The 106,775-nt window shown below is 40.7% G+C and overlaps 2 protein-coding genes and 1 long non-coding RNA gene across 4 annotated transcripts; 2 read left to right on the top strand and 1 right to left on the bottom strand.

Annotated features, from left to right (window-relative positions):
- The first annotated feature begins 1,958 nt into the window (after positions 1 to 1,958).
- dync1i2a (dynein, cytoplasmic 1, intermediate chain 2a) lies at positions 1,959 to 65,514 on the top strand. Of its 2 annotated transcripts, none has more exons than XM_060930006.1 (16): positions 1,959 to 2,044; positions 3,824 to 3,935; positions 19,575 to 19,689; positions 27,658 to 27,748; positions 29,599 to 29,714; positions 42,768 to 42,854; positions 44,583 to 44,745; positions 44,897 to 44,996; positions 48,199 to 48,324; positions 53,438 to 53,584; positions 54,567 to 54,680; positions 55,153 to 55,286; positions 56,916 to 57,060; positions 57,856 to 57,996; positions 58,094 to 58,219; positions 64,329 to 65,514. In XM_060930006.1, the coding sequence occupies exons 2-16, from the start codon at positions 3,828 to 3,830 to the stop codon at positions 64,440 to 64,442; spliced, it is 1,827 nt and encodes a 608-aa protein (XP_060785989.1). In that variant the 5' UTR covers positions 1,959 to 2,044; positions 3,824 to 3,827; the 3' UTR covers positions 64,443 to 65,514. The 2 variants fall into 2 exon arrangements, with proteins under 2 accessions (XP_060785989.1, XP_060785988.1); XM_060930005.1 differs by having other exon boundaries at positions 19,572 to 19,689.
- A 148-nt stretch (positions 65,515 to 65,662) lies between these two features.
- LOC132891892 (electrogenic aspartate/glutamate antiporter SLC25A12, mitochondrial-like) lies at positions 65,663 to 103,824 on the bottom strand. The gene is made up of 18 exons (XM_060930004.1): positions 103,725 to 103,824; positions 103,116 to 103,169; positions 97,748 to 97,893; positions 95,271 to 95,386; positions 94,867 to 95,006; positions 93,623 to 93,769; positions 93,108 to 93,246; positions 91,532 to 91,625; positions 90,502 to 90,586; positions 89,121 to 89,199; positions 84,875 to 85,033; positions 80,846 to 80,898; positions 80,546 to 80,626; positions 77,507 to 77,647; positions 66,995 to 67,133; positions 66,589 to 66,747; positions 66,355 to 66,445; positions 65,663 to 66,282 (listed from the first exon to the last, which is right to left on the bottom strand). The coding sequence occupies exons 1-18, from the start codon at positions 103,734 to 103,736 to the stop codon at positions 66,075 to 66,077; spliced, it is 2,043 nt and encodes a 680-aa protein (XP_060785987.1). The 5' UTR covers positions 103,737 to 103,824; the 3' UTR covers positions 65,663 to 66,074.
- On the top strand, positions 89,703 to 92,130 carry LOC132891895 (uncharacterized). The gene is made up of 2 exons (XR_009655380.1): positions 89,703 to 89,933; positions 90,065 to 92,130. It is a non-coding gene; the product is annotated as an uncharacterized LOC132891895 (long non-coding RNA).
- Positions 103,825 to 106,775: the final 2,951 nt, after the last annotated feature.

Here is a 106,775-nt window from a genome sequence, read left to right as displayed (position 1 = left end):
ACTGTAATTATAATTGTGTGCAAGAAGAAGAAGAAACCTTTATTCATCACATTCACACTTCAAGCACAGTGAAATTCATCCTCTGCATTTAACCCATCTGAAGCAGTGAACACAAGCACACACTCAGAGCAGTGAGCAGCCACACCAGAGCGCCCGGGGAGCAGTCAGGGGTCAGGTACCTCACTCAAGGGCACCTCAGCCCAAGGCCGCCCCATGTCAACCTAACTGCATGTCTTTGGATTGTGGGGGAAACCCACGCAGACACGGGGAGAACATGCAAATTCCACACAGAAAGGCCGTCACTGGCCGCTGGGTTCAAACCCGGACCCTTCTTGCTGTGAGGCGACCGTGCTAACCACTACACCACCGTGCCACCTGTGCAAGTAGTTAAGGTAAAAATTTACGTTTATAGCTCTTTCTGGAGTGTTCAACTTGAGGACTATCGCGTTTGATGCTCCAACAATAGTCAGCCATCATATGTATATCCCATCTATGGAATCAATTTTGTGCCAAAATGTTCATACAATACTTTTGAAATATCAAACAAAAACGGCACATCAAAATACAAAAAAAGAAAAAAAGTCAATTTTTTTAGACTGGCAAACAAATTATTCGTGTAATCATGCAAAATATCAGTCTATTACGGAAGCATATTAGGGCCACTTGGAGAAAATATTTTTTTCTAAATTCCGAGATTAAAAGTCGGAAATTTCAAGAAAAAAGTCGAAATTTTCGAGAAAAAAAGTCGAAATCTTCGAGATTAAAAGTCAAAATTTTCGAGATTAAAAGTCAAAATTTTCTAGATTAAAAGTCGAAATTTTCGAGAAAAAAGTCGAAATTATGACATTTAATACACTTCCGTAGTCTATTACTCTTCAGAACCCTTTTATTTTTGTTCCGCGTCTTTCTCAGTTTTGTTTGCTGTAATTTATTTTGGTTGCGATTCCAGCTTTCTCGTTTGCGCTCCCTGACTTTTTGCTTGCAGTTTTGGCACAAACTTCACGTGTGGGTGGGCTGTCCAGGAACGCATTCCCATTGGCTAACTTGCGTTTGACTGACAGCTACGCTCAGCCATTCCCTACTCGGATTCTGGCGGACTGTTTGACGAGTGACCGATCCATTGATGGTAAACAAGGATCAAGTGGACTTCAGTGGCGACTATGATATTGAATTTACACTTTGTTGAATTAATCAATATCATAGTCGCCACTGAAGTCCACTCGATCCTTGTTTACCGTCAGTGGATCGGTCACTTGCCAAACAGTCCGCCAGAATCCGAGTAGGGAATGGCCGCAACAGCCTCCGGGGAATGGCTGAGCGTAGCTGTCAGTCAAACACAAGTTAGCCAATGGGAATGCATTCCTGGACAGCCCACCCACACGTGAAGTTTGTGCCAAAACTGCAAGCAAAAAGTCAGGGAGCGCAAACGAGAAAGCTGGAATCGCAACCAAAATAAATTACAGCAAACAAAACCGAGAAAGACGCGGAACAAAAATAAAAGGTTTCTGAAGAGTAATAGACTGATATTTTGCACGATTACACGAATAATTTGTTTGCCAGTCTAAAAAAATAGACTTTTTCTTTTTTTGTATTTTGATTTGTCGTTTTTGTTTGATATTTCAAAAGTATTGTATGAACATTTTGGCACAAAATTGATTCCATACCCATCTACCCTGATCACGTTCTTCCATAACCTTCAAATAGTCTTACTACAGTGGAATTTTGCTTATCTGGAGGGTAAGCTGTGGAGAAAAAACTTGACGTGCTAGAAAAAAACTGACTGCAATTTTGGAATCAGCATGCCAATTTTAGTTTTAATCAGCATAAAAATCTAACTCAACAAAAAATTTTTTTTCAAATTGTTCCCCAAGGTTGTTTAAGTAGTAGTAGCAGCAGTATATCGCGTTATTATTGTAGTACTGGTTTGAACCTTCTCGCTTCCCGTTATTCGTCATCACTCCTCCCATACCCGGAAGTTGTTCTGTGTACGGTGCCAACAATAACAACGGTTTCTGGAGTTAAATCAAACAAGCTTAGCTAACGGGTCAGTTTTTGTCTGTTTAACAGCATTGTAAAAATTTTCAGCAAATTATTTGCTGTTTTATTTGCCCGGGTCGCTCTGTATCTTGTTACTGTGAGTCAGTTTTCTGTGTTCCATCCCCGCTGGATGAATGATAGGTTTGTTAGCTAACCAGCAGCACCGTAGCCAGCAGTGAGCGTTGAGGCTAATGTAATGGTGAGGTGTGTGTGATTAATCGGATAGAGCGCGATTTCATTACCGAGCTGAATATATTTACTGTGTCTTAGTTGTGTGATGTGTAAAACAGCTGGCCAGGTGTGTTACTGCTGTAATGCAAACCTCTCATGGTCACTTGACCTCGGTGCCGCCCATGCTAGTGAGTTAGCTGTGGACTTTAATATACAGTGAACTGAAGATAAAGATTTCTCAAGAAGAACTGAATGGAAATTGTGCCATAAATCTTTTATTCATTAACAATTAACTTATTTTTTTTAACTATTAACCGCTTTATGACCGTACAGGAGGCGCAGGAAGGTTGTGTGTTCGAATCATTCTTGTTTTGCTCTGGGCTGACTTTCTAAACCCGTTTAGGTTATTCATAGTATTAGTAGCAGCAGTGATACATTTTGTATAAACAGAAAGAAAATCGTTTTATGATTTTTGGAAACATTTTATGAAGACAAATAAAAAAAACCCTTTTTTTTGGTCAGTGGGTTTATTAATCTGTGTCTAATCTTCTACGTCAGTGCTTGTAGAACAGTGCTTTCTTTATATTCTTAATCTCCATCAAATCACGAGTTGTAGTGAAAGAAAGCACAACTTTATTCATCACACACTTGTGAAATTTCCTCTCTGCATTTAACCCATCTGAAGCAGTGAAAACACACACATACCCAGAGCAGTGGGCAGCCATGCTAACAGCGGCCAGGGAGCAGTTGGGAGTTCGGTGCCTCGCTCAAGGGCACCTCAGCCCGAGGCCGTCCCATATTAACCTAACCACGTGTCTTTGGATTGTGGGAGAAACCGGAGCACCCGGAGGAAACCCATGCAGACACGGGGAGAACATGCAAACTCCACACAGAAAGGCCCTCGCCGGCTGCTGGGTTCAAACCCAGAACCTTCTTGCTGTGAGGCGACCGTGCTAACCACTACACCACCATGCCGATCTGAACAAAATGAATAACCAAGCTGTTTTTGTCCAAAATGTGAAATGTAGGAATAAAACCCCACCATTTCACTTTCTTTTTATCAGGATTTTTAGCATGTTTGCTTAATTGTACTGTTTTGTGTGTAAATGAGAATTTGTCACACCTGGTGTAGAGAAGAAGAAAAATCTTCAGGTCAGTTCTATTGTGTTGTCTGGACAGTGTGAATTTCTGACCGGGGATAGTCTCCTTTCTGGATAATCAGACTTTTAATGTATGCACTGTAAAAAATGATTTATTGTTTTAACTTAAAGTTAGTACCTGGGCTGCCTTAAAACTTTGAGTTCACTGAAATTCATATAGTAAGTTAAATTGTTCACCTCGTTGTGTTTAACTTACTATATTAATTTCAATGAACTCAAAATTTTAAGGCAGCGCGGGTACTAACTTTTTTTTAAGTTAAAACAACAAATAATTTTTTACAGTGGAAATCCACAGCTGTCCATGTTTTCGTCTTTCTTTAAATGGCGTGGTAATGAGATTAGCTAGTTAAGTTGCTGTAATCTATGTACGGAACGTGGTGATGTGAGCATTTTTGCTCTGCTCACGCACAGGAAAGTTTAGTAAGTGTACATAATGAGACTCTTCTGTTCTGCAGCATCATGTCGGATAAGAGTGAGCTGAAGGCGGAGTTGGAGAGGAAGAAGCAGCGCCTCGCACAAATACGGGAAGAAAAGAAGAGAAAAGAGGAAGAACGCAAGAAAAAAGAGGTGAGAACATATATCCAGCACACAGTTTATAAGATACGCTTGTTGGTATTGGCACACACAAGAAACAAGACATTTTATGGTTATTCTGCTTTTGCTCATATGGAAATTTGCACCTTGTACATCTTATTTAAAATAACTGAGTTTCAAAGAAAAAATGTCATAGAATAAAAAGTGTGCAATGGAAAAGTAATGGTGTACTTTCACATTCTTGAGGGAACGTGAGCTATTATACCATGGGATGGATAGTTGGTTGGCTATTTATTGGTTGATTGCTACAGAGCTTTAAATAGTAAATATGGGCAATGTGAGACAAATACATTACTAGTCAAAAGTTTGGACACACTTTCTAATTCAATGTTTTTTTGTTTTGTTTTGTTTTTTTAATCCCCCGCTGGCTGAAAGGCCCGAAGGGAGATTACGTCGTGCCGATGTCCGTCCCGGGAAGTGTACTTACCTTCTGAAATCAACTCCTCTCACAATTTTTGGAGGAATTTCGCGAAACATGACAGGATTCTTTGTTATATGTCGGTAATGCGCGTATTGCAGTTCCATTCAATTCAGTCGCTTGTTTACCAAACTTGTACTTTGACAATTTCATGAGGGTGTATTAAGCACTTATAGCGTAGATACAGTTGCTAGTGGGGGATATTGTGCTCTCGGAGCACTCTTGTCTTTATTTTTATTGATTTAAAAGTCACTTCATGTCTTCAAGTAGTGATGGATGTCGTTTCTCTTTATTTATTCGTCACATGCACACTTCAAGCACAGAGAAATTCATCCTCTGCATTTAACTCATCTGAAGCAGTGAACACACGCGCGCACACACACCCAGAGCAGTGGGCAGCCCAGAGCGCCCGGGGAGCAGTCAGGGGTTCGGTACCTTGCTCAAGGGCACCTCAGCCCAAGGCCGCCCCACGTCAACCTAACTGCATGTCTTTGGATTGTGGGGGAAACCTGAGCACCCAGAGGAAACCCACGGGGAGAACATGCAAACTCCACACAGAAAGGCCCTCGCCGGCCACTTGGTTCGAACCCGGAACCTTCTTGCTGTGAGGCGACCGTGCTAACCACTACACCACCGTGCCGCAGTTGAGCGGTTCTTGACGTAATATGGATATTTACTGTCTTTTTATTATTGACTGTTTGATCTCAAACACATTTAAGAAGGCAAGAATTTCCACTAATTAACTTTTGATGAGGCACCTGTTAATTGAAAAGCATTCCAGGTGCCTACCTCATGAAGCTGGTTAAGATAATGCCAATAGCGTGTAAAGCGTCATCAAGGTAAACGCTGGCTACTCTGAAAGATCTAAAATATGAAACAATACAGAAGAACCTATGAATGAGTAGGGGTGTACAAACTTTTGAGTTGTACGGTAGATTACAAAGGACTAAGGACAGTTTCCCAAGATATATTTCATTTTACTAACAAAGAGGCAGTAAAATGGTGCTTTTTTATTATTTGCAGCATGAAAAACAGGTCTTAATGAACGTGTATGTGCAAAGATAAACAATTATCCATTCAAAAATGGAGGGATGAGACATTTGTTCCAAAAATAGATTTTAATGACCATTCGGCTGCTTGTTACAGTGAGTCATAATGTCGATCAGTTAGAAATGTACTGATCGTATGTGTGCTGTTCTCAGAATGATGGTGATATCAGGAGCATATTGCCATGTTGTCCAGCCCGAAGAGTGAATGTGTGCTTTTACATCAAGTGGCTCTTTTTCACAAAGTTGTGGACAGATTATTCTGTATATGAAATGAGCTGTGATTTGAGTGCAATTGGTAACATTGCCAGTTCACAGTATTTCCCAGTTCAGTCCTGAGCTTGGGTTTCCTCTGGCTTCCTCGGTTTCATTTCAGTTCCCAAGAACATTTGCATGTTCTCCCCATGTCTGTGTGGGTTTCCTCTGGGTGCTCCGGTTTCCCTCCACAGTTCAGACATGCGGTTAGGTTAACATGGGTGTGCCCTTGGGCTGAAGTGCCCTTGGGCAAGGCACCTAACCCCCAACTGCTCCCTGGGTGTTATAGCATGGCTGCCCACTGCTCTGGGTATGTGTGTGCGCTCATTGCTCGCATGTGTGTGTTCACTGCTTCAGATGGGTTAAACGCAGAGAGGAATTTCACTGTGCTTCAGTGTACGTCTCATCTCATTATCTCTAGCCACTTTATCCTTCTACAGGGTCGCAGGCAAGCTGGAGCCTATCCCAGCTGACTACGGGCGAATGGCGGGGTACACCCTGGACAAGTCGCCAGGTCATCACAGGGCTGACACAGAGACACAGACAACCATTCACACTCACATTCACACCTACGGTCAATTTAGAGTCCCCAGTTAACCTAACCTGCATGTCTTTGGACTGTGGGGGAAACCGGAGCACCCGGAGGAAACCCACGCGGACACGGGGAGAACATGCAAACTCCACACAGAAAGGCCCTCGCCGGCCACGGGGCTCGAACCCAGACCTTCTTGCTGTGAGGCGACAGCACTAACCACTACACCACCGTGCCGCCCCTTCAGTGTACGTGTGATAAATAAAGTTGTTGTTCTTCTAACCTGCTGATTGGCTTTGGCTTTGTAAAAAGTGCCACTTGGTGTGAATGAGCGTGTACATGGTTTCCTGCGATGGACTGGTCTTCTATCCAGGATGTACCGTATTCCTGCCTCGTACGCTCGTGTTCCTGGGATCCACCATGACCCTGCCCAGGGAAAAGCGGTTACTGATGATGAATGAACTAACATCTGTAATTGAAGATATTCATGTTTGTAGAAGGGTACATTGAAAAATCTCGACTAGTATCTCAGTTTGCGAGGGTAAATTTGTACTTGTGTTTTCTGATTTCATTCTGTGGAATAGATGCGATCGCAGATTCCTAAGGTGGTTCTTTCATGGATCATCTTTCACATCTCTATCGTAGGTCTGAAGAACTCCGTGCAGCCTCTTAAATATAAATATCTACCATTGTAGATATTTCTTTAGAAAAATACTTTTTATTTTCGCAAAATTCTATGTCTTTCTGGGAGAAAGTGGAAAAACAATACCTTTTTGTTTTCACCTCCTTTATATTTCCCACACCTACCCAGGTTACACGCCGTAACCATTCTTCAGTTGGATTGTACACAATTTTTGTCTTCTGTCTATTTTTGCGACCAGTTCACTTGAAGTAAGTATACAACAGTGGTTTTCAAAGTGGGGGCTGCCAGGGGGCGCTGGGGGGCCTCAGAAAGTTGGAGGGACGATAACAAAAAAATTGCGAAAAAAATATACTTTTAAAAATAATTATTATTAAATATATTGTAATTAGTTTTTTAATTATTATAAAATATAATTAGGCCAAATAAAAAAAAAGTGTGTTTCCGGTAACCCGACCGACCGAGAATTTTGGCGGCGAAATTGCAGACCGTAAAGTTTTTATTAGAAAGTTCCCTCGATATTTTAGTGTAAGCGGCGTTAGTTTGTCATAATTTTTTGTTTCAACGCATTCAAGTTGTGAAAGAAAGGATGAAAAGTAAAATGTTTCGCCACTTCAATCAGCCCTCCTGCATAAACATGGAAGCGTGCTTGTATACTGAAGGAGGAAGGAAAACTGAGCCGAGCCGCCATTTTGAATCCTCATTCAAGGCTGTAATGCAAATTGCTTCCTCTTCAGTATACAAGTGCACTTCCATGGCAGGGAAAAACACTACATTTTGCCGCCTATGTAGTCCCCTATTTATACAAATAGGAGTCATTCAGGATTCAGCCATGTTTTTGCTCGGTGTTTTTGCTCGACCCAAGTTCTACAGTAGGCTAGGCGAGGCCGTCTGCTTTTAATGGAAGTAGCCTAGCCTAGGACGTTATTTTCACATTATTTCTTGATAAGGTGTTTTCATGTTATTACATGAAAATATCATGAAATAACGTGATAATTTCGTATCATGAAATTACGTGATGTTATGTTATTACATGATAAATATATTGTAAAAACGTGATAACTTTAACAATATCTTTTCACATAATTACTTGATTCTAAGCCAATTTTTTTTTTGAGTGTGGCAGCAATACGCTTCCGTAGATCATAACTCGAACTCTCGCGATATATATATTTTTTTATTCGTTTAAAGATTTAAAACACTTTTTTATTTTATTATGATGTGTGGTATAAAGGATTCTGTGCCAAAATGCTATTTTGTAAGATGTTTACTTGTGTTCATTTTTTCGAACAAAATAAAAAAAAAATTAAGAAAAAACCTTTTTCCTACCTACCGACCTTATTTTAGTATTTCATGTTACCTGAAACACACTATCTTTTTTTGGCCTTATTAATAATAATACATCATATCGAAACATTGTTTGCCATGCTCATCTCTCCGATTGCCTGTGACGTTGCGGTTTGCGCCATTTATCAAGCTGCTTTGCTCCTCAAGCTAGCGTATTGCTAGCGCAAAATGGACAGGTTTTTGAAGAAGAGACCGAAGGAACAAACCAACAGCCCTGCTGTGGAGGACACTGCTGCGAAAAAAACTAAGAAGTCCTGGCCAACTAAAATCCGAAAATATGAGGCAGCATACATTAAGTATGGCTTTACAGCCATACAGAAAAATGGCCATGATTGCCTGAAATGCGTCCTCTGTCTGGAGACCCTGTCAAACGAATGCTTAAAACCTTCGAAACTTCGTCACTTGGTACAAAAACATCCGACAGATGCCGAAAAAACAGTAGATTTCTTCAGACGCAAAGAAGAGCATTTGGTCAAGCAATCTGCTGCATTCACCCAGCAAGCTACTGTCCCCGAGTGGGCCCTGAAGACATAATTTTTAGCCTCGTACCACATTGCTCGTGCTAAAATACCTCACTCAATTGGAGAAGATTTGATTTTACCAGCCACCAAAGACATTGTCCAAGAATTGCTTGGTGAGGATGCTGCCAAAAAAAAAATCGATGCTGTCCCACTCTCTGATAACACCGTGAGCCGACGGATTGGTGACATGGCTCAAGACGTATCTGCTCAGCTGTTGGAGCAGGTGAGAGCCAGCAAATACTTCGCACTTCAGCTGGATGAGAGCACAGATTTATCCAATGAGGCCCAACTGCTTGTGTACATCAGATTTATTTCACAGGAAAGATTTGTGGAGGAAATACTATTTTGTAAAGCACTTGAAAGAAGAACTACTGGGAAAGACAGTTTTTAAGTTTTGGACGATTACATCGAGTCTAACGGATTGGACTGGACCCGTTGTGTGGGGGTGTGTTCGGACGGAGCCGCAGCAATGACCAGGAAGATCAGTGGAGTGACCACTCTCATTAAGCAGAAGGCCCCGCATGTAGTGGCCACACACTGCATACTCCATCGCGAGGCACTGGTCGCAAAAAGGATGGTTAACAAGTTGAATCAGGAATCAGGAGGTTATGCAGTTTATTGTTCAGTGTGAAAATATTTGTGTTGAAAACATGTTAGTTAATAATATTCTTATGCTAAACAAATGTAACAATTATTGACTATTGAATAAAACTAAGAGAAAACATTCTAAAAGTTGATGTTTCTTTATGTAGCATTGTCTGTGGGTTTGCAAAGGTGGTCCCCAGCCAGAAGCTAATGCTGTTTGGGGGGCCTTGGCGTGGAAAAGTTTGGGAACCCCTGGTATACAACGTATTCTCACTGGCCGTTAGGATTGGCTGCTGGCAGCAGGGATTACCAGTGATTGTATAATGTATACAGTGTGTAATGAATACTGGGTACAGTGTTTCCCCTAGAAAATGTTTGAAGGTGCGGTGGCAAGACCTGCGCTCAGACGTCCCACCCCAGTACGAGGATAAAAACAGCCAACAGCACAGAAGGCTATACATAGATTAATCCATCGGTCATGACTTTAGCCCACAACATGCCAGCACATAACTGCGCAGAATAAAATGCTAAAACAGCCAACAGTACACAACAAAAGCACCTCGGTAGTAGTCTAACTCAACTTAAACAACTTGCTTGTATCAGTACCAATGCAGTATAGAAACATTGAAAACAGAGGAAGCAGTGCACTCGGCGGTGCTAATAGAAGTAACCAATGACTTACCCTTAAAACTTCCCAAAGGCCTGCCTGCATCTGTCATTGGCCTGCACAAACTCCTTTGCGATGGCTGTCATGTCAGTTTGTTCCAGAATGTCACGGTGAATATAGCAGTTCATCAAGTCATTCAGTCTCTTGTGTCATTGTGGATCGGAGGTATGATTTCAGTCAACAAAGTGTGGAAAACGAACGCTCTGCTGATGCTGAGGGCACGAAGGCCAAAAACCAGGGCACCGAGGCCATAAAATAAAACAATGATTTTTAAGTTCATGTCTATAATGAATTTAATTTAAGGATTAATGACTCTTCTGAGGAAGATTGGAGTCCCGGTCAAAACCATCAAGCAGGTAAAGAAACATCTACACTATTATGTCTGAAGATAAGAAAATATTGAACACATCTAAACTTATCAATCCATCACTCACTTCAAAAATTGTAAAACTTAAACCTATATCCTCCCATAATTTTTGTTCAATTGACACCAAATGTACAAGAGCATCTTCAGACTGTACTACTACGCAGATTTTTGATTAATCAAAATTGAGCCTGGAGTCCATCAAAATGTTTGACTGTAAATGGAACATATACTCGCATGCAGGCTACTGATTAACCCATAAGAGCCCAGACTGATTTCTCAATCAAGGAAAATTATTGAGGAAATAAAATGAACTAAATAGACGACAAAGAAAACATCTCTGACCTTTTATTTTTTAAAATAGCACTTTCATGTCTCAAGATCTGAAATATTAAATTGCAAATTTGCAGAACACTGCAACACTATTACACTGTTAACCCGAAAGTTCATTCTGTGCAAACAGTTTGAGTAAATACCACTTTTAAAGATTAGTTTTATTGCATTAAACAGTATGAGTATATGAAGAGTATATGAGACAGTCATTGGGTGTACTCATGTTTGTAATTTAAACAAACTAAAACTATCATGTTTTACCTCAGGCCACAGTGCTGCCCTGTTGTGATCGGCTCAAAACTCAAGACAAGCTGAGTTGATGGCTACAGAGGAAGTTGCGCCATTTTCTAATTTACACAGAGCAATTTAAGGTCTTTGCACTTTTGACAGCAAGCTAATTAGCATGTTAGCGGCTACAGTCGGTACTTGGCACGTTAAAAGTGGGTCAACGTTGTAACGACATAACGCTACTGTACAAGCAATGTTTATTTAACGGTAACAAACTTAAGCCCTATATGTTGAAATTCCTCTCTTATTCGTTCGTTATCACACAGTCTTACCTCAGTCAACTTCTTCCCTCCTTCTGTGAAAATTCAATGTCTCAGACGCAAACACAAGTGGGCGGGAGATGCGTTTGATTAAGTCTTCTGATTGGCTGGTGATAGATTGGTAGGCGGGGGACACGTTTGATTAAGTCTCCTGATTGGCTGGTGATAGATTGGTGTCATTATAGCGCGTCAGAGCAGTTCATGCCAGGCTCGAGTCTGCTCAACGTCAAAAAATATTGGTTTAGCCTATTTTTAAAATAATTTTCAAAAATAATTTTCAAAAAGTTACCCGGGCCACGGCCCCCCTTCAGGAATTCCTGAAGGTGCGGCAGCAAAAATCAAGGTGTGGCGGCCCGCCGCAGCCAATTGTACATAGCGGAAACACTGGGGTATTGTCGCGACTGAACATGGATGAACCTAAACAACAATGCAAAGCTGTAAATTCTTTCATGTGCATGTATTGCGCATTGCAGAATATGACATCATGCTATATAAATTTGAATCCCTAGCTTCGTGTTGTATAATCTTATGCTCAGCTTTACATGTTACTTGACTAAACTATAACCCCTTTCACATACGGAACCCATGAATGTATGAGGTAAAAACAACATGGAATAGATAGTAAATTTTCATTCCCACTCAGTCTTCCATAACAGATACCGTGTTTTCCCACCTGAATGCAACAGAGCGTGAACCTCTGCGAGATGCGTAAAACATGCGAGACCTGATATGCGGTATAATTCACAGGAGGCAAGTCTACTATTGTGAAAAGCCCAAGCTGAGACATTAGCTAGTTATTAACATGGCACCAATCGAGCTGCATCGTGGCTCTGTTGCGAGGGTTCTCTTCCTGTTTCTGAAAATCGGTTGGGTTCAAGCAAAGGCTATTTATTACGGTGGCCGGGAAGTGCAAAACAAAATTACAAAATGTGAAACACTTTGTAATTTTATAAGACAAAATTACATGAGCAAAACACTTTTTTACCAAGGACAAAACAAATTTACAACTTAGAAAACAAATTGACAAGACGCGAAACACTTTTACGAGCGCTGAGGTAAATTTACGAGTGGCGGGACACTTTTACCAGTCCCGAAACAAATTTACAAAGTGTACCGAATGCCGGAAGTACAGTGGCCAGGAAGCGATAGTGTGAGTGGTCAATTCGTGTTCCCTGTGTTCCCGAAATCAGTCACTACTCATTATATAGTCCTCTATATAGAATTCCCTAGATAGTGAATGAGTGAGTGATTTTGGACACAGCCAACGGAATGCGCTTAGTCCTTCTGTCTGGTCCGTGTCCTTTAAAAATTCTAGAGACCGTCCACACAAACTGCGTTAAACGGTTCATGTGTTTTCCACAAAAGGGGCAAAACATCATTTGGTCACAGTTGACGTGCCGTCACCATAAACTCCATAGAAGACAACACGAATTGACCGCTCACTCTATTGCTTCTGGGTCACTTGTGGCATTTGGTACATTCCCCTTGTGAAGATTTTCATTTGTAAATTTGTTTCGGGACTGGTAAAAGTGTTCCGCCACTTGTAAATTTGTCTCAGCGCTCGTAAAAGTGTTTCGTGTCTTGTCAATTTGTTTTCTAAGTTGTAAATTTGTTTTGTCCTTGGTAAAAGTGTTTTGCTCATGTAATTTTGTTTTATAAAACTTAAAAGTGTTTCACATTTTGTAATTTTGTTTTGCACTTTCCGGCTACCATAATTGATCACGTTTCTGATTACAGTATATCTGCCAATATTTTCTTTGCTTGTTGTTTTGCGTTTGCCACAGGTTGCTTTACATTGAGGCAGTAAGGAGTACAGTAGTTCCATCGCAATATCAAAACATCATCATTTACATCATCACCTGCAAAGTCATGACCAATTGTCATATGTAAATCTGATTGTTCCGAATACTACTGGAGCCTTGGTAAAAGATTTCTGTAAATGTTACTAGGTTGCCAGGGGACAGATTAATGTTTCAATTTTGCTGTTTTTTTTTTTCCTCCCATTCCTACATGACACCATTACAGCATAATACTGGTTTTCATTGTAGGTGTGAATGGGATACACACACACACACACACACACACACACACACACACACACACACACACACGTGCGCGCACACCTTTTCGACCAAAACGGACCAGGTTCTTGAACCAGTTCTATTCAGGATTCTTTGAACCTTGGTGCCTGCTAGCGAACCGACCCGCATTTTCACCAGTTTTGAGTGGAACTGTTCTAATCAATAGGGGTGTTCACACGGCACATATTTGCATCGATGCTGCACCGATGTATTTTGTTGCGATATATCTTACACCGGTGTAAATTTTGTGGAGCGTTCACACGTCACAACCCTGCTTACTAGAGAGAAGCGTGTTAGCACCGGTGCAGCCCCACTTGCGTTCACACGGCAGTTTTTGCGATCGTGCTATACGATAGTAATAATGCGGAAATGAAATATGCGCATGCGTGAAAATGTACTTCCTTTTCTCGGTTGTCATGGCATCACCAAGCGCCGGGAAAACAACATGGATGAAAACACCAGTGTTGCCAGATACTGCTGACGTTTTCCAGCCCAAAATATGTTCAAATCCGCCAAAATGCACTTAAAACCGCCCAATCTGGCAACACTGGAAGACACGCAGTTCTGTTGTTGTTGTTGATATTTGCCATTTTGGAAGCGCAAAATACCAGGATGCAAATTATGCAATGCCCGTATGTAATCAACTCTCCTCACGCGTAGCGAGTCTACCCCTGTAGCGTTCAGACGTCCCATTTTATATCGGTGCTGCCCCGCAAACTAGCATTTACTCCGGAGTAAATTTCTTAAACCACCTCCCGAGCAGGGTTAGATTTGCACCGGTCTAAGCAGCTTTCAGGGGCTACACCGGTATAACTTTGTACCGTGTGAACGCTCTGCCGGGGCAGCCCCGGTGCTACACCAGAGTAAAAGTTGCCGTGTGAACACCCCTAATGTGTCATGAACAGAGGGTGGCACACAATTCACAACAGTAGTCGTCACAAGATGGTGGTGCACATTGATTTACCTGCAAGCTTTTATTCTGTTTTTGTTTTTGTTTTTTTCTCCTGAAGGTGTAGCCTTTCCCATTGCGTTCTCTATTGCTGCGCTCTGCTTCCTCTCGGAACTAATGACACGCCCACTAGAGGTGTGACGATTCAGTTTTTTCATGATTCGATGTGAATCAAGATTTTGAGCTTCCGATTCAATTAGATTTGAATCATTATTCACATTTTTGGTCCTTTATTTTATAACTGATGCAAATTATTGTCAATATTCTGTTAACTGTCAGCCTAGAAATGTAGAGCAATTTAAAAAAAAAAAAAAAAAGTCGTGTTGCCTTTGTAGTCTTTATTCAGACTCCAGTCACTCCATTGACTCTGAATGTAGCTATGAAAGTATCACAGTTCAGTCGTTTTTGTCACATTTTTAATTTTCAAATCGCAAAACACTAAGAAACAAAAAAGAAGTGAAGATTTCATGACTTGTCTCAATCTTTTAAAACACAAAATACAGTCTTTATTTTATATTATTCTTTTAACAGGGACAATGCATATTAATAAAAACATTTACATGTAAATACGCAAGATTATAGCCAACGGCTAATTTGCATCTTTAGTCCCTGTGGCAGGTTGATCTTTGGAATAATAAAAATAATAATAATAATAATAATAAAAATAAGGTAAATAATGATAATAATAGTATCCAGGCATTAAAGTGCTTGAGTGCAACTTTTGATCAACAGGTCAATACAGTATACACAGACATATAAATAAGGTCAGGTAAAAATCCAGAATATAGACAATCATAAAGTACTTAAATGCTAAAGTCCAAGCATGTTAAAGTGCTATGCTTCAGTGCAAAAATGCTTTAGATGTTAAAATGCAATATGCAATGTCAAAAACAAGCTGATGTTACATGCTTTGCCTTTGGCCTATTTCTTGCACCAAAGTAAATGTACAGATGTTAAAGCACTAATTAACATGTATTTGGATGTATATTGTGTGCATTACTTAAAGTATTTACTCATAAGATTTATGTATAAATAGTTTGATACCAGCAACATCCCTAAAGTACAGCCCAACAACAACCCCAAACACTGTAACAACCATATACACTACATAAAGAACACATACACTTCAACACATAATCACACACTCTACTACAATCACTTACATTAGGTTATGATATGAGTGCAGATTTGGTTCTCCAGTAGCCATTTTTTAAAAATGTATAGAAAAAGAAGCAAGGGTGGGCATGTCTCTTATTTCATTTGGTATGGTGTTCCATGTATGAGATGCTCTGTATGAAAATACTGACTGCCCAAAGGCACTTTTTCTAAATGGGACTACACAGTCACCTCTAGACCCTGCTCTGGTTGTCCTATTTATATTCTTCTTTATAAAGTTATTCAATGGTGGTGGAGCTAAACCATTGAAAACCTTATATACTAGAATACAGTCTGAATATTTAATTATATTGTCCCAACTCAGAAGTTCATATTTCCTCAGGATAGCACAATGATGATAGGTGTTGGACCTTTTATCCAAGACTTTCAAAGACTGCTTGTATGCCCTCTCAATAGGCTTTAGTGTGGATTTACAGGCCATTGTCCAGCTTGTTATACAATATGTAATATGTGACAATATCATTGCATTCAGGAATAATTTAGATGAATCAACAGTTAAATTATTTCTAATAAATCTGAAGTTGGAAAGATTAAATTTTAATTTATTCATGATTCTTTTTACCTGATGTTTAAAATGCAACTGTGAATCTATTGTGATTCCAAGATATTTAAATTCTTGTACAACCACAAGTCTTGTTCCCTGCACAAATACATCTGGAGTTATATTAGCACTTGCTCTATTTGAAAAAAACATACATACAGTCTTTGAAACATTTAGTTGTAAATGAGAATTTTGCAACCAGCTTGATACATTAGACATAGCAGCAGATAGATGTTGTGCCGCTTGATGTTTTGTTTTTGCATGTACATACACAATTACATCATCTGCATACATTTGACAGAAAACATTTGGTGCACAGTTATTTGGAAGATCATTAATGTACAAACTAAATAACAATGGTCCCAAAACTGAACCTTGAGGAACACCAAATGAACTTTCTAGAATTGTGGATGTAGTGTTGTGTACTTTAACGCACTGTTTTCTCTGTGTGATGTATGACTTTATCCATTGCATTGAATTTAAAGAAAAATTAAAATGAGATAACTTAGTCATTAAAATGTCATGATTTACGGTATCAAATGCCTTCCGCAAATCAAGAAAAACAGCTCCTATGACCCCCCCTGTATCTAATTTTAATTTCATATTTTCCAGAAGATAGCAAATAGCCGTCTCTGTAGAGTGATTTTTTCCTAAAGCCAAATTGCATTTTATTTAAATTATATGGACTATTGTTTAAATACTTAATAAGCTGTTCAGCCACTAATTTTTCAGCTATTTTAGAGACCACTGGAAGAATACTTATTGGTCTATAGTTACTTACTATTGCAGGGTCTCCAGATTTGAAAATCGGTGTAATGACTGCAGATTTCCAATGAGTAGGAAAAACACCTTCATTTATTGATTGATTAATAATACTAGTAATTGGTACAATGAAAGGTGTTTTAAAAGTTTTAAGTAACATTGTGTCCATTTGATATGCATCTTTGGCTCTGGAATTCTTGAAACCACAAATAATTCTGTCAACCTCTGTTTGAGACACTTCCTTTAAATTAAAAACTGCAGTTGCAGTATTTACTACCATATGTGGTTGTGCTATATAATGGAATTTATGAGTCAAGTTCTTTACAGAATCAATGAAATACGTATTTAAAGCTGTTGCAATCTCATGTGAGTCTTGAACTAGGCTATCATTTAGCTGCAGCTCCCTTATGTCTTTATGTGCAGCATTATGTCCTGTTAGTTTCTTTATATTTATCCAAATCTCCTTTGCATTGCCTTTCGCATTACTTATTGCATTTATGAAAAAAATTGCCTTTGCATTTCTAATTTCTTTAATAACTTTGTTTCTGAGAGAGGTGAATATTTGTCTATTATGTATCATTTTTGTCTTTAAAGCAATCTTAAGTGCATGATCTCGCTGTTTCATCAGAGACCATATTTTGCTATTTAACCATGGGAGATGATTACTTTTTCTTGGTCTCAGTTTCATCTTTTTCATGAAACCATTCATGGTTTGTTGAACAACAGTCATGAATGTGTTACAGTTGTCATCAACATGTTCATGAATAAGATGATCAGACCAATTTATTTGATTAATGGCATTTTCCAGGTTATTCATTTCACCCTTCGGTATCCTTAGCTGTTCTGTGTTTTTTCTACAGGCATTAGTAAACCTATTTTTAGACAGTTTTCTTGAGAAGAGTATAAGATTATGATCAGATAGACCTGTGACCATATTATATATTTTTTGTATTCTTTCTCCCTTGTTGCTAAAAACCAAATCTATGCATGTGTTTGATGAGCTACTTATTCTAGTGGAGTCCTTGATGAGTTGTGAGAGATCAAAACTCTCTATTAGTGACTGAAGTTGTTTCCTATTTTTCTTTTCATTCCAATTTACATTAAAGTCTCCAAGTAAAATAATCTCTTTCTTAAAATTACATTCTTTAAGAACAGCCTGTAATTGCTCATAGAAAATACTGGAGGCTGATGGAGGTCTATAAATCCCAATTAGGATAAAGGACATTTGTGGGGACAGTGTTATATTAACACCTAGACATTCCAGATCATTTATACATGACCAGTGAATCTGTTCACATTTTAAATGATCCTTGATATAGAACATCACCCCTCCTCCCCTACCCTCAGACCGATCTTTCCTAAAAATATTATAACCTGGTACATATAACCCACCCATGGGAGAGTTGGCATGAAGCCATGTTTCAGATATACATAAGTCTAAGTTCGACTCAACAAGTAGATGTTGAACTTGATCACACTTTGATAAAATACTTCTAATATTCAGATGACCGCCAAGCAAGCCCTTTGGTTTGGCTTTTGGATCCCACATAACTCTGGCGTGGTTAAGAGTTTGAAAGAACTTATATTTGCGATGTTTACCAATGGCCTTATTAATTTGTTTTCGGTTTGTGATAGTCGAGGGCAAAAACTCACCCAACTTATTAACAGTCCCAGGTGATAATGTCTCTGATGTTACGTTGATGTATGATGAGGTTCGTGAGTCACTCGAGGCCACTTCCCGACTAGCCTCTCCAGCTTGACCCACATCATTACGCGGAGCTAGCCGCGCTCGCCGATTCAGGATAGTAGTTGTCAGGTCGATAAAACGAAGGTCCGCCAAAGCTGCTTGCGCTCCCGAAACCGCAGGTCCGCCAGTCCCTTGTGTTAACGTGAATGCCACCTATTGAGACACGTTCATTGTCCAGAGAGAACGTAAGGCACCGAGATTGTAAGAAATGCCGCCAAACTGGGCTTTTAAAACCCGGTGGCTTCAGGAATTCCGAGTCGTCCGGCATGTTGTTCACAAAGCGACGTGTGATCTCACGAGATTGCTATAGCAACCACAAACATGGCTGTGCCCATGTACAGCTCCGGATACCGAATCGAATTTTTAATATCAAAATTATGCCGTTTGTTGAAATTTGTTATGCATCTAGGGTTGTCGGGATGAAATTAGGTATTGTTAGTGAATTGTCAGTGAATCATGATTCATTAATTTTTAATACATTTTTATGAATCGCGGATTGAAATGGATCGATAGATCGGGGATCGATTAATCGTCATACCTCTAACACTCACTGATGTCATCACGGGTCGCACTGGACAAACTAGCTATATTTTGGTTGCAGCTGGGAAACAACTTTTCAGGTTCGGAATCAATTAATTTTTGGTCAAAATGCTCCGAACAGTTCAAAATTTGGTGCGCGAGCAAGAACAGAACTCATTCCCTGTTGGTCGAAAAGGTGTAATAGTGCTTTGCATTAGTATTCACCTCCATTGAACTTGTCCACATTTTACACACGTCACATGTTACTTCCAGGAACTGAAATGGACTTTTTACTATGTGATTTACACAATGTGTCTGACATTTAAAGGAAGTATAATTTTATCTGTTTTATTTTTTATTTGCTTGCATAAGTATCCTCCCTCCACCCCCTGGGCCAATACTTGGTAGAACCACCTTTGGCTACAATTACAGTAATCAGCTTTGCACATCTGGATCCTCATATTTTTGCCCATTCTTAGAAGAATTGCTCAAGCTGGTAATGAAGCTTGTTGAACAGCAATATTGACATTTTCAATATTGACTTTTTTTTTTTTAAAGCATACTTGTCTCCCCCCCAGCAGGCGGAGCAGCTGAAAGAACCTGCTGTGGTGCAGGATGACTCTGATCTGGAGAAGAAGAGGAGAGAAGCTGAAGCACTGCTTCAGAGCATGGGAATTGCACCAGATGTGCACCCAGGTAAGACTCGCTTCACACACACTTCTTACTTCATCAGTACTCTCACCCATCACCACAGTTCTCTGGATTCGTTGGTCACCTGGGACTCGTTCTTTGTACGTGGATTACTTGGCTGAATTGGATTGAAAGCCTGGCTTTAAAAAAAAGAAATAAAATAAATAATTCTCTAAGCTGTTGTTGGATGTGTCGCCATCAAAACAAATCTATAAGTAGAAACCTGCTCAGGAGCGAGCTTGTTCAGATCAAACAAGAAGTTTGACCTGGCTGTAATGGCTCCACTCATTTGTGAGCAACCCATTGAAATAGTCACAAGATTAATAAGAAAGATGTTTGTGACCATTGAGAGTTTCTTTGGCAAATCCTGACAGTGCATTGTTTAAAGCCAGTATCTCACTGGGCTGTGACAGCCTGCGACTAGTTGGAGACACAACAATTGTGATAAAATATGCGAGCTGGTGACTATTTTCACTTGGAATCACACTGAATTGATATTCGCATATTTTACCGCAGTTGTTGTGTCTCCAACTAGTCGCAGGCTCAGCAGGCAGGGAAGTAGAGGAAGCCTCACGGAAACTGACTTGAGAAGGGTTCGCGACGGCTTTGCGATACCAGCGACGCATTTGCGGCTATTTTGAGAGAAATTTTGTCGCATGAATTTTTTGAACCTGTTCAAAATTTCAGCGACGAAGGAGTGACACTTTGCGACTCATGCAAGGAAATTGAGAAGCCCCGTGAAGGTTTCAAGACACTTTTGAAACACTCTCGTGAATGACGTTCGCAATTTGTCGCAAGCTGTCGCAGCCCAGTGAGATACTACCCTTAGTGGAGAGTATGTATTGCTCTTCTGCTTGGGCAGCATCTGTGGCCCAAGTAGAAGAGCAATACCAAACATAAGTCATTATCAAAAATGTTTAGCAGTTATTCTTTCTATAACCAGATTCTTCCTATAACGTGTTCCTTGATAGCTACAACTGACAATTTCTTTCCCCTTCTTTTCAACGATACACAAGGACGTGAATGATGCTTGGTCAGGGTCAAACTTGTGTTGCCAGGCTTCAAACCAAGACACAGCAAGAATTTATGGCATTATGATTGCCTAATCTGATATGGTGACCATCATGAAAGACAAAAATATCGTGTAGTCTCAGGGATGAGAGTTTTCCGCTTTTCGGCGGACTTCCGCTTTTTCTGAGCGAAAATCGATATTCTGCCAAATCCGTTGAGATGTTTTTTTCATTGAGGGGGGTTGGGGTATGTTCCTTCGTGATACTCAAGTGTACGATGATGTTACATGTTTACATTTTCGCCATCTTTAGTCTCGCTAAGTCTCGCGGTAGAATACGTGTTATCTCCAATGTAATTAGCTAAAACATTGCTGGCGAGAGCATGATAGCCAATCATAACAGTTCTTACAAGAGTGTGGGAGAGAACAAAAGCCAATCATAACAGTTCTTACAAAAGTACCCGCATCGTTCTATTTTATCGAAACTTGCACATGTTCATCGTCGCTGCGCTTCAAAAATACGTTTCTCTTTCGTATCGGCTTTTTTACTCAAAATGCCGAATACAATTGACAAGCGAGACGAAGCGAAGGTACGTGAAATCGATGCTGGTATAAAAAACAGAGAGAGGACTGACAAGCTTTTGTCTTTGGCCAAAAGGCTGAAGAAGAAGTCGAAATGATTAAATGAAAATGAGAAGTGACTGTGAACTATAAATAATTGTATAAAGTGTACACAGACATTATCCCATAAACTTAGCATTCGTTTGATTTAATACATTGAACATGTACAGTGGTGCTTGAAAGTTTGTGAACCCTTTATAATTTTCTCTATTTCTGCATAAATATGACCTAAAACAACATCAGATTTTCACACAAATCCTAAAAGTAGATAAAGAGAACCCAGTTAAACAAATGAGACAAAAAAAATTATGCTTGGGCATTTATTCATTGAGGAAAATGATCCAATATTACATATCTGTGAGTGGCAAAAGTATGTGAACCTCTAGGATGAACCAGTGATTTCAAGGTGAAAATAGAGTCAGGTGTTTTCAATCAATGGGATGACAATCAGGTGTGAGTGGGCACCCTGTTTTATTTAAAGAACAGGGATCTATCAAAGTCTGATCTTCACAACACATGTTTGTGGAAGTGTATCATGGGACGAACAAAGGAGATTTCTGAGGACCTCAGAAAAAGTCTTGTTGATGCTCATCAGGCTGGAAAAGATGACAAAACCATCTGTAAAGAGTTTGGACTCCACCAATCCACAGTCAGACAGATTGTGTACAAATGTAGGAAATTCAAGACCATTGTTACCCTCCCTAGGAGTGGTCGACGAACAAAGATCACTCCGAGAGCAAGGCATGTAATAGTCAGTGAGGTCATAAAGGACCCCAGGGCGACTTCCAAGCAACTGAAGGCCTCTCTCACATTGGCTAATGTTCATGAGTCCACCATCAGGAGAACACTGAACAACAATGGTGTGCATGGCAGGGCTGCAAGGAGAAAGCCACTGCTCTCCAAAAAGAACATTGCTGCTTGTCTGCAGTTTGCTAAAGATCACATGGACAAGCCAGAAGGCTACTGAAAAAATGTTTTGTAGATGGATGATACCAAAATAGAACTTTTTTGTTTCAATGAGAAGCGTTATGCTTGGAGAAAGGAAAACACTGCCTTCCAGCATCAGAACCTTATCCCATCTGTGAAACATGGTGGTGGTAGTATCATGGTTTGGGCCTGTTTTGTTGCATCTGGGCCAGGACGTCTTGCCATCACTGATGGAACAATGAATTCTGAAATATACCAGCGAATTCTAAATGAAAATGTCAGGACATCTGTCCATGAACTGAATCTCAAGAGAAGGTGGGTCATGCAGCAAGACAACGACCCTAAGCACACAAGTCGTTCTACCAAAGAATGGTTAAAGAAGAATAAAGTTAATGTTTTGGAATGGCCAAGTCAAAGTCCTGACCTTAATCGAATGGAAATGTTGTGGAAGGACCTGAAGCGAGCAGTTCATGTGAGGAAACCCACCAACATCCCAGAGTTGAAGCTGTTCTGTATGGAGGAATGGGCTAAAATTCCTCCAAGCCGGTGTGCAGGACTGATCAACAGTTACCGGAAACGTTTAGTTGCAGTTATTGCTGCACAAGGGGGTCACACCAGATACTGAAAGCAAAGGTTCACATACTTTTGCCACTCACATATGTAATATTGGATCATTTTCCTCAATAAATAAATGACCAAGTATAATATTTTTGTCTCATTTGTTTAACTGGGTTCTCTTTATCTACTTGTAGGACTTCTGTGAAAATCTGATTATGTTTTAGGTCATATTTATGCAGAAATTTAGAAAATTCTAAAGGGTTCACAAACTTTCATGCACCACTGTATATGATGGTCAGTAAATCTGAATTAATGCTGACAGTTTTGAAAACTTAAATATTTCAAAAGACTTTGAAATCATATGCAACTAATGAGGACATAGGGTGACTGACCTTTTCTCCCAAAGAAATTTTATTTAATATATGAACATTTTGATAATTAATAAAACTTGCGTTTAATGTGAATTTAGTTTGTCATTTTTGTTGATCATAAATTATAACCATACCCTTGAATGTAGAATGTGATTTTATTTTGAATTCAAACAATACTCCTATTGATTTGAAACATATTTTCATGTAAATATATAAAAAAGACAACAGATTTTTTATCTACTACAGTTCAGATTGCAGGAAAAGTGGTTTGTAAGGCCTTATTTTTCAAAATTTTCCTGGGGGGGACCCCCGGCTTTGGGCGCCATCTTGTTTTCTGCTTTTTTGGTGACCATCCACTCTCATCCCGGAGTCTCATCCCGGCATTATGTCAACTTATCTTGTATTTGTTAAGTGACTTCTGAAGGGCTCGGCCCTGTATACGTTCCACACGAACACGTCCACATGTCCACTGATTAAATTGGGGTTGAGCCACAATCATACAGACAACATAATCTCTAATTTCCCCTTGGGATCAGTAAAGTGTTGTGTTGTCTTCTAAACATAAATTAACCTTACTATCAGCCAAATGTAGTAGCTTCAAACTTCAAGATTTCGAGATAATTTAATAGCTCTTTAATAAAACTCATAGCTCATCCGGCTGACCGGCATTGAGCTTATGCCATTATGTGTTATCCATCTGGTGTTGTCCACATTTCACGAAATCGATTCTTCTCCTTCAATTCTTCACTGATTTTTATTCTTTTTGGCAGGAAGGTAGATCTGCCTGGGGTGCATATAGCTTCTACCCAGATTTGCTTAATTAAGTCAAGTCAAGTTTATTTGTATAGCGCTTTTAACAATAGACATTGTCGCAAAGCAGCTTTACAGAATTTGAATGACTTAAAACATGAGCTAATTTTATCCCTAATCTATCCCCAATGAGCAAGCCTGTGGTGACGGTGGCAAGGGAAAACTCCCTCAGACAACATGAGGAAGAAACCTCGAGAGGAACCAGACTCAAAAGGGAACCCATCCTCATTTGGGCAACAACAGACAACATTAACAGTTTTAACTGTTTTCGTTGATGTTATAAACTCTTCATTGATGGAAACTTGAGTGCAAAACTGTTCATGACAACTGCAGTCCTAAAGTTAGCAAGTCAGCTGTAGTCCTCAGCCATCAAAGCGTTACTGTAAGAGTCCAGAGCGTCTTCCAAGTGTGACTTCCATCTGTCCATATGGGGCCGTCCTCCACAGGAGCGATGTGATGAGACTCTGACTAGATATAGGGCATCAGGATGGATCAGGCAGGTCCGAGGAGCAGAAGAGGTCAGCATCTCGATCTTAGGATTGGCATGTAAGTCCTCAGAGGGACAGATGGGGGGGAGAAAACACAGGTTGTTAGGTATACCCAATGTCACCTGAATAAGTAGGAACAGTGTACGTTTTGCGCTGAGTGCAAGCAGGGACTCTGGCAAAGCTAACTATCACTAAAAGGGGAGAGCCAGAAGGTAGCACAGGCATGAGGGAACCCCGGGACATAAAGCAGCAGCCACTACACCGTCAACAAACTCGAGTGAACAAGCGAGTGGGGGACTGACAGCATCCATACATCCCAGTTTACCAAAACACTCTGTCTGAGGACCCTCCAGATCTACTCTTTTCCTTCATGAACACTATTAACAAAAGGCTTGACTAAATAAGCTTGAATAATTACAATTATGAAGTTATGGACTAATTAAGCCTTAATGAGCAGGTCAACAAAAATTGCTTCTTTTCGGTCAATTCCTCACTGTTCTGGATACTTTCTGGCAAATAGGTCGGTATTCCTAGGGTGTATATAGCTTCTGTATACAGCTTGTATATAGTACTTACAGTGGGGCAAAAAAGTATTTAGTCAGCCACCAATTGTGCAAGTTCTCCCACTTAAAAAGATGAGAGAGGCCTGTAATTTTCATCATAGGTACACTTCAACTATGAGAGACAGAATGGGAGGAAAGAATCCAGGAAATCACATTGTAGGATTTTTAATGAATTAATTGGTAAATTCCTCGGTAAAATAAGTATTTGGTCACCTACAAACAAGCAAGATTTCTGGCTCTCACAGACCTGTAACAACTTCTTTAAGAGGCTCCTCTGTCCTCCACTCGTTACCTGTATTATTGGCACCTGTTTGAACTTGTCATCAGTATAAAAGACACCTGTCCACAACCTCAAACAGTCACACTCCAAACTCCACTATGGCCAAGACCAAAGAGCTGCCAAAGGACACCAGAAACAAAATTGTAGACCTGCACCAGGCTGGGAAGACTGAATCTGCAATAGGTAAGCAGCTTGGTGTCAAGAAATCAACTGTGGGAGCAATTATTAGAAAATAGAAGACATACAAGATCACTGATAATCTCCCTCAATCTGGGGCTCCATGCAAGATCTCACCCCATGGGGTCAAAATGATCACAAGAACGGTGAGCAAAAATCCCAGAACCACACGGGGGGACCTAGTGAATGACCTGCAGAGAGCTGGGACCAAAGTAACAAAGGCTACCATCAGTAACACACTACGCCGCCAGGGACTCAAATCCTGCAGTGCCAGACGTGTCCCCCTGCTTTAGCCAGTACATGTCCAGGCCCGTCTGAAGTTTGCTAGAGAGCATTTGGATGATCCAGAAGAGGATTGGGAGAATGTCATATGGTCAGATGCAACCAAAATAGAACTTTTTGGTAAAAACTCAACTTGTCATGTTTGGAGGAGAAAGAATGCTGAGTTGCATCCAAAGAACACCATACCTACTGTGAAGCATGGGGGTGGAAACATCATGCTTTGGGGCTGTTTTTCTGCAAAGGGACCAGGACGACTGATCCGTGTAAAGGAAAGAATGAATGGGGCCGTGTATCATGAGATTTTGAGTGAAAACCTCCTTCCATCAGCAAGGGCATTGAAGATGAAACGTGGCTGGGTCTTTCAGCATGACAGTGATCCCAAACACACCGCCTGGGCAACGAAGGAGTGGCTTCGTAAGAAGCATTTCAAGGTCCTGGAGTGGCCTAGCCAGTCTCCAGATCTCAACCCCATAGAAAATCTTTGGAGGGAGTTGAAAGTCCGTGTTGCCCAGCGACAGCCCCAAAACATCACTGCTCTAGAGGAGATCTGCATGGAGGAATGGGCCAAAATACCAGCAACAGTGTGTGAAAACCTTGTGAAGACTTACAGAAAACGTTTGACCTCTGTCATTGCCAACAAAGGGTATATAACAAAGTACTGAGATGAACTTTTGTTATTGACCAAATACTTATTTTCCACCATAATTTGCAAATAAATTCTTTAAAAATCAGACAGTGTGATTTTCTGGATTTTTTTTTTCCTCATTCTGTCTCTCATAGTTGAAGTGTACCTATGATGAAAATTACAGGCCTCTCTCATCTTTTTAAGTGGGAGAACTTGCACAATTGGTGACTGACTAAATACTTTTTTGCCCCACTGTATAGCTTGCAGCATTTATTGTGCAAGGTGACCCACTTTAGATCGTTCCTTCTGGACTAGACAGGGCCGGAGTGAGCTACACCGTCACTGACGGTTTCGTTGTGTCTTTAAAACCTTCTTTACAGAGAGTTGGTGCCTTAAAAACTGTCAGCTGTAATACCGATAAAGGCATTTCCTCTTTCTGGTGATTAGTCCAGGCATGTAGTTATTGTCTGCTGGGTTTTGCATAGCAGACACAAGGGGGCAGAAGAGCTCCAGGCTACACTGTGAGGGTAAGGGCTCTGTGTTGGGTGTCCATTTATCAGCACTCAAAGCTGCTGGTAGTAAATACTGTATAAACTGACAAACATTGTATTGTTTAATATCACTTCATGAATTTTAAGCAGTAACACATTTAATATGATTCAGAAATATGAAAATAATTTATTTATTCACTTTGCTGTATCTGATTCTGAACAATTGACTTGTTTTTTGTGTGAAAATATCGACAGATAGCGTGACCTGAAGTACAGAAATAAACATCAGTTGTAATGTTTCTGAATTGTATTAGAAATGGTTCTAATGGTTTGTATACACATTTACAATTCTGAATGATGCATTCACAATTCAGTTATGCATAAAAGTATAAATGGGGTGGAAAAAATGTCTGTAGTGTTCACACAACATCTCAAATTTAATGTATTACTGCACTTCGCTTCATCCTGTCGTCTTATCCACGTGTGCGTTTTGTGTGCGCATACAACTAATTTGTGCATAAAAACATTGGAAGTATGTCTTTAAACATTAAGAGCATGCTAAAGTATGAAGTTGTATTGTCATCAAATGAATCTGTTTTTTTTTTTTTAAATAAAGATTTATTGTGTATATTGTTTTTCTCCCTCATCTGATTGTGCAATATCTCATCAAAACAATAATATCTAACTTTTTCATTTGTATTTAAGTTTAAAATTGTCTTTATTAGCTTTCAGGTCACTCATGCCTCCATGCTTGTGTAATTTTGTCCCTCAGTTTCTGGGTCCTTGTCTCCCACGACCAAATCTGCAGGCAGCCCAAGTGAGGCAGGTAGCCAGGATTCGGGCGACGGCACCACAGGACCCAGGTATAATCACCGCCATCGTTCTTTCTCACTTTCTCTCCCTTTTTGTAATTGATAGTGCCGAAGACGTTGATGATTGTGGGATTGCATGAGCGACAGACAGTCTGTCTGTGCACCAAAGGCAGAGTCAAATGTTTATGTTGTTTAAAAGCTTTGTGTGTGGTTTAGCGCGCAGGTTTGAACAGGTTGAACGTTTGTCCTCACCGTTCTGTGCTATTGCCTGCTTTTGCTTGCATCTCAAAATGAACTAGTGCCACGTAGAAAACCTTTGGTGTGGAGATTAAATATTTGTTCTTGTTGTTTGCATGTTAGGTAAAGTCTATGTTGTAATATTTCTCATGTCATTTTCGCATATTGTTGCATAGTATTTGTTTCTTGAGGCAATAGGATCATAACATTTTATTGTAGTTTATTTTAAGAGGCTTTCATTACCACTGTTCAAAAGAGGAAATGCATTCAAAATACATTCACAATTCACATATAGTATATCATTCCGGTGAAGCAAACTATTTCTCTGGGTGACAGAATGATGATGTTTATTTGTGAATGATCAGAAATAGAAGTGTGTGCCAATTTTAGTTAAAGTACAAATAGCTCACGTCACAATCTGATTGGTCGTGAGCTCTCTGGGGGACTCTTTAACCCCTGATTAAAGTTTGGGACTCTAAACTGATGTTTTGAAACTCTAAACCACTTCTCTCTCTCACACACACACACGTACACGTGTGAACGCAGCCCTAGAGGGAGTACTTTGGAGCCCGAGGCCCTCCGTGTCCACTCATTTCCCTCTGCTGTACCACTGCATCCTATGCACATGGAGGTCATTTTTCTAACCACATACACACACTCAGACATCCACAAGGGCTCATGTACATCCTCCTGGACCACACGCTGCCCTGCCACACACACTCCCCCCACACACTCATAGGTAGATCTACCTACTCACTTGTGAGTCATGGCCAGGTCTGTGACGCAGCTGGCCGGTAAACATGTTTGAGGCAGAGTAACGCTACTTCTTGCTAGGCATGATTCACGCAGATTTGTTTTTCAGAGGGGTACAATCAGCTTTCAGTGGTAAAATATATATCGTGATGCATGCACGACCCATTCTATTTAATGCTAATACTTTACGGCAAGGAGGGTTTTTGATGTCGGTAATATTATGCGTTATTGTAAGGTCTATTTCAATGAATGTAAAGATGTGTCCTCTGTCCTGACTGTTAATAACATGTTCTAACATGCTAGCAATTGGTGTGAAATGTTTCTCCAACCATGCTAATAAACCTCTTTTGAAATATTCTCTTTTTCAATAACACTGGGCTGTCGCTGCGATACTAACAGGACTCTCCACTGGGACTCTGATCCTTCTACATTACTGCTTCACTCCGAGCTGGGGTACCGCATTCTCCTTTTTCTCTTGTTTTGAATCTTCTACTCTTTTTTTTTTCTGCTCACTTTTACTGATCAAATTAATTTACCTATGATATATTAGCACAAAGGGAACCGTCTGGTCCCGTAGTTGATCATTTCCTACATCGTCCTGTATTAAATAGGCCGCTTGATTTGGCATCTAATTCTAGTCTTGTTTAGTTGAGGGACCAAATAATTCTTTGAGCACACGTGTTTCTCGGTATTCCCATGTGCTGCTGATAAAACATAAGAGATGTTTCCCGAAAGAACAAGTGAGGCAGTAGTGCCGTTTTGTGATGGTTGTGTGAATGTTTGGCTTTGGCACTGTTCTCTTACTCATGTCTGACTGGCTGCTTTCTCATTTGTTCATTTGGTGGGTTTTTATCTCTCTATTTATTTATTTTTTGTTTTGTTTCTCTGTCCACATTTGTTCCCACCCCCAGGCGAGGTCCGGTGAAGCTGAGCATTGCAAAGCTGACTCAGGTGGACTTCCCTCCCAAAGAGGTGGTGTCCTACACCAAGGAGACTCAGACCCCCACCATAAGTGAACAGAAAGAGGGTGAGTTCCGACCATGAAAACACTCAGCGGCAGATGTGTCCTTGCTGCCCACGTGTCTACAGTTAGCACATCACATTTTTTTTTCGTATTTAGTGCTATGTTATTGCTTAACATTTTTTTTTGTTTTTCTTGATTTTCAACCCCGACAGCTGCTTTTTGGAGTTATGAATATCCTCTTTAAACTTCCATACTGATTTTTACAATCAAAACATCCAATGTTCTATACCCTAATAATCCCCCCCCCAACATATATACACACACGCACGCATGCACACACACAAGGGGGGAAAAACACACACAAACAACTAATGGCCTGTTATGCTTTGAAAACTGCAAGCATCAGCACCATATGTTTTCCACACACTCTTCTTTTGTCTACCCAGTTTGTTTTCAGGTAAATTCAGCATGCTGGTAGTTGCAGACATAACTTGTAATGACATGCCAGTCAATGGTGCCGTGTGATCTGACTGCAGGACCCCAAACCTCTCTGATCAGAAGTGTGTGTCTACCTGCGTGTGTGTATGTGTGTGCCTGCCTTCCTGTGTGTGTGTCCGTGCCTGTGAATCTGTGTTTGTGTCTCAGTGAGTCTGGGGTGTGTGTGCGCGTGTGCGCGCGCATTTGAATGTGTCTCTGAATCTGTATCTATCTGCATGTGTGTCTGTGAGAGAACTTTCTTTGGAAGTGATCTGAGATGAGCAAGCTTGGAGATGAAAGCTAAGGGAAAATTGCAGAGTCCCGAGAAACATAAGAAGCCAAGGAAAGATTAAACTCCCTGATACATCTCTCTCTCTCACACACACACACACACTACTCTTATGCTTGCCTTATGTTTTTCCTACTGAACACAAGACCAATTTGCATTTTGCATGGGGAAAAACAGGCATGACATGAAGGCGAGTGATACAGAAAGAGTGAGGGGGTGGGAGAAGGAGAGCATGAGACTGAAGGATGATATGATGAAGTGTGCCATGGCTTGCTAAAGCATCTGATGAATGTCAATATGCATGAAATTGCAGCTTGTAGCTTTTATTTTATTTCAGAAAAAAAGAAAAGGCTCCATTCAGTGTCTGGCTTGTCGTGGTCTTTAGGTCTGTCCTCATGTCATGCACATGCTGGTGGAAGGTGGAGGTGCAGGGATAATAACTGTGCTGTGTGTTAGGAGTTTCATTACAGGCTTTTTGTTCTGGTTTATCTAATATTTACTGTAGATGTTTTTGAGTTGTGCAGAGGTCTTTATATTTAACCTAAATCGTAATGCGCTGGTGTTGGATTTGTATCAGGCTGCGTTCTAAAAAAAAAAAAAAGGGCAGCACGGTGGTGTAGTGGTTAGCGCTGTTGCCTCACAGCAAGAAGGTTCCGGGTTCGAACCCAGCGGCCGGCGAGGGCCTTTCTGCGTGGAGTTTGCATGTTCTCCCCGTGTCTGCGTGGGTTTCCTCCGGGTGCTCCGGTTTCCCCCACAGTCCAAAGACATGCAGTTAGGTTAACGTGGGGTGCCCTTGAGCAAGGTACCGAACCCCTGCCTGCTCCCCGGGCGCTCTGGTGTGGCTGCCCACTGCTCTGAGTGTGTGTGTGTGTTCACTGCTTCAGATGGGTTAAATGCAGAGGATGAATTTCACTGTGCTTGAAGTGTGCAGGTGACGAATAAAGGTTTCTTCTTCTTCATTTGGATATATTTTTTTTTTAAATTTTTGTTGATATTGTGAACGTGTTTAAGTCACACAAGTGAAATGTCAGGTAGTATGTTGTCTACGGAGTGTGTAAATATGTAATGAATATTTCTTGTGTGTATTAATATAATGGTGTCCGAGGACGGTCACCGAGAGTTTCTGAAAATTATGTTCATAAATTAATCTTTCTTTCTTTCTTTCTTTCTTTCTTTCTTTCTTTCTTTCTTTCTTTCTTTCTTTCTTTCTTTCTTTCTTTCTTTCTTTCTTTCTTTCTTTCTTTCTTTCTTTCTTTCTTTCTTTCTTTCTTTCTTTCTTTCTTTCTTTCTTTCTTTCTTTCTTTCTTTCTTTCTTTCTTTCTTTCTTTCTTTCTTTCTTTCTTTCTTTCTTTCTTTCTTTCTTTCTTTCTTTCTTTCTTTCTTTCTTTCTTTCTATTCTCTTTCCTTGCTATCCTTGTTAAAGTGTATTGAGTCTTTCCATGGCATTGTAAAAGTGTGTTTAACAGTGCCAATATCTGCAGACAACATCACACCAAAATCCCCCTCCACCTCTGCTTCCATCTTTTCCTCCTGCACTATGTAATCATTTCATCAACTCTTTTGCCTTCCCGTGCAGGCACGTAACTAAACACATTGGGTGACATTGAGAGGCTTTCACGCCTCTTGTCCCTGCCACTCAGGGTGATGTCTCTCTCACTCTCTCTCTCACACACACACACACACACACACACACACACTGTCTCTGATTGAGTGATTTGTCTTGGGCTGTAGAGTTAGTGAAGGTCTGTTCTCTGAAGGTCAGCAGGTGGTACTCTACAGAAGCAGAGGCTACAGGACTTGCTGCTCTGCACGCACAGACTCCGCTGCTTGTAGCTTCGGTTGATGCACGCGTGCTGATTTAAGGCTCTTGATTTGCAGCATTCAGTGTCCCTTTTTATTTATTTTTTAAAAATTCTCAGTCTGCATGAAATCTGACTGTGCTTTTGTCGTTTTTGAGAACAACCAATTGTTGGTTTAAAGGAAACAGGCATTCTGAGATTTTCTAAAATGGCAGAGTCCTGTATGGATATTCTCTTCATGAAATACAAACTTTCCTAAGGATAGACCAACTCCAAATGAAATTCCATTTTCATGTCTTTTTTTTTTTTTTTTTAACTGTCCCATGCATGCATGTATAAAGCAGCCAGTCGTCCAGCGAGTGTTTATTCCAAATCAAGTTTCCCAGCATTCTGGTGTATCCAGGCAGTAGTTGCTGACTATCATGTAACCTCACAGTCCAATTGCTAAACAGAATTCTGTTCGAAGATGAGCGTGCAGTACGTTTCACAAGGTTTTCGAACCATCTGAAGTTGTGAAACGGTTTCTCTGTGAATGTGAACTTTAATTAAAGGTGATTGTTTTAATCATGCTCTCTCTACAGGAGGAGCACTACTCTATTTTAATCACCGGGGCATGTGAGAGGCCTCTCTCATCGAGGGCCTCTCTGAAAACTCGGGCACCCTTAACCCAGCACTCCATTGCCAACCACAAAACTGCCTGCTTTTCAAAATTAAACTTATTGTCTGAGTTTGAATTTATCATTTACATGAGCATTATCCTCCTTAAAAACATGTGTTTAATCAATCATGGAAAAATGAATAATGTGTGGGATGCACCCTTCAGTGCATAATATCAAGGTACATAAGAAATCATGACTAATAAGTGCCAATCTTTTTGTCAGCATGTGAAATGTGCATGAAAGTTTTAAGAATTTATAGCGTATGCTAAGACTGAACCTGAATTCAAGTGCACGTTCTTGCATACATCCATATTGTTGTCTTTTCTTTATATAGGACAAGAAACCTATATTGGCCTTAAAGGAAACTTCAAAGCAAGATACCGTAATCACACAGCTTCCTTCCGAGACGTGCAAAAAAAAGAAAAAACGCACTACAGAGCTCAGCAAACATACCTGGTTGCTGAAAGACACTAACACCCAGTTCACACCACAATGGAAATAGCAGCACGTGCCAAGCCATACTCAAATGTAATCAAGAAATGCAGCCTGTGTACAGTAGAAAAGTTCTTCATAATATGTAAACCTAATGTGTACCTTAAACAAAAGAAACAGATTGGCCAGTATGCAAGTAATTCAATTTAAGAACAGTTGATAGTTCGTCAGTTGAATGCATCTAAAGAGAGAGGGGGCAGGCTTTCTTGAAACAAGTTTGTGGTGCAGCTATCAAATGAATCTTTCTTAATTTTTAATTGTAATTGTTTAAATAAAATAATCTAACAAAGTCCCTTCCCACGCCATGTGGTGGCGCTGATTTCCGTTTCCATAGCCCTCGGTCTCTCGCCTATTACATAGCTAGGGTTACAGTGGGGGGCGAGTCCTCCGGTGACCGCAAGAGTTTGACTCCCCACTCACATCTGTATTGCAGCGTGCCTTGCCAGACAGTAGTAGGTACCATTTTTATGCTGGTCTTTGGTATGACCCGACCGTGAATAGAACTCCCGATCGAGATGCGGACACAGTAACCGCTAGGCCAACTCGTGGTCGTGTGTGTGTATATGGTCCATCTCAGAAACTGGTCTCTCATTTGGGACATTTATGGTCAAAAAATAAATTTTCTAATTTTACTCTTTTTTTTTTTTTTGCATTTACCTAACACTCAATGTTTTTGTCGTGTTTAATAAGAATAAAGATAGTATCTTGCTTTATCTGGCCTCCACTGTGGAAAATTTTTTTTGATTACAATTCAAATGTTTTTGTAAAATTGATTTACATATAAAATAACTACATTATGAAGAATTAAAGCCCTCCTTCACAGAGGAGTGAAAATATTGAATAAATTTCCTCTTTTTGATTGCTTGGGTTAAAAATGCCAAGTAATGATGACTGAATTGATTATTCACTTAAATATGAATAATATGATACAGTTTGGGTATTTGATATGGCGAAATAGGACACAATGGAAAAATCAAGAACACACCGGAAAGATGAGAATAACGGCGGTGGTAAAAGAACAGCGACTGTACCGGCTGAAGGTCGCACGGGTCTCTGCTGCGACGTGCGAGCAACGGGACATCACTACCGCACTGCACAGAGCGCGGGGCGGGGGTGGGGCAAAATGACTGGCCGTAGATTCTATCAAAAGTTCGATCTAAATTGACCATGGTTGCAAAATATCGGCCAAAAATACGCAAACACTACGAAATATGAAGGTAAGATGAAAAAGAAACATTCTATTGCCTTATACTGCAAGACTAAAACAAAATAAAACTGTCAAAACTCACCTTTTCAGTGATAATGTCCGAACAGATCACCCGCGTAACAGAGAGACCGCAAATGGAAGCGCGATCAACTTCTAACTGTTGGAGTGGAAAATTCCATTCTACACATGCAAACTGTTAATGTGTGTCCTTCCCCGCACACAAATAACACGCTACGGTAAAAAATAGACCACAACTCATTTTATAGCTCAGAAATTCATACAAGACCAGCTACCATCGTAACATATTTTGTAAGAAACATATTCTATACCTAACTTTCAGCTTTCGTTTTAAAAAAACAAAATCGCAGATTTATAACTAAATTTTTATATGGCGTAGTAATTTTAAGTCACTACTTTTGGTGAGGTAGTGACCTTGACCCTGAGGCTTTCCGTTTAGTTCAAAACACACGATCGTATTGGTTTTGGGTTTGCGGAAAATGGAGTTACAACGGTGATCAAATATTTTGCATGATGTTTTATTACGGTTATGATTATTCTGTGAGCGCGCCAATCCTTAGGTGTATAAAGTTACAACTTAAAATACAATTAGTGATAACTGTAGACTTTTCAGTGGACTACAACCTTTTTAAGGGAATGTGATGTAGTCAACCATTTATCATGTCCCAGATCAAGCCGCCATTTTTCCACAAATTTGCAGAATTTTTGCCAAATTCTGAATATTCACATCAAAGATTGTTTTATCTGTATTATTTCTTTCATCATTTTATTTCAAATTAAAATGATCACCATTCAAAACCGTATAGTTTATATTTAGTGGGGTACCCCCACAGTACCCAGTTTCTGAGACAGACCCATATATGCGAAATACGGCAGTCATATTTTTCATATGAGCTACATCTGGGACATGGAGAACCATAACCGTGACATAAATCTCTGTCACTCATGAGGAAATCGATGAATTGTTTTGATAAATCTGGGTCCTTTTTGTTTATGAATGTGTCTATAATAAAAATAAAATCACACATTGGCTTGAATATATGAAGTTATCTTCTCGTGTTGGAAAAACTCACATTTTTCATATGAAATACATTGCGGCTCTGAGTGACATCTTTAACAGTTATTCCACAAAATCGAGTCGTACATGAGCCATGTATGACAAGATTGAGTGAAATAACTGTTTTATTCTATCCACAGTCACTGGATTTTGAGAAACAGAGCATTTTTATTTTTTGCAAATTCGATAAATTAAAACTACTTTGAGCTTGTGAACCAGTCTTAAAAAAAAAAATTCAACAAATTTTAATGCTTCAAGATGAAGAATATAACGAAACCAGTGAAATGACAGTAGCAATTTGTAAAAAATGCTCTAATAATAATTCTCGAAAAATGCGTTCTTACCGTCAATTTATTTATTTATTTTTTATATTCCCTTTTTTTTTAATTGGGGGGAGTGGTTGTTCTCAAGTAGAATTATTTCATCCTTGGTTGGTTCAGCAACACACTCCACCATTTTGTTTTTCTCTACTCACAGTATATAAGCTGATAGCCTAGTAGTAGAGTAGCTAATCAGAGCATGTGATTGCTCATATCCAGTGAATGTGGATAGAATAATTTCTGATATTTCACGCTGATGATGTCACTCTGAGTGTTTTCCCGCTGACTGGACATGCATTATCAACATAGCGAACTGGTTTAAAATTATAATTCTTTTGATTAACTTGCGTGTTTTTTTTTTTGTCCCCCTATAATATAAAGAACATTTACATGGTGGTGTGAAGATATGAAGTTTATCTTCTTGTGTTGAAAAGTATTTCCATTCGTTCACTTTGCTCACTCGTGAATATTTTCACCACTTGAAGATAAACTTCATATCTTCGCGCAACTGTTTTTTTACACACATGCGCACACCTACACACACAGTGCCAGCCAAAAGTTTGAACACAAGTACTCATTCATAGGTTTTTCTATATTTTAACTATTTTCTACATCGAAACCTATGAAATAACGTGTGGAATTATGTGGTAAACAAAATTTGTTTAAATTTTTTTTCATATATCGTAGATTCTTCAAATAGGCTGTGTTAACTTGACACTTTGTACACTAATGGCATTATCTGAACCTTCTTCATGAGGTAGTCACCTGGAATGCTTTTCAATTAACAGCTGTGCCTCGTCCGAAGTTAATTAGTGGAATTTCTTGCCTTCTTAACGTGTTTGAGATCAAACAGGATGTAAAAATACAATAAATATCCCTATTCCACAACTGTAGTAATCCATATTATGTCAAGAACTGCTCAACTGAGTAAAGGGAAATGACATCCATCATTACTTTAAAGTGCCATTCCACCATTGGATGTATTTTTTTGGCATAAAATACAATATATTTTATGACAACATGACTAGACAGAGAAATCTTTTAGCTTCAAAATGATTTATCAAACATAATTTTTTGACAACGACAAGTATATTAATTTTGCGACCAAAGTCACCTACCCTTTTAATTTCCGCGCGGTAGTGAAACGTGATGTCATCGGCAGGTTCCCCTTCTTGTGTACCACGTCACGTGTGACATGGCACAGATTATCAGCAATGGCGGATAGAACGCGATTGTCAGCTTCGGAAAAGAAGTGAAGGAAAATAGCAAGTGATGCCCAAAGGAGACGGTCGATGGTGAATATCGGCACAGCAATCGACAAGTGGAAATCGCGTTCTATCCGCCATTGCTGATAATCTGTGCCACGTCACACGTGACGTGGTACACAAGAAGGGGAACCTGCCGATGACATCACGTTTCACTACCACGCGGAAATTAAAAGGGTAGGTGACTTTGGTCGCAAAATTAATATACTTGTCGTTGTCAAAAAATTATGTTTGATAAATCATTTTGAAGCTAAAAGATTTCTCTGTCTAGTCATGTTGTCATAAAATATATTGTATTTTATGCCAAAGAATACATCCAATGGTGGAATGGCACTTTAAGACATGAAGTGTCTTTTTTAATTAATAAAAATAAAGAAAAACATGCATTCGCGTGCGTGCATGCGCGCACAGACGTCATGGCAGTATTGGGCTTGAAGGGATTTCTGTTTTATCTAGGGCTGAATGATTGTACTGCATGCATCTTTAATGGAAAAAAAACCCCAAGAATTTATTACACAAGTTTTTTTGATTATAGTGGGATGATAAATTGCTCAGGGTTCATGTGGAATGGGTTTTACTATTGAACAGCAGCACAAAGAAGTGGGCTGTGAGCACTTCTAGACCATTGCAAATCATGAAAGCACAGCTCCTCGAAAATAGCGTCTACTAAAATATTCTCTAGTAAATGTACTTAACCTGGGATGTAAAAGTCAAAATGTACAATTCACAACACTTTTGCAAGAATGTTCAGTATAAAAGTAAAAATACAGTACACATCTTTGTATTAAAGCTGTGTTGTGTGCATTTTTTTTTTCTGTCCCAGAAAAAGAACAGTTCAGAGAAATCGTTTGAAAGTCCAATATTGCCATGACCTTCATGTCCATGATGTTTGTGTCTGTAAACTTCTGACTGCAAATGTATATGTAATTAGCTGTATAAAGTTGTAGGTATATGTATAAACAGCCGTATGTTTTGTGTACTGTGTCTTTTTATTTTTATACTGGAAAGTGTTACGAATTTGTATTTTTGACTTTTACATCCCACTTTAAGTCAGAGAATATTTTAGTGGAGGCTGTTTTCAAGGAGCTGTGTTTTTCATGGCTCACAGTGGGTCCAGAAGTGCTCACAGCCCACTTCTTTGTGCTGCTGTTCAATAGTAAAAACCCATTCCACATGAACCCTGAGCAATTTATCATCCCACTATAATCAGAATGCTGAAAGTCTGAGTCAGGAAGCCAAGTGCAGGGAGCTGAGGTTTGTTTGCTCGGTCGATTTTGAGATATAAAAATGTGGAAGTCAGGTTTATAGGGTCCTCTCCGTGTCTGTTTCTCTCTCAGTCCCCATGCACCTGCACTGCAGATCAAAGAGCATCAGTCTTGTACTCGAACAACCTCTGGACCCATGGCGTGTTTGCATTAATATATTGTCCATTCACAAAAGCTGGTGATTACTCCCCTGTCCCGCTGCCTCCCCCCTCAGCTCCTCCCAAAAGCTTTTATTCCTTAAATGATACAAAAGCGATAATTGGGTTGCTTTGAGATGAGGTGTCGATGGGGAAGGGGATATGCCATCAGGGTGAATTCTGTTAAACGGTCCTGTTTCCCCCGCCTTCCTATCCCCAATCTCTCATTTTCTTTGTACCGCTACTCTCCCTCTTACCCATGTGGGGTCACCAGGATCACTAGCTTTTCTCCAAATGGCCATTTTGCCTGGCAGGTGCATTATACTTTTTATTTCCAGATTGTCTTAACGTTGCTAATGCCTGGCAGGTTGATTGCTTGGGCCTGGCTGGCAGAGAAAGGGCTGCGGCATGCGTTTGGGCCCTGGACTGAAAGACACTGATTACTGTTTTCGTCTGAGCCTGATTGAGGCCCTTGAAAGGAAAGATTTTACCCTTCCGTGCTCTATCCTTGCCTGACTAAGGGCCCAATGCATTGAGATGGCCTGTGTCATCAGCGTGACTCTGTAAACTCATCAGAACAATCCCCGTCCTCCCCTCCCCTTTTTCTTCGTTCCTGGTCTCCCACCCTCTGCTTTACTCCTCTCACTCAGAGCCCTGTTTGAAAGAGAGGGATGAAGACACCCCTAATGGAAGACCTGACAGATGACATTATGAATTTGAATTTCTCAGAAAAGGGCAATCTTACTCTTGCTGCAGTTTCTTTATAATAACTCTCACAAAATGTGACTAATTTCTGCAAAATGGTATGTCTGTAATTCATCTTCCCTACGAGTTTTGCTGTCTTCGGCATACGTTAACATTCCCCCCCTGAGTTTACAATAGGCAATGGATTTGTTTCAGATTATTAAAATGTGTGTATATGTATATTTGTGTGTTTGAGAAAAGCTTGACCTTTTGTTTGAGCAGTGTGTGGCTTGCCAGCTGGTCAGGGCCGCAAGCTGTATTTTGTTGCACATCCTCGCTGTTTGAATAGGAGTTGTCAGACCCCCTGTCGTGTCGGTAATTGCACAGGCTTGTGGTTCCGGAGAGTCTTGAGAAGGGGCAGTCAGGCAGAAAAAAACTCAGTGCCATCTCTATGCCACCTCTCTCACACACAATCCCAGCAGAGCCATCTGCCTCACGCACTCCACCCGTCAGCTGGCGTGGCCAATGGGAGAGGTTTCGGGCACCTGCTGCCCGCCCTCCTCCGCTGTGTGTGTGGGATGTGTGTACACATGTTACTGTGTCTGTCCATGTATTCGGAAGGCAGAGTGGATAACGGTGCTAACAAGTGTACTCCCTGTACAATGGTGTATCTCGTTAACTAAGGGTCTGTGGGGGAAGAAGGACCCTGACTGTGTTCTAACATGGTCTTTTTACTTATGAAAAGAGAAGCAACTATAGGAGAGGTAACATTGTGACGGAAGGGTGGTTAACTGAGGCATTTGTCTAGGCTTTGTCCCATTTCTGATAGTGTTTTCACAGTACCGACTTGGAAACAGTGTCAGAAAGGCGCTTTGGTGTTATGGTGTATTCAAATAGGGGCATGTGTTTTCATATGAATGGCCTACTCGTATGAGTTTTCTGATCGCTCAAAGTTGTGGCCAGTGTTGATGTTTCTCAGTATGTTAGACACAAGTTTATGGTTGATAAGTGTCATTTAACCAACAGATTTGAAGAAAATGTGGATATTTGTGACTTTTTTTTTTTTTCCTTCTCATTTTCAGTTTTTCTGCTCTTGCGCTTATAAATTTAAAATTACTAATGGTTTTCATAGCTCAGTAATTATATCAACAAACATTTACATTTATGGCATTTGGCAGATACCTTTATCCAGAGTGACTCAGAAGTTCTTTGAGGATTTGAAATACATTCTGATACTGGTTCAGTAGGTAATGGACTAAGAATACCATCAGTCTGAAAACTGTTGAGGAGGCAATATAGTAAGAAATTATATAAATTCTTATAAATTATATAACACAAATTATAAATTTGAGGCTTTGAAATACATCCTGATACTCGTTCAGTAGGTAATGGACTAAGAATACCATCAGTCTGAAAACTGTTGAGGTCATATAGTAAGAAAAGCACAAAGACAACACCATCACCCCCCCCCCCCCCCCCCCCCCAAAAAAAAAAAAAAAAAATCATATTGCCCAGTTTACTAACAGCAGTGTTCATATGACTATTATTGTGTGTTTGTCGTAAAAATAATCTCAATCCTCTGGGGTCTGAGGGTATTTTCTGGCACTAATGATTTTGGCATGCTCTGATTTTTTTTTTTTTTTTTTTTGTCAGTTTCAACAAATTTAAGCAGTATTTTCAAAATCATGTATGACTTTTTTTTTTTGTATTCAGCGCAAGTTCAGCTACAATAATATCTATGTAGTATGTATGTCATGATTGTACTTTTTTTTTTAAAGATTTTTTTGGGCTTTTTTTCACCTTTATTATTGGATAGGACAGTGTAGAGACAGGAAATGAGCAGGAGAGAGAGACGGGGAGGGATCGGGAAATGACCTCGGGCCGGAATCGAACCCGGGTCCCCGGATTTATGGTATGGCGCCTTATCCACCTGAGCCACGACGCCCCCATGATTGTACTTTAAAAAAAAAAAAAAAACAGATAAATGTAGATATTGTAAAAAGCAGTTTTAAAACCGTGTTGGAATGTGTGGAAAAAAACATTACCTTACCCATTGTGTTGAACCGTTTTGATCACTTGAGGTGATTCTGTTCAGTCTTAGGAATGTATCAAGCACAAAAACTTAAATCTGCTCCATTGATTAACTGGCCATCAAATAAATTATTTCCTATTGTTTTGGGATAAATGGTTGGCAGTGGGAGGGGTATTCAGTGAGAAGGGTAAAAATTTCCATTCCATTCAGTGAGAAGAGTGAATACTCCTCCCACTGCCAACTCTCAATCCCACCAGCTCAAGTCACAGTGGGTAAGGCAATGTGGTCCCCCCCCACACACACATTCCAACACAATTTAAAACTGCTTTTCACAACAGCTTCATTTATCTCGTATTTGACTTTATTTTGGTATTTGAGACTATTCAGTGTGTCTTGAAATTAACTGTTGTACTATTTTACTTAGTTCAGAGCCACAACCAACTCTGTTACACAATTACTCTGTAATTTTGCTCGAACTCCAAATTTTACTCTCTAAACTCAAAATGGAGCAAAATACTTTTAACTCTGGAAAAATTGCTGACATTATTCCTGTGTATGCACTACAGTACATGGATATCAACCGATCTGTTCATAATAAATAGAAGAAATATTTACACTTACTCGAGTTGATCTTCGGCTGGATCGAGTAGAAGTGTTAAAAAAAAAAAAGGCACTTCTCATCATCAGTGTCACAGTTCTCAAGATTGAATTGAATCGCTGTCCTGAATCTTGAATTGAATCGCTGTCCTGAATCTTGAATTGATTCGCTGTCCTGAAATTGAATCGCCATCCTGAATCATCTGAAGCGCATAAAATCCACGTGCCATCTCGCAAAAAGTTTTATCTCCAAATAGCCCATTTTATCTCCAAACAGATTTTATCCTGTTTACGGTGGACGTTCCCACTGCGAAAGTGAGACCAACTGAAAGAGTGAAAGTGATTGTCCTGCCGTTACCATGTGAATAGTCTTTTATGAAATGCGTAAGTGCGCACTCAGTGCTCCAACTCCGGTGTGACTGAGTAAGATGACAAGTTTTATGTTTCATCTAATTTAGGTAATTTAAAAAATATTTGGCAGTGGCACATAGGAAAGTGTAAAGTTTGTCAAAATGTTTATCATGCTTGTATGAAAAAAAAAACTCGCGAAGATATTTATCAAAATACATGACCTACTCCTTCTAAACCTGTCGAGCTTCGCCAGCAAAGCTCTCGACCCCAAAGGGTTAATTGAATGTTTGGAACATGTTAGTTGATTTTTTTTTTTTATTTTTAATGTGTTTTGGAAATCCTTATTTTAAAGCTATATGTACTGTCTATCGAGTTCGTTTCAGGACTCTGATTTATGGTAATTTTATGGTCATTCTCTTAAGTGTTTTATGATTTAATGCCTCATAATGATGCTATTTCTTCAACAGAGGAAGAAGAGGAGGAAGAGCTGGCTCCTGCAGAAACAGTGACAGAGGTGGAGAAAGAGACAGTAGTGCAGGAACAAGAAGAAGAAGGTAGGTCTGAAAGGATATGAACACACATTATTATTTTACATTTATGTACTGATTTTTATCTCCGTTCTTGTTCAGGGCAATTCATTTTTTAACAAAAGATCACATTAAATTTAGATCCCTAATGGTGGCAAGGACAAACTCCTCAAAACTGCCAGTCAATGTAGTGTGGATAAAATAGGGGGCAGTATGACCAAACTTTCTGATTCTAGTAAGGATTTTGCTAAGGTTGTTATATTCTGCAGTAACTGGAGGTTATCCTTGTGCCGTATGTCTCTGTGAGCTTCAAATGAGTGATCAGAGTCTAATCACATTAAGATCTTACTGCTACATACAGTATGTAACTGAAAGCAAAACTGAATAATAAGAGACTAAATTAAATGATATATTTTTAAATAGAGCATAATTAGGTCAGTCTTTCTTTTGTTCGTGTACTTTGAAATTTTCTACTTGTTAAAATTAATCATTTATTCAGCATCCAGTGACACGTCCTTTACGTATTCCTCAAATTTTGTTAATCTGGTGTTTGCCATCTGGCTTTACTGAAGTACACTATATGGCTAAAAATATTTGGTTACCTGAACACCACTATATTATGAGCCTTCCCCAAACTGTAGCCACAGATTGTCTAGAATTTCTGTCTTTATATGCTGTAGCATTACAGTTTTCCTTCAGTGGAATGAATGGGCTGAGTCCAGACCCAAGAGCCCAAAACATGTGTTCCATCATGACTATTCGCCTGTATATAAAGTGAGGTCCATAAATGCATGGTTTGCTAAGGTGGGAATGGACAAAATCCAATGGCCTGACCTCAACCCCACTGAACATCTTTGGGTTGAATTGGAGCGCCAACCCTCCTCACCCGTGTCTGACCTCACTAAACCCCACAGCCATGCACCCAAATCTAGTGGAAAGCTTTCCCAGAAGAGTGGAGGCTGTTGTATTATCAAATGCAGGGTTAACTCTGGATTGGGATGTTTGTCATGCATATATGGGTATGATGGTCATGTTTCCCCATATTTTGGCCATATAGTGTGCGTCATGAGCAGAACGGTTACTTTTTTGTCATCAGCAGGGCAAATGACTTCTGTATACATATTGAAATTTCCATTAACATTTACAAACTGATGACACCTGAGCCAGGAAATAACTGTTTGTTTAACTCCAGCAAAAAATTCTAGTCGAGTAGAATATTATGATCTGTGCTATCAAAAGCGCCACTGAAATGAAGCAATACATGCAATCATGCACAACCTTGATCAGAGACCAGTAGCAGGTTATTTACTACTTTAACCAGTGCTGTTTGAGTACTTGGATGGCCAAAACCATGACTGAAAGATATAATGGATGTGATTCCTACACATATATAACCTTAGAGTTATAACATTTTCTAGGACCTTAGAGATAAAGTGCAGGCTTGATATTGTTCTATAGTTTAACAACTGACAAGAGTCAATGTGGTTGTATTGGTTTCTACGTAACCAGGTGTCCACCCATCTGACTTTTAAATAAATTCTCTGAATTTTTTTGTCTTGTTTTTGTTATATGGAAAAAAAACCAAGCAATTGCTATTACATACTATTAGTATTTGTGCTTTGGCGGTGGTGTATTCCTAGTTTGTGTTAGCTGTATTAAAGTTTTCAACTGGATGCATGGTATGTATTAACTATTTTGGCATCTTAGTCAGTAAAGGAGGAAGTGCTTTATCTGTTTTAACCCCTCTATATCTAGTGCCCCCTCATGAGCTGACTGAGGAGGAGAAGCTGCAGATTCTACACTCTGAGGAATTTATGGACTTCTTTGACCATAGCACACGCATCATTGAGAGAGCTTTGTCTGAACATGTGGATGTTTTCTTTGACTACAGTGGCCGTGACCTTGAGGACAAGGAAGGGTAACAAATTAAGATTGTGTACATTTTACAGCAGCTTTATCTTTTCACATGGGAGATGGTTTTAATGATAAAACATGTATGCATGCATGCTACATACTGCACGAGTCAAAGCTTTTCCTTACTTTCATCCATCATGGTGTATGTGTTTCAGTGAGATGCAGGCTGGAGCAAAGCTGTCTCTGAACAGACAGTTCATGGATGAACGCTGGTCCAAACACAGGGTGGTCACCTGCTTGGACTGGTCCCCACAGGTAATTAAAGAACATGTTTTCAGAACCATATGGCCTGAATTTACTGATGACAAGCAAAATCCTACCAAAGCTGTTCAGTTTGGTCCACTTCATACAAAGGTACATGTAATTCTGTTGTCCTGCCAAGTGCTTACTGAAACATGTGATGTTACATAATATGTTGCACATATTGATTATTGGTAAATTATAATTTAATCCAAAATTGTTTGAGTGGAGCAAGTGTCACGTGATGTTTCTTCATTCTTAAAAAGGGTCTTATTTTTCCCCTCTTAAAGGAAAAGGCAACTTTTGTACAAAACCAGGTGTGTAATAGGAGAAAAACATATACGTAATCAATTCCGTTAATTATTTCCATTATATATCGAACATGAAAAAATATTTTTAACTTTGAAATCATGAATTGACACAGAGGAGTCGAAGTTGGAGGAGTCAGCCATTTTGAGATTGTGGGCAACTATAAACCAATCAGAATCTTTCGTTAATGCGCCTCCCTCTGATCTGTGACGTCACTGGGCCCATGAAAACAGTGTTTACAAGCAGATCACTGTGATTAGGAGTCCCGGCGGGTGGCTTGTATTCGATTCGTTTATATCCCGACCTTGTCAGCTGTCAGATTTATGTTCATGGACCCGGTAAGCTGGTAAATAATTTTTTTTTTTTCTTTACCAAATTCTAACAGAAAACGAGAGCGCCCGAAAGGGAAAACCGAGCCGAGCCGCTTCACGCATGCGCAGTAGGCTTGGTAGGACAAATCCAAATAGGAGTCATTCAGGATTCAGCCATGTTTTTGCTCCGTGTTTTTACTCAACCAAAGTTATACAGTATTATGAGCTTTAAGTTGCATAAATAAAACCATGTGGTGAAACTTTGAAGAAGCGATTGTACTGGTTTTTTACCTTATTACCATGAAGCACTGAAGAGTTCTTTTCAGTGGTGGGCCGCATGACGTCACGCAGTAGATCAATATGGCGGAACGCATCTTCGCTGAGCTCAGCGCAAGCCCATATTATTAAAAGATACTGTTATGCGGTCTGTTCTTTCTCTGTAAATTCCATGATCGATTACTTTATATATTTATCTATCTATTTGTGGTGATTTAGTACAAAAGTTGCCTTTTCCTTTAACAAATCTCCAGGCAGTGCCTTTGATATCAAGATACAAGCAGTGAAGGAGAACCTTTTCTGGCTATTCTTGCATATTTGAATTTGGTCCTATACAAAAACAGCAGGGCATAGACATGTGTAACAGGGTCAGCTCGTTTTATCTTATTGTTTTAAAAAAATTCTGCTACAGTTATTACATTTATGACCCGTTCTGTTCTTTTGACTTGAATGTTGCAATGGCCCATTTGATTTTAGATCCCGAACCCCCCCCCCCACACACACACACACACACACACACACATAGATCACGTAGTTCTTTGCTTTTATACAGCGTCAGTATTATAGTGACATTTAAATTGTTATTATAGAAAAACTCTCAAACATGGTGAATTGTTTCTCTCTTGCACGCTCTCTTTCTCTGAAACAGCTTCTCAGTTAATTGTCTAATCACTTTTGAGCCTGTGAAAATGGTGGGACTGGGTTTGTTGTGTTTTTTTTTTTTTTTTAAATCCCCCCCCCGGCTGTAAGGCTTGAAGGAAGATTATGTCGTGGCAATGTCCGTCCGTCCCGGGAAGGGTATTCACCTTCTGAAATCAAGTCCTCTCACAATTTTGGGAGGAATTTCATGAAACTTGACAGGATTCTTTGTTATATGTCGGTAATGGACGTATTGCAATTTCGTTCAATTCAGTCACATTTTACCAGAGTTATGGCCCTTGATTACCAAACTTGTACTTTGACAATTTCATGAGGGTGTAATAAAAATAAATAGCATAGATATAGTTACCAGCGGGGGATACTTAGCTCTCAGAACACTCTTGTTTTTTTTGTTTTGTTTTTTTTAAAGGCTGTAATTCCTAGCCTAGTAAACTAGACCCACCCGCCTAGCGGCCAAAAAAATTTTTGCCTACGAGTGCCTAAATATTCACATTTAGTCTGGCTTGCCAGGCTATGTAATTCCTAAATGGTTAATTTGATATGTTTTTGTTAAATGCCTTGAATTAAAGTTAAAATTCTAAACTCCAATCACATATCGATTGCTACATTTCAAATCCATTGTGGTGGTGCACGAAGGCATGATTATGAAAATTGCATTGCTGTCCAAATACTTATGGACCTGACTGTGTGAACATGGTCAAATCTCGTCTTCTATTTGTACAAAAGTAATGCAGGTATCATACCACAATGTATGAAGTATAACGTGTGGGTTTTGGATCACAGTGACTCAGGATTAGTAGGTCATGTTTGGGTTTTGTTTTCTATCTTTTCAATCTCCAGGTTTGAACTTAAAGATAAATGTCATTTTATTTACTGATTATGTAATGAAAATTGTTTCTGGACTGTCCAAGCAAAAAGTTTGATCAGAAGCTTCGACACGCTGCATCTAGTTATGAGTAATCGCCTCAGTGTGTGCTGTCTTGCGTTCTCAATTTCACTTCCTCTAGTTAAATGTGTACAATCTAAACAGGCACGGATTATTGTTTTAGCTGTTGCGGTTTCTCCAGAGGCCTAAATCTGTGTTTTGGCAAATTGTGGTCGAGGTGGCATGATTAAATTTCTCCGTGTGCTGCTCTGCTGTAGGGTGTAAATGACTTCTGGCACTAGTTGTGTAACCAAAACACAACTTTCAAATATCTCCCCACTCAGATTTGTCTTGTCATTTTTTCTGTGCTAATGTATTCCGGACAAAACAGAATTTTTTTCATTTACATGAGTAGAGGCAATAGTTAACCATTTGTTTCATCTGTGGGGAAAATATGTAGTTCTGTAGGGGATTGCAAGTTTGACTGAGATTTGAATGTGAAGCAGGTCACAGCAGTAGCCAGAGGCAGTGCATCTCTGGAGCAGCATATTTAGTAGTCTGCAGTCTGCTGCTGGTGCATGTTAGCCTTTATTTACCGTCACTGCTGCTGAGGAAAAGTTTCCCTGTAATAAATCTTGCTGAAGCAGTGACGTGTTCTGGCTGGCATCCACACACACACCACAGCAGGAGGGAAGAGGAAAAGTGCCTGAGGGAGTGTGTGTGTGTGTGTGTGTGTGTGTGTGTGTGTGTGTGTGTGCGCACGCTACAAGTATAATGTTTTTTTCTGTGTGCGCAGTATCCTGAGCTGCTGGTTGCCTCCTATAACAACAACGAGGAGGCACCGCATGAGCCTGATGGAGTGGCACTGGTCTGGAACATGAAGTATAAGAAAACTACGCCCGAGTATGTCTTTCACTGCCAGGTAAGAGAGGAAGTACCACCCTCTCAAATCAGCAACCCCACAAATATCCACATACAAACAAGCCGACTGAAATAACATCTAACACACAGGCAGACACAAACACACCCTCTAAACTCCCCTCCCCTCCCCATCACACACACACACACACACACACACACACACACACACACACACACAGGTAGCCATTTCTCTGACCAACATGGTCTGCTGCCAATTTTCCTGGCATCCACGCTTCCTCTTCTCTCATCCCTCGGCACAGTTTTGTGATTTCATCATGCTGGTATTCTCTCACTCACTCTCTCTCTCTCTCACACACACACACACACACACACACACACACACACACACACACACACACACACACACACAGGGAATGTATCTCTTACCTTTAAAAAGCTTACAGGTTACAGAGAATGTGTTAATTTAGTGTTTTTCTACATATTGCAGACTTCTTGCAATACCAATATTCCAACAATAATTTATCAGAGATATTGTGCAGCACACACACACACACACACTCAGGTGTTGGCTTGAAAAAGACCAAGTGTATATTATACTGCTATTGCTCAGAGTTCTGTCTCAAAGTCTACTTATTTAATACAAGGTCATAATGCAGAAACCTAGACCAGAAAAATGTTTTGGGAACCTTGGTGAAACGGAATAATGAGAGAGATTAAGTTATATATTTTAAAGTGAACATAATTAAATCAGATTGTGTTTCTGTGCTCCAGTTTGAAATTGAGAGAGCTATAGAACTCTAGCTGAAATTTCCACTGGCTCTAGCGTGCATGGTTTACTTCGTGTGTGTGTGTGTGTACATGCCCTGAGGTAGTGTTCTGTGGACATGCTGAATAGAACCACATGTGCTGGCCTCCAGAGCGGATACATGGCTCTCACACACTACACACAGAAAACTCCATACATACAGAAGTGTGAACCCCCCCCCCCCCCCCCCCCCCCCCCCCCCCCCCGTGTGTGAGGGAGCGTGAGCGAGAGAAATTGACTGACTGAAACTGAAATTGACTGCAACTGACTACAAAACTGGATTTTTCACCGTTCTCTGAAAGCTGGAAAGGAACATTTCCCATCTCCAGTTCAGGAGAATTCTAAAGAAGATTTAAAGGCAGCATCTGATTAGATGGTGCTGGATTATATTGGATACAACAGGGGGTTAGATCTGAAAACCTGCAATGGTGCTGGTGGACCATTTCCAGTTTAAAGAGCAGCTCCATCTCATGTTCAGTCATGCATGCACTTACCTAGCCACTCATCCATTCACTCAGGAACATGTGTGTGCCTCAAATGCAAATGATGCTCTTCACATCGATGTGTAGTTCATCGCAGAATATCAGGCATTCAGTATTAGAAAAGATTCTGCCTGGTTGAGTTACAGCAGGAGAAATATGACCTCTTCACCTTTAGTGGAAATGCATCACTTTATATTAAGATTATGTAGTGCAAGTAGTTCTCAACACACCATGTCTTTCAGTATTAATACACCGGAAGTAACATTGACAAAGTAATCAACACTTGTTTTAATTGATATTAAATAATCAAGAAGAAGAAGAAACCTTTATTTGTCACATGCACACTTCAAGCACAGTGAAATTCATTCTCTGCAATTAACCCATCTGAAGCAGTGAACACCCAGAGGAGTGGGCAGCCACACTACAGTGCCCGGGGAGCAGTCAGGGGTTAGGTATCTCGCTCAAGGGCACTTCAGCTCAAGGCCGCCCCACGTTAACCTAACTACATGTCTTTGGACTGTGGGGGAAACCGGAGCACCCGGAGGAAACCCACGCAGACACGGGGAGAACATGCAAACTCCACACAGAAAGGCCCTCGCTGGCCGCTGGGCTCAAACCCAGAACCTTCTTGCTGTGAGGCGTCAGTGCTAACCACTACACCACCATGCTGCCCATACACCTACAGAGGTGCTTGAAAGTTTGTGAACCCTTTAGAATTTTCTATATTTCTGCATAAATATGACCTAAAACATCAGATTTTCACACAAATTGTAAAAGTAGATAAAGAGAACCCAGTTAAACAAATGAGACAAAATTATGATACTTGGTCATTTCTTTATTGAGGAAAATGATCCAATATTACCTATCTGTGAGTGGCAAAAGTATGTGAACCTTTGCTTTCAGTATCTGGTGTGACCCCCTTGTGCAGCAATAACTGCAACTAAACGTTTCCGGTAACTGTTGATCAGTCCTGCACACCGGCTTGGAGGAATTTTAGCCCATTCTGACGTACAGAACAGCTTCAACTCTGGGATGTTGGTGGGTTTCCTCACATGAACTGCTCGCTTCAGGTCCTTCCACAACATTTCGATTGGATTAAAGTCAGGACTTTGACTTGGCCATTCCAAAACATTTAACTTTATTCTTCTTTAGCCATTCTTTGGTAGAACGACTTGTGTGCTTAGGGTCGTTGTCTTGCTGAATGACTCACCTTCTCTTGAGATTCAGTTCATGGACAGATGTCCTGACATTTTCCTTTAGAATTCGCTGGTATAATTCAGAATTCATTGTTCCATTAATGATGGCAAGACGTCCTGGCCAAGATGCAGCAAAACAGGTCCAAACCATGATACTACCACCACCATGTTTCACAGACAGGATGAGGTTCTTATGCTGGAATGCAGTGTTTTCCTTTCTCCAAACATAACGCTTCTCATTGAAACCAAAAAGTTCTATTTTGGTCTCATCCGTCCACAAAACATTTTTCCAATAGCCTTCTGGCTTGTGCACATGATCTTTAGCAAACTGCAGACGAGCAGCAATGTTCTTTTTGGAGAGCAGTGGCTTTCTCCTTACAACCCTGCCATGCATGCCATTGTTGTTCAGTGTTCTCCTGATGGTGGACTCATGAACATTAACATTAATCAATGTGAGAGAGGCCTTCAGTTGCTTAGAAGTTACCCTGGGGTCCTTTGTGACCTCACCAGCTATTACACGCCTTGCTCTTGGGGTGATCTTTGTTGGTCGACCACTCCTGGGGAGGGTAACAATGGTCTTGAATTTCCTCCATTTGCACACAATCTGTCTGACTGTGGATTGGTGGAGTCCAAACTCTTTAGAGATGGTTTTGTAACCTTTTCCAGCCTGATGAGCATCAACAACACGTTTTCTGAGGTCCTCAGAAATCTCCTTTGTTCGTGCCATGATACACTTCCACAAACATGTGTTGTGAAGATCAGACTTTGATAGATCCCTGTTCTTTAAATAAAACAGGGTGCCCACTCACACCTGATTGTCATCCCATTGATTGAAAACACCTGACTCTAATTTCACCTTCAAATTAACTGCTAATCCTAGAGGTTCACATACTTTTGCCACTCACAGATATGTAACATTGGATCATTTTCCTCAATAAATAAATGACCAAGTATAATATTTTTGTCTCATTTGTTTAACTGGGTTCTCTCGATCTACTTTTAGGACTTGTGTGAAAATCTGATGATGTTTTAGGTCATATTTATGCAGAAATATAGAAAATTCTAAAGGGTTCACAAACTTTCAAGCACCACTGTACATGAGCCATTTATCCCATCAGTGAGTAAAAGGAGCGAAACGAACAACACCTTAATTAACCTGTTTTGTGTTTAACTGGCTAAATTCAAAAGTGAAGCTGAATTTCAAATCATTTTTTACACGGACCACGTTTCAGTAATTTATTAGCATTTGTAACATGCTGTAATATAAATATTGCTGTGTTATGTAACGTGAATAATTGAATAAATAGTTGTATTTAGACAAATGTTTAAACAAATATCAATTAATGCACATGTTAACCTCTTATATATTACACCACTGCTAAATTCTCAAATCTACTTGGTCAGAAGGTCTTGAATCACTTTCTATATCTGACAGTGGTTCTGGCTGTAATTCAGATGATAGGGTGACCTTTAATGCACTCGTTCTAATACATTGTCAAGGACTTCTATGGCAGAGACTCTGCCAAATCTGAGGTTCATAATAAATCAATTTTTAAAAAAAAGTTATTGAAAGATAAATATATATGGCTGGTGTATATGGTGACGCTTAGTGAAAGGAGACATTTCTTTCCCTAATGTAACTATCAGTAAGTTTTACATCACAGGGAAAGTGTTCAGAACAGGTAGTTTGTGCTTTCTGGGTTCTTGGTAACACGTCTTATTGACTTCAAGGAAGGAAAAGAGAGGCTGGTGAGGGAACGACTGATTCTAGCTGCTGTAGTGTAACTTTTCTTGTGGACATTCCATAATATTAAACAGATAAAAAGTAGGATGTTCATTAATAAATAAAATATTGTAATTGTTCCCAAATTTCTGTGCTGTAAAAGGAATAAAAGACTTTAGGATGCGCTTTTTATAGGAAACCAACCCTTCTTTGATGTTGGCAACAGTTTGTGGCAGGTCACGTCACTCTAGCCTTTTGTAGGTTCATCTCATCTCATTATCTCTAGCCGCTTTATCCTGTTCTACAGGGTCGCAGGCAAGCTGGAGCCTATCCCAGCTGACTACGGGCGAAAGGCGGGGTACACCCTGGACAAGTCGCCAGGTCATCACAGGGCTGACACATAGACACAGACAACCATTCACACTCACATTCACACCTACGCTCAATTTAGAGTCACCAGTTAACCTAACCTGCATGTCTTTGGACTGTGGGGGAAACCGGAGCACCCGGAGGAAACCCACGCGGACAACATGCAAACTCCGCAGAGAAAGGCCCTCGTTGGCCACGGGGCTCGAACCCGGACCTTCTTGCTGTGAGGCGACAGCGCTAACCACTATGCCCCCCTTTTGTAGGTTATCTTCCTTATTTATTTTTAAAAGCTCACTTTTTTACGAATGCTGAAGTCTATTGTTTGTTTGTTCGTGGTAACTAATACCATGAATGATCTTGGTTAAGGGAAACTTAATGTAAAGCATTACCCACTTAGTGGAAGACTAAATGTATTAGTAATCAAGTTTGAACTGAAGCATAGGATTGTGTTACGTCCGCATCGTTCAAATGCACTAAAACAGGGCTCTGACCTCATTCTGTCCATCTTGCTCTTTAAACACGAACTTTTTTCCATTTCCTCTCTCTCTCTCTCTCTCTCTCTCTCTCTCTCTCTCTAGTCTGCAGTGATGTCAGCTGCATTTGTCAAGTTCCACCCTAACCTGGTGGTAGGTGGTACATATTCAGGACAGATCGTGTTATGGGACAACAGGAGTAACAAGCGAACTCCAGTGCAGAGGACCCCTCTTTCAGCTGCTGCTCACACGGTAACACGACCCACGTCATGTAGAGCCCCATGAAGCAGGAGAGTGTATTCAAGTTGATTACAACAGTAGCTGAAACACACATCACTCATACAGAATGTAATTTAAGCCATATGTTCCATGTAATCAGTCATGAGGAGGGATGGGGTACGATACAGTGTCACTGAGCCATACAAAGCATTATGGTGATGATACACGGGGCAACTTTTTGGGCAATGTTGCCGAGCAGTGTTGCTGGGCAATTGCGTTTTGACTCTTTTCTATTGAGATTGGGCAACATTGTTTCTTTCTGAATGGTTTTGATAATCTCTGGCAACTTTTTGAGATAAGCCAATCAGAACGCGAGTAACGAGTCATGTGACCTCCGGTGAGGTTCGGATCAGAAATTTCAAACAAATATGGCGGCCGCTCAGTGTCAGTGGAGTGAAGAGATGGAGAGACTCCTCATCTGTTTTTACGCCGGTAAGTTGTTATTTTAATATTCTATATGGAGGAATTTACCTCACCAAAGCTCTAAAAAACAACAGACAGCTTGATTAAATGGTCACAGCAAAAATTAAGACATCGATTTTTTTTTTTTTTTAGCTAACTGTAAACTGCCGTTGCTAACTGTTGTTGCCCATTGTTAGTTGCCCTGAAAAGTTGCCCTGTGTCTCACCTAGTTGCCCGTTGCCAGCAACATTGCCCAAAAAGTTGCCCCGTGTATCATCACCATTAGACTATAAAAAAGCAGTGCTTGGATTTCTGTCATGTACGTGGTGTGTTCAGTAGGATAGTTTAGACGCAATCAACTTCACCTTCATTGCCAAACTGTGGATTTTTTTTTTTTTGCGTTACTATTCCTGCTATACCGCAAGAATTCCACAACTAATCATGTCCTACATTTAATAATTCATGGTGATGTATCCATATAGCAGACTATGATTTATGCTGTGGGGTTTTTTTTTTCTCTTCCTGTCAATTTTCTGTCTCTCTTTTTTTATAGCATCCTGTTTACTGTGTGAATGTCGTCGGCACTCAGAACGCTCACAACCTGATCAGCATCTCCACTGATGGTAAAATGTGCTCGTGGAGCCTGGACATGTTGTCCCAGCCTCAGGTACCCAAATTCCTCTTCTCTTTCACTACATTACTCATACTCCATTCTCCCAGTAGCCACTCTCCTGTCCCTTATTACTGAACATGGCCACGTAAATCATTCTTGTAAGTGTGAGTCAGAGAACTGCGATAATTGCTTAGCAGAGAGCTGTAGTGTAGAATCCGAGTCTAAGGGATGCACTTAAGGGGAAGTGGTTTGGAAATGCCTTTGGACTTGGCAGGCAGTTTGTTCAACTCTTTAAAGACTCGACACGTTTTTGGGCTAAATTGCCATTCCCATGTCTTATATATTTAAAGTGTGAATAACGTTACCGTCGTCATTCCATAAATTTTGCCAAACCACAAGGTCAGACGTGAAGCATTTATGAAGTGCTAGCTGGATTGACGTCATCCACGAAGAAAGTGCCAAGAAAGGTTATTTACTGTGCTGTGAGGTGTGTGTATGCTGATGTCTCACTCTGTCTCTCTTATAGGACAGTATGGAGTTGGTGTTTAAGCAATCTAAGTCTGTAGCAGTCACTTCCATGTCTTTCCCCCTGGGTGACGTCAATAACTTTGTGGTAGGGAGCGAGGACGGGTCAGTCTACACGTCCTGTCGGCACGGCAGGTAAACCTCACACTTTCAAAAAAAAAAAAAAAGTGTACATCTGATTATCCATTGTTTCCATTCCATTAGAAAATGAACACGCACACACCGAGTGGAAACAACTAATCCTACTTCAGGGTTTCTTGTGGGTTTTTGGTTGAAGTGTGAAATGTTTGTGGAAAACACAGCGTCATAATTCATGGAGGAATTAACAGGTCTTTAGGACAGAAGAGGAAAAGCAGTAGCGTTCCTGTTGACGGGGATTTCTTGAAGTTCTCCATATGGCGAGAGGGTAAGGTTTCTTTTGCGTAGATGGAACCCTGTTTGGAACCAGTGAGAGCAGTTCAGTCAGTGAGCTGTTCATCTGCATGTTTGTGCTCAGCAGTGATTGAGAGAGCTGCGGTGTTTCCACTTCATTTATGATGCTATGATTATGATATTCCCATCTCAACCCAGCTAATAAGACAGAAGCACCTCTCACACTGGCTATTTACCTCTCAGAGTAATGAGTATACACACACACGCACGCATACACACACACAGCTATGTGAAAGCTTTATTTGTGTACTGGAGCTTTTTTTTGTGCGGAATTAGCTCGTAACCTTAATATGCAGAAAAGTGTTTATGATCATAAGAGAGCTGATGGTTTCGACAGCATATTAGGGCTATTGCTGGACAAAAATGGAGCGGGGGGCAAACTTGGAATTTCTGAGATTAAAGCCATACATTTATAAGGAAAAAAACTCCTGATATTCTCTGAGATAATGGTTATAAATTTGCGAGCAGAAAGCTCAGAAATTCTGAGATTAAGAAGTCACAAATTTGAGAGATTCTCATCTCAATCCAGATACCCCCCCCCCCCCCCCCCGAATCTTACCAGAATAAAAATATTTCAAGAGGTGTAATGTAAAAGGGTGCTTGTTATTTTGTTGTTGTTGGTTTTTTTAATTAAAAAAGTAGTATCGGTTTACGTACTTTTAAAATGGAGTTTAGTGAACGGAGAAAAGTTTAACAAAAAATAAAGGCATAGAAAACGACAGATCTACTATTGGGTGGGATTGCATTCAGTAACCGTTTTAAACATGCTGAAATTAGGAACTGTACTTTTCCCCCAGCGTAACAATCTCCAGAGCTGTTGAACACACTGCTGCACGCACAGGGAACACTCTCTCTTTAGAACAGACCGGTGGATTCATGCGTCAGTATCTCCTATTGGCATCTCTATGTCAAAAAGCGCGGTTTTATACGACCTGACACAAAGAAACCTGTCCAATAGTAAGTCTAGACAGCCAGGTTTTTTTCCATGTTTACTCCTCACATTGGAACCTTGTGTTTGGGTGTTTATTTGTCTCATCCTCACTGATGGAAACACACCTAATTCACATTCCTCATGCATCAGGAACATATGATTGTGGAATTTAACGACAGTGCAACTGCCAAATAAATAATCGTACTTGGCTCGAGTAATCAGGAACAGGCGATCATGCCAGAGGTACAACAGGCCGAGGTGCGTTTTGTCATTAGTCTGTTCACTTTGAGGATCTTTTAATGTCTGGTAGTCCGTTTCTTCTAATAATCATTTTATGTTAACAAGCATGATCCAGCTGATGGAGAATTGTGATGAGTGTTCTTGTGTGTGTGTGTGAGTAGTAAGGCAGGTATCAGCGAGATGTTTGAGGGCCACCATGGGCCAATTACAGGAATCCACTGCCACACAGCAGCTGGTTCTGTAGACTTCTCTCATCTCTTCCTCACCTCTTCCTTTGACTGGACCGTCAAACTCTGGAGCACTAAGGTACCCCATCTTTTCAGAACCTGGGCGTAGAAGCAGAGCGTTAATAGACGAAAAGAAGTTTAAGGGTGCTTTCATACCAAGTATTTTTCTGAACCAACAGTGTTGTTTTTTTTATTTCCCCAAAAAGTTCAACTTTTCAGGAAAAATTCAAGTGACATGAAGTGCATTTTAATCTCCAGAACAAGCATGAAGCATTCTGAAACATGTAGGACAGTGCCAGTAAAAATCAGTTGTTAGTGAGGTAATAAGATATATAATATAATATATGACTTTCAATACCGAATCAAAAGTATTTGGTTGATGTTGCGCTGTTGCAATCTAATTAACAATATTCACATGTGTGATGTGACTTCCCACTTTAGAGGGAGCTGCATAGTCAGGTTACACAGGCAGCGCTGCTTCTCTAACTTTCTCAATTCACAATCATAATAAAGGCAGACAACCTCCTTGTTTCCAGAATTTCAACTAATTTTACTGCTCATAATACAAATAAATAATTCTAATGGTGAATAAGCTTGACTAGTTAGCCCGTACTAGCTGAGACTGGTAAGAGTGGTGTTGTGGTTATAGTGTGCGTCACAGCATGAGCCGCTTTTTCTTCTATAAACACAAAACACACTCTGACTAGTGATTGTTCTGTGAAAAAATGCTGTGTGAAAGCAGCCTAAGTTTATTCTCTGTGAATGCCTGGAAACATAGAGAGGAATAGCAGAAGTGGAAAAGTGATTTTGGTTCCATTTCTGTTGTTTGCGCAAACCAGTGACTCTGCTTCTCTGCTGTTTTTGTGTCCTGTAGAATAATAAGCCACTCTACTCATTTGAGGATAACTCCGACTATGTGTATGATGTGATGTGGTCACCTGTTCACCCTGCGCTCTTTGCTTGTGTGGATGGAGTTGGCCATTTAGATCTGTGGAACCTCAACAATGACACGGAGGTCTTTGGAACACACACATGCACGTGCACTTGCACTTCAGTTACTAACTTTGTATATGCTTCAGTATTCCTAAACTTCTTTTCATGCTGTTCTGTAGGTTCCCACTGCCAGTATTACAGTGGAGGGGACTTCTGCTCTGAATCGGCTGAGGTGGGCACAGACAGGCCGAGAGATCGCAGTAGGAGACTCTGATGGACAGGTTCTCATTTACGATGTTGGAGAGGTAAGAACATTTAAAAGGGCTTCATTGAAAAACAACTGGATTTATTGATTGGTTTTTAGACCATGAGGAGTTGCATTAACATTGAGGCAAATGTAAGATTTTTACGTAGTCCAGTTTCTGCACTAAGGGAGAGAGTTTGTTACTGCGATCATTACATGCTGTCTTTATCCACATCATGTGATTGACCCATGGCTGCAGTTAACATACAGTGCAGAAGAGATGCAGGCTATATCTCAGACTGCATATGAGCCTTTTAAATATTACTGTATATAATCGCAAAGGGTGGCACACTATATTGGCATAGTATTTACTATTTAGTACGGTTTTATAGAACTTGGGACATGGCTACAGCTTGCTAAACAACCAAATCCACACTAATTCAACAGAAGTCAAATGAGCCTCAGAACTGTGCCATTCTTGCTGCCAAGTGGCAAAGAAATGCTGTCATGCGTTTCCCAAAGAAACTCTCCATAACCAGAGGGGCTTTTGTGATATTTCTGCTTTTTCCCTTTTCTCCATAAACTCTTTGGAGCACGTTTTTCAATTCAGCATTACAACAGCATAGCTTATGTGCATCAGCTAGCTAATGTACAGGTGTAAACTAATGTTACTAACGTAATGGTCAGTTACTTATTTATTTATATTTATTTATATATATACAGTAAGCCCTCAGTATTCGCGGGGGTTAGGGACCGAACATGGCCGCGAATAAGCCAAAATCGCGAATACTTGTAAACACCCCCCCCCCCCCCCCCCCCCCCCCATTAAACTGCTCTTTATGTAGCGCACGGTACTCTCGTTGATGCCTTATCGAGAAGTCCTACCTTCTCCTGCAGCGTCATTACCTTCTTCTGGCGCTTAGGTTCCTTGGCAGGAGCCTTAGAAGATGCAGAGCGTTTAGGAGTCATTGTAGGGCGTAAAAATTATTCAAAAATACCAAGAACGCACAACACATGAACAAGTCTGAACTACAGGAACCGCGAGACTGTACTGTACAATGCGCTCATTCGTATCAGCCAATGAGCAGCAGCCCGCCATTCAAACTTCAGCCAATAGCGAGCGAGCATTCGGCTCCGAGAATGTAGCAGTGCGTAAACGTTCGATATGTTCGCCGCAAATGACCGCGAATTGCTGAGATTTCCGCGAATGTATAGGAGATATGTTCTATATAAAATCCCGCGAATATGTGAATTCGCGAATACTGAACCGCGAATAGGCGGGGGTCTACTGTATGTATGTATAAATTAATTTGTGTGTGTATGTAATGGCACTGTCTAAAAGCAGAGCTCCTAATGAGTGTATGAGCAAAATATTTGCAAAGGCACAACCTGAATAAAGTAATAGCATACAAACCACTGAATTGTGTATTTCACATCAGTAAATTGCTGCATCGTCTTGGGACAGTGAGACCAATAAGGAGATGCGCATCGCAGTTACGAATACATATTTATTCCTTTCTTCGACACCGCATGCTATGCGTCAGAAACGATACCATGTCATTTATTATGGTGCGACTCTGCTGGGTGCCTGGTGGACAGCAGTGAACCAGCGCTTTCACTTTACATCATTACTATGTAGTTACAGTAGAATATTATCAGACAGAAGAACTAATCAATATCAATCCGTGGTAGTTTTAGATAATCTAAAACTAAGGAACAAGGCTAATAATTGCCAATGCACTATACATTATGTTTAAACGGGTGTGCAGAGAAAGAAATCATTCAGGTTAAAAAAAAAAATCATACAATGCAAAGATACGTTGCCCGCTATGAAGAAACCAGTAGGATAAAAACAAATCTACTGGAAAACTGAAACTCCTCGACTGAATGCCATGTATGAGCTCCAAGGGTCAGAGCTGCAGTCTTGATATTTCCAACTTGATGTCAAACAGTTGTCAGGTTATAACTGTCCAACGAGCACGTGGACTAATAAAACGGTTTTAACTAAATGAATGTTTTCTGTAAAATGTGTTGGTAAATAATCCCACATTATTATTATTTAAAAAAAAAGCAAATTAAAAACCCATCTATCTTATGTAAATAAAGAGGCAAATTTCGTTGTCTGGTGGTTGTGTTTGAGATGCGTTGCCTTGCACTTACGATCAGGTTCTCTGTGGTGGTACATGTTGGTATGTAGTATATGTATGTGTACGTATGCATATCATACGGTTGCAAAAGCCATCAAAAATCAGGTCACTGTATTACCATATTCTCAAGTATGGAGCTTCGCTCCACCTGCAATCTGCTATAAATTCGTCCCTCTAAAACTCCTCAGAGATGAATATTTCACTTCTGTATTATTTATGCCAAGTGATGAACATGAGCATTGGGGTCTGCTGAGTAATATTTATGACTAATGGGCATTACTAAAACTGGAACGGAGAGACCAAAAAATCCAGTCTACAACGATTAATAAAAGGTAATAAATATAGAAACACACCAAAATCAATTTGAAACGTTCAAAGACATTTGGGGTAATAGAAAATGTCCAAAAATAAAATATAGCACCTTTTAAGAGAGAGACTTTTTGCAGAAAACACGCGTGTGTGTGTGTGTGTGTGTATATATATATATATATATATATATATATATATATATATATATATATATATAAAATTAATATTAGTGTGTGTGTATATGTATGTATATATATATGTATGTATATATATGTATATATATATATATATATATATATATATATATATATATAAAAAAGTGTGTGTGTACACACACCCCATATGGCCAAAATTTTGTGGACAACTAACCATGACAATTATATTTGCTTGCTGAACATCCCATTCCAGAGTTTGTCCCACTTTGCTGCTATAACAGCCTCCACCCTTCTGCGGATCTTTACGCTAGCTTTTGGAGTGTGGCTGTGGGGGTTTTCTCTCATTCAGCCACAAGAGCATGAGTGAAATCCACTAATGATATCGGTGAGGTGGCCTGGCACACAGTTGGCATTCTGATTCATTCCAAAGGTGTTCAGTGCGGTTGAGGTCAGGGCTCTGCACTGGCTGATCAAGTTATTCTACTCCAACCTTAGCAAACTGTCTTCTTGGAGCTTGTTTTGTGCACAGAAGTATCATCATGCTCGAACAGGTTTGGGCCTCTTAGTTCCAATGAAGGGAAATTGTAATGGTACAGCATACAAAGCCATCCTATACAATTGTGTGCGCTTCTAAATTTGTGCCAACAGTTTGGGGAAGATCCCTGTGTGCATGCGCAAGATGGTCAGGTGTCCACATACATTTGGTCATATAATGTAGCTTAGTTCACTACTTCTAGCTTTACTGCAATCGGAAACATTGTGAAGTGTGAAAGACCTCATAAGTGTTTTGTGTTCGGATTTCTTATAAGAACAGTTTATTGTAATAATTTGGACAAAGTAATGATTCTCAGAGTGAATACAGTATCTGTTTTGCCGCTTTTCCACTACAAACGCGGCTGAGTTGGGCTGAGCCGTGCCGTGCTGAGTCGAGCTGAGTGGGGCTATTGGAGTTGCATTTCGACTACAACCGCGCTTAACCATGCTGGCTGGAAGTGGGTGGACACATTGGGTGGAGTTAGCGAAAGTGGGTGGACGTCACGTGATGTCGTTAAGCAGCGCAAACAGTGACATCAGTGACCTTTTAAGTGGTAGTCTCACGACCCGAATAGTAAACAATAAACATGGAGGACATGGAGTCGTTTGTGTTGCTGGTCTTGGTGCTGTGGCTTGTTGTCACCGGCAACGCCAACAGATACTGGCAAGAGCGTATAGATGAGGCGAGGCGCATAAGGCTTCAGAAATTCTCGTAATTTGTAATTCTTCTTCTTCCGGGTTTATGGTGTTTACAGATCCCAGCGTGCTCGCGGGGCGTGTGTGGGCATGTGAGGACACGCCTCCTCACCAATCAGTGCACAGGGGAGTGTCTGCTCACGCCCCCAGCCTCACTCGGCACGGTTTGGCTCGCTTCAGCCCCACTCCAAAACCGTGCGAGTTTTAGGGGCTAAGCAGGGCTGAAGCGAGCCGAGTCGTGCTGGTTTTTGGTAGTCGAAACGCGAGCCGTGTCGGGCTGAAGTGAGCTGAAAAAGGGTAGTGGAAAAGGGCCATTTGTCTAGGATCATCAACTAGCATGTGATCTGTGGAACAATGTACTGGGTTTATGAATGTTCTGCTTTTGCTTGTATAAAATGCAACAGTGTAAAAATAAAAAATCCAACGCATGGATAAGTTATCCATGTTAATCTCACTCCATTAATGAGAGTGTGTCTGAAACACTCGTACATGTTGGAAGTGGGCATATGGAGAACAAGACATTAGAAGGTTACTGAAGGAAAACAGAGTAACTACAGTGAAGAAAAGAATCAGAGAAAGACAGCTGGAGATGTGTAAGTGTTTGAGACAGTATGAGAGAGGAGATAAACAGAGTAGCTTTAGTTCTTGCACTCCTCCTGTGTGAACTCGGTGCTGTGGCAGTCTCTCTCTCTCTCTCGACAGATACAGTTGTGTTCAAAATAATAGCAGTGTGTTTAAAAACGTGAGTAAAGCTCAAAATCCTTATAATAGTTTTTATTTCCATGCATTGGGAACAACGCACATTATATTCTACATCAAAACATGAAGAAAAATGTATGAATATTTTAATTACTTTACAGAAAATGAAGAAAAATGAACATTGGGCTGTTCAAAAAAAATAGCAGTGTCTGCATTTTTCTTTACAAACTCCAAATATTTACTGTATAAACGGAAAAAATCTTAAGGATTTAGTATTCCTGTGAATCACTAAACTAATATTTAGTTGTATAACCACGGTTTCTGAGAACTTCTGGCACCTGTGAACAGGTATTCCAGCCCAGGATGATTTGACAACATTCCACAATTCCTCTACATTTCTTGGTTTTGCCTCAGAAACAGCATTTTTGATGTCACCCCACAAGTTTTCTATCGGATTAAGGTCCGGGGATTGGGCGGGCCACTCCATAACTTTCATTTTGTTGGTCTTGAACCCTGATGCTGCTCGCTTACTGGTGTGTTTGGGGTCGTTGTCTTGTTGAAACACCCATTTCAAGGGCATTTCCTCTTCAGCATAAGGCAACATGACCTCCTCAAGTATTTTGATATATGCAAACTGATCCATGATCCCTGGTATGCGATAAATGGGCCCAACACCATAGTAAGAGAAGCATCCCCATATCATGATGCTTGCACCACCATGCTTCACTGTCTTCAGAGTGTACTGTGGCTTGAATTCAGTGTTTGGGGGTCGTCTGAAAAACTGTCTGCGGCTCTTGGACCCAAAAAAGAACAGTTTTACTTTCATCAGTCCACAAAATGTTTTTCCATTTCTCTTTAGGCCAGTCGATGTGTTCTTTGGCAAATTGTATCCTCTTCAGCACGTCTTTTTTTTAACAGTGGAACTTTGCGGGAGCTTCTTGCCGATAGATTAGTTTCACACAGGCGTCTTCTAATTGTCACAGTACACACAGGTAACTTCAGACCGTCTTTGATCACCCTGGAGCTGATCATTGGCTGAGTCTTTGCCATTCTGGCTATTCTTCGATCCATTCGAATGGTAGTCTTCTGTTTTCTTCCACGTCTCTCTGGTTTTGCTGTCCATTTTAAAGCACTGGAGATCATTTTAGCTGAGCAGCCTATCATTTTCTGCACTTCTTTACAGTATACATTTTACCTCTCCAATCAACGTTTTAATCAAAGCACGCTGTTCTTCTGAACAATGTCTGGAACGACCCATGTTTCTCAGGTTTTCAGAGAGAAATGCATGTACATGTGCTGGCTTCATCCTTAAATTAGGGCCACCTGACTGACATCTGTTTTTTCACAGAATGAATGATCTCACTAATTAAACTCCACACTGCTATTATTTTGAACACGTCCCTTTCACTTAATTATTCGATTACACAGACTCAGGAGCATGCATATCATGAATGTTGGGTCTGTTGGTTTTCTATGACTCTACTACACCTACTGGTAAATTATTTGCCATGTAGTAATATAATTTCCATCAAAAACAGTGATTGATCTGGTTAGTCATGTTGGACTGCTATTATTTTGAACACAAGTGTAAGTGTTGTGTGTCTGCTTCATTACGTCTTTCCCCCTACAGCAGATCGCCATACCACGTACTGATGAGTGGGCACGCTTCGTCAGGACGCTCACGGAGATTAACGAAAACCGTGAGGATGCCGAGGAGCTCATCGCACAGCGCATCCCGTCTTAATCACCACGCATCCAGTGCCATTCCACAAACGGAGCTCCAGGTTTTCAATGCAAAAAAAAATAAAAATAAAATCAAAAGCAAGCATGTGCAACCTCACAAGGCATGACGACAGTGCTAATGATTGAGTTCTTTATCCAAAAACTTTTGTATGATTTACAGCTTTTGCCTTTTGTTCGAGTAAAGAATGTGGTCAGAGTGATGGGAATGACAATGAAGTCGAACCAGCAGTTTTCTATTCTCTTCCACTACCAGGAGCCTTAAAATTGTCAGGTTGAATCCATCAGAAACACAGTTTAAAGTTTCACTCTTGCTGGTATTTACACCGGAGCTTTTCATCCCATTTGAATGGATCTAAAAGTTTAATCAATTGTAAAAGTACTTCACTGAGCCCGTTTTCTTTTCCCTCTTGCTGACTGGAGTCTGAGTGCATTCATAAATTCACTTCTGTAATCTGAAAATGAAGGCAGGTTTGTAAAATCAAAACCCTCATTGCTCTTATTTCCTGTCTCAAAAGTTGTCCAAGTGCTACAGTTTCAAACGCTGGGCATTATAACACTCCACGTGAGAAACCAAAGATTTTACTCAAGTGAGTTGAGTTTTAACACAGTAACTCATGACCTGTATTAAAAATGACTGATATAATTAACTCTATAAAAAGAACCAGGGATTTTTGTGCATTTGTCAATCTGTCTTTCACAAATTAAGCCATTCGTTGTCTTCTTATTGAAGTTCTTTGGTATTTGAGGAGTGATGCTGAATTTATGAACGCGCTCATGATTTCTACAGTATAGTGGGGCAGCTAGGATCAAGATTCCCCTCACTGTCAACTGCTCGTCCCGCTCCACGTTTAAGTCTGTAAATTCTGGTTACTGATTAAACATTTTGTCTTCATGCTCACGTAAATATCCCAGAATTATTATGCAGTGAGATTGTTGTATGATCGTCATCAACTTGCTAAGCATTTAAGCCATTGTTTTTCAAAACTGGCTCCTGTTCTTCCAGTTTTATAGCTTTCTTCAGCCTCTTTGAATGTCTTTGTACATCTCTATAAACTCGTCCTCCTGAACCCAAATTGTTTCATGTGTTGATTCAGAACTCCTCGTCTTGCTAACTACAACACACCTAAGAAGTCGTAAACATAAATTTGTGAAAATAGTACCTCGATTTTGTCTTTAAATTGCAAAGCATGTCTCCAATTAATATCAAAGCAAAGTCCAAGATTAAAATAAACCATTACATTTTTATTTCAATAAAATACATCAAATGTATTATTTTTTTTCCCAAAAAGTGTTCTCAATTTCCACATGAATTAAAATAGTCAGAATTTCCAGTAAGTGCATCCCTCCATTATGACTGCAGCAGTACCGAGTTACACACTTTATCATGTGCTGTGTTGCATGCCTGAACACTTACGCAAGCCACACAGGGCGTAATAAATAAATAAATAGACCAATACGTATTCATGCAGGAGGATGGGGAAACCAGAACAACTTTTGTTGTTGAAATGCAGAGGAGTGTCACTGTGTCTACATGGTGTGGTTCGAGTTTGGATGAAGATGCCACAGACAGAAACTGGCTATAATAAAGGCACCCGATGGTTGATCTTGCCTTTGCTTGGAGGTGAAGGAAGCTCTATGAGGCCACAGTTGGGTGTTCTGTAGGAGCTGCCTCAACTGTAACAGTGTCTGATGATTTGAACTTGGGCAGGTGCAAGCCAAACTTGCTTTCTACACCTGCGAACGTAGCAGCAGCCAATCGGTAACCTCCAATGTGCTCTGCATTCAGGGGAGGAAGCTCGGAGATGCGCGATTTCGGTGTTGGCTCTGATCCTGCAGGACGGCTGCTCAGAAACAAGTACAATTAATAAACGTAAATCTAACAATTATGAAATAAAAGCGAACACAGCACTTACTGTCCGCCAAAGTCGATGTAGAACCATCTCTGTAGGAGTTCATAAGTAACCAGTGTGACACCAAACTGAGGGGAGGATCTACACACACGTGCTGAGAGGAGAATAGAAAAGCTGCATGACTACACACAGGTATCTGACTTCAAAAGTACATTCACAGGAGTCAGGGTGTGCCTCATTCCAGTCATGAAACCTCTCATTTCAGTGCTGCATGCATGGCCCATGTGTGTTATGTACCTCCTGCTCCCTTCCAAAATGCTCTGAAGCCTTCTTCTCTTAAAATCTTCCTAAAGCAGTCAATCACGCCGCTATATGTGGTCTGGCCTGCACGGGCTGCCACCTGCAGACGTGTTTTGATCACATCAGCAGGAGTCACCAGAGAGGCAGCAGGGACACCTAAACAAGGCATGTTCAGTTATCCACAATACACTGAGGATGTACCGTAATGCAAAGGTGGGGGGATCTGATCTGAATTTCTTACCCTGCAACATAATCGGTAACAGTACAAAAAAATTCAGAACTAGCACAGCACTTAAAATGTATTGATTCCCACCACCTCAGCTGAAGATAAGTGTTTGAACGTTTCCTTCAGTTTTACCAGTCCACTGGCCCACTATTGATGATGATGTGAGCTGTTATGCACCTGCGATAGCTCCAGCGATGAGAAGCTGTATTGGCCCCAGTCTGCCCTCCTCATCAGTTAGCTGTGTCTTGGCATGAGCATACACAGGGAAGTAGATGGCAGAGAAAGGAATGTCTCTCAGGAAGCAGGCCTTTGCTCCCTACAACCAAACATACAGAGTGGTTACAGGTTAAAGTGCCATTCCACCATTGGATGTATTTTTTTGGCATAAAATACAATATATTTTATGGCAACATGACTAGACAGAGAAATCTTTTAGCTTCAAAATGATATATCAAACATAATTTTTTGACAACAACAAGTATATTAATTTTGCGACCAAAGTCACCTACCCTTTTAATTTCCGCGCGGTAGTGAAACGTGATGTCATCGGCAGGTTCCCCTTCTTGTGTACCACGTCACGTGTGACGTGGCACAGATTATCAGCAATGGCGGATAGAACGCGATTGTCAGCTTCGGAAAAGAAGCGAAGGAAAATAGCAAGTGATGCCCAAAGGAGACGGTCGATGGTGAATATCGGCACAGCAATTGACAAGTGGAAATCGCGTTCTATCCGCCATTGCTGATAATCTGTGCCACGTCACAAGAAGGGGAACCTGCCGATGACATCACGTTTCACTACCGCGCGGAAATTAAAAGGGTAGGTGACTTTGGTTGCAAAATTAATATACTTGTCGTTGTCAAATTATGTTTGATATATCATTTTGAAACTAAAAGATTTCTCTGTCTAGTCATGTTGTCATAAAATATATTGTATTTTATGCCAAAGAATACATCCAATGGTGGAATGGCACTTTAAGATCAACATTGTGTACTGGTGAAAGTTCAGAGAATCTACCATCGGCTGGGATCACGCTGTACTACCTTCTGGCTGACTGCGATGTCAGACAAAAATCGCACATCATAAAATAACTGTTTGGTCACGAGTTGAGATTCATGGTCACCAGCGGCTCATTTAGTGACCAAAGACAACCACCAATAAAACTCTTGCACCGTCACCAACTTTTGGTGTGTGACTGCTGTTCCAATGCTCATCTAAAAGCGGCCAATTGAAAGACGGCATTGGGTGAAGTGAAAGTTATGGGACAGCTATAAATACGGTAGTGGCAATGGCAAAACATACAAAATAGAATATGCTAATGAACAGAACAAACATTCTTTTTACCTCATGCTCACAAAGAATATTTCTTTTTATGCGAGCCCATTTTCTGCACAAACCCAGACTGCGCTCACTGAGGATGGAAGCACAACGTAGTAATTTTCTTTAATCACAGCATATTTGTATCATCGGGGGATCATCATTTAATAATGATATGGAGAACGTTATCTCTCATTGTGTTATAGACTTCAGGCAAGATATTTATTGTGATCATCTCAAAAGGCTTAAATTGTCAAAAATCCTACAAATCTCTAACACCGGAGAAACCTTCCATAAATGTTAAACAAACGTATCCTGACAGAAAAAAGTCCCCACTTCAAAAATTCCATACATTTTTATTCCTTTTAATGTGAGCATCCATCATACAAATCCATGTGAATTAGGTGTTAATATAGAAATCATGTACTTATTACATATTGCAACAAGTGCATGCATGTAAAGTGTGTGACGTAACTTGCAGCTGGCATTAGTTTGGTGACAGGTTGATGTTGAAACCTGCGGGGCATTTATGCCCATCGCACCTCTGCCGGTTTGTGAGTACCAGCAGCTGGGAGCCATCCTTCACTCATCTTTTATCCCAGAACATCTCAGGATGGTGGGACAGTGATTAGGGATGTCTCCCTGCTGCTCCCTGTATCTAAATTTAGATTGTCAGGTGATTCCACTACGTGGTTTCTCGGTTCCCCCAGCTCGTCTCTTTTTCATAGCAATAGACAAAATCTTCCTTTTTCTTCATTGACTGATGCTGAAAACAATTACAATACATTCCTCCAAATTTTAAAATCCTAGCAATCTAGGATAGCAACCAGTTAACACCGTAGCAACCATGGTTTATTCTGCTTGTCTTGTAACATCACAAACTTGTCCAGTACATCCAGAACCATACTGAACTCCCCAGTGACTAATGATGTAGCAAGCCCCACTGGCACCAGTAATGCACGCTCAGTGCCACTGGTTTTGTATGGAATTCTGCCTAATTACCCACAACCAAAACCATACATGCATTGGTTCATGACACAGGGAAAGTACAAAACTAAAACTGCATTTGAAGCTGGAATTCCCAATTGGAATGCTGCTCTGAAAACACTGTAGTTATTAAGTCTACTGGAGTAATATTGATCTTACTCTGTAGGTTATTGATTTCTTTATAATATTAATGCAAAATCCTTTACTAGATGAACACTAAGACATCGATTCCCCTGCATCTTCATGTAAACCCTACACTATCAATTACAGTGGTGCTTGAAAGTTTGTGAACCCTTTAGAATTTCCTATACTTCTGCATAAATATGACCTAAAACATCAGATTTTCACACAAGTAGATAAAGAGAAGCCTGTTAAACAAATGAGACAAAAATATTATACTTGGTCAATTATTTATTGAGGAAAATGATCCAATATTACGTGTCTGTGAGTGGCAAAAGTATGTGAACCTCTAGGATTAGCAGTTCATTTGAAGGTGAAATTCGAGTCAGGTGTTTTCAATCAATGGGATGACAATCAGGTGTGAGTGGGCACCCTGTTTTATTTAGAGAACAGGGATCTATCAAAGTCTGATCTTCACAACACATGTTTGTGGAAGTGTATCATGGCACGAACAAAGGAGATTTCTGAGGACCTCAGAAAAAGCGTTGTTGATGCTCATCAAGCTGGAAAAGGTTACAAAACCATCTCTAAAGAGTTTGGACTCCACCAATCCACAGTCAGACAGATTGTGTACAAATGGAGGAAATTCAAGACCATTGTTACCCTCCCCAGGAGTGGTCGACCAGCAAAGATCACCCCAAGAGCAAGACATGTAATAGTCCGCGAGGTCACAAAAGGACCCCAGGGTAACTTCTAAGCAACTGAAGGCCTCTCTCACATTGGCTAATGTTCATGAGTCCACCATCAGGAGAACACTGAACAACAATGGTGTGCATGGCAGGGTTGCAAGGAGAAAGCCACTGCTCTCCAAAAAGAACATTGCTGCTCATCTGCAGTTTGCTAAAGATCACGTGGACAAGCCAAAAGGCTATTGGAAAAATGTTTTGTGGACGGATGAGACCAAAATAGAACTTTTTGGTTTAAATGAGAAGCGTTATATTTGGAGAAAGGAAAACACTGCATTCCAGCATAAGAACCTTTTCCCATCTGTGAAACATGGTGGTGGTAGTATCATGGTTTGGGTCTGTTTTGCTGCATCTGGGCCAGGACGGCTTGCCATCATTGATGGAACAATGAATTCTGAATTATACCAGCAGATTCTAAAGGAGAATGTCAGGACATCTGTCCATGAACTGACTCTCAAGAGAAGGTGGGTCATTCAGCAAGACAACGACCCTAAGCACACAAATCGTTCTACCAAAGAATGGTTAAAGAAGAATAAAGTTAATGTTTTGGAATGCCCAAGTCAAAGTCCTGACCTTAATCAAGTCGAAATGTTGTGGAAGGACCTGAAGCGAGCAGTTCATGTGAGGAAACCCACCAACATCCCAGAGTTGAAGCTGTTCTGTACGGAGGAATGGGCTAAAATTCCTCCAAGCCGGTGTGCAGGACTGATCAGCAGTTACCGGAAATATTTAGTTGCAGTTATTGCTACACAAGGGGGTCACACCAGATACTGAAAGCAAATGTTCACATACTTTTGCCACTCACAGATATGTAATATTGGATCATTTCCCTCAATAATGACCAAGTATAATATTTTTGTCTCATTTGTTTAACTGGGTTCTCTTTATCTACTTTTAGGACTTGTGTCTGAAAAGCTGATGGTGTTTTAGGTCATATTTATGCAGAAATATAGAAAATTCTAAAGGATTCACAAACTTTCAAGCACCACTATCAGAATAATTCTTAAACTCAATAGGGTTTGTAACTAGATGCTGAGTAAAGTCAGACATGATGAAGCAGGAAAAACATTGTTATTTATTCAACAGTACAGATGTGAGAAACACTACTCTGAGAAGGTTCAAGGTAGGACTCCAACAAATAATCCTACTGTGAGGTAACAAAGGACGAATAGATTAGTTTAGCTGAAATTAGCGAAGTGGCAGTTTGTACTGACTCTGGTGCATTAAAAAAAATTCTCATATAATACATTTCAACTTTTTGACCAATTACAGCACATTACAGACACATTTTTCAGGTCTCTGCTTCCCAAAGATGAGACTGCAGACAAAAGCAATTTCATTTACAACCCCAATTACAAAAAAGTTGGAACACTGTGTAAAACAAATAAAAATAGAATGTGAAGATTTACAAATCATGGAAACCCTATCTTTCATTGAAAATAGTACAAAGACAATAGCCTGAAGATCGCAGACATCCAGTGTCAGTTTTCAGCCTTGTCTCTTGCATACAGAGATTTCTCCAGATTCTCTGAATCTTTTAATGATGATATGTACCATAGATGATGTCTCATCTCATCTCATTATCTCTAGCCGCTTTATCCTGTTCTACAGGGTCGCAGGCAAGCTGGAGCCTATCCCAGCTGACTACGGGCGAAAGGCGGGGTACACCCTGGACAAGTCGCCAGGTCATCACAGGGCTGACACATAGACACAGACAACCATTCACACTCACATTCACACCTACGCTCAATTTAGAGTCACCAGTTAACCTAACCTGCATGTCTTTGGACTTTGGGGGAAACCGGAGCACCCGGAGGAAACCCACGTGGACACGGGGAGAACTTGCAAACTCCGCACAGAAAGGCCCTCGCCGGCCACGGGGCTCGAACCCGGACCTTCTTGCTGTGAGGCGACAGCGCTAACCACTACACCACCGTGCCGCCCCATAGATGATGTGATTCCCAAATTCTTTGCAATTTTACATTGAGGAACGTTATTCTGAAATTGTTGCACTGTTTGCCCACACAGTCTTTCACAGAGCAGTGAACCCCTCTCCATCTTCTGAGAGACTCAGTCTTTCTGGGATGCTCTTTTTATACCCAATCATGTTACTGACCTGTTGCCAATTAAACAAATCAGGTTTTTTTGTTTGTTTGTTTTTTTAGCATTACACAACTTTTTCAGTGTTTTATTGCCCCGTCTCAATTTTTCTGAAACGTGTTGCTGACATCAAATTCAAAATGAGCATATATTAAAAAATAAGATTAAATTAAATTTCTCAGTTTCAACATTTAATATGTTGTTTTTGTACCATTTTCAATGAAATATAGAGTTTCTATGATTTGCAAATGATCACATTATGTTTTTATATACAGTTTACACAGCGTCCCTACTTTTTCGGCATTGGGGTTGTATTTTTAATGTAGAATATAAATTATCCAATAAACCCAATTTCAATTTGTGTGACAAAGGAGAAGTTTTCTTCCGATTTAAAAAAAAAAAAAGTGTACGCAGACGTATAATATGATTTCATTGCCTAAATAATTGTGGGAAATAATAGCGTACGTATCACTTTAGCCTTTGTTTTCATCCATTTTAATTACTCCTGTCTAAAAACATGGCAAAAGAGCTTCAAACACGTCACAAACATGCCTGAAGCTGGCATTTTTTTTTTGTTTAGCTGACATTTGTTCACTCATTAAAAATAATTGTATTTTGAATTGAATGAAAATTCACTGTGTTAAACAAATAAGTGAGATGCAGAGCGAACCAAAACCAAGCTGCTAATTAGGGGGAAAAATTTTTTTTAATTGTGACATGATCCAAAGCATAACAACACTTCACACAGGTAAACACAGTCTCACTCTCCAACACTCCCACATAAAGCACAATAGACATCTCTCATGCACCATCATATCCACAAGCTGGAGGCTCTATGACTCAGGCACAGTTTGAGCACAAATAGCTTGTGTTTGCGTCTTTTCATGCAGAGAAGAAGAAGTAGGCGTGTTCACGGTTTAACAAGCTGCACATTGTCTGCTCCTCATTAGAATATGGCATATGAGAACGCTCCTGGAGATCTAAGGCAAAAGCCACAGGAACTTGGAGAGCACCAGCGGCACAATCTTTCCAGCTCCTTTACCGTTCAATGCTGGCTACAGTAAAAACCTGTATGTGTGTTCTTGTCCACATCCAAGTGTCTCTGTGTGCGTGAGTGACAAAAACACTGTAGCACTTGTACGTTTTAACAAGAATAAAATGATCGTCATTGTGCCAATCTCCCGTATGTTTTCAGCTGTTCATCATTAGCCACTGATTATACAAACACACAACATCTTCCTTCCTGCAGTGTGTGTCCAGATCAACCACAATCACTGCAACCACTCTGGTGTTTCTAGCAAATCAGGTCTTGGAGCATTATTTATGAGCGTTTGTGTTATAATATTTAATTCTAATTTCCACAGATATTATGTTATGTTAAAAGTGAGGCACAAAAGAGGATTTATAAAACCGAAAATGTGAAACCTGAAACATAAAAGTAGATATACAAACTTGTCCAATCCAATGTTGAAAATGAAAATTGAAGTAAAATAGACAACAGATTTTAAAATGCAGCACATTAGAGGACAGGTGATGAGAATACTCAGTTATGGAAATGAAAGATGTGTATTAAATAACAAAATGAGAAAACAGGTAAACAAGCAATGAATGAACGAGTCAGTCATGATTGTGCTTGCTGTATCGAGCAGCTCAGAGCACGGAGCATGTTTTCCAAAATCAATTAGAGCTTTCCAGTCATCATGAGTGACCTGCAAGTTGTTGCTGGCCACTGAGAACTGAGGTCCTTTTGGATCATTTTAACCGAAAATCACTACGAACACTGACTTGATCATATAAGGATATTTGAGGGTGGAGTCTAAGTGGAGTTAAAGTGCTTGTTTGCAACTGATTTAGATTAATAAGCAGATGCAGGTAGGAAGTATTTAGGAACTATTTTTCTTGCATATGGACATTTTATATAAAATGCTTAGAACCTTTAGGAGTAATAATCATATACCGTAAAATACCAAATAATAGCCCGGGCGATTATTTGTCTCAATCACGTAAGAGACCCGGCGCGTATTAGAGACTAGGCGGCTATTTGGAACAGGCGATTAATTCCTTCTTCACAAACACCTTCCCCAAAATCTACCTCAAAACGGGGAAAAAAATCATTCTCAGATAGGCCTACTTTTAACCAGTATAACTTACAGTTTGTTTAGAGTTAGATTACAGATAGCACGGTGCCGACTTCGGGGAATTTTGAAGACGCAGAATGCATCTTCGCATGGCACAGTCGGGGTGGATAAAGGATAAATCACACACCTTTTCCTGTTAATGACTAGTTAAGTGCATGCTTTACAAAATAATCAAGAAACCACACCATTGTCTGTGCGCAGCACTGTGATTTAATTACTCTGCAAAGTTATGGTCACTTGCTATCACCCTCACCCATGCAGCCTCCACCCTTTGCGCTTCGCGATGTCTGTCAATCTGAAATTGCATGGAGGGCGCGACGTTGAAGCAACATAATTAGGGTGCGAAGTGTCAAACCAAAGGGTTTTTTCTTATGCTGAAAAATAAGTGACCTGCAGTGGCTACATACTGTCATCTTGCATCACGTTTCTCTCCAAGACGTCTCCCTATTTGGCCGATATGAGCCTATTCCCCGAGTGAGTTGGTACGGTGGCTCGACCCCGTAGAAAACTTAAAGTTCGGATGAAAGTTAGTTGAATAGGTTACTGACTTGTAGGCCTACATGTTGCCTGCCTGACGCGTGCTTCTGCCCAACTTGCACGACAGATTACTTGTTGAAAAGGCCCCTTGGATTAGATTGGCCGCGAGCAGACTGAAATGCATGTTAGAACGCTCTCACCTTTTTTGTAAAGCGTCTTCCAGATCCGAATGGGTAAGGGCAAGTGAAATGGTATAAGGTCTTTAATAAAACTCAGTGTGTGCTTTGACGCATGCATTCGGCAATTTAGGTCGTTTAACAGAAGCAGCAGTCCAACCTTGGAAACCCGCAGTCCTCAATGTCACCACACACGCTGGCTTTCGTTGGGTATACCCAAAGGGGTGGCTAAGACATCTGTCAAAAGTTACGGAGTTGCATTCCTCAAGAAATATTACGGTAGATCAAGATTATAACATTGAAATGGCATGTTTATTATCACGTAACAAAATGTTGTAAACAGTATTATAGAAATAATTTCATTCATTCATTCATTCATTCATTCATATTGTTTCGGTAGAAAACTATGCAATGCAAAATCGTTTAAACACCAGAAAACCAGAAAAGTGCTGGGCCTCAAGATTCTAGATAGAACGTTCGGACGCTTTTTTTTTTTTTAGACCCCGGCGAGTATTCGGAACCGGCCTTTATTTGTCACAACACACGCGTACACCCGGCCGTTAAAGGGAACTCGGCGGTTAATTGGAACTCGGCTATTATTTGGTATTTTACGGTATTACCATTCAGGATTACTCAATGACTATATGAGTGTGTGTGTGTGTGTGTGTGTGTGTGTGTACTAAAATGTAGCGAAAAGAAAGAAAAACAAGAATATGCCTACTTTAGGAGGACCAGAAAGCCTGGACAATGTAATTATTTTTATTTTATTAAAAAAAAGCTTTATGATTTTTAAATTTTTTTTAAATTTTTTTAACAGGGAGTGTCAAACGATTTCTTTGTTGTTACTGATGTTCAGCTAGGGTTAGGTTTAGGATTAGGGGAAAGAAACCCATGAGCTACTACAGTGGTATGCAAAAGTTTGGGCACCCCTGGTCAAAATTGCTGTGAACAGTTAAGCAAGTTGAAGATGAAATGATCTCCAAAAGGTATAAAGTTAAAGATGACTCATTCCCTTTATATTTTAAGCAAAAACAATTTTTTATTTTCATCTTTTATATTTTCAAAATGACAAAAAAGGAAAAGGGCCCGAAGCAAAAGTTTGGGCACCCTGCATGGTTAGTACCTAGTAACACCCCTTTTGGCAAGTATCACAGCTTGTAAACACTTTTTGTAGCCAGCTAATAATCTTTCAGTTCTTACCTGGGGGATTTTCACACATTCGTCCTTGCAAAAGGCTTCCAGTTCTACAAGTTTCTTGGGCTGTCTTGCATGCACTGCTCTTTTGAGATCTATCCACAGATTTTCAATGATGTTTAGGTCAGGGGACTGTGAGGGCCAGGGCAAAACCTTCAGCTTGTGCCTCTTGAGGTATTCCATTGTAGATTTTGAGGTGTGTTTTGGATCATCGTCTTGTTGTAGGACCCATCCTCTTTTTAACTTCAACTTTTTTACAGATGGTGTGATGTTTGCTTCCAGAATTTGCTGGTATTTATTCGAATCCATGCTTCCCTCGACCAATGAAATGTGCCCTGTGCCACTGGCTGCAACACAACCCCAAAGCATGATCGATCCACACCCATGCTTCAGAGCTGGAGAGGTGTTCTTTTCCTGGAATTTGGCACCCTTTTTTCTCCAAACATACCTTTGCACATCGTGGCCAAAAACTTCTATTCTGATTTCATTAGTTCACAGGACTTGTTTCCAAAATGCATCAGGTTTATTTAGATGTTCATTTGCAAACTTCAGACGCTGAATTTTGTGGCTAGGACGCAGGAAAGTTTTTCTTCTGATGACTCTCCCATGAAGGTCATATTTGTTCAGGTGTCACTGCATAGTAGAACAGTGCACCACCACTCCAGGGTCTGCTAAATCTTTCTGAAGGTCTTTTGCAGTCAAACAGGGCTTTTTATTTGCCTTTCTAGCAATCCAACGAGCAGTTCTTTCAGAAAGTTTTCTTCATCTTCCAGACCTCATCTTGATCTCCTCTGTTTCTGTTAACTGCCATTTCTTAATAACATTACAATCTGAAGAAACGGCTACCTGGAAACACTTTGCTACGTTCTTGTAGCCTTCTCCTGCTTTGAGAGCATCAATTATTTTATTATTCAGAATGCGAGGGAGTTGCTTAGAGGAGCCCACGGCTGTTGATTTTAGGGATAAGTTTGAGGAGTCAGAGAATTTATACAGCTTTGAAATCTGCATCATCTGACCTTTCCTAACCAAGAATTTGAACAAGCCACAGCTCAATAAGCTAATTAAGGTCTGGAACCTTGGTAAAAGTTACTTGAGAACTCAAATGTATTGGGGTGCCCAAACTTTCGCATGGTGTTCCTTTTCTTTTTTCACTCTCCAATTGTACAAAACAAAAATAATACACAAATCTTGCAGAAAACACTGAAAAGAAATGTGTTCTCTTTACCTTTATGCCTTTTGGTGATCAGTTCATCTTCTGCTCACTTAACTATTCACAGTAACAGACATTTTCAGTAAGGGTGCCCAAACTTTTGCATGCCACTGTATGTCTTATTAGTTTTTATTTGTCATTAATGGTTAGGTGCTGTGTAAGATGATGTGCACAATAACGTTCATAAAATGGCTATCAGCAACAATTTATCTAGCTCTCAGCTCACCTTGTAGAGTCCAAAGAATCCGAGATCTTGCATCACAGTGAGAGCACTGACACGTGGTCCGGTCGTGATCTCACCTGCCACCTGCAGACGGATCTTCACGATCTCCAGAGGGTTGGTGAAGATCACCTGAGAGCCTCCAGCCTGTAGAAGATGTATATACACACACATACACATCATTCATGTTGTTTCAGCTCTCCCTGTCCTTAGAGTTCCACTTATGAACGTAATATACATATGAACCAGCTGTGGCCAATAATTACGATTATTACGACTGAATGACATGATGATACAAGTTCATAAAGACATGCTGAGAGTTGCAACTAGGAAGTTTATTTTTCTGAGGAATCTGAGGTCTTATGAGGAGATCAGATAAGACGCCACTTGAGGTTGCCAGTCGGGCCTCCAATTTTTGTCACATCAGCATTCTCCTCCCAGTAAGCACTTCTAAATTAGCTATATAAACTCTAAAACAAAGCTCTCTTCAAGTGAGTGTAGTCTGCATGTCGGCACAACTACACTGGTGTCCATTCACAATAGAAATGTAGGGGTCATGTCAGAGCAGTGTTGGTGTGAGATGGAGCCTAGCAGCCATGACCCTAGCACCAGTGCTGTCTCCCCTCTCTGGCCTGGCCTCAAGGCTGCAGCTCCACCCCCTCATCCTCCTCATCCCTGTCTCCATCACACTCCATACACACACTCCTCAGCCTCCCCTTCTCCTCCCACGGGACAATTCACTCTGAGTGGGGACAGCCTCAGGCTTTACGCCCTCTGACTCTGGAGCATCTATCACCCCTCTGGAGCCTAATCAGGGCCAGGGGTGACACCCGGGGTCAAAGTCGATTCTGTAAACATCCGAAATGCTTCATTTAAAAGCACAGAGATGGTTCATCATGATCAAAACAGTAAATGGGAAGGCTGTTATAGGAAAATGATCCACGCCAGGCTGGTGTATAGCAATGTGAAGCAATTTGCCAACAATGACTATTTAAAAGTTTTTTAATGAAGAAGAAACAAGTCAAATAAAAATCCTGCAGAAATGTCACCAATTTTATGATTATATGCACCTTTCTTTGTTAAATAATATTTTTATTAGCCTTAGATTACCCAGAGTGTCCGGTGTATGAGCTCTTACTATAGAAATGATAATGCATCACAAAAATGCATTAATATAATCTTATCATTGGATTATAGCTGGAAATACTGTCATGGCTACTATTATAAAAATTAATCAACACCTTCAATTTCGAGAATTCTATAAAAATGTCTTAGTTTGAAAGTACATTACACAATTTGAGGCCCTTTTAAGTATTATACAGTAGGTATTACATTGGTCTTGTTTTCTCATTTACATGGTCACAAAATATTAAGATTTTCAGGCTCTTGTTAATATAGTGTCAGGAGATACATCTATGGATGTATATTTCTAAATATGAGATGATCAAACATTAATTTTTAATTTTTCTACTGGCATATAATTTTGTTTACTTCGAGTATATATAATGCTAAAATTATTAATAGAACCTAGATCAAGCTTAAAGGAGGGGGGAAACTCCTCAAATTTGTCTTAATAGATTTTTTTTTTCTTTGATCTCATAATGAGAAACTCAACTATATTCCAAAGTCCAGGTTTCACTCGATAAAATACCTTTTTTTTTTTGCAGCCTATCCGTATTCAACCAGTTTATGCCATAAAACATTTTCTTTAACACACTGACGTGTAAGATATAGTTTTGTACATCTGTGTTATTGAAGACGCAACAAAAACGGATAGTGTTTCCCTCGCATGCGAGTTAATTTGTAAGATAAAATTTGCTTTCATGACTGCAAATTAAATTTCAGGTATCAAGTCAATAAATATGTTAAACGTAGACAGTATGCTATTATAAGGACTAATAATCAGACAGTAATGCTCTGACGATTCCTATTTCTACACTGTACGGTTTCTATGCTTGCGCCCAAGGCTTGCAGTGGCCCAAAGCAGAGGCTTCCATTCTATTTGGTGAGACATCATGAACGCACGCTCATCTGCATGTTGGCTGTTCCTCCATGCCCGGGGCTGAGGAGGCCACAGGTATGAATGCTGCTGTCAAAATCAATAAGACCGAGCTCCACACAGTCTTAGCCACAGTTCTCCAGGGCATCTTCCCCCAATTAAGCCCTGACAAGGGTCGCAACCTCCCAGACCTGACCCTCTTTGTCCAGCTCCAGCCTTCACTTCTCTCCTCTATCCGGCCAGCCTGGTCTCTGTCACCAGGACTCATTACACAGATCAGGCATTGCCATATCCACATCCTCTAAAGCCCACTGGCTAGGCAATGCCAGTGTGTGCTAAATTATAGCGCTGGGTAAAAATAGTGCGCTCACACTCAAGCATCATTTTTCAGATTGTGGTCAATTAGTGGGTGCAGGGTGCAGAGGAAGAGTGGCTGGAACAGGCCAGAGGCTCTGTACAAGCCCTGATGACGGTTCAATAACAGCCACAAGTCACTCACTCTCCGAGAGGCAAATTATAGACGTAAAAAAAAAATCACTTAGGACATTATCATTTCTAAGCATATAATTGGAGCTTCACATCTGTCAGAAAGTTTCCTTGAAGAAGAAAGAAATCACAGGCCCCTAGAGTTTTCAATTAGCTCTCGGGTGTTTTTCTCTCTTTTTGTCCTTGTTTGAAGCTCACCATTTATTCATTTACAAATGTAAATATTCAGCAAAATGGAACAGGAAAATCAAGCATAACGCTTGAGTTGAAGAAACGGCGCTTTTGACGTCCACCACATCAGAATCAATTATAAGCCGAGTGCAGAGAGGAGAGCAGCTGCCTCACTCAGACCTGCTTAACGTGAGGGACAAGAGCTCTTTCAGCTGAGTACTGGCATCACACACACACACACACACACACACACACACACACACACACACACACACACACACACACAGGCACCATCTCCACACACACTCACAAACCCTGTACTTACATTCTCCATACCAACACACTCTCACAGTAACACATGAAGTGTGTTCAGACACTCGCAAACTCACACAGCCTCCTGCCAGCACTTCTGCAGCCAGTGGAATGGTGTCATCTTTATCGGTGAATTTATCCCTCACAAAGTCATTGACCTGCAAAACAGTCATGTGACAGCCAGCACAAGAGACAAGTTAATCTTTCTGCTGTCTCTCTATCATACGAAACTGTTCACCATCCCTGTAATAAAAACACCAGGACGTGTGATTCATTTGCACTTCAAAAAAAAAAATTAAACCTTGGGTGTGCTATAACTGTGCATAGGAACAAACAAGGCTTAAAAATGATTAAATGTGGATGCTTTAATGACTTGCAGTGAGTTTGATAGCTTTCTCAGGAGCCACTCCGATCAGCTGTGGTAACAGACCTGCAGGGGAGAGAACACACACAGAAATGTAATACATTATGCTGAATTTAAACACAGCTGACAGAAACGCATTACATCATTCACGCCCTTCTGAAAGAGAAAGTATGGAATAAAACATGACAGAGCATGCTGTTATATGAAAATAACAACTTTGTATTTGTCTTTCATCATAGCAATTTGCCAAAGCTAACAAGTTTTTATTTATTAAAGAACAAGAAGTCATACTTTATCTTCTTATAGTTACATCTAGTGTGACGGAAGATCTGTGAAACAAGTTAGTTCCTGTTATGACTCTCGTTATAACAGCTATAAACATTCAGTCCCTTACTAACATCTTTATTCTCTCCATAAAAAAATGCAATCTCATGTTACCAAGAAACTGCAAAGCCTTGTGTCCTGATGACTTTCCTGACGCTTTTCCAAACACTATACCAGATGAACGCTATGGGTTTTTTTAACATAGACATTACGCTTTATTTGGCGGCACGGTGGTGTAGTGGTTAGCGCTGTCGCCTCACAGCAAGAAGGTCCGGGTTCGAGCCCCGTGGCCGGCGAGGGCCTTTCTGTGCGGAGTTTGCATGTTCTCCCCGTGTCCGCATGGGTTTCCTCCGGGTGCTCCGGTTTCCCCCACAGTCCAAAGACATGCAGGTTAGGTTAACTGGTGACTCTAAATTGACCGTAGGTGTGAATGTGAGTGTGAATGGTTGTCTGTGTCTATGTGTCAGCCCTGTGATGACCTGGCGACTTGTCCAGGGTGTACCCCGCCTTTCGCCCGTAGTCAGCTGGGATAGGCTCCAGCTTGCCTGCGACCCTGTAGAACAGGATAAAGCGGCTAGAGATAATGAGATGAGATTACGCTTTATTTTGTTTTATTCTGTTGCACTTCTTTTTTAACGTTGGTTTTTACATTTGTATTAGTTTGCATTCTCCATCAGTGTGGGATCTCACTACAGTGTCATCTAATTACAACTAATAAAGTCTCAATGGTCCTGCGGAAAGGAATTGGAGGTGGCAGGCCAAAATAATAAAAACAAACAAACCAAAAAAATATCTAAACTGGAGCTACCATAACAATGCATTGTGTAAGCTGTTACAATAGAAACAATAATCTTATAAAAGAAAGCTTTAATATAAACCCGTGATTTGCCTTGCAGACGGCATTACTGTCGGAGCTGCTCATCTCATCTCATTATCTCTAGCCGCTTTATCCTTCTACAGGGTCGCAGGCAAGCTGGAGCCTATCCCAGCTGACTACGGGCGAAAGGCGGGGTACACCCTGGACAAGTCGCCAGGTCATCACAGGGCTGACACATAGACACAGACAACCATTCACACTCACATTCACACCTACGGTCAATTTAGAGCCACCAGTTAACCTAACCTGCATGTCTTTGGACTGTGGGGGAAACCGGAGGAAACCCACGCGGACACAGGGAGAACATGCAAACTCCGCACAGAAAGGCCCTCGCTGGCCACGGGGCTCGAACCCGGACCTTCTTGCTGTGAGGCAACAGCGCTAACCACTACACCACCGTACCGCCCTCAACACCTTCTCATCGATCAAATTTGAGAATTCCACAGTACTGTTGTACAAATACCAAATAATAAAAACCATGCACATAATTAAGCATTATAACTAGCAAGACTAAAAACATCTCTTTCCTCGTAACTACACATCTATTCATAGATCTACTCTGAAAAAACAGCTAACAAGCGACCATTCAAACAAACCAGATAAAATTTGAGGAAACATTGTGGAGCATTTGACAGCTGCTGGCTGATGGCGGTGTACAGAACAGAGAACAGAAGCAAACTGTCTGTGTGTCTGTGTGCGTGCAAAAAAGGCAGACAGGCTTGAGGGAGCTGTTTCAGTGCATCTCAGTCAGCTGCTCTGATAAAGCTCTGCTGACTTTCTGTGTGAGAGTATGCGTGTGCATGTGTGTGTATCTGCTGAGGTCCTTCAGTGTGTGTGTGTGTGTGTGTGTGTGTAACCCTCTGTCAGCCAGTATGATACAGTCTGAGGGCAATGGTTAGTGAGTGGACGACATGGCAGACTGCCAGGATACAGACCAGCCAGTCTGGCTATCTCTGTGCCACACAACAATAGACAGAGAGAGAGAGAGAAACAGGAAGGATGGGAGGAAAATGAAATGAGAGTGTGAACAGATAGGGCATGATGCCAGCAGAGGAGGTAGAGAAGCAGAATAGGATAAATAATAAAGGTTGCAATGTCAAAAGCAGCAGCAGATGGCAGTCTTGGACTCCCTCGCTGTCAATGATGCCTTTTTTTTTTTGCTCAAGGTGTGGACAAGCAACATCTACATTGGATTAGTCGACTGTGGGAAGCTGCTGCACTAGTTCTGGCAAATCTCTTTCACTGTCTGACTTCTCCAGACACACAGGCCTCAGGGGTTTAATTCCATTACAAAGCAGTCACTACAGGACAGAACTTCATTCCACAACCCAGTGGCACCCGTTTTCTGTGTTAGAACTGCACATTTAAAGGGGAACAGAGGGCAATATATAGAGTAAATATAACAATAAAACACACATTAACGAACCTTATTCAAGACTTACAAAAGTTTTTTGTTCTAAGGTTGGAAAGTTATAGTGTTTTGAAAGTAGCTCAAGCAAACTATTTCCGCAGTTTGAACAGCCCGCCATGATATTAATTTTATCCAATCAGAATGCACGTTCGTTTTCTCTGTGTAACACTCATGACGTATGTATGTGCCCAGTTGTGTTGGCTCATTGAGGTTGGGACTAGCACGTGTGAATCGGAAAGTAGGATGAATTGTAAGTGATCGGCTACACAAACTGGTACCCTTCTAAGCCATAGCCTGCTTGCAGTGTGTCTTGCGGGATCTCTTCGTATGATTCGACAGAGCTGTCGCTTTCACTTGATGCGCCCGACGCCATGATTACACGCTTCTCTCCTAGTGCAGTGGGTAGGGCTGACGTCACGGTCTTTTAAAAATGGCGACTCTTGTGCCGTTTAGCGTACCGACTATTATATTTACAATTACCAAGATATTTCGTTGTTTTCTAGCATATAAATTTGATAGACTACTTAAGAATACGTTACTTTGTCACATCAGCAATTGTATATATTATATTTGGTACCCCTTTAACGAGCTGAAATGAATCTCTGGGTTCAGGTTTTAAGCCTTTATACAGGAACAGACTCATCTCATCTCATCTCATTATCTGTAGCCGCTTTATCCTGTTCTACAGGGTCGCAGGCAAGCTGGAGCCTATCCCAGCTGACTACGGGCGAAAGGCGGGGTACACCCTGGACAAGTCACCAGGTCATCACAGGGCTGACACATAGACACAGACAACCATTCACACTCACATTCACACCTACGGTCAATTTAGAGTCACCAGTTAACCTAACCTGCATGTCTTTGGACTGTGGGGGAAACCGGAGCACCCGGAGGAAACCCACGCGGACACGGGGAGAACATGCAAACTCTGCACAGAAAGGCCCTCGCCGGCCCCGGGGCTCGAACCCGGACCTTCTTGCTGTGAGGCGACAGCGCTAACCACTACACCACCGTGCCGCCCGGAACAGACTCCATTCTGAAATTTGTCATTTTTTCCTGGCTATGTCAGAGAGTCATCCCAATCTAAATATCAATATTTGACAGAATGCTGTTCTGAAAAAACGAGTCTGTATATAATCCGGGTGCATTATTTGAGTTGTTTGGCGAGACTTTTCTTTATTTATTAACCATTCAATGTTGTATAAACCACTAAAGCTATGTGCTTTGGTATTAACTTGTGTAGGGCCACACATGTCAGTGACGCAGTACACAGTGAATTATAATCCAGTATAAACAGAAGTAACTTCACTCCATCTTCTCCTCTGGTGCATTTGGTTTATCACCCAACATCCAGAATCAGGCGAATATTAACACAAGCAGATCATTCACACTCTCTTTCAAAGTTGCCTTGTCTTGGTGGAAAGTTGTACCTCTGTAGAAGCCAAAGATCCCTTCGTATCGGAGCACTTTCTTGGCACAGTCGAAGCTGTTCTTATACATGAGCTCTCCCACAAAGGAGCCAGTGGATCTCTGGTTCTGCATTCGTGTCTTCACCAGATCGATGGGGTACACAGCTGTGGCACCCGTGGCTAGAAGAAAGCACATGATTTTATCCAACCTAATTTCACACACACTTCACATCAATGTATGAATGAGTTTTTCCTCCTTATGAAAAACTCACACATGGAATATATACACTGGAGTTTTCGATATCTGCATTTATGTGTACATGTCATTCACAATCAAGCTGCATCTCGGACATCATTATAAAATGTTGTCTGCATGTCAAGTCCCCAAGACATGATACGTTTCATATTCTCCCAACAGCTAATAAAACACAACACAAACACACAACGTATAAAATCCTTGGCTTTCACTCCTAAACCACGAAAACATAAAACAAATAAAATAATCTGCATTGACCTTTCACTGTCCAATTTATCCACCCCGTTTTGATGTTTCCTTTCTCTATGTTAAAGATGCCTGAATAAACTGTACACACAGAAAACAGTCATTAGGCTGTTCACTCAGGCTGAGTCCTTACTCTGTGCTCTGTGTGCCTGTGGGAACTTCCAATTCCCACACAGCCTTTTTCTATGTGTGTTTATTCAAGCTTGTGAGAATGAGAGAGCATGTGTGGGAGAACGACCTGTATGTGTATGCTTGCAATGTATGTACATGAATTTGGGTTCAGGATCTGTGTCCATGTGTGAGGATTTGGAGGCTGTGAAAATGTGTGTGCATGCATTATGCTCTCTGTCTCTCTGTGTGTGTGTGTGTGTGTGTGTGTGTGTGTGTGTGTGTGTGTGTGTGTGTGTGTGTGTGTGTGGTGTCAGCTCAGCAGCAGGTTGCCATAAATGCTGCTCTCAGCCTCAAAAGCTTGTCATGTCTTGTCTTGACTTCAAAGCATGTGTAACGACTATGCCTCTAAAACATGCAGAGGGAGTGTGAGAAAAAAAAGACAGCTGGAGAGAAAAGGGTTTTCTACCTGTAGACAGGTACACGGTGATGTAGAAATCTGTCCTTTTGCTGTTAAACCCCACACACCTCAATCCCCCCCCCATTTTTCAGTCTGATCTCTACCTACCGTATGATACAAATGTGCAAATATATCACACAAATTTAGACTATAAATGTTTCCTAAGATGAGACTAACCTCAGAAAATGTCACAGAAGTTTAGTTTGTATAATTATATCCCGACACACAAATTCCTCCCTTGGAAAAAATACTGCCACCTCTGAGATTACAAATGAGGCATATGTATTTACAGGTTAATTTACAAATACCTTTAACTGAACAATTCATAAAAACAAACAAACATTCTATGCATTCACATTTACTGACTGCTAAAAAAAAATACACTTGTACTTTAATTATAATCGAGTTTCAATTAAACAATGGGACAAAACAGTGGGACAAAACAGTATTTAGTCAGTCACCAATTGTGCAAGTTCTCCCACTTTAAAAGATGAGCGAGGCCTGTAATTTTCATCATAGGTATACCTCAACTATGAGAGACAAAATGAGAAAAAAAATCCAGGAAATCATATTGTCTGATTTTTAAAGATTTTATTTGCAAATTATGGTGGAAAATAAGTATTTGGTCAATAACAAAAGTTCATCTCAATACTTTGTTATATACCCTTTGTTGGCAATGACAGAGGTCAAACGTTTTCTGTAAGTCTTCACAAGGTTTTCACACACTGTTGCTGGTATTTTGGCCCATTCCTCCATGCAGATCTCCTCTAGAGCAGTGATGTTTTGGGGCTGTCGCTGGGCAACACAGACTTTCAACTCCCTCCAAAGATTTTCTATGGGGTTGAGATCTGGAGACTGGCTAGGCCACTCCAGGACCTTGAAATGCTTCTTATGAAGCCACTCCTTCGTCGCCTGGGCGGTATGTTTGGGATCATTGTCATGCTGAAAGACCCAGCCACGTTTCATCTTCAATGCCCTTGCTGATGGAAGGAGGTTTTCACTCAAAATCTCACGATACATGGCCCCATTCATTCTTTCCTTTACACGGATCAGTCGTCCTGGTCCCTTTGCAGAAAAACAGCCCCAAAGCATGACATTTCCACCCCCATGCTTCACAGTAGGTATGGTGTTCTTTGGATGCAACTCAGCATTCTTTCTCCTCCAAACACGACAAGTTGAGTTTTTACCAAAAAGTTCTATTTTGGTTTCATCTGACCATATGACATTCTCCCAATCCTCTTCTGGATCATCCAAATGCTCTCTAGCAAACTTCAGATGGGCCTGGACATGTACTGGCTTAAGCAGGGGGACACGTCCGGCACTGCAGGATTTGAGTCCCTGGCGGCGTAGTGTGTTACTGATGGTAGCCTTTGTTACTTTGGTCCCAGCTCTCTGCAGGTCATTCACTAGGTCCCCCCGTGTGGTTCTGGGATTTTTGCTCAACGTGCTTGTGATCATTTTGACCCCACGGGGTGAGATCTTGCGTGGAGCCCCAGATCGAGGGAGATTATCAGTGGTCTTGTATGTCTTCCATTTTCTAATAATTGCTCCCACAGTTGATTTCTTCACACCAAGCTGCTTACCTATTGCAGATTCAGTCTTCCCAGACTGGTGCAGATCTACAATTTTGTTTCTGGTGTCCTTTGACAGCTTTTTGGTCTTGGCCATAGTGGAGTTTGGAGTGTGACTGTTTGAGGTTGTGGACAGGTGTCTTTTATACTGATAACGAGTTCAAACAGGTGCCATTAATACAGGTAACGAGTGGAGGACAGAGGAGCCTCTTAAAGAAGAAGTTACAGGTCTGTGAGAGCCAGAAATCTTGCTTGTTTGTAGGTGACTAAATACTTATTTTACCGAGGAATTTACCAATTAATTCATTAAAAAATCCTACAATGTGATTTCCTGGATTCTTTCCCCCCATTCTGTCTCTCATAGTTGAAGTGTACCTATGATGAAAATTACACGCCTCTCTCATCTTTTTAAGTGGGAGAACTTGCACAACTGGTGGCTGACTAAATACTTTTTTGCCCCACTGTACATTCTGTTCTCATTTCACAGAAATGTAAAATATTCTCCTAGGTATTCATACATACAGTACAGATCTGGTGGACAGAAAATAGGTTAAAAAAAGATGAGTATTCCTTTGATGAGTATTCCCAAGTGCAAAGGGCTTCGACACCCTACGTTTTTAATATGCATTTTGAACATACATTTTGCCTGGTTAATTTAGACACATATTAATAGAGCACATTAGTTAATAGACCACTGATTCTCTAATAAACATCAAGGTTTGTTGAGGTTTGAGGAGCAGGTAAAAGCCAAAATCTGCACAAGTTCAACAAAATGTATAGAAGATGCTGCCAGATGATTTCCTCATAAAACTGCATAGCAGTGTTGAATTGATAGCATTTAAGGTGGCGAATAATGGACACATCAAATATCGCTTTTAGTTTTTCACTGGTACTAGTTTTTATCGTACATTATCTTTGAAAGCAAATTCACTACCTAATTTCTTCCTGCGCTATTCTTATTGCATCTCTTTGCATTGAATTACTGACTTATAATAGTCACTGACACAATACACCATAACCTTAAGAGACACAGTTGTCATTTTAAATATTAAATCAATATTAATGCCTATCTTCTTGACAAATATTACAGAATTTTACAAGTGACATTTCAGTCTAGGAGTTATGATCATTTATTCTAATAGATATCACGGCTGAACAGTTGTCTCCATCATAATGTTAACTTCACACTGATCTAACGCATTAGCAGTATAAGCGCAATTAATCGACTGTGTTTCTGCCAACAGACAGTTTGGTCCATTCAAAACTCTCACAAGCCTGCATGTGAAGTCCATTGTGTGCATGTGTATGCGTGTGTGTGTATGCATATGTGCACGTGTGTGTGTGTGTGTGTGTGCGCGCGCGCACATGTCATTTTGTCAGTGGTCTCCTTGTATCAGCTCCTTCTTGGTAATTATTCTGAGATTCCACCACAATACCGGAAGATCTGTGTCATTCCGGAACTCTGGCCTCCAAAGACAGCCTGGAGCCACAGATCAATCTCTCTCTCTCTCTCTCTCTCTCTCTCCCCGCTATCCATGGGACAATAACAAGCCCTGGGGCCTCCCTATATGTCAGTCTGGCCAGCTCAGGTTACTCCTCAACCAGAGGAGCTTGGACGTCACTCACCTCCCGCGATGGAGCCCAGAGTGAAGCGGTACGCAGACTCAGCAGCCTGGAGCCAGACTGGCCTCGAGATGTCTGTATGCTACAGCAAAAAGACATAAGGAGGGAAGGACAGAAAGAATAAAACACTGAGCAATAGTGGAGGGAGGGGATGAATGAATTGAGCTTTATAAAACTATCGCCAACCAGATACTGTGCGGACAGAAGAGTGCTATAGAGCAGTTGACAGGAGAGGAAAGATGTGGAATGTGCTGTAGGCGCCTTGCATCTTACCCTCCTCTTTTCCCACTCTTGTTTTTGTGAAGATGGAGTCCTGTCTGTAGATGATTAAGATTACTTCCAAAATTTCTGAAGTAATAAAATTGCTTAAAGTATGGCGATTAACTGATCTTTACCTTATCGCTCAAAGCAGGACTTTCTAGTTATCAGGCTGTCTCACTTTCTCCACTATGATGCAAAGGAGATGATTATTCCTGTGAAATGTCCAGGGCTCTGATAAGCATCTACATGAGTTACAAGCGTGTGTTTGCATACTTATGAGTAGTCTATGTCTCTCTGTCATACTCTCTCTCTCCGCACAGCTGTTTTTACTGTAGGGCAGAATGCTAATGAGGCTGCACTCTGATCAAAGGAGCTTGTGCAATTACCCCAACTTCCACCCAAGGAGGCCTGAGAACACCACAAATATCTGTGTGTGCGCGTGTGTGTGTGTGTGTGTGTGTGTGTGTGGTGTTCCCAGTATACTGTTCTAGACCTCCAGCAGTGACGGCAGAGACCACGGAACTGACTAGATTAGGCCTCCAGACACACCCTCAGGTAAACTCCCACCATGTCACTAATGCTCTCCATCTCACGGCTTCTTTTTCTTGTCTTTTCACTGATTCTCTGATTATGTTTTGTCTGCCTTGTTTGCTTTCTCCATCACTCTCTCTTTTCCTGACTTTTAGACAAAACAGACCTTGCTTCAGGATCTTCACACAATGAGGCTTCAGAAAGCCCAGCCTGGAGAAATGTACCTATTAAAGACTCTCAGATGTCTCTGTTTGTGTGTGTGTGTGTGTGTGTGTGTGTGTGTGTGTGTGTGTGTGTAGGGATATGTTTGTGATGCATGTATCCATGCAGAGAAAGGGTGACAAGCTTTTACTGGAGGAAATTGTGGATAATGTTCTGTCCAATTAGTTTTACATAATGCAGGATCACAAAGGAGAAACCATCACCCTACTAATTCTATTACAGAGAGTGCATGTGTAATTTCAGTGTAATAAGAATGTGGTTATGTTATTACCAAGCAAAAAGGCTTAGAGATTAAAGCGTGCTCTCAATCTGCATCCAGAGAGAGAGAGAAAAAAACGAGAGAAAACCGTGAAGGTGTGAGGGACCTTACCTGCCTCTGCACTTCAGCTAGGTGATAAGGCAGAGCACCTTCTTCCAGAGGAGCTATTCTCTCAATATCAGCCAGGTTCAGCCACCTACACACACCACAGCACAGAGAGACAATGTGCATACATGTATGTGAGACAGGCCATAAAGACAGAAAGAGCAGTAAAGACAGACGTGCACAGAAGAAGAGAGAGAAAAGCAGAAAGATAACAGAAGACTGTGAAGTGAAAGAGAGACACACAGCAGGAAGAGTTAGAATGAGATGCCAGGAAAGCTTCACTTCACTGAAGCCAGAACACCAAACACGCTGTATCCCTCCCAGCAGCATGAAGTCACATTTTCCATAAGCTTTTTTACAGTGCCGTAACACCAAGTTACTGCGTGCTTATATACACAGGCAGGTAAACAAAGCTGGACATGAGCCTGCAACACACACAGATACACACACACACACACACACACACACACACACAGAGTGAGACTCCTTCAGACAGCCAAAGGGACACACGCAGTGCTCTCCACTACACGCCACAGGCATTCTTATGGCTCCCTCATGCTCTCTTTCCCAATAAATCAACTGGCTGGAGCCACTGTTGTTACAGAAAACAGGCAATAACACTAAATTTACAAGCTATAAACCATGCTGTAATGTTTTAATGGCATTTATAGATTCATTCAACAGGGGCTGTTTTGGACAAATGTGTTCGATAGGCAAGAACATGAGGTCGAACTATAATGCCAGTGCTCATGTTAAAAATCATATCAACTGCACAGGTTGCGTTCAGGGTAAATAAAGTCTATCTGCAATATAAAAGATCTGAGAGACAAAATGAACCAAAATCTCTTTTCGTATAATGATTAAGCCTAAAAGCACAACACGGGGATATGATTAGTGTTAAAAAGAAAAAGAAAAAAAAGGTTTTGGTAAAATTATAAATAAATGTAGCTATATTAATAAAAGAAACTATGCTTTGGATTTATGACAGATTAATGAAGCTTTGTGCAGAGAAAGATGGAGCTTAAATAGTGTTTACCCTGAGTGAGTGTGGAGGCCAGAGAGTTGGTACAGGATGTCTATCTCCAATGGTGTGATCTGACCAAATTTATTGGCGGCATTAACAAATTCCTCTGAGGAAAGAGTCACGGAGAGTCATGTAAATGACACTAATACTACCACTGCTATCGTTAGTACTGGTACTACTAATAATACTAGTCAAAACAATAAGGTTGATATAATAATTATTACTACAACAATTTCAGAATACAAACAGCCACAAAAAACACCCTTTGAGGTAGGAAGCGCAAATGTTTTGAGGACATAACAGAATAACCTGCTGCCCGTGTCTATACTGTAGTGGTGGAGAAGCTGTGCTTGGTAAGAGCAAATCCATATAAAAATTGAAATGTCAGATACAAGAATGTGTAATGAATGAGCTATGCAGATCTTGCAATATGACAAGGGGAGAACATCATCATCAATCAGGCACATTCTAATTACTGTGTCTACAGAAATAACTGGATGAGTATACTGTCCTTCTGCCATTTTGGATTTTATTTCTGTTTCAAATGAGACTGAAACCTGGCTGTACTGTATTTACCATTAAAATAATACAACACGATTTAGCAATGTAAATCAGTGATTCTCAAAGTGCTCTGTGATTTTTTTTTTTTTAATTGAGTCACAGCATTGAAAATCACAACCCACCATTATCAAAGTTATCACAGAATTCTTATAGTAATTAGCCCGTTTGACTGGACAATAGAATTGAATGGATTTAATCCAATCCTCAAAAGCTCAAAATCAAGTAGGCCTACAAATAATACTGTGGCAGAGGAAGTTCAGGTATAAAAAGCTCCATGGTGCCAATAAACAGACAAACGTTATTGTACGTTATATTTAAGTAATATTGAAATAAAAATAAAATGTATCTGTGCTGACGGGGTTCCTGGAATTTATTTTACAGTTAATAGGAGTCAAGTCTGAGAATGATGTAAGACTAAGTATAGAATCTTACACACTGACGTTAAGCATTTGTATGGTGTTTATCGTTTTGAGATAACATTGCGGGGCGGCACGGTGGTGTAGTGGTTAGCGCTGTCGCCTCACAGCAAGAAGGTCCTGGGTTCGAGCCCCAGGGCCGGCAAGGACCTTTCTGTGTGGAGTTTGCATGTTCTCCCCGTGTCCGCGTGGGTTTCCTCCGGGTGCTCCGGTTTCCCCCACAGTCCAAAGACATGCAGGTTAGGTTAACTGGTGACTCTAAATTGACCGTAGGTGTGAATGTGAGTGTGAATGGTTGTCTGTGTCTATGTGTCAGCCCTGTGATGACCTGGCGACTTGTCCAGGGTGTACCCCGCCTTTCGCCCGTAGTCAGCTGGGATAGGCTCCAGCTTGCCTGCGACCCTGTAGAAGGATAAAGCGGCTAGAGATAATGAGATGTGATAACATTGCATTCCTGTTTTGAGGCTCGTCTTGTGACCATCACCAACCCAGTAGTACGCAGTAACATTCTAACAAACAAAAGCAGGAAACAGCTACTTAAAGTTCTAATCTGTAATCTCACTCATACCGAACTTCCTGGAAAATATAAAAGAGCTCAGTGTGCTAGGTACCTTTGGTGACGAGTGTGTCCTTGCGCGTGCCGGCTAATGTACTGTAGATTTTCTGAATGATCTCCATATTGTTGAGGAGGGAGTTGAAAGCATTAAAGAAGGAGAAGCTAACCATGTGAGTAGTACCTCCTCCCACGACCTGCAAACCAGGGAGCCAATATAGCATTTATTAAGTGCGGTAATGTTAATTCATTGTAATTAATAATATCATGAATCACCCAGATCTTCCTACACAAACTCGACAAAAGTCTTTTCATAGTTTTCTTTCTTTCCTGAGAGAAATCTGATTACAATTCCAAATGGTTTTCTGAATACATAATCTCCCAATTAAAATACTACTTGGTCACATACTGAGATTAATCTGATTGGGGACATATCCATGGAATAGATTCCCAGACATGGGTTAAAGAGAAACAAATTAATAAACAATAAATTCAGTTATTTAAAGTAATGCTTTATTAATTTTAGACCAGAACATGGTGTCATACGTAAGAGGGTTCACACTGATCACTCACTGAAACAAGGTTCTCCTCGACAAATGGGGTAAGCATGTGATGGCGGATGGTGGACATGATGTCACTGAAGTCTAAGGCTGAAATCATCCCACTCTTCCCCTTATCCTTCATAGCAAAGGCCTGCCGGACATGCTCCAACTGCAGCTCCTACAGCAGGAAAAAAGATACGTGTAAATATGTGAGGGCCATTCAATAAAACGCTTGAACAGAGTAGCAAAATGACTATTTTTTATTTCAGGGTTTTACACAAGCACTAATGACAGTGAAGAAAACCACATCAGTCACAGTACATGCTGCAAGATATACTTCATAACCTTTGTAACGTTTCAGAACTCACAGATGTTGCTTCTAACATCAGTTCATCAAAACCTCAAGTTACTGTCTTCTAATAAAGAATTACTGTCTTTCACACTAATAAATCTAGTGGAATCATGAGCCTCTGGTGTGATGTCAGAACGAGTCAGGGTTTTTCTCAGTCGTTTTGTGAACCACAGAACCTGTAGTTTGCCTGATGACTACAACAAGCTCTGTGCTTTGTGTGTATGGCTGTGTGTTTCTAAGCATCCACATTGTGTGTGTGTGCGCGCTTAATGAAAACCACATCAGGTGTAGTCTGATCCTGTGCTGCATGCCCTGGAGAGGAGGCAGGTGTTTCCGGAGCAGGGGACTGTGATTTAGCTGGACAGGCCTGCAATCAGACACATGAGCTGAAGGAGAGAGAGCGGGAGGAGGGGGTCGCACCAGGAGTCAGAGCTGCTGTCAAAACTGATCAGATACTACCAGCCCCTCTGATCTCCATAACTCAACATGCCATCAAGTAAAACGGCAGCCATCACTCCCGCTTTCATCTCTCTGGAACACAGCATATCTGATGGATCACCTGTGTCCTATATTTGAATTTTCAGACAAAGTGATTTTTTTTTTTAACTTGACTTCTCACATTCTTATTAAAAAGGTAAAACTAGAACACAGGTTCCACAGACTACATGCTTGCTATGCTAGCTTATCTAAAGTGCTTTAAACCAAGCAAAGATACAAGGAAATCTACTGTACCCGAAGCATGCTCATTTTTTCCCATGGTTGTATGTGTCTGTGGGACATTTCCTATAGAAACTGATACGTTAAAGGTTTTGTGCGCTTGTCTTCACAAATTACATGTGGAGATATTTCAGCCACAAGATGGCAGAGTGAAAACAAACTCCTAAGACCAGGTTAGTGAGGGCTGGAAGGTGGGTGTTTCACACCTGTAGGAACTGGGTGAACTCTAAGTAGCTAAGATGCTTTTTGAGGTCCTTTCCGAAGTGCAGGTGGATAAATTCACAGTCCCACTTAAAGGGGATATGTTGGTGAACAGTTGTCTGGCTGAAGATGTCTTGTACATTTTCTACAACACAAAAACACACCCAGGTCCTATTAACAAGTCTCATTATTAATGAAATTAGGGAGTTTTTAATGTTGGGATATAAACCTCATATTTTATTCATAAATTATTTTATTTTCAGGTGGATAATAGTTTATAGACCAGTTAAGACAGATGTACAAACATACATTTAACAGTCATTAATCACAAGTCAGTAATAAAGTGCATGATAAGCATGCGTATATCACTTTGAACAAGCAAGTGCATATGTTCCTGGCACCTACGTACCAAAAGATATATCCCCAGTTCCGGTCTTGTCAAATAACTGAAAAGCAACTAGGAAGAGGGCATCAGGCACACACAGCACTGATTCAAAGGCCAGAAACTCCTGGAAAGAGATCAGTCTGTTTGGATGAGAAAAAAGAATGCTATCCGAAACGCACCAGATATATACACACACACACACACACACACACACACACACACACACACACACATACATATAGATACACATTATATACAGTGGTGCTTGAAAGTTTCTGAACCCTTTAGAATTTTCTATATTTCTGCATAAATATGACCTAAAACATCATCAGATTTTCATAAAAGTCCTAAAAGTAGATAAAGAGAACCCAGTTAAACAAACGAGACAAAAATATTATATTTGGTCATTTATTTATTGAGGAAAATGATCCAATATTACATATCTGTGAGTGGCAAAAGTATGTGAACCTCTAGGATTAGCAGTTCATTTGAAGGTGAAATTAGAGTCAGGTGTTTTCAATCAATGGGATGACAATCAGGTGTGAGTGGGCACCCTGTTTTATTTAAAGAACAGGGATCTATCAAAGTCTGATCTTCACAACACATGTTAGTGGAAGTGTATCATGGCACGAACAAAGGAGATTTCTGAGGATCTCAGAAAAAGTGTTGTTGATGCTCATCAGGCTGGAAAAGGTTACAAAACCATCTGTAAAGAGTTTGGACTCCACCAATCCACAGTCAGACAGATTGTGTACAAATGGAGGAAATTCAAGACCATTGTTACCCTCGCCAGGAGTGGTCGACCAACAAAAATCGCTCCAAGAGCAAGGCGTGTAATAGTTGGCGAGGTCACAAAGGACCCCAGGGTAACTTCTAAGCAACTGAAGGCCTCTCTCATATTTGCTAATGTTCATGAGTCCACCATCAGGAGAACACTGAACAACAATGGTATGCATGGCAGGGTTGCAAAGAGAAAGCCACTGCTCTCCAAAAAGAACATTGCTGCTCATCTGCAGTTTGCTAAAGATCACATGGACAAGCCAGAAGGCTATTGGAAAAATGTTTTGTGGACGGATGAGACCAAAATAGAACTTTTTGGTTTAAATGAGAAGTGTTATGTTTGGAGAAAGGAAAACACTACATTCCAGCATAAGAACCTTATCCCATCTGTGAAACATGGTGGCGGTAGTATCATGGTTTGGGCCTGTTTTGCTGCATCTGGTCCAGGACGGCTTGCCATCATTGATGGAACAACGAATTCTGAATTATACCAGTGAATTCTAAAGGAAAATGTCAGGACATCTGTCCATGAACTAAATCTCAAGAGAAGGTGGGTCATGCAGCAAGACAATGACCCTAAGCACACAAGTCGTTCTACCAAAGAATGGTTAAAGAAGAATAAAGTTAATGTTTTGGAATGGCCAAGTCAAAGTCCTGACCTTAATCCAATCGAGATGTTGTGGAAGGACCTGAAGCGAGCAGTTCATGTGAGGAAACCCACCAACATCCCAGAGTTGAAGCTGTTCTGTATGGAGGAACGGGCTAAAATTCCTCCAAGCCGGTGTGCAGGACTGATCAACAGTTACCGCAAACGTTTACTTGCGGTTATTGCTGCACAAGGGGGTCACACCAGAAGATACTGAAAGCAAAGGTTCACATACTTTTGCCACTCACAGATATGTAATATTAGATCATTTTCCTCAATAAATAAATGACCAAGTATAATATTTTTGTCTCATTTGTTTAACCGAGTTCTCTTTATCTACTTTTAGGACTTGTGTGAAAATCTGATGATGTTTTAGGTCATATTTATGCAGGAATATTTCTAAAGGATTCACAAACTTTCAAGCACCACTGTGTATATATATATATATATATATATATATATATATATATATATATATATATATATATATATATATAAAATCCAATCTGATAGAAGATTCTAAATAGGATTCTATATTTTACTGCATGGCATCTATTCACTAAAAAGGTATAATGTATCACCCATTTACCTTTTATAGTTAATAAAAAAAGTCATTTACATTAGCTTTAGTCTTCATCAGGTACAGCTGTGTAAGCAGAGACGTGATGTAGCCCTAAATCATTTTTCAATTTACTTCAGTCTTCAGGAATACAATCACAAAAATAGCTAACATTCACAAAGACTGGACATTTTTACTGAGGATTTATGACTAGAAGAATAGTTGGGCCAACTACTGCTGCAGTTCCAATAAGCTCTTAAAGTGTCATAAAGCATAAAACCCTGGCAGCAGAGATGGAACCTCAAATGCACTGAAAAATAATTTGAAAGCAGAGACATAAATCATTATTAATCTTCCTTAAGCACCATAGAATATTTCTAAGACGTAACAAAAGATTTTCTAAATTTCACCTGCTAATATGTTTTAGTGTATAATAAAACAGGTTAAAGGTTTTGAATCTTATTTCTGAAATCATTAATATCAGTCTCACAGTAGCATTACTTGGTTAACTCTTACCCATCTTTAGTTGTGTCTGCAACCCCAGCAATGAGTTGTACAGTTTTGGGATTGTGGTTAGTTTGAGTGTGGAGTCCCAGATAATTCTGCACAAAGTCTTTCGGAGTCATGTAATGCTCCCCATCTTTATCCGCCACACTTGCATGCTGTGGGGAAAAAAAAATTTATACACACAGCTCAGGTTCAAGCAAATAAGATGCTACTTTAAATGAATTTCTCAAAGTTATTTGACCATGTAATGTTATTTAAGTGCTACTTTGAAGCAGCCAAATTAGTGAGGTAGGTCTTCTGACCGGGCGGCACGGTGGTGTAGTGGTTAGCGCTGTCGCCTCACAGCAAGAAGGTCCGGGTTCGAGCCCCGTGGCCAGCGAGGACCTTTCTGTGTGGAGTTTGCATGTTCTCCCCGTGTCCGCGTGGGTTTCCTCCGGGTGCTCCGGTTTCCCCCACAGTCCAAAGACATGCAGGTTAGGTTAACTGGTGACTCTAAATTGACCGTAGGTGTGAATGTGAGTGTGAATGGTTGTCTGTGTCTATGTGTCAGCCCTGTGATGACCTGGCGACCTGTCCAGGGTGTACCCTGCCTTTCGCCCGTAGTCAGCTGGGATAGGCTCCAGCTTGCCTGCAACCCTGTAGAACAGGATAAAGCAGCTACAGATAATGAGATGAGATGAGAGGTCTTCTGACCAAAGCTATGATGCATGTTTTGAGCATAGCTTTATTATGTTCTTCCTAATAATCTTTTTTTTTTTTTTTAATCACAGCTGATAAACAAAACCATTCCACTGAGCAGTTGCTTGCTTTCTACGTTAATAAGTTACTTAGTGAAAATGTTGACGGTTGAAAGTTACAAGTAAAACCTGCAGAAACACAAGTCTTTTTTTCATCTCCTAAAATAATAATACATCCTGTGCACTGAGAGTAGTAGGAAATTAAATGATCTGCAGACCAACATTTGTTTACTCTCGCTATAAATGCTTCAGCGAAAGATGATGTAAAATCAGCAGCAATCTGTCCTTTGTATCACTGTTCTGACTGCTATTATATGACCACTTCATTCCTCATTACAACAGTAATGGCTCGAAGTTGAAACTGCTTTTCAACAGTGTTTCTCTCTCTGTGAGAACATCAATGTCATTGATTTATGGTTGTCTTTGCAAACCTAGTGTACACTCGGTCTGAAATACATCAATAATTTCACCTTATTCATAGATATCACTGACAGACAGACAGACAGACAGACAGACAGACAGAAAGAAAGAAAGAAAGAAAGAAAGAAAGAAAGAAAGAAAGAAAGAAAGAAAGAAAGAAAGAAAGAAAGAAAGAAAGAAAGAAAGAAAGAAAGAAAGAAAGAAAGAAAGAAAGTCTTTGTTCCTGTTAGATGTACAAAGGGTTGGTGACTTCTGCAATATTATTACAAGAAATCTTGGTGGACTTGGAATAATGATCAAGTAAAACACATGAAGCCCTCATCTCATTACATAAATAAATTCTTCAAGAATAAGATCGAAAGACAGATACATTTCTATCATTCATCATGCCATTCTCAAATACTTTGTCAGCAGCATGAAAGAATGATACAAGCACGAAACTAACTTTCAGTGAAGTCTTTCTAACAGTTACTTTTTTCATTGTAAAGTTTTACAGTACACACTGGTGCAAGTTAAAGAGCAATAGTAAAAGATCTCGCTTTGAATGCAATACACACATGCTCGCTCTCATTCTGTTTCTCCCTCCCTCTCATACACACACACACACACACACACACACACACACTACAGCTAATGCTTGTGGGGAAAGCATTAATTCCAATCAATTTATTAACAGCTTCACCATATAATTGAGCGCAAGTTCAGCCATGGTAAGCCTAGAGTACTTCATCATCAAATCAAGCACGTAGTCAGCACTGAGTGAAATAGTACTCTTGCTTTCAGTGGCTCCTTTACACATTATAGCAGACTTCATTTCTGAGAGCTACTTAATTATTTCATGCGATGAGGGTGGTATTAAAATCATAGCTCCGTCAATTATAGATTTGATCACTGTCAAGCAAGGTTAACTGTGCAGTGATGTGTGGTGAGAGACTGAGCGGCTTTTAAAATGTTGCTAGGTTAAAACGGGAGCCACTCTTTTTGAGAGTTGTCGAAGTGCTTTCAATAACTAGCAACTGACAGTGTAGTGTAACATCAGCTGCAATCACTGCTTGACTATGCCGTCACAGATTCAGCACCAGCCCGGTCATAGAATCACAAGAAACATAGTTCTCAGCGTGAAAAGTATAGTGAAAATAACCTCTGTTGCAGTTTGCATGCATGTTGACTAGCTGCTTGCTGATACTACATGAGACTGAAATAAATGTCAGAGATGGGGAGGAGTCCAGAAAGGGCAGATACCAGGGTTAAGGGAAGAGACAGAATTAGTCCAAGCATGTGTGTGACCTTTTCTGTAAAGCCATGGACCTTAGCCAACTCTTGACACACATCTTCGAAAACCAGTTTACACACTGCTGGTGTAGGTCAGTGTGCAATGCTAGGTGGCCAATTTTTGTTTTTAAACCTAGATTTTTAATAACCATTTTATTCAAACACATATGCTAGGGCTATATCATAAATAAAAAAGGGCTTGTGTATAGTTGTGGCTGTCTAAGTTCCTTCTTAAATTATCTCACTTATTTCTGATTAATTGTTGTAAGCTTATGTCATTGAAAATTCTTTAAGGTCACTTAAATAAAAGCATTTGCCTAATAAATAAATGTAACAACTGTAACCCCGTCACAGACTGGTGTCCCATCCAGAGGTTACTCTGACCTTGGTGGGATACTCATTTTGCTGGCAGGGTTTAGGTTCATTTATACCCCTTTTCAGCCAACAGGGAACAGGTTCCGTTCTTATTCAACCACCAAATTTGAATTGTTCAGAGAATTTCAACCAAAAATAAATTGGTTCAGAACCTGAAAAGTTGGTTCCCAGCTGGGGCGGCACGGTGGTGTAAGTGGTTAGCATGGTCGCTTCACAGCAAGAAGGTTCTGGGTTCGAGCCCAGTGGCCAGCGAGGGCCTTTCTGTGTGGAGTTTGCATGTTCTCCCCGTGTCTGCATGGGTTTCCTCCAGGTGCTCCGGTTTCCCCCACAGTCCAAAGACATGCAGTTAGGTTAATATGAGACGGCCTTAGGCTGAGGTGCTCTTGAGCGAGGCACCTAATTCCCAACTGCTCCCAAGGGCGCTGTTAGCATGGCTGCCCACTGCTCTGGGTATGTGTGTGTGCTCAGTGCTCACGTGTGTGTGCATGTGTGTCTTCACTGCTTCAGATGGGTTAAATGCAGAGAGGAATTTCACAAGTGTGCGATGAATAAAGTTGTTCTTCTTCTCTCAAAATATAGCTGGTTCTCCAACACGAACCATTACGACACCAGTGGGCATGTGATTAATTTGGAGCGAAAGCAGAGCACAGCAACGGAGAACGCAATGGAAGAGATGTAGCTGCACAAAAAAAGGACCAAAAGCAAATATCTGTAATAACAGAACAAAAGCTCACTTGCAATCAATGCACTTCACCATCTTGCTACTACTGTTTACTCCCATTGTGCATGGTGCAACACCTTCTATTCATCACACATCCTTGATTACAATGTGAAATCAACATGAAACTGTGGGCCGGTTCACTTTCTGGCACCAAGGTTCAAAGAATCCTGAATGGAACCGGTTCAAGAACCCGTTCCCTGTTGATCGAAAAGGGGTATTAGAGGGAAGGTTCAGTGTGAACCAATACAATGTTATTCCGACAGATCACCTTTATTCAATGAAGAAACATTTCCATCCCGATAGGAGTTGTCTCTTCCAGGATGATAATACCTCCATCCACAGGGTACAAGAGTGCCCTTCATACTTTTCATACCGGTGAGTGGCCTAGTGGTTAGCATGTCCACCTCTCGAGCAGGAGATCATGAGTTCTTCTTACGGTTGGGTCATAGCAAAGACCAACATAAAAATGGTGCCTACTGCCATCTGGCAAGGCACGCTGCAATACAGATGTGAGTCAGGAGTCAAATGCTCACAGTTACCAGAGGACCAGCCCCCCACTGTAACCCTAGCTATGTAATATAGGCGAGAGGCCGAGGGCTACGAAACGGAGATCGGTGCCGCCAAACGCACCATGAATGGTGCGGGAAGGACTTTGACAGGGTATGAGGGATCACTGAATGGTCTGATGAACATGTAAATTATATGCTATGATCTTTAAACTCAGCAGATCCCAGCCCATGGAAGATTTTGGACCTATGAGCTCTCCACCACAAAAATGAAAACACTACTGAGGCACTATCTTTTGGAAGAATGGCATTCCTCCCCCAAGTACAGCTCTAGAGATTTGTAGAATCTACGCCAAGACACAATGAAGCTTTTGTGCCAGTTGATGGTTCAACAACTTACAAAGACACTTTATGTTACTTATTAATTCATCTTCATTAACTTATTTATCCTGGACAGAGTTGAGGCGATCCTGGGAACACTTACCATGAGGTGAGACTACACCCTGGATGGGACACCAGTCCAGCACAGAGCACCATGCACGCACGCGCACACACATACACACACACTTTTACACCTGGGGCAATTTAGCATTGCTAGTCCACCTACCAGCATGTTTTCAGGAGGTGTGAGGAAACTGAAGAACCTGGACGAAACCCACACAGACAAGGAGAGAATATGCAAAACCTCTGGAGACTAAGACAACTGTGCCACCTACTATATGTTATTTTTTCCTTTAATCAGTCACCTGTCTGTATCCATTATCTGTAGCCGCTTATCCTGTTCTACAGGGTCGCAGCTAACTATGGGCGAGAGGCGGGGTACATCCTGGACAAGTCGCCAGGTTATCGCAGGGCTGACACACAGAGACAAACAAGCATTCAGACTCACATTCACACCTATGGTCAATTTAGAGCTACTACTTAACCTAACCTGCATGTCTTTGGACTGTCAGGGAAACCAGAGCACCCGGAGGAAACCCACGCGGACACGGGGAGAACATGCAAACTCCGCACAGAAAGGCCCTCGCCGGCCACTGGGCTCGAACCCAGGACCTTCTTGCTGTGAGGCGACAGTGCTAACCACTACACCACCGCCACCCATTCACCTGTCTGTAAACTGTATTAATCATCTAGGAGCGGGTAATTTGTCAGGAATGGTATATGCAGAGCTACTCAGATGAACATACAGTTTGATGACGCTTAGCTCAACGAATCAGAAAACAACCACTTTCAGTTGAAAACTGTACAGCTCATGTACATGCGACTTAAACGGTGCTTTAAAAAATATGGGATTCATTGTGTGACCTTTCAATTCTGAGTAAAAATCATTTGAGAAGAGCTCATACCTTCAGGAATATTTCTTTGAGTTCATTTGGGTTGGCTCGTTTAGTGGACTGCACCTGCAAACACATTTAACACCGTTATACAGGCTAAAGTTATGATTTTTATGACCATATAGTCACGTTTTTACAATAGAAATAAATATCTCACCAGATACGATACAAGATCAGATACATGTTAAACTATGCACTAGATATTTAGCACATGAAACGAAAACAACATTAAAACGGTGTAGGATCCAGTACGTTTATAATGGTAGGAGAATAAAACCAGTTTGTGTATTTTATGAGTATAAACTCATGTAAACAGAATGATAAATATGCAACTTCTTAAAGCAGACCCTGAACGACATGGACGACTGGAAACGAGAAGAAGTAACACTTCACAAACAGCGTTAGGTATTTTTAAATAATAATAATAATAATAATAATAATAATAATAATAATTCTTCAGGACAGTCTGAAAGAGGCTTAACAACAGGACTACACTCGACAACCGGAGCAGAGACAAGTCAGAGGTGTGTGTATTAATATACTAGGTTATAAACTCACAAACAGAACAAATAACGTTTAGTAGTTTAGTATTTTTACAAGCATAAATATTGACAGAGTCACCTTGGCCGCCATGCTGGGTATGACGTCACTTTTCCTCGCGCACGCTTCTCTGAGCACAGCACCACGCCTGGGTGCTGGATCGAGTCCCCAGCTGGGGGGTGATATGTGTCCAACTGATCTTACATATATAACTGTGTAGACTGTGTAAAGTGAAGGTAAAAGACGTTTTAAACCTAGGTAAAGTAATAATAACCTAGATGCATGTCTCAGATAAATCACTTGAAGCACTATTCAAACTCATCCAGAGTACTTGCACTCTCAGAAAATAAAGTACATTATTGTACCTTTAGGCGTACAAGGGCTTGTCATTGGGGCAGTACCCTCTAAGGAATTTATTTGCACCCTTTATATACCGCCTCCATCCATCCATTTTGGCATATCACTACAGTGACATGGCCGCTCTGACGGCTTCAGCCATCAAAGTGTCTAGGGAACATTACAGTAGTGGTTTCCTGTTGCCTTCTACTGGATTATTATAGAGGTTTTCTCCTCTCAATCATTCACAAACACACATTTGGACAATTTACTGTAGAGCCACCAATTAGCCTAACCTGCGTGTCTTTGGACTGTGAGGAAAACCCATACAGACAACACACAAACTCCACACAGAAAAGCCCCCGTTGTCTGCTGGGCTCGAACCCAGAACCTTCTTGCTGTGAGGCGACAGTGCTAACCACTACACCACCATATATCCATCCATCCATCCATTATCTGTAGCCGCTTATCCTGTTCTACAGGGTTGCAGGCAAGCTGGAGCCTATCCCAGGTGACTATGGGCAAGAGGCGGCATACACCCTGGACAAATCACCAGGTTATTGCAGGGCTGACACAGAGACAAACAATGATTCATACTCACGCTCACACCTACGGTCAATTTTAGCCTAACCAATTAGCCTAACCTGCATGTCTTTGGACTGTGGGGAAAACCGGAACACCCGGAGGAAACCCACGCAGACACGAGGAGAACATGCAAACTCCACACAGAAAAGCCCCTGTTGACCGCTGGGCTCGAACCCAGAACCTTCTTGCTGTGAGGCAACAGTGCTAACCACTACACCACTACATACTGCTTAGGTTTTTTTTTTTTTTAATGTACCTTTTTGGCCCTAAAAATCTGCACATAGTTACCTTGAGGTCCAATCAATCAATCAATCAATCAATCAATCAATCAATCAATCAATCAATCAATCAATCAATCAATCAACTTTATTTAACCAGGAGTAAGAGACTCATTGAAATTAAAAGTCTCTTTTTCCAAGACTGTCCTGCCCAAGACAGGAGCACACATAACAATTTCAGACACAAACATCAAACATCTCATCTCATCTCATCATCTCTAGCCGCTTTATCCTGTTCTACAGGGTCGCAGGCGAGCTGGAGCCTATCCCAGCTGACTACAGGCGAAAGGCGGGGTACACCCTGGACAAGTCACCAGGTCATCACAGGACTAACATAAAACATTCCCCAAAAAAATTTTTAATTTTTGAAACATCGACAACTAGATGTAGCTGTATCCAAGTCATTTAAAATCCCTTTAAAAGTGTTCCATGAAACCAGCTCCTGAAGGTTTAAGTTTTTCTGCAACTGGTTCCGAGCAGAGGGAGCAGCATATTTTAAGGCCCTTTTCCCCAGTTCATTATGGACTTTGGGGACCGCAAGAAAGAATAAATCCAATAATGAGCCCTAAGGGGTACATTAGTGTAGACTGTACCATGGGGTACAGAAATGGTGTTTCAAAAAATTTGATATTGTTTCACAATCTAATAACTTTGCCAATTCTTGTTCAATTTACCTCAAATTTTAACAGCATGTGTGGAAACAGGTCAAAATTTTATGTTTAATGTTTTTTGTGGGCGGCATGGTGGTGTAGTGGTTAGCACTGTTGCCTCACAGAAAGAAGGTTCTGGGTTCAAGCCCAGTGGCCGGCGAGGGCCTTTCTGTGTGGAGTTTGCATGCTCTCTCCGTGTCTGTGTGGGTTTCCTCCGGGTGCTCCGGTTTCCCCCACAGTCCAAAGGCATGCAGGTTAGATTATGGTGGCTCTAAATTGACCGTAGGTGTGAATGTGAGTGTGAATGGTTGTTTGTCTCTGTGTCAGCCCTGCGATAACCTGGCGACTTGTCCAGGATGTACCCCGCCTCTCGCCCATAGTCAGCTGGGATAGGCTCCAGGTTGCCTGTGACCCTGTAGAACAGGATAAGTGGCTACAGATGATGGACGGATGTTTTTTGTTTTTATCTTTGCCATTCACTGGAAAAGAAAAGGCATTTTGTGTGTTAGAGTACGCTCGAACACAGTCAAACAAAACTGTGCAGCGTGCATTTATGAGAGAATTCTCTAAAAATGCACCAACGGCAACGCAGATTTGGACATGGCACAAAAAGTTCAAAGAGGAAGGCTGTTTGTGCAGGGCAAAAGGATGTGGACGACCACCAGCATCGGAAGAGACAGTCGAGCGGGCTTACAAATATTGAAAATACTTTCATATATTGTATTAAAATATTGCATTAATTACTATCATATGCAATCCATGACAGTGGTGTAGTGGTTAGCACTGTCTCCTCACAGTAAGAAAGTTCTGGGTTTGAGCCCAGCGGCTGACGGGGGCCTTTCTGTGTGGAGTTTGCATGTTCTCCCCGTGTCGGCGTGGGTTTTCTCCGGGTGCTCTGGTTTCCCCCACAGTTCAAAGACATGCGGTTAGGTTAATATGGGGCAGCCTTGGGCTGAAGTGCCCTTGAGCAAGGCACCTAACTCCCAACTGCTCCCTGGGCACTGTGGCATGGCTGCCCACTGCTCTGGGTATGGGTGTGCATGTGTGTGTTCACTGCTTCAGATGGGTTAAATGCAGAGAGGAATTTCACTGTGCTTAAGTGTACATGTGATAAATAAATTCTTCTTCTTCTTAACATTTCATGCTGAAACAGTCTTTCTATGACATCCGTTTTAGGTGATGAAAAATGTCCATTCATTCAATACTTTAAATATTGTACATGTTCAACAAAGTCAGACGTTGAACAGGAATTTTCACCTTTCCAAAAAAGTTGTATGACCATG

The sequence above is a fragment of the Neoarius graeffei genome, chromosome 9, assembly GCF_027579695.1.
Source record: "Neoarius graeffei isolate fNeoGra1 chromosome 9, fNeoGra1.pri, whole genome shotgun sequence".
Lineage (NCBI taxonomy): Eukaryota > Metazoa > Chordata > Actinopteri > Siluriformes > Ariidae > Neoarius > Neoarius graeffei.
This window is presented reverse-complemented; position numbering and strand designations above follow the sequence as displayed.

What these genes read in the sequence shown, in the direction of transcription:
- dync1i2a (XM_060930005.1), top strand. Translation starts at nt 3,828, where the DNA reads ATGTCGGATAAGAGTGAGCTGAAGGCGGAGTTGGAGAGGAAGAAGCAG. An exon ending in GCTTGGACTGGTCCCCACAG is followed by an intron (nt 44,997 to 48,198) that starts GTAATTAAAGAA and finishes CTGTGTGCGCAG; the next exon opens with TATCCTGAGCTGCTGGTTGC. An exon ending in ACGTCCTGTCGGCACGGCAG is followed by an intron (nt 55,287 to 56,915) that starts GTAAACCTCACA and finishes GTGTGTGAGTAG; the next exon opens with TAAGGCAGGTATCAGCGAGA.
- LOC132891892 (XM_060930004.1), bottom strand. An exon ending in GGACACACTCGTCACCAAAG is followed by an intron (nt 91,626 to 93,107) that starts GTACCTAGCACA and finishes CTCTTTCCTCAG; the next exon opens with AGGAATTTGTTAATGCCGCC. An exon ending in GATCTTTGGCTTCTACAGAG is followed by an intron (nt 80,899 to 84,874) that starts GTACAACTTTCC and finishes TCTCCCCTGCAG; the next exon opens with GTCTGTTACCACAGCTGATC.